This window comes from Ptychodera flava, chromosome 10, assembly GCF_041260155.1.
Source record: "Ptychodera flava strain L36383 chromosome 10, AS_Pfla_20210202, whole genome shotgun sequence".
Classification (NCBI taxonomy): Eukaryota; Metazoa; Hemichordata; class Enteropneusta; family Ptychoderidae; genus Ptychodera; species Ptychodera flava.
The window spans coordinates 28,558,987-28,668,690 of record NC_091937.1 but is presented as its reverse complement, the minus strand read 5'-3'; the positions used below and the strand labels follow the sequence as shown (position 1 = coordinate 28,668,690).

Sequence of the window (109,704 nt, the reverse complement as noted above, 5' to 3'; positions counted from 1 at the left end):
AACTCTAATAGTCAGCCTACGGTAGGTTTATAAGAATTCTCAAATCAGTAATTTTTTTCAGAGTTCGTCGGAGAGATGAAGGTTGCCGATTACAGTTGGCGTGTGACTTGTGATTTCTTGCTGAAAGGTATAGATAATAGTTTGCTATTGGAAAGAAAATTCGATACAAGACGAATTAGCAGACGATGCCTTGAATGGGAGAGAATAGCCGTCATTCTTTCTCCAATTTTAACAAAAGATCAAAAAGGCGACAGATATCATATGTCATCATCATTCTGGTTCAGTTCAATCTTTGTGATTCAGTACTTCACGAAACATGAAATATAAGAAGTCGGGATATTTTTTAAAAAAAAGATTAAAGTGGCAAAACTGCCATGTCAATCTTTGTATATTCAATAGGAAAGATGGCTTTTCAGTCAAGGAAAACATTTAGTGTCGCGCATCGCGCGGACAACCCAGTGAATAAACCTTGTTACAGCGCACGTGGGCGGCACGTGATAAAACTCTTTGTTTTGGTGGTGATTGTGGTGGCTGTGTTTTTCAATAATGTGTCTGATTAATATTACGCTCGGTAAAGTAGTTTACGGTTTATTTGAATGTCTTGTAATGCACCTCAGAAATATGGCCTCAAATATGCAGCCTAACATCATAAAATCTTGGTATTTATCTATTAAGTAACACAAGCTGCATGTAAAGACCCCCCTCCATGTTCATTGAACAGCATGGCAATAAAATTTAAACTTTGTATACAGATGAGCAGATATGTTTCACAGTTGATTGTGGAGATGATGTCCGTTTGAACACCCTCATTCATAATGAAGAACTAGAATCAGATCACCGTTAGATTTTCAGCACGTTCTTCATCAAGTATCTCAAGCCACGCTGTAAGCATAGGATCTATACTGAACCACCTACACGCGATACATGGTGGACGTTGCTCATATTAGAGAAGCTCAATTCAAGCAGTTGTAGAATGAAAGGATTAAAAGCGGAAGGACCGGTCACAATAAGCCTTTTCCTCTTTTAAGCTAACGGAAATAAATATATTTGTTTGTGTAAGCATAGTCGAATATTCATCGCTACGACGCCCTCTATGACCGAAAGTCTCAACTGTGTTGTTCCTTAGCCTGATCTCCCAGCATTATTGCGCACCATCTGGTCATAGTTACCAAGTAAAATTGGATGTTTGATTGACAACTTGGACTGCCTACAAAACGAATCATATTGCATTTATACGCCACCTTGCACAATACAGACCCTGGTGATTTGAAACATCGTGTTAATTAAATGAATTCGTCACTTTGTTTAATTGCCCTAGATAAATGTAGTTCACGTGAAGTAACCGTTCATTTATCGCAGTCACTATGTAAATAACCGACAGGAGGTATTTTCAAATAGGTCACTTACTGAAAGCGAATAAATAATGTATTGAGCAGACCATAATGGGCAACATCGTGCTAATTTATTGACTTTGTTAATTTATTTAATTGCCCTCGATAAATGTAGTTCACGCGAAGTTATTTTACAAGAATAAAGAAGTATTTTCTAAAGGTTTCTTGTCACATTTCTTGAAGCATGGGATCTAATGCATTATAGACAGAAAAGCACGTTGTCTCTGTCTCTGTCTGTCTGTCTGTCTGTCTGTCTGTCTTTTTTGAACTGTTTGTCTGCCCTCTCTCTCTCTCTCTCTCTCTCTCTCTCTCTCTCTCTCTCTCTCTCTCTCTCTCTCTCTCTCTCTCTCTCTCTCTCTCATTTTTCAGTGCCATGACTTACGAAATGTTTATCTTAAATGTACCTGTTGAACTTATAAAAACTGCTCGGCTCCTATCGGTCTAATAAAATGCTGTCTTCGGTAATTTTTTCACATTATGAATCGGGTCGGGTCAATTACCAAATACATTTGATCAAGATAATACCGAACAATCCGATATTTTGCCATTTAAACATTATCACGGTTTCATCATACGTTTTGCTGTCAGAGATATTTTCAACCCTTACCTTATCACTGCATTCCACAGAACTTATCAACGATTTTCATAAGCTGCATGCACTGGATATTTATCGATATACATTTGATGGCTCTATTCAATTTGCAACACGTCCGCAGTTATCACTATTTGCAAAAAATTGACTCATATTCCCCTAAAATTTAGAAATTATCGTACTTTTTACACTCTGACCATCTGGTACCAAGATGGATATCAAAGCTTATAATCTATGCATAATTTATCGGGGAGTTATATAATTATAATCTGTTGCATACTTTCGCGGTCGAACGATACGTTTGTAATTTTCGGAAGGACGGACGTTAGAAGGGCAAAGGTGAGATAACTTTATATGCGTATAAACAAGGCGAACAGGGAGAGACTTGGCTGGCTGGACGGACCGTCCAAGGAGAGACCGACGGATAGACAGACAAGCAGGGCGTTGCTTCTACCGTAGAGGCAGAGAAACGTGCGACGGAAACATGACGCACCAGCACCGCAGGTAATATTTCCACCATTTCACAAAAAATTGAATATTTGTCCAAATTGCTTGAGAAGGCTTTAAGAATGGTAAAATTACGCATTGCTGCCAGAAACGTAATGAAATTATATTGAATTTATGAAATCACACGTCTAAGGAGCCGACTAGAAGCTACAGTAAATAAACACAGGCACTAAAAGACAAACTTTGATCAAATTTCTCAGTGGGCAGCAACAAAACGCCGTTCGCGCGAATGTAATATTCAGTAACAGACATCCGGAGCTTTACAAGATGAAGGTTTGTGCGAACCACGTTGGTAGTTGCGCGGGGACTGTTTATAACAAATTAATCATACAATTTAATAAATTCAAGCCAACAGTAAGTTTAATACTGACATCCGATTAAGATTAAATTGCACAGTCGAAGGCGTGATGAATAAGTTATTTTAAAACACAGCAGAACATCATGCTTTCAAAACAACTGCAGAAATCTCCGGGCTTTTCGCTAAACCTCTTACCACTCACTATTTGTGTCATTGTGAATCTTGGGCACCACAAAGTTCATTTTCAGTCGAGCTTGTTCTTATATTGGCATTACGTCAGAGAACAACAGCGAATCTTCTTTGCACGAAGTCGAAACACGAATGCACTGATTTACAATCAATCGGGCAACAAGAAATTTTACAAAGAAACGCACTGTAAAGAATATTGACATTACTGATAAGATAAAGATTAATCTATCCTCGGTACACTCAATACCTGAGAAATGAAACGTTATCACACCTTAAAGGTGTACAGTCACCTGTAATCAAAATATGCCCATATATGGTCAAAGGGGCGTTTCCTTGGTATTCAAAATGCCCATCTGAGGGCGCTGTTTATAAAAAGCGGCCACCCGCTCTGTGATTGGTCAGATTCTCTCTTTCCTTGGTAACTGTGGCAATATTGGAACAGGTGACAGTATACCTTTAAAGGCTGTATTCTTGAAAGTTGTTGAATAAAATACAGTCATGCCAGGCAGTCCTAGGCCATTTGATTATTTCCATCCATGCTATTAAAGCCATCCTGTGCGTAAATTTACAGTAATAAACTTATAGGTACTCAAGCTACTACCGTGTCTAGGCTTTCGACAATGTTAAGTGGGATGAAGGATTGTTTTAATGAGTTGGAAAGGGCTAGCCAATACAATTATTCTTGGCAAAAAGTGTTTCATAAGCGACTTAATTGCTTGACGGTTTAGAAGGCATTTTGTTGCCTCGTGAATGGGCGGTCAAATGTCATTCTATCGCTCAGCGAACACTTTATGAAATACCTAATAGATGAACGGGGAGTGTGAGTCTGGTATTTTTTTTACGGGTTTGCTCATGGGGAGGACAAAAGCAGTTTGTAAAAGAAGGTCAATAGAGAGATTTTCAGGGTCAGAGGACATTTCAATCTACTCTGCATGAGGATGGATTTTCGAATAAGGAACGGAATTGCTGACACAAACAGCTTCAACTTTCCCTTCCGAATGTTAACTCGATTCAAAATACATCTGGTCGCGATATGGCACAATGGACGGATTGGCTACCTCCATTGTGTGTTCTGTCTCACCTTAATTGACGTCAAAAACAGTCTAACATCAGTTTGCAGGTATATAAGCTCTCATTCTGATGACGCAATCACACGTAGTAGACAGTGACAAATGGTCATTTAGCGTCTGCGCATACCTGGATCAGTTGGGGAGCGGGAATGGCGCGGAAATTACGACGGCGAACGGAAAAGGAAATTAGTTCAGACATTTGCCCCCATTTTAGAATTTTATCCGTCTCTTTTGACATAAATAGTGCATTTTAGTTCTTCAGTCACTCAGTGACGCTACCAGTTGTTTGGCATCATTTAGAGGAACTCCCGTCGGGAAACTGTTCCTCTTACGTTGACGAGAGTGTCACCACCACGGTTGGAATATGCCGGTTGGTGAAAGAAAAATGAGATGAGACACATAAAACAAAGGTTATATTGTTGTATTTGACATTAACTTCGACTCGTTGAAATATTCGATGATTTATACAAATTAGTGTGGAGGATTCTCACTACCGAAAGATTGTAAGGTTTTAAATAAAACCAGAAAGGATACCATTACTTTCATCCGGGTCAGGGTAATTAAAAAGTGTGCAAGGAATGACGAGCCTGTTAATTCTTATACGTTTCTATGGAAACAAAGTCTTCACATTCGCAATGCTGTTTTTACTTTGTTAATTTTTTTTTCTTTCATAATGGCAATAAAAAGTCATGCATTTCAAATCGACGTGATCGAACCTAACTCAATTAAAAATTAGCAGGGCATGGCAAGCAAACGTATGCATCGGACAACGCTGTTCATCATACGTCTCAATTAAGCATTTTTTTTTCATAAAACGTAACTGCAAACTTAAATGGATTCTGCAGGGGATAGCAGAGCCGTTGTCTCCTTACAAAATGTTTCCACAAAAGTTTGATGATGATTTGCTGAATTTCCGTCGGCTTTAGAAAAGGACTTACAATGATTCCTTTCGTTATTCGTTACCACCTACCCTCGACAAAACTTCCCACGCCAGTATAAACGTTCGTGAAGAGCTCAACCTGCTCAGGTTAGAAGGCGATCGCCCCTCTCCAAGCAATGGTTCAACCATCAAATAGCATAGTTTACACACTCAAGGGCTTACTAGGCTCAGCGGGCTATAAATGTTCCCGCCGCCCACGCTAGCAAAAGTTAGCAATTAGCGCCACGCGCTGCAGCCTAGCGGTTTATCAACGTTGTTCCAGTTTTCAGTGTTCAAACATTTTCTCAGGGTCATCTTTTCCAGAGTTTCACTGTTATATATATATATATATATATATATATATATATATATATAATAGATATATATATATATATATATATATTATATATATATATATATATATATATATATATATATATGCCCTGACCTAAGTCGAAAGACAGTAAATAAATAATATCGGGCTGGTTTCAGAGGGTATTCAATACGACAAGCGACTGGTTAATTCCGAGCCCCTAAGAGACCCAAGATGATCACCTGTATTGTCAAGAGAATTCGTGGTATATAAAAGACAAAGAAGTTCCGTTCGGCATTTCGATTTCGACAGCCACAACTGAATTAGGAGCCGCGCGGTCACACGCAAAATCGAATCAGGGACATTGCTTCTCTCATCACTCAGGATGTGGTGTTATTAAATTAACACGATGTCCCACTTATCGTGTCCCCGAAGGCGGCACATCGTACTTTCGCGATAGCGCCAATATAAATGATAAACGTGGCAAAAGATTAACGCTTTTGTGATCAAATTCTTCGCCTCAGGGAGAAAGGCAATTATAAAATATGTACGATTTGGAACAGATTTCGTCAAGCGACTCAACAGAGATAACGGATTCTCGTAGCGATGGCACTAAAGAATTGTTTTGTCATGTATTACAATGCTAAAACTACGTTTTATTTTTTAAATTCCTATTTCATTTGGTACAAAATTTAGCTTTTTTTGAATTTTCAAGTTCATGATATTAAAAGGGACAAAGTCGGCCATTTTCCATGAATTTTGTTCAATGCAAGATACTACTCAAATTGTTTGAGATGTTAAAAGATACTGAATAAATGGCTGACTATGCATGTATTCGAACCCGGTTTTAGACAAATTCAATGAAACCATCGCGAAAATGAATTAACGGTCATGACCACTAATTCATTTTCGCGATGGTTTCTTGTGTCGTGTCTAAAACCGGGGTAGAATATATGCGTGGTCACCAATTCATTCAGTACCTTTAAACATGTCAAACAATATAAGTAGTATCTCGTATCAAACAAAATTCACGAAAAATGGCCCGGCTTTGTCCGTTTAAGGCAAAATCACGTGTTGGATAGTTTATGTTGATGTTTCAATGACATGTACTGAGTTATGGTAGAATGGGCCTCGAAAGTGAACAACTTTGGTTTTTTGCTCAAACTTTCTTGAATGAAACTTTCTCTTCCCAAATCAAGAATAGAGTTCAAAGGTCACTGCGTAAAGTTTGGTACTGAAGGAGCAAACTACCTAACTTGTACCAATATTTGAAATTCAAAATGGCTACCATTTCTGTAACGAAAAGAGACAATTTGAAAACCTAAGACGCTGAAAATTTTTCTTACTCCAAGAGTTACAAAATGAGTCCTCATAAGTGGTAGATTAGGAAAGAATTGTAAAAATTTGACAGTCAGAATATGTGTCCCCGAGGCGCGTTCCACTTTAACTAAAATGCTATCATGTCCTATTACTGGAAAAATGCTTTCGTTTTTACCATAATAGCCTCCGTTACTGGAAATGAATGGAAACGAAGCCTGATCGACTAATTTGATCTTCCACCGTCAATTATCTAAATGCCACATGTCAAACTTTCAATGTCAGTGTTTTACGTCCTTGCCATGGAAACTGTCGTGACAAAGGGTGTCAGAGTGAAATGTTATTACAATAATAATGATAAGTACATGTATAGTGCATTGGTGGCTTAAATTTATATCATAACTGAGTATTAACAATGCGCGGCGGGTAGTTCTTTTCACCATCATTTGAAAACTAGTATACGAATACTTTTATAAAACCGTGAGCGAGCAGTGAAGGAGCGAGAGGGGCAACTTCTGTGAATAAATCTAATCTTACGTTGCTAAGTTATTAAATACAGTGAGCAACGAGAGCAGGTGTTCAAAAACTAGTATCTTTCACGACCTGTTTCCTCCTTCCAAATTGACATTGTGTCATAGCAAACGGTTTATAACCGCTAAATGACTGATAATACGTGTAATTATCTCGTTCCGCATGAACTCGCAAATATTGACCGTCGCCAAATGAGGAATAGGAGACCGTTGTAAAAAAACCCACATCCTTGGAGTGCGAAAGAACGTTTATTATCAACTTGAGCGGAATACTCAGCTTGATATCCATGACTGACTTTCACGCTCTCTGCCACAAAAGTAACATGAAAGAATTCAGTATATTGGACCGCGATTTAATTAGGCTCGATATATTTCCTCAAAGAAGTGTTTGAGAAGCAAGTGAAATAGATTTATTGAGCGCGTTTATCAGACCGTGAAATCCAAATTAACAATTTGTCATCAGTGAATGCACTCCGGCATTAAGTATATAAGGTTGTCCGTTTCGCCGTTCAGGGAAGCGATAACTTTAATGAATGGTTTCCTCTATGGCTTTATTGAACGTCAAACTGAATGCGTCAATGGCGACACGTGTGACTTCTAATGGCGGTGGAGAATTTAATTACCACGGCAATTTAATTGTTTATTATGTAAAAAAAGTAAAATTAAAAGGCCGGCGCAATCAATTATCATCTGTTATTAACACCTTCGTGATTAATTGACTTACGAATAAGCAGAATCTACGTCGATTAAAATTTACTGCTAATATACTTGTAGTTACAGTGAAAGCCAGCTGAAAATGACCAGTGGAATTGATCTAAATGCTATAACTCTTGTATAATTGTTTTGAGATCTTGTTTCTGAATTTGCTACGGTAGTGGCACCAATAAAGGGACTATGTACACTTTAGATACAGATAATTGTATAACATCAGTTTACCGCCCAATGTCAGGTTATATTGCTGCTTAGTCCCAGTCAAGACGTCTTGTTTTGCCTTTGCCTTTCTTGAAGTTGTTTGTCCGAAACAGTTAAAGTTGGAAAAGAGACCTAACTGTTTTACCAATGGTCGAATATTTTGAATATCAATTTCATTATTTTTCCCCCTCAGTTCCTACCGTCAGACTGGTTTCATTGCTATATCTAAACAATTACAGTGGACGCCTACTGTGAAACAACACTGTCATCTCTCTGTTGTTTGCCGCAACTTAACGCAAGTACTGGTCCTGTAGTAAACTCTGAAACAACTTTACAAACCAATTTCACTAGTGAGACATCGTTCATTATCAGCTAGCTTTAATTGTAAAATTATAAATTCTTGATTGCGAAGGCTGTATCAAAAAAATGTTTGTTTTCCTCTGAATATTCCGACCACGATATTCATGTAAATTTTATGCGAGAGAATAACGCACGTGTTCTGATGCTGGTGTTTCCCATGATCGACTGCCTGACACTTGGAACCACACCACGTGACAGTCTTACTGAACACGTGGGTTCAACTTATCTAACGATTTCTCTCCCAGCGGGCAAGCCAATTTCGCATATTACATAAATATTCGCTTTTCAACGAGATCGTGAATCATTCCCGCCATTAAAGCGCAGCAAGGCCTTATAACATCCCCCTAAAAGACCCTGTAGGGTGATGATATCATGAGTCCGCGCGTCTGTCTTGGTTTCTCAGATTCGCAATTGTCCACAATTGGTAAGGGTAGCGTTAACAAAGGAAAATATTTTCCATTCAAGCCTTCTCCGATATTCGTCTTTATCTGTTTTTCATCGCGCAAAATCTTCTAATCAAATAATTTCCACTCCGGGATGTGGCCTGTGCAGTCATGTCTGACTCGGATTTGACACAATGTTGTCATATTCAAATAACACGGTCTTCCGCTCCACTGTTTATGTCCGCACAAAGTCTATATCTCTTACGTAATAGGTGACAGTCACCATATTTTATGGCCATTACTCAATATTATTGCTTGACCCTTGACCTTTAATTTAACTCATGTTAACATTGACGGTACCCGTATTCATTTTCCTATACCACTTAGGTTACGCTGCGTTTCAGTCGTGATTCTGTAAACTTTTCTATGTGATGCCACGTTTTTAGAGGGGTTCTAGCGAATCTATGAGGTAGACACAGATTTGAGGGTAAGTGGGGAGGGCAGTTGGCCCTTATTCGACCTCGAGAGATAATTAAACCGACCAAAGTCGCCTGTTGGAAGCTATATAATTCAAACGCAGGAACTAGACAACGAAACATATATTATCGACACCGCGGAGGGGTTAAGTAAACATCGACGGGCTTTAATGTACAAGCAATTCGATTGAAATCACACAGCACGCAGAAGTTAATATACCCATACAACAACGAATATGCTTTTATTGCTTTCCTATACAGGTACTGCATGTGTGTTGTATCAGGTGATCGCCCCAAGGCTACAGGGACGCGTGCTGAGGCAACGGCTCCATATCGTCATTCGTCGTTCAGAAAGTAGGACGGGCAAAGCGTTGCCGACGCCTGGAAATACACTGCGCAGCTCGGTTTTCGTCTGCCAAGATATGTTTCAAGACTGGTTTTCTCGACGTGCGTCATAGAAAAGCCGACGATCTGAGCATATTTTTACTGCCGCTCATATTGTTGGATTCTCGCAGTGCATAGAGAGACATACACGACGATTTGCTTTTGTTCTTGAAAGTTGCGTCTGTGTGGGTACCGCTGGTTTGTTCAGTTGAAGCCAGACTGTTAACATTGTGGACGTTTTTAATCCGTTCTGTTACATTCAGAAAGGGAACCAACTGCACTTTATTCGCTGTATACTGTACATTTTCAATCAGCCACTGTCGTTTCATACAAAATGCTATCAACAACAGCGAAAGAACTACTCTGTAATGGGTATTTGTACCTTCTGGTAATTTACCATCTGTCGACGATGTCGACGGCGAACCACTATCCGAACTTAGCCGGCGTGAAATACTCCATGCCCGGCGATTTGATCATCGGCGGTCTGTTTCCGCTGCACGACTACAGCGACCAGAGGCAGTGCACGTCGCTTCGGGACCTCGGCACGCTTCTCCGTGTGGAATCCATGGTCTACGCCATCGAGGAAATCAACAACAACACGGACATCTTACCGAACATTACAATCGGCTTCGAGATCTACGACACGTGCACCCGGGAGGCGACATCGCTGGCGCAGATTCTACGATTCCTGCCCGTCGAAACCTTTGCCAGCACGGACACCTGTGAGTGCGTCACCGGCACTGGGACTTGCACCAACGGCTCCATTTCGGATGTAAGGATCGACGCCGTCATCGGAACTGAGATGAGTTTCACCACTATTCCCGCCGCGCAGCTTCTCGGGCTCGCCCACATCTTTCAGATCAGCTACTACGCTACCAGCGACGACCTGAGCAGCAAGGACCGTTTCCCGTACTTTCTGCGCCTGAGCCCGCCGGACAAGCTCCAAGTGCAGACCATGATCGATCTCATGGAGTTCTTCGACTGGAGTTTCGTCTCCCTGGTCCACTCCGATGACAACTACGGCAAGAACGGACAGAAAGAGCTCAAGGCAGAAGCCGAAGCAGCGGGGATATGCATCGCGGAGTCGTTGGAGGTGTCCGCTTTCATGACCGCTGACGACTATGACGACATCGTGCAGACCCTTTTAAGATCCCCCAAGGCACGAGTTCTGGTTATGTTTGTTCAGGTGAAAGAGGCGAATGGAGTTCTCTACGCCATCGACCGAGCGAACGCCTCCGACCATTTCATACTTATAGGCAGCGACGGATGGGCAGCCAGCATAGACGAAATCGAGCACGCAAATCGCCGCGTTGCTGCCGGGGTACTCAAAATAAATTTGTACTCCGCCAATTTCCAAATATTTGAAGACTACTTCAGGACATTGAACCCGTCAAACAACGCGAAAAATCCCTGGTTCGACGAATTCTGGGACGCCTACCTGGGATGCTCCGATGAAACCGGCGTGGTCTGCAGTGAGGCTTACGGCCCAGGATTTTCTGGAGATAATTCGGTGTCATTGGTCATCGATTCTGTGTACACATTCGCCCTGGGATGGGAACAAATGCGACGGGACTTGTGCACAAGCAGGGACGCACAGTGTGAACAGCTGATAGCGAGTCAGAACAAGTCGTTTTTGATGGAGTACATGCTCAATTTAAAATTTGAAGGGGCGAGTGGACCTATTGCCTTCGATGAAAATGGTGACCTTATGGGCAAGTATGACATACACACGATACAGCTTGTCGGAGGTGATTATCAATTGGTGAAGGTTGGCATTTGGGACTCACTGGGAGGCGATAACAAGCTGAATTTCACCGACAATATTGCGCACTGGTACGAAAGATTCCCCGACGGTCAAGTCTGGCCGTCCTTCTGCAGCGTGCCCTGTGCCCCGGGGGAAATTACCATCCCTCGAGAGCACGTCTGCTGCTGGGACTGTGTGCCCTGTCGATCTAACGAAATCACAACCCAGAACGCCACCAAGTGCACCGAGTGCGAGCCGCACATGTGGCCGGACGAAGACAGCACGAAATGCGAGCCCATACCGCCGTCGTACATCCAATACGGAGATCCCTGGGCTATCATGCTGGCCACTTTAGCCGCCCTTGGTCTGGCCTTCAGCTCACTGACCTTAGCCGCGTTCATCCACTACAACAACACGCCGTTGGTGAAAGCGACCAGTAGAGAGCTAAGCTACATAATGTTCATCGGAATCAGTCTCTCCTATCTCCTGGTCTACTGTTTCCTCGCCAAGCCGACCACCGCCACCTGTTACATTAACAGGCTCGGCTTCATGGTAAGCTTCACGTTCACGTACAGCCCGCTCATCACCAAGACCAACAGAATCTATCGCATATTCGACGCCGGCAAGAAGTCGACAAAACGCCCTCCATTTATCAGCCCTCGTTCCCAGGTCATCATTTCCATGTTACTCGTATTTCTTCAGGTAAGTGCATGATAAATTTCAAGTTTCAAGAACAGTTAATGCAACTTTTTCGTTTGTGTACTTCTCAACCATCTATTTAAGGGTCTGTCTGATGACCATGCGAAACCGTCATGTCATATACCATTCTAATGACTATCTACACTTTTCTCAACCACTGACGGTCCGCCATTCCGTCCGTCGACCTGTTTTACTTCGCAATCACGCCTATGTATCAAAAGGGAACTAGAGTGAACGTTGCAAAAGCTCCAACTCTCGTATTCCTGATAAGGGTGACCCCTTTTTTGTTTCTCATCTCCAGAGGAATACTCGGGCAGGGCGGGCGGTCGCAATAAAAAAAACAAGTACTAAACCCCCTGTATTTGTTTCAGTTCACTGTTCTGTCCATTCAGTCTCTACAATTTTTAAGTACAAAAAAGGGGTATTTGTTTCAGTTCAATGTTCTGTCCATTCAGTCACTTCAATTTCTTGTCTTTCAGTTCAGTTTTCTGTGCTCTCTGTCCTTTCAGTCTGAGTCGCTGCAATCTCACAATTTGATGATGGTGGTGCTGTTGCTAGGATGATCGCCTCAGAGGCGGCGCAAATAAAAAAAGTTTTTTTATTTTCATGTTGGAGCTGAAATTTACGGTCGGTCAGGAGATGAGAAACACAAAAATAAAAATGTCGCCCTAAAACGTAGAAAAACACCATTGAAAATCTGGTAAAACTTTGGAAAAATACATGATTCTCATGTGCACATGTTGGAGTAAATGTGTTCAAATAACATTATTGCGTCATTAAACCTTAGCAGAGTCCGTTATTTTGAGCATTTAAGTTTCAGAAACCTTAAGACTATCGTTTGTTTTAGGTTTGGATTACACTAACATACATGTATGTGGCTTTCAGCTGACGAAAGCCCTCGCATACTTCAAATACACCTTTTGCAGCACTGACCCATATGTCATCGTGTTATCTGGTGTAAATATAGAACCACCGAGAGTCGCTTATCGTTGGCCATCATAAAACTCAATCTCTGATCCCTAAGATCTTTTTTTTATTCTGTATTACTTTGACGTGTTGTGTCCCGTTTTGTATAGTGTCGTCTTCAAGCTGTAAACTGATCATAATTATTATGTGGAAAATAAGGTTACAATGATATAAGTCACTGACAAGTTCTTTATGAAAATCAAAAACTTAAGCTGCTGCCAAACACAGAGTAAACGATAACTTCAAACAATTTTAAACATGATGCTCACTAAAGCAGACTTTGCCAGGCGTCGGAGAAGCAATAACGACATCGATATCATAAAGTAGTATGCGCCTCCAAAGTGAAAGACTTCAGATTTTGCTGAAACATTTCTCAATGACATTTCCTACGATTCTATCTCCCAATCTAGGGTAAGTTCGGTATCAGAGAAACAAATTACCTAAAATATACCGTTATTTGAAATTCAAATCGCCATCATTCTCCCCCGGGGCAAATAAAATTTGCAATTTTCTTACTCCAAGAGCTTTAAAATGAGCCAAAACAAGTGATAGAGCAGAAAAGAACGGATAAAAATTTGAGAGTCCGAATATCTGTCCGGAGGGGAGGGGGGGGGCAGTCTAAACGCAGTAACACATACACATGTGAATTTTGTACATCTTTCGAAGCTTTTAAAACTAGGAACCACCTCAACGCTAACATGAAAAGGATATTTATCTATAAATGTCATATCGTGCACAGACATTAAACACAGACGAACTGGCTGTTGCAAAGTAGGCCAATGTGCTCTTGAACTTCCCGAACAATGTTGTTGTCACAGTGGTTAAGTTGTACCGGACAACGTTGTCTTGTACTGGCTATGTGTGTAGAAAGTTCCGAGTGTTGATATTCAGGTCACGAGTGCACAATCCCATTAAACCCTCCACTCTAGTGTGACAGAAGTGACACTAATACCGGGCAATTCAACTTGTCCAATACTAAATGAGAAACGATCAGCGTAAATCTTGTTTAAATCCCGTCGATCTCAACCGGTTAATCTTGTAAAGCTTCCGAAGGGAGCTATCGTTTGAAATACGCAGTACTCGCTCTCGACTTCACACCGAGGGGCAAACGAGTTATCAACAATTAACACAATGAAAAAAATGCTGTGTCAAGACCACGGGTGAAAAGGGCGCCACCCGCCATATCTCAAAGCTATGTGAGCGGGAGAACTCGCTTCGAGAAAGATTTACTTTCTGGTGCATTTCATCAGAGCCATCGATCAGGTTGACTCCCTCCCATCCATCACACTTTGGCTAACGGGCGATAACGCCGCACGGTCCACTTCTCACGAGATTATCCAATCGAGCAGAGAGCGGATAAGTGTTTTCAATTTCTGGCAACAAAGATATGCCAGGCCCCGTCGTGACAGGGGGTCTTAAATCTCACTCAAACGTCTCGATACCACAACACTATCGGCTTGACGTTTAGGCCAAGAAAAATATAAAGTTTGTTTCTCATCCTCGCGCGCGGCAATTCAGACCCACCGCGTCAACCTTTTCATCCTGTTTATAAAAAAATAAAAAAATTAACGCAAAAATACGCGACGATAGTGCATAAGAGAGTGCTGTATAAAATAGAACTGTAAACAAAATAACTGACGCTAACATTCCATTCAGTTATATTAAACTGTCAAAACTGTGCATTGCGTCACTAAAAGTCAAACCGCAGAACTGTTGCCATACACAAATACTAAAGCAACACTACTGTGCATTTCTCTCTGCGTGAATTTCTATGTTGTTTTCATGTTTTTGCACATTTTTGTTCGTTGAAGAAGAAAAAAATTGAGAGAAAAAATGCCGCGTCACCGTATCATTTTTGCAATATGTCTAGGATGAGAAACAAATGTTTTATTTTTCTTTGCCTTATGTGCGTAAACTGTTGTCGCTTGACTCTGCAATGTGTATTGTGGGTGACGTTTCACGGTGAAATTGTTTAAACATTCATCACTCATTTCAAGTCAACCTGCCAAATGTCGAAACTATCGCTGCTGTTTTTTTCATTTTGTATGCACACTCAAACTTATTCTCACAGTAAAACGCTAACATAATCACCGAGCCCGCTGTGAACGTGGGAAAGTGCAAATGGCGTCCACTCATGGGGGCTATATTGAAGCGTAAATTTTCACCTAGCTGACCGCAGGTATTTGAATGGCAATAAACCCCTTCCTGGGATGTGACATTTAAGTCGTATAAACGTACGCATTTTACCGCACAAACATTTTGGAGTCAGAACGGGACCTACGTCACATAAACAATTCTCATATGCCAGGAAGTATTATAAATCTCAGACTGACTTATATGCAATATTTTGCACATGAAAATGATAACGTCAATAAATTCTCTCTGCCAGGGATTGTTCATCTGGACCATGCGATATGCCTTCATTTCCCGACCCTTGTCAAATACAGATTTACGCATTGCACTGCTGGGCATTGCATATGTACAATTGTGTCAACAAGAATTTTAAAAAGAATTATCCCAAGGGGCGGGTTTTTTATTATCGTAACAGGCACGAAGAACGGTTTATTACAGCAATGAAAGAGTAAAATATGGATGGCATAAAGTGAGCTTTTTCTTGCCTCAAGTGTTTCTGGTATTTACGGTCTAATCCTAAGCCTGATAAAGAAAGGCGAAACCTTCAAAGAGCGGCCTCTGCCTTCGCCGAATTATATGGTCGAACAAAACAAATTGTGCTGTTCCGATAACCCGACCTACTCCATTTTTACCTGCCGACCCTAAACTTTTTACAGCTAGTACGTAAACACGGAAGTAAAAAAAAGAACAAAAAAAAAACTGTAAAATCACGCGTTCGTACTTGGCATTTGCTTTTTGCTTGAATGAGAATGCCTTATGTTTTTTTCCTTTTATATGTATGATACATTTTTCTGGAAATGCATTTTTAAAAATAAAAAATATTTTGGAAACAAAATTCCTGCCGACCTGCCTATCCTATTTTTGAAAATCACGTTATCGGAACAGCAAAATTTATTTTTTTTGCCTAATGCACTCAGTCTGATGTAACACAGTCGCCTGTAATGTACGGCTTGGATATTCTTTGCGTAAATTGCAGTGCAGCGATCAAGGTCGTAGACTTTGGTTTTTGTGTGCCAAAAAACGCGAGACGCGTATCAAATCTGACGAAAACCTCGAATTTTAGAGTCCAACGTTTCCTGGGACTTCTGAGAATCTTCATCTTATGAACAATACTTTGATATGAGATCTGCCTTGGCAAGAAGTCTTTGAAAATATAAACTCGAGCTGGGTACGAGTAAACTTCCTTTCCGTTGTCCTAGGATTATATCGATCCAAATCTTGTCCGATGTTGGAGGCTCTGTGAACATGCAGTATCTAGATCACAAATATCATCACAAGGGCTCGATCAGAGTTCACGGATAAAAAAACCGGTTGATTCGGTTTGGATGTACACTCGCGTAAGCTAACACGTTTGATGAAAACATTCGGATTACACGATTAAGTCGACTGTGGCAAAACAAACAGAAACACGTGAGACATTTCTCACTATTTGTGTCAGGGAAGCTTTGAATTGGTTGAAAAGTTTGACTCTGCATTGACATAAACATAGGCATTTACCCATAGCGACAATCGCGAATTCCATTGTATTCTCCAAATCAGCGATATATGCATTGTACTATTGTTACCCAGTAAATTTCATTTTATCAATATTATTGTAGATGTATATGAAATCACTTACCATAATACTTGGACTGAGTAAGAAAAAAAAATATATCTACAGAAAAGCCTTCGGCAATGAAAACGTCAATTTTCATGCTAGCATTGACTTTACACCAGGGAAAACTCAACTTTAAATTCATAGAATTCAGCTAAAGCGAATGAATTACATCTTCATAATATTAAAAAACTGACAATAGTCATAATTTCCTGTCTCATGATCGATTCCGGGAAAGATGGAATGAAATCAAAGTTGGATGACGACAAATTAAACCCCCGCACCGGTAAGAGAATATGACCTAGATAGCCAAGGACACTTAAGTTAATAATTGAACAGCTGGCGTGTTGTTATTTGAGACTGGTCTGTAACAGCAGTTATTTTTCACTGGCAATTATATGAGCTGGTCACCTTCAGTGGGCTGTTTTGGACGTCAAGTTGGCAGGGGCATTGTTTTGTGGACTGATAACAGAAATTTATTGCAATTCACCTTGTAAAATAGAGGAGACATACGACTTAAGATTAGCAGACACGGCTCTTGTTGCGAATTCAAAAGAATTTCCTCAGGGAGGGGGGCTCTAAATAAGTGATGGTATGAGTGGGCTTGGTTTCTAACAATTCAAACAAATTTCTTTTTGTTCATTAATCTTTAGTCTTGCCAAAAAAGGCATAAAACAAATCAAATCACGGCGAATCAACATATGAAGCTGCAGCTGGTCTATCACAAGTTGCCGTTTGGTATGGTCAGAAGTTGACAGGACGGTCTCGTGTAGTTTACTGTTTCATTAAATTGGCGGAGTTTTCTACGCTCTTGGGTTATCGGGGTCATCTAACCTGGACAAGAAACGCCCATTCATAATTTCCTCTCGGCTTACATTGTTTTCCATAAGGGTGCCAGAATGTCGTTAGTTGAGTAGATTCGTTCTTGATCACAGACGCCAACGTCAAATCGATGGCCCAGAGTAAGAGGGGCGTATCACCTATGCTTCAACACAGGGGATAAGCCCCTCTGGCACCGGGCCATCGATTTGTGAAAAATGTGCTGCGTTTGGCATTGGCCATTGTGGGTGACACTTTCAAGTAGGAGAAAATATGCTGTATTAACTTGAAAATTGTTAAACGTGTTCACCCCAAAACTATTTATCTTAATCATTATTCAGGCACGAGCATGAGTGTGTAGAATGACGAAAATAATTATGTATAATTTGCTTATTCATAAAATCTGACATATAAAATCTTTGAAAGCAATTGGCGGAAAATACAATGCACACCCGAGCGCCATTTGACCACAGCTGTCGGAACTAATGACACTTACGTCACGCGGCTTTCGAATATCTGTCCATTGTTATCACCAACAATTAACGAATACCGTACGGACCACATGGAAAGCAAAATTAGACTGAGAAACATAATACTTCGTCCTCTGAACTTTCGTCATTTCAGTTCATCTGTGAAATTGAGATCTGTTAAACTTTCCCCAAGAAAAATTTCAACAATTCACTTCAGCATCAGGGTCATCATGTAAATTTCAATACAAGAAGAATAGATAATCTAAAATTTAACGATTTATTAAAATTAAAATGACTGCAAATCCCGTACGAAGAAAGTTATCTTATCGATTATAATAAAAGCAATATGGCAAGCATTTCATTTACTGCACAAGCTTCAAACTATCCCTAACAATCAGTCTATCTGCAAAGTATTGTACCCATTTTTAGGTCAAGTCCCCTTAGTAAGCGCATCCTATGCCCTCTCTCGTAAACATCTAAAATCGAAGCGTCCCTCACGTTGCAATGGCGTGTGAAGGTCGGTTCAAGATTGAACGAAAAGGAGATAGCGTCACACCTTTAAATCAGTGCTCAGTAAAAACTTGAATGAGAACTTTCGAGAACAGGATTTCTTTTGTGTGATCTTGTTTAAACTTAAAAGTGGCGGAAATTTCCACGTAGTGACCATTGTATGGTGATAATTTTGTAGCTGCGTAAGTTTAGAAACGTAAATTTGTGGATAATGTCTAATGGAGAAAATTTGAGACTTTACGTTTGTCATAGTCAACTTCGGTTACTGAAAGCATTATGACCGAGGCTGTATCCTCAACTCGTATTCCCCTTAACTTCAATCGCAACATGATGAAGGGTACGTACAGTTTAAAAAGTCTATTTAGGCTGACACTACACCGCTGGCTAAATGTCATGAGCTCTGCGGAATAGCTTAGCATTGCGTGACATGCATCAAAGGCGTAGCTTATCCATTGAACCGAGTAAAATTAGCCACGCGCGCCATAAAAAATGTTCTACGCGGATGTTTTGACAGTTTATCGAGCGTAACAAATGTAGATTGCCTGGTATATTGACCGACAGTGAAGATTACAGCAGTAGGTCTCTGTGACGTCAGCGCGTAAATATCAGACTGAACTCTTTAAACATACGACTAGCTGACTGGGAATGTTATGATGATCTGATATTTTGGAACTCCAGTGCGCACTCCCACCTGTCTCGCAGTAGACTAAGATATCTTATCAGGGTCTGCAAGGATCGTGTACAGGTGCTCTCGCTAGCGCTCTAGTTTACTATGCACGTGAGATAAAAATCACTATTTTGTTTCATTTCTTCTACATTTTGAACGACAACACACGAGGTGCCTATGTGTGCGTCGTGTGTCGGTACATGTATGAGTACCAGCTTTCCATGGAGTAAGTTTGTCGGGTCAAACTTTGAAGTAACATATACGCCTTGCAGCCAAATCAGAATGCAGATTCTAAACGTCGTAAGTTTGTCGGCTCAAACTTTGAAGTAACGTATACGCCTTGTATCCATATCAGAATGCAGTTTCTAAACTTTACCTCTCATGAAAGGAAACATTACCATCACAACTCCGCTGTATGCAAATAATTGTATTGGACTCGCATTTCCGCGCTCGCTCGGGTGACGATCTACGCCCTTTATAATTTGAAGTGTAAATTCACTATGCACACACACTGCAAGTATCGAGTAATGTCCCGATGACTATCGATTACAAACCGATTCCTACGTCCGGGAAGAAAGGAATTCAAAACCATCGCCAACCCACTACCCTGTAATCCTTTCCTTTCAATGAAAGAAGACAGCTGTCGTCTATTTGTTTTAAAACGTCTCCCTGATTCGTCCCTGTTTGGTCACGTGATCATTTCCGAGAGGTATTGTGTATAAAACCTGTCCTAACTCCTATACATACATACATACATACATACATACATACATACATACATACATACATACATACATACATACATACATACATACATACATACATACATACATACATACACATATGAATGCATATATATATATATATATATATATATGATCATAAAAAAACATGCGCGAGTTTAGGATTCAGGGTGAATAAGTCACTGTGTCGGCCAATTAACTGCACCTGTGTCGTGTTTCTGATTTAAGATGACACACAGTATTGAGGAATAGTATCATCCATTCTTTACAACGTGTCAATGTCAACTTCAAGGACTTGTCACTATGAATATCTTGCTTCGAGTAAATTGAAAAATTAAAGTGACTTTCAGAGGTCAAAGTCAACGTTGACATTTATTCAGAAAATTACATGAATATTAAGAATATCGAGGCGAATGAAGTATTACAGTTAACATCACAAGATGCAATCAAGATTTTTCCAATCGATATTCCATCGCGCAAAGACCGTTCTGAAAGGCAAGTCGACTCCCATCATCGCCTGATATATAAGTTAAACTTTCACCACATCAATTGTGCAATAACAGACTATCACCATGGAAACAACTCTGACGTCGTTCATTCACGGATCGTACGATTTCGCAATGTGTTGACTTAGTGCACACGTTCGATCCGTCAAAGATGATTTGGTTGTTCAGATGGAATTAGATTAACACAAACACTGTCTATTAAGGTATACTGTTTTTGTACATGTACTGTTTGCGACGATCTTGCCCCGTTCTCATTGATTCACGGTTGAATAAGCTAGCAAAAATTTTGGGAAGGGGTATTTAGATTATTTTACTAACTTTACACAGATTTCACACAACATTGATAACAAGCTTAAGACGTTAACGGGAACATTTTCATCCAAATGATGGACGGTTATATATATATATATATATATATATAATATATAATATATATTATATATATATATATAGATATATATATATATATACTATATATATATATGGACGGTTATGCATGTATATATATTATATATATATATATATATATATATATATATATATATATATATATATATATATATATATATATATATATATATATATATATATAAATGGTCTCATGCCCTGAGGGTACATAGTTCCACGTAAGGGCTAATTTATTTTTATTGCACGCCGCTCTTACATGACTTTCTCTCAAAATTTTTAGGTCTATAAACAAATGAAAATAGCCTGCTTTTCCATACGAGACGAAAATCCAATATAAAATAGAACGATTTCTCTATCAAAATCCAAAATAAAAATCAGGGGTCTTTGTGCAAATCTTGAAACTACTGAAACAAACCATCCAATATTTACCGATATTTGAAATTCGACCGCAATCCCTGTGTTGCCTCAATGGGAAAATAAAATTGCCAATTTTCGCAAAACGAAGCCGGTGAAAACTTTCTTTTTTTTCTCCATAGGCTTCAAAATGAGCCCAGCCCCCTCCTCCAAAGTTGTAGGCCAAAAGAATATCGCAAAATGTTGAGAGTCTGACTTTCTGTTCCGCAGGCGCGTTCTACTTTATATATACAAAAGAAGCTGAGCAGCAATGTATTATCATAAACCCATAATAATCCCACTGGATTAGTCTATAGGAATTACATCCACTGACGATGAATGTCAGCAGATCTGGAGAAACTCTTCAAACGATTTGGAAACCATGAAGCTTCATAATGTTCGGTCAACAAAGATACTCTCATTTCTTATCTTATCCCGATTTTCTCACAAAGCTATGACGCGGTTTTTTTTTATCATAGGTACGTTTGCAACCACATGAAATCACACAAAAAAATGTTTAAAAACGGCGGTAATAATAACACATAGCGACCACAAATTTATTCAGAATGTTCCATTGCATATACGAGGTCCTGCGTGATAAAAGTTTTCTGCCTTGCGTAATTTTCTTCTAATATTTGATTTTCAAAAGCGAACATGAAAACAGGACTGACGAAAAGCCAGTTTGTAGATCGTTTCATGCGAGGATGAGCTTCAGACGTTTTCAAATACATGGCTCCTTCGCACAGTCCCAGTATCATTTCATTTACAGAGTTCACTGTAGAAGCAGACAAAATGAAAGAATCGAAGTTCTTCCTGACTGTTCATCAGTTCGCTAAGGGAGGAGATAAACTAACATTATAAGAAGTAAAAGCAGCTAATTGCTGGGAAATTGTTGAAGCAATCGAAAAGATTATCCCATTGTGATCAAAAATCAAAACCAATGCCTCTCGACACTTTCAGAAATCCGCCACAGCTGTGTAAACAACACTTGTTCTTGTCGTCAGAAATGAAAATCTCACGTCTTTGACGTTACCCGTTCAGACGAGGAAATCGTTTGCTCGAGGATTTAAATCAAGGACCTATAGGACCTTCGTGATTTATTTTACGCTCTGAAGGATATAATTGAAATAGGCCATGGCGTACCAGTCATCGGCGCTGTTTGTGTTTGGCTTGGCAAGGATTTACATGCGTTTTCTGATTAATGGCCGCGAGGGGCGAAAACGTCCTGGTACAAGCACGGTAAAGTGTACAACCAGAAGTGTTAGCTGTTGAAATGTGATCAAATATACAAGACAGCATTAAGAGGAAACACTGATTTATATCACGTTATCTTTTATGCCCCGAATGATACATAAATATGAACTAGCTGAAGTAACACACCTCAGGCTGTAATATGTGCACATTTGCATAGAAACACGTACATACATATATACGATCATGTCTAGCTGTGTTTTTTATCACCCTTAATAAAGGACTGCTTTTTCATAACGATGTCGCACTTTAAAAGCGATAAATTATCACTTTTAAAAGCAATAGTCAGCAAAATTAATGTCTCCCGATAATATATGCATTTAATTAATTCTGTTTTGCTCAAAAGTTATCGCATCCACTTCAACACGGCCAGTACTCTTTGCAAGTAACAAAAGCATTTATCAAGCATATATGGACATAAATATTTTTCTTGTTTTTATCGGAGTCATATTTTTTCGAAGGGTCGAGTAAAAAAAGGTTTACTTCTGTATAGATCTTTGTACATGTCTCCATACAAACACGCCATTAGCAGCACACCGTAGCAAATCGTACTTAAGGTAGTATACGCCTCGAAAGTGAAAGCTTAGACTTAAACTTTAATTGCGTCAACATCCCTTAAGGTAGAACGCACCTCGGGGACAGACATTCGGACTCTCAAACTTTTATAATTCTCTTCTGATATACCACATGTTGGGGTTCATTTTAAAGCTTTTGGTGAAAGAAAACTTTTCACCGGCTTAGTTTTTCGAAATTTTTATTTTTCTCTATAGAGTTAACACAGGGATGGCGGCCATTTTGAATTTCTAATATCCGTAAATCTTGGGTAATTTGTTTCTCTAGTACCAAAATTTGCACGGTGACCCCCTATTTTTATTCTTGGTTTTGAAAGAGAATGATTGAAAGATTCCTTGAGGAAAGTTAGAGCAAAAGTTTAAGTCTTTCACTTTCGAGGTGCATACTACCTTAACAAAACTTTCAACCATTCTCTTACCAAATCAAGAATAAAATTAATAGGTCACCGTGCAAACTATGGTTCCATAGAAACAAATCACCTAACATATACAGATATTAGAAGTTCAAAATGGCCGTCATCCTTGTGTTAACTCAATGGGAGAGAGAAATAAAGTATTCGAAAACTAAGACGGTAAAATTTTTAAAACCTCTCAACTCATTAATAACTCTATGACGTCATATGGTCTATGGTGAGCAGCTAACCGTCTCTGTGCGTTCTGAATGACATGTTTTGTGTTTGTTTAAGAATAATACCCTAAATACTCCCCTTAGCAACGGTTGCTTAGCAATTTGCATGCTATGGCGTTTGCGTTTGACTGTCTTTGATGTTATCATTCTCTGGTATTAGCAATGCTGCAAGTTATTGATGCACGCCTCTAAAACACCACCATAAGTCTGTGAGTAATTGGCTGTTGAAATATTTTTGGTCCCCTCATTCGACAAACCTATGAGCACTCATGTATGTAATGATGTTTTGGAAATCATTCTCAACGATTTGTTTAATAATTTTCAAACCTTGCCGCTTGAAAGAGATCTATATTACTGTAAAAAAATTGTAGGTTGATCTCGACTTCAAGTCAGACTTGATGAAAAAAGGGGTTAGATATAGCTTGCTCATGATGACGTAAACTAGTACGATTTCGATAGATACATGGACAGGTGTGTCAATATGAAACCAAGTTGTTATCAGAATTATTCAATTTTTCCACAAAAGTATCAAAATATTGACCGTCTTTAACTCTTTTCTTCTAAAATTAAAGTAATCACCACTTGAGCAAACGTTTGTCACCTACAACCACATTGCTGTCAATAAGTGTCAGCGAACAGATTCTCTTTTACTATTTTGGTAGAATGCGCCCCAGGGACAAATATTTGGATTTTAATTTTTTACGATACTTCTATGGTGTACCTCTTGTTATGGCCCAGTTTGAAGTTCTTGTTTATCGCCTAATTTTGTTAAAATCGATTTTTTCCCGGTATCGTAGAGTTAACACAAGAATGGCGGCCATTTTGGATTTCAAATGAAGGTAAATTTGAGGTAATTTGTTTCTCAGTACCAACATTTCTACAGTAACGTCTAATATTTAATTTTTATCATTGATTTTGATAGAGCATGGTTTAGAATATCCTTGAAGAAAGTTTGGACAAAAGTTTAAGCGTGTCAGTTTCGAGGCGCTACCCTAATGGTTTCATGGTAGGAACAGAGAAAATAACGTAATTGGTATTTCTACATGCGCATCTGTAACGATAACCAAAAGTATATGATCTTGGTGCGAGCCGCAGTCGAAATAACAAAATGCAAAATATCAAATATGACAGCGCGATATTTTGCTTTTCTATACATCAGATATGTAACCGTGCAGTCACCATGGTAACAAGTGTTGACGGCAAGTTTATGAAATATAGCAAACGACTGCGCTTTAGACGTCATGGCTAAAGCTTTCTCGTATTAGTTTAGTTGACATGTAAAAAGTTTGTAACACTGTGACGCCGCGCCTGTGGCAAGTCTTCATCGAAAGTAGTTTGTACCCGTTTAACATTTATTTGTAGCTGGATTTGAAAGTTATATTTTAATTTGAATTTTTCCAGAGTATTAATCTCACAACAGGTGAAAAAAAACACACGTTTTCAGTTAAATCTTTCTCGATTGCTCGAAATTTGGTTTGACACACTATTTGTCGCTCATGTCATCTTAAAGTACGTTCCTTTATTGCATGCAGTATGTCTCTTTATGTCGTTGAAAATTTACTGTAATGTATTTTAATGGATTTTCAGTCACATCACCATAAACTTTACGTCTTCTAAAGATAAGCTACACCAGTGAATCTTGATCATCTGTCTCGCCTCTAGAAGATACTTCTTAAGTCCCTGTCAGGTATCTCCAGTTTCTATACCAGCTGAAACCCACGCCAGATTTACAGCTGGCACACCCCTACAATCGCATGGATAAATCATCCGGGTTTGAGTAGAAGAGAGAAATGTGGGGTAAATTATTGATGAAGAAAGTGGAAATCACATCGGATGATCGAACTCGCCGTGGATTATTTAGCGGCGATCCCTCGACAGTCGTGTACATGTATTTAATGTAAAAGATGTTTTCATCTGTGTCGAGGTCTTTCCCAGTTTACTATGCTATCCGATATCGCCAGCAAGCGGGTCATGTAGTCGTTAATACTTCAACACGTTGTAACGGTATGATTGTTCGCCGAGATTGCAGAGAACTCAACCCAATCCGGGTTGTTCAGAAATCTATACGTTTCCTGTCTCTGTTTGTTATGTCCCCGTTCTATTTTATGTATCTTTTATGTATCTTTTATGTATTTCATAAGCTAATTTGTAAAAGATCGAAAGTAAATGTTTGATTTACATGGTGATGCTTAGAGCAAACTATTTGACCTCCAAGTGAAAATGGTAACGTACGATCATGAACATTATACATTTATTGTGGCGTCAAAAAGGATTGTGGCAAATGATGATAATGATAATGATCATGATGATATAATGATAATGAAGATTTTGATGATAATTATAATGATGATGATCTTTGATGATAATAAAGACGAGGACGAAGATGATTATGATGATAATGACGATAATGATGATGACGATGATTATGATGATGATTATGATGATGATGATGATGATGATGACGACGACGACAACGACGACGACGACGATGATGATGATGATGATAATGACGATGATGATGATGATGATGACGACGATGACCGGAGTTCGGGTCAAGTCGACTGTCATTTTCAAATCTTCGTCGCTGTTAGTCTACCACCCATTACTCAGATATTTGTGCTTGAATCGCAACCAAGAATTCGATACCTATCGGACGGAATCGATAGTAAATTGTCTCGTTGATACAATAAAGTTGATCCGCAGCCTCGCTTGCATTTAAAAGAAAAACAGAAACGAGCAAACTATGCCTCATCTTAAAAAACACCAGTCATTGAGGCTGTAAATTATCACTTGTGGAGAAAAATTTATAACGGATGTTTGGAGAGAGTTCAGCTAAATCGCTAGTCTGACAGATGTGCAGTCACACAGCGAATATATGTCCCCAGGCAACATAAAAATCGACTGCTTGGTTATCCTTATTTAAAAATACCACGTCGTATCAAAGAGTTGCCACAATTGGCGTGTCTGTCAACAGCGGAGACTAGCTGCCATTTTCCTGTGTTCTCTGTAAGCCTCGTATTATCAGGAGAGTTTCACAACGTCCAATAAATATTCTCACATAAAAAAAACTACGCAGGGTAAATTTGTGCGCTCGCTAGCACCATAATGGGATGTTTCCTGTGCCGCCGGACACGCAACGAGTAAAAATCTTCTTACGAGGTGATAATGACATCACGTGATCTTTCCCCACTCACAGCCTTCGTCATGGAAACGACAAGCTTTCATTTTTGGTTTTTAAGGTGTGCTCGGAATAATTGCTTATGCGACTATGACTTGTCAAAAACTGTTCAAACATTGGATGTTTTCACCCATCCCAGTGTCTCTGTAACCAAAACCTAAAGAGAAGGAATAAACATCTCTCCGACTTGTTAATATCAGTGGGACCGCGCGGCTTGGCCAGCTTGGCGTGCTGCAGTTGCTTTGTTGGGCGAGAGTCCCTTACCCTGCCGAAAGAAACATCGCTAGACTAGCAAAGTGCGCGTGAAATGTAAATGTCACATGATTTAAATTTCAGCTGACTTCAGTTTCATTCTGCGGATTAGTGACAACTAACTTTTGACTGCTAGTGGCACGAAGATTAGCGTTTACACTCTTACATGATAGTACCTTGATATTTCCTTATAATTTGCCTACAGGAACATTCAAATCTTAATGGCCTTGTAAAATATCAGAATAATTATCAGAGGTCGCTGAGCGAGGTTTATATCAGCAAGCAAAAGTACTTTAATAATGATCGTTTGAAGTTCAAACTACCTAATAACTGTACCTCCAGTTTATTTATTATGGAAATATCATTAAATCTCATTTTGTTTGAAAAAAAATCATCCTAAGACTCAACATCTAAAAATTAAAATATTCTGATTCTTCCAAAACCGGATCCGAAATTTATATTTTGAACAATACACAGCAGAATTTAAAACGACCCTGTAATTTGGTCGAATCGGACTCGTCAATTTCAATAAAGTCCTGATCGTTTGTGCAATCGCAGAGATACACGGTGACCTTTGACTCTGAGACCTTTGTGGAGCTTACAATATCGAGCAGTCGACTGAACAAATGAAAACGTACAATGGGGCATCACGGAATAGTGAAATCTACACCAGAGAACAGATTCATTCGTTTTAAGGTAGTATGCACCTCGAAAGTGAAAGACTTAAGATTTTGCTCAAACTTCCCTCAAGGAATCTTTCAATCATTCTTTTTCGAAATCAAGAATAGAAATAGGGGGTCACCGTGCAAATTTTGGTACTAGAGAAACAAACTACTCAAGATTTACCGATAATAGAAATTCAAAATGGCCGCCATCCCTGTGTTAACTCTATGGAGAAAAATAAAAAATTTCGAATTTCGAAAAACTATGCTGCTGAAAAGTTTTTTTTTCACCAAGAGCTTTAAAATGAACCCCCACATGTGGTATATCAGAAGAGAATTGTAAACGTTTGAGAGTCCGAATGTCTGTCCCCGAGGTGCGTTCTACCTTAATCCAGAGCTTGATGCAGTGGCACCACGACATAATTTTCCGCTAGCTCTACCTATACCCGAAGAATCGTCATTCCTGAATCTGCAGTATCTTTTCTCGTTGCCAGAGTGAGTCGAAAAAACAGCAAGGATATAAATCAGAGTTCAAAGGCCAAATTCGTGTAATTAAGCTTTACCAAAAATCACATCTCCTAAGTCATGTATAAGCCATCTTTAACTCTGCAGAACTATTTTTCACTGACGAATGGTTGCCGACGACTAGAGAAAGGTACAGCATAGGTTTCATTCACAGCGGTGCCGCATCTCTACAGCAATGGTTTCGTCGCATCTAGTCTGTTATTTGCCTTAACTTACTCGACAAAGTTCATCACACTTTTATTGATAAATAAACAGTGATTATCCATGTTTATTCTGTCGTTGTTCAAAAACCTCTGAGATTCATTAACATTAACGACTCTATGTATTTATAAAATTATTTTCATGATACGCTTAGGGCAACTTAACTAGGAGCCAAACATTACACAAACTATTCATTCTATGATATATCAAACTTTAAACAAACTGGTAGTAAAGTAAGTTTCTGGAAACAAGCGTTGAAGCTTACATGTACGGATTCTGTCAGTTTTATTTCTCGGTGACTTCTCTCTCTCTCTCTCTCTCTCTCTCTCTCTCTCTCTCTCTCTCTCTCTCTCTCTCTCTCTCTCTCTCTCTCTCTCTCTCTCTCTCTCTCTCTCTCTCTCTCTCTCTCTCAATGTTGAACAAATACAGATGAACCAAAGGTTGCTTCTATATCAGTCACCATCATAAAAAAGAAATAAATTATACACGATAATCATAAAATTAAAAAGGGACAGTTGTCTTTACGATGTCACAGCTAAAGATGTAATTGCAGATCAAATATTTGTACGTCAAACAACCGTCGTTTTTAGTTTTCTCATAAATGTACGTTCAGGTATGACCTTCTCTGGCAGAAGTTTTGCGCCTATTTATCCTGTATAAGGTCACTGTCAGGGCCATGCCATGAAGTGACGAGTACAAAAGAATGTATGGAATTCGGTTACAGTGTTCCGCACTGCGACCAGGCGCTGCTTAAGCTTGTTTTATTTTTTTACTCCGCAGTGGTCGTCAGGGTATTTCATGGTGGCTCTGATTAAGTTCGGTGTCTCAATGTTAATGGTATGTGACCCCCATAGCAGGAGAGGTCATTCTACCATAAGCGACATCTCTTATGTCTGCAAGTCACCCATGAAAACATGGACCGCCCTGCATGTACAGGTACACTGCCTCGTTATAGTAATCCCTGCTGGGTATTCCAATGGACATGAAAGTACGTACATCTATGTACGGTTCAACGAGGTAGTTAAAGTTATGAAAATGATAAAGGAAATAAAAGAATAAAAGAAAGTAATGGAATACCAATATTAAAGATACGTCACAACGTTTGACGATCCTCTGTCTGTCTGTCTCTCTGTCTCTGTCTGTCTGTCTGTCTGTCTCGTACCCAAGTTTTTTATCGAAGCGAATATGAAAAACCGGATGTGAGAACGTTTTTCTATTTCGGCCTAACAGGTGTTAAGGAAGTACACGCCTCAAAATTGAAAGACTTTAAACAAACTTCAATTAGCTCGAACTTTTCACGACGAAACTTTCAACCGCTGTCTGAACAAAGCAATAATAACAATATGGGCCACCGCGCACAATTTCGGTTCTAGAGAAAAAAATAACTTAACCCAATATTTGAAATTCAAAATGGCCGCCACCCGTGAGTAAACTCCACGGGAAGACATAAACATTTTCAGTTTCACAAAACTAAAATTCAAGTCCTAGCTATGAATTGCAAGAGCTTCAAAATGAACCTCAACAGAGCTGGTAAAGGGATATGAATAACAATTCTTAACCAGCACTAACAGAGAGGTAGAGCAGAAAATAATTGTAAAAAACGTGAGAGTCCAAATATTTGTCCCTAAGGCGCATTCCACTTAATTGCATGCACTTTGAATTAATTGAAAGCAGTTCTCGTTTGTATATTTCCTTATAATTACGCGCAACAATATTCGAAAGATCTAGTTGCAGGACCATTATAGTTCAGCGACATAACATCAGTATTTTCAAATAAAGGCGGCTGGTGTCAAGAGTATGCCCCGATAAACAAAGTTAATGGTTGTCCAAGTACATTAAATGGTATGGTCCGTTAAATGGTATAGTCCGTTTTTCTTGATTCTACTCTGTAATGAATACACCGGGATATTTTTTTATAATTTGTGGGAGCAGAACAACATTGGATGTTTTCGTTTAAGGTGTTGCTGTTAGGCTGTGGTTTGAAATTATTTTCATTAGAGAAAATCAATATTCATAGAGAAGTCCCGCTGACGTCATTCATGCGCTGAGTAATAGAATTGATGCTGAAAAAATCAGCGGCACGGAGCCTAAGATTCCATTAATGGGAATCCCCAAATGAAGTTAATATAAGACCAGAGTGGTTTTCAGTTTTTTTCGCAGGATGTAAATCCACTCAAAAAATTTGTCAAAATCGTTTATAGAAAGCTTTCGCAGTAAATGAAGGCACTCGCGTGATTGTATGATCACATCGACGCCTTTTCGTCTGCGCAGCGCAGCTTTATGCTTTGAAATCATCACTAACATCATATTTTGTAATATTTCTGCATCCTAAAAAACTGTAGACACTAGCTGTGCGGAAACTGGTTGAACAAGACACATTATCAAAAAGCACGCCGCAATGTAAACAGCTATGCTTTCATTCCATTATATAGAGAGCACGGGTGCTGGTTAACCCTTTGAGTGCTATAATTTTTCCCGCTAAAATTTCAGTGCAACATTTTTCCCGCTAAAATTTCAGTGCAACATTTTGCCCGCTTAAATTTTAGTGCAACATTTAACTAACTTTTATGAATTTTTCTGTAATTTTTAAAATAAATTTACCAAATGGACATAATATTTCATTTGCTATACTTTTTTATTAAAATTTTAGCATCTGAAAAATATTCACTGGGATATATTTTATGTAGGCAACAAAAATTGACTTTGGCGCTCAAAGGGTTAAGAATTTTTATTCATGTTCCTTAAACGGGGACGGACAAGGACGTTAGATTGTAGATGACCTCTCATACCATCCCGTATTGAACGTAATCTTTAACTATTGCAAGAAGCTTAAAGTTTGCACTGCAAGGCAATAAATTTTTCGCTGTCTGTCTGACAAGTTACACTAGAATGGTGAATTACAACCAACCGCGTCGTCGTACAAAAGGAATGTACACACAGTTGTCGTCGCATGACGCAAAGCAAATATTGTAATTACGTGTTACCTGCAGGCTAACGGACGACTGAGAGTGGTAATATTGCCGAAGGGATAAATATGAATATCAGTACGCGCTAATTATGCAGACATAAATGTCCCTGCGAGCCGGAACACGGAACTCCTATACCTGAAAGTAAATACGTACATGTAGTTTAGCGCCACGCGTGTTTATCGTCTCTGTCACGCAATATATTGGAATATATCGCACACACTCGCCAACTGACCGAACACACTGTCGTATAGCTTAGTTCAGTTCAGGTGCACTCATATAGTGCACGTTTATTTGTATTTCAAGGTCACCGACCTATATACAAAAGGGGTTAACAAAATCGCAATACATATTTGTACAGCGGAGTGAAAGGCAAAAACATCAACAACAGAGCACGAAAAACAAAGGAACATCGCTCTTGCATACAACCTGAGAAAACAATACCTTCCAGAAGATGTCATTATAGAGATCCTCACTTCCATAGGTTTTTGACAATTATGAGAGAAAAAAGTCAACAAAGATACCCAGTCTCTGTAGCTTTGTATATAAGCCATTTTAAGCTCAGAGAAGAAAGTTAAAAAATTGACTGAAATATAACGCTACAATTTGAGGGATCCAGAGTGCAGTTTTTGATGGAACACTCTTAATATTTAGGTCATAGCTCGAACTTGGAAGAGTTGATGATTTTCAGTGTATTAATCAGATTAACTTGTTTCCAACCGAGATATTTGACGATCATAAAAGACAAACATTATACACTGGATATTAGATTATCATTCAAACCAGTAAGTTGCATGTACACGTGGAAAATTAATTGCTTCAAGGGGGAGCTTTATTGTGACCCGGCTTGTATATATTTATAAAAAAACATTCGTTCCTGTTCATAATGGATTGCACTAATGCTGTGAATTAATTGAGTTTGCTGACTCGAAAAGTAGGAAGCTGATTTTTGACAAAGTATGGCCGCCGAGGTAAACGGGAAATCTTTGGAAACAGGCGGCAAAAAGGGGTAGCATTTTAGGCTCACTAAAATTAATTATAGAAATATAAATAGCTTTCTCGTATTGTGAGGATGGCAGAAAAAAATATTTGCTGTCGTCACTTTTTTTGGTAAACCGTTGCCATTAGGCTGTGAAAAGGAAAGCGTACAACACTATCAAAGATTCTGACCACTCTCTTTATGGTTACTTACAGAAACTCCCGTCAGGGAGACGTTGTAGGTTCCCTCTTGCAAAGAAAAACATGTTCAACGAGTCATTTATTCCACCAGCAGTTTCATTTTTAAACTCAAACTCGATATATTTGTTTCAAACTTCCAGTTGATCTCCCGTTTGCAAGTGTTTCAATTTTTATTTTGTGTGTGTATTTTTAACCTTTCACTGTATAATTGAGTCCCATTTTATAGAATGCTTTTGCCATTTGTACTGTTTTAATCTTTATTTGATTAGCCTGAAGGCAAATTCCTACATGTATTTGTGAATAATAAATTATTTGAATTTGAATTATATATTCTGTGTTAAAAGTATAAAATATGTGCTAGCTCTTATTGTGAAATACCAGCTGGAAATAAATAGGTACAAATTTTCTTTTCATAAAGCGAAAAAACCTTACAGAGCCCTACAAAGTCCAAGCGTTAGTGTATTGTAAAACCATCAATTGATTGATTGTCATGGCGAAGTTTGAGTCAAAAGCAACTTTGTGAAAACTATTGAATGGGACGCGAAGAGATGTATCTACTGTTATAACACGCCACATGCTCATTCCGTGTCGCGATTCGCCAGAATACGTCAGAGGTATTTTTTGTACAGCTATTTCCCTAGGGAAATAGTTCTGACCAAAGTTGGAAAAGTGCCCGGTCACGTGACAGTAGTGTCGTCTGCAGCTTCGCAACAATGGCGGGTGACTAGAACGTGATGTGCGTCCGGGATAGGTGACGACACATTCTCTAAAACAGATTTTCCAACATTTTCCAACATTCAAACAGCGTAAGAACTTGAATAGCTCATCGACGGAAAAGATTAAAGTGCAACTAAGGATGTCGCTAGGTATGCTTAGAATATTTTTTGAAAGAAAGTGGTACTACGTACAACTGAAAGCGCTGTGGAAACATCGCCCAGTAAACTTGTCACAATGGATTGTTGCAGTGCAAAATATCAAAACACATTAAAAACTATATAACAATACAACATGAGCATGTGGTGTGTTATAAAACACCTATAGTCTGGTCTTTATTCGGGCTATAGCGCTCGTCTATTACCCCTCGTGGCCGTGCGATACCAGAAACACATCGCTATACCCCTCGGCCTACGGCCTCGGGGAATAGCTATGTGTTTCTGGTAACACACGGCCCCTCGGGGTAATAGACGGTCGCTATAGCCCTCATGACCAGGCAATAGGTGTTTACTATCGTATTAAAGGTGCACATGAACTTGGATGGGTTAGGGGACTTATTATGTCGTCATTGGCAATGTTATTCGGGGAAAATACCACGCTTCAATCTATCTATCTATCTAATATCTATCGATCTATCTATCTATCTATCTATCGATCTATCTATCTATCTATCTATCTATCTATCTATCTATCTATCTATCGATCTATCTATCTATCTATCTATCTATCTATCTATCCATCTATCTCTGTCTCTTTGCCTGTCTCTCTGTATGTATGTATGTATGTATGTATGTATGTATGTATGTATGTATGTATGTATGTATGTATGTATGTATGTATGTATGTATGTAATATGTATGACAATTTGGGTTTTTGTTGTTAACTATCGAAAAAGTTTTACATCAGCTAGAATGTACCTCACTGCACTGTCTGTTGACAAAGATTGTTCGATGCCTCGTCATAGTCAATCCCAGCAACATGGTGAACTCAATACTTACTCAAACTTTTGTATCGCTTCCACCAAGCCTTTGATAGAGGTTTTAAAAAAGTTTGATCTCAGTGGGCGTGCTGTACATGATCAAAACGGTCGGTGGCGTTCCCTTGTGTCATGGATCCCCCTCTTAAAATAATATTCTTGTTTTCTTCAAATCGGATTACTAGTTCATACTCGAGGCGCTTTCAGCTTCATCCGAGAATCTTAACAAACGTGTATGACTCGGAGACAAGGATTTGAAAAAAAGTGGTTTCCGAATGAGTCATATAAATGTGTGATATTAATGTCGAAGTATCATGTATCAAGTAAATTGTGTCATAAATGCAAGGAATGGACTAGATAGAAAGACAAAAAAGTTGAGATATATGCCCCAGAAGTTTCTCACCTAACCGCCAACACAGTATATATCCTACAGTATTTTTGCTTTTTGTCACGTACGCATTACATGACGTCCTTAATACTTTGGTTTTGCATGTAAACTAAGCCGGGGAAATGTCAGGGATAGACGATTGCCCCCCCCCCCCCCGGTCTACTGTACTAGGCAAACATACTGTCGATCAAGTTATAGCAAAGCTTACAAAAGGAAAAAAGTGTTAACATTTTTGTTTATGGTAAGAACTACCTTAAAAATAAACCACAACCTCACGATAGCGAACCAATAACAATCGCTTAGGTTCGAAAATTAGCAGAAAATAGGTCAATACGCAGCACCGTATTTCTGCTCCGTACCAGGAATTATGTCATAGTCGCTGTCTGTTCTGTTCTGTCATTGATCAGGCATAGCAGATGTATTTCGCCGACCATTTACTCAGCATGGGTCAAGGTTCAAGGTTCACAGTTCAGCCCTACGTCTTCTCAGGTAACAAATTTGCCACATGTAACGTCCAGAGGCTGTGACTTTGTCCGTGTAAAGAGTCACTTGAGTTTCGTCATGCGATGGCGCGCTAACTGCTTGTGGCAATTTACAGCCGTAATTCAAAATGATTTGATAAATTTGTCCACATCCTATCGGAAATGCAATTTTACGTACAACCCTAAATTGATTACATATGCCATATCGAATCAACGTAACATTTTATCAAATGAGGTATTTGTAGAAGTTTGACTGACATTGTGGTATTCGATTGATTTCAAGAACAAAATGATATTGTTAGCAATTTCCGGCCAAGAATTAGAATAAAAAGCACTTTTCACCTTACTTTCAGTTGCAAGCAAGAGATGTAACATTCTGGAGCTTTAAAATACGACAAATACAAGCGCTCAGGCGTACTCGACAGCGAATCTAAACCCTGAGAACACTGCTACGGAATTATATTCTTTCCATCTTCAGTTGAAATTTGACATTCCCATTTCACCAGAAAAGCTTCTAAAGTCTTCGAGACTTTGTTAAGAGCTCACGATTTTTTTCTTCTGTAAATATAATCTCATGTGGACCACATCAATATTAAATTAATTGCGAGCTCCTGATTGGTAACTTTTAGTCACGTGATTTGAATGAAGGGGACATAACATAATTGCGGGAAGATATTTTGCTGCTTGGCATCACCTCATTTTGATGTAATACTGACAGTTTCTGCACATTGCCTACTGCATCACAAATTATCATCAATGAAGATACAGAGGTTAAAATGTTTACGTAAATTTGCAGGGTGACTTATGCGTGCGAAGAAGAGCATTTGCATTTTTCCCTTCGACTTGTAAGCCCATATGTAAGTGCCATCCGAAGGAAAAAGTTGACGGCTACGTGAAGCAGCAGCAAGACTTAAACCTGGCTGTACACTCGGTCACATCTATCAGGTTGAACGCTGATCGGACTTCACGTTAGCAATATTTTCTTGACGTCCTTGGAGAACTTGCATCCCGAATATTAGCGGCTGACAGAAATCGCTCGTGCATGAAACTATTTTGTATTCAGCCAATTCGTCTGTAATATGGTACCACTGAGAACTGTAAATAGTACACTTCTTGTCTTGGAGGTTAAAGTAAGAAGATCTTGCAAACTTCTCCCATCGGTATCTCAGTTTGCACAACGTGGTCGTAAATTAATAATTTCCTTATATTTACACACCAGTGCGTTTCCGGGCTGTATCTAGTGCGAATACGGATCGCTTGGAATAGGCACTCTTAAATGATAGATAAGTTTGAAGAGCAAGGAAAAAGCAATATTAAAATCGAAATTAAGTTAAACTGTTCAAATATAAGGACACAACAATATTGCTTCTGGAATAGATACACCACAATATACTTTTCAAACACAAAAACTGTATTTGTGAAAAATAGTTTACCTCAACGCCGATTTCATTTTATACATCTGAGGGTATTTTCATTCAGTTCATTGCAAAGCAATGTTTACTGTTACTATTATCCATTCGTAAATATCAAATATAAGAAAATCTTTTTTTTGCCTCCAAATTCCTGACAAGGCATATGGTGCTACATACTCTAAGAAATAACTGTTAGAAAGTTCGCTCCACTAGAGCATCTGGTGGTGTAGTGTCATGCTTGCTCGGTGCTTCGGCGATATTTTCGCATAATAATTGTCCTTTCTGTTCCTTTTTCAGCTGCTAATCAGTATATCATGGCTGATTTACATACCGCCAGAGGCAATTCTCATCGTCCCTATTCCTAAGGAGAAGAACGTGGAATTGAGCTGCAACATCACGGAGAATGAAGTCATTACGTCACTCTGCTACAACGTCCTCTTGGTTGTCATGTGTTCCTATTACGCCTTCAAAGCTCGCAAAGTCCCGAGTAACTACAACGAGACTCGCTTCATCAGCGTCAGTGTGTACACCACTTTGGTGATTTGGTTAGCTTTCATACCGACCTACTTCACGACCAACAAATCTTACTTCAAAGTGACGTTCCTGTCTTTGGCTATGATCATGAATGCCACTGTCAGTCTGGTTTGCATGTACATGCCGAAAATTTACGCCGTACACTTCCTGAAGGAGGTAGACATCAACGCTGTCACGCAGTACGCCGCAGAGGGCGTGCCGAGCGGCTCCTACCCGACCCGGAGTCGCTTCGGTAACCGGCTGAGCAATTCCGTCGCGCCGAGTAGTACCGGCCATCCGACCGATGCACCGTCGACTCTGCAGTTACAAACTAACGCAAAGTCCCAGTTTGCCAGTCAACTTGAAAGAGACACCTCTGCCGCGGTGAAAACATAGTAGAAAAAGTGTGATTGTGAAATCTGAAGCAATTTTTCTCTTCTCTCGGCGATTTCGGTCGCCCATTGGGAAGAAAATGAGATCGACGGGAAAATGATAGACGGACGTTTAGAATTCCGTGATATCAAGTGGTCGCTCGCAAATTATAGGTCATGCATTTTCCGCATGTGAAAACTGAGCGCATCTGACCTCAACCCGATCATGAGCGCAAAGACAGACAGACAGACAGACAAACAAACAAACAAACAAACAAACAAACAAACAAACAAACAAAAACATAATGAAACAGATAATGAAAGGTAATAAAACAGTGAAGTCGATTGCTGGAATAATCTGCTGATTTCAAAAACTGCATAGAGTGGTCTTTGTGGAATGTTCACCGTCGCATGCACCTACAGGGCCGTGCACAGATCGTTATCTGAAAGTTGAAACTGAACATACAGACTCGGAGCATATCAAAACTGCATATTCTATGATACAGCATTGATCGACAGTGTGAAGTTATGTTTTTTTTTAAATTATCATTCGGAGCTCGCAATCATTCGTTGGTTGACAGTGACATTGTACAATTCTTTTTTTGGGTAATTTACTGAACCCTTTTCACCAGCAAGGTTAGGTCTAAAGCCAAGGTTATCTTTGATGATTGTTGACCTTTTTACAGGGAATCGGGGTGAGCAGACTGAACCGCTAACGCCACCGCATGTAAAGATATAGACTTGCCAGGATGGCATTGTTCATCGTTGCTGTCCCAACTCATATTTCACCGCCCATTTGTGTCTATCCAGTGAGGGCGCTGTTGCCTATAAATTTTCGTTCGATTACTGTTCTCGTTTGTGTTGTGTTTTCTTCATAATTGCGCACAATCGGTGGTGCCAGTTAGCCCCCTCAGCTTGTTGCTTCGATGAAATATCGTGTTTTTTCTATTTTTCTACTTTTTGCCGATGCATCGAGATATATTGTAAGCTTATCGTGATTGTGAGAAGCTTCTGGAAAGCACGTCACGTTATTGAAATGGCATTCAATGGACCAATACGTTCGTGACCTATTGGTTTCATTTTAATTGCTGCTACATGTTAGAAACAATTGCTGCTTCCGCAACTTATCTCGAAACGCCGCGATGACACAATTGAAGAAGAATTTGAATGTAGTTGCAAAAACAATACGTGGAAACGTGAACTGTGAAAGCGTCACGGTCACTGGACTTGTCTTTGAAATTGGCCTAATCACGATTTCACATGTACAATTGCTCCGTGTAATAGCTTTACAAGCACGTACGTGCAAACTTTTACTCGAAGTCGTCTTTTTAGAAGTAAACAAGAACAGACTGACCTGGAGAGAAGATGTCTTGCAGAAAAAAGTATTTCTCGGACTATTTTGTCAAAAGAGACATATAAGTGCCAAAATAAATTTAACTACTTTTTATGTTGATCTCGTTTGACAACTATGTGGGAACTTACATAGATGTTAGTGTGATTGATTTTAGTAAGAAAACAGGATGAAAAGTTCATATTATGAAAATTAGCTTGATGTGTATTTTCTATACAGAGCGATGACTAAGTCTAATTATATATATAAAATATAAAAAACATAGACGAGAAAAAGAGTCCGCTATAGGGCAATTAAAGCTGCAAACTTTATTAGAAATATTTTGGTAATTACATTATCAGAGGGCGCCATCTTGAGGCCAACTCATTTGGAAGGGAAAATACGGAAAATAGGTGAACATATCCAGCCAAACTCGTTAGTGTCATAACCACGAAGTTTGCCAATATTTACAATTTGAGAATGGTTGCCAGGGTCTCATTATCAATACAATGGTTTCAGCCCAGTTTCTCGCTGGCAAAAGGTACGGCCAGTGGCGGGGATGTGGTACTAGTATGTGGTATGTCAACTGGGTGCATGAACAGTTTTGCTATCAAAATCACAAACTAGAGAAGCAGAAAGATTTCCTCACTCCCTTCCTTTTCTAGTTTTAGCGGTGATAATTTTTGATCACTATACACTGCATGAAAACCCAATAATTCAGATAAATTCACATTAATGAGTTGCCTGTATTATAGTATAATACACGTGAATTCACATGAATCAACATGAATACAGGCTCGCTGAATACAAAAAATGGATTCTTGATTGTATTCATCTGTATATGCACAGTTCAGCTAAAATACAGGCAATAATCCATGTTAATACAGTAAGTATTAAAGGGTTTTAAGCAGTGTATACACCCATGGGATGCTTATTCCAGTATACCCAAAAACATTAAAATAGTACAATAATCAAAAATTAACTTCTTTCCAAAGTATTCGACCTAAATGAACACCTAGCTCTGACAACACGTTACGACATTTTTAGTATTTCGCTGTTACTTTTCCCCATCGTGCTTGTGGGAGGATATTAGTGTTATGATGACAGAGAGGGCGCTGTGTTAAGTTAAACCCGCCCGCCGTATGCGGTACAGCGAATGAGAAATCATAGAGCACTAGTTTTAATCATCAAATGGTTAAACTCAAATTTCATGAAGGTGACCTATTGACGTACTTGTAAGTTTATTAAACGCTAAACCTGCACGAAGTCAAGGAAATGCGAGTGTCTATTACTTTCCAAGCAGAAAAACAGACAAAATTGTCTTTAAGAAGATTTGACTGGCTTTCCTCCATCCTCTCTGTGTGTTCTTTTCTATGTCTCCTGTGTAGGATACTTAGTGGCAGAAGAATCGACCTTCATACTTTGTTCGGCGAAGGAAAAGTTGCCCACTGTTCATGTTTTTTTCTACAAACGCCTTATTCAAATTGAGTAAAACTACCTCGTGTAAGATCACTTTCGAAATGATAACAAGGAGGGAAAGTTGTTACATCAAACACCATGAGACAAAAAAGATAGAGCTATCTCACAAAAGGCTATCAAATAAGAAACTATACAGCTAGCTATTTTTAAAAGATAATTCACCGAAGGCGTCAAAATGTTAAGTATATGACTTGCTTTTAGTGTTAAATTAGTTTCTTTTTAACGTGTTACTTCAGAGACGTTTTGCACTGGCATGACGGATATTATACTTTGAGTCATTAAACTTACATGGAATTGTACGACAACTGTTGACATTTTGGAAAATGAACTCTTAAATTCATTTGTGTATTTAGAAAGGTATCATTACGTGCGCTATACAGCTGCCAATTCGGGCTTTTCTGGTGTGCCACGCACGTTCCTGGGGCTTGTTCTTAATACCTTTAGAAATTCAGACTTTTATCCTTAGAGTTTGCAGTCGCATTTCACCACACAAACGAACATATACCGATTCTATGAAAGCTGATTGACTACAGAATCTTGATTAACATTATTAAAACAAAATATGGATATCAACTTCCAGTAAAACGCATTTCAACTAACCTTTTGCTTTTAATTAATATATAACGCACGTATGTTACCTACCGTTACTATTGTTTATGAAAAGACACACTGTAGAGCAGTTATTTGCCCACCGCTGCGTAATGATTTCTTGATATCGCGGCCGTAATATTGCATCGGTGTAACCGAGTTTGTAAAGTCGTATTTACAAGAAGTTACGAGTTCGAAAGTGGTTCAAAACACAGCTGAAGGTTGGAGATTATCTGTGCCAATGAACAAAGAAATAAACTGATAACCGCTATTCACCTGTAACCTTGCCATACTTTGAGTTCGATCTACTCTAAGACTTTCACACTCTACTGTCTATGCTTTCACATATCAAGTAATAGGTCTTGGAGTTGTTGGGATTATACATAGTGAGTGTACATTATCGATTGCATCTTGTGTCTCCGTGTCGTGGGATGTCTTTTCATTTACAAGACCTACTTTTCATTACTTTTTTTGAAGAAAATATTGAGCTCGGGTTCAAAACCTTGAATCTTTTGCATATGTAAATTAGATTGCTTATGTCACAGATTAAAGTTATTTCTCATCGTTGTATATTATTCGCTTTGTCGCTATTAAACAAAAACGTTAAAACGTGTTTTTGTTGTTATTTTGCAATTCCTTCTAGACTTGGTACAAGTCTGTGAATAAAACAAAATGATTTGATAAATGCGATGTAGCAGAGAAATCGTGACTGTTTTTTTTGTCACTGTAGTGGGGTGATCACAAGATTCACAGACTTGTTTTCATTGCGGTATGAGTTTTTAACAAGACCACACGCCCGTTTCCCAAATTGACTATCAACATTTTCTGGTTTCCTATTTTAAGCAAGGTTACCCCATGCATTTCACAACTATTGACTGATGAAAGACGCACCTTGCTACGTGTACTACCCTTTAACCTTTTGGAATCTGTCAGTCGAACAGTCATCAGTTAAACTGTCCAAAGAGGGCACTACACGTTGGAAAATATAACCCCAAAATATCTAATAAATCACTGAAACATCAATTTTTTATGTGTAGCAAGTGTAAATTACATTTGCAGTTTTTCAAATTGCAGTCTTAGTATTGTCCCACCACTTTGCTTGTATTCACTGACAGAATCGCTGTTACGTTTATTTGAAATAAAAATATTAGTTACTGACTTTGATAAACGATCATTCTTCTGAACCTATCAAAAGGGAAAAATCAGAATAATGATCGCATACACGGAGTATCTGTCCCTCTCCTATTGGCAAGTCAAAACTTCAGCCTCATGTGTAATGTTTTGCGATAGCTACTGGGTTAAAGATGCTAAATGACAAGTAAATGTGTTAATCATTTCTTTCTGCAGTCAGTCATCATCATTTTGAATTTGAGGTACATATCAATATAGACACAATTCAACTTCGGTTTGTTATTCAACTTCACCGAGGGTGTGGTAGAGCTTCATGCTTTCATCAGCGACGTCTCTCTTTACTTTGGTGTCAGTACCATAGACGTAATGCGTGGACATGTGAGGTGAGAATCGACTGGCTGGCGGCGATCGGCCAAGAGACTCGGCCAAGCTTCGGATTAGGACAGGTCGATTACCGCAACATATCCCCACGTACTGTATATCAAGATCTTTGCATCGCTTGCCGAACTCACATATATCATCGCGGGAACATGACAATACCTCGATGTCGTTAGGGAAAAGTTTCTTCCCTGTAAAGGGACCAGACAAATTAACCCTTGAGTGCTGTATTTTTCCTGCCAAAATTTTAGTGCAATGTTTTACAAATTTTTATTAATTTCTCTGTACCTTTTTGGATAATTTTGGGCCAAATGGATATCAAATTTTTTGGCTGCAGTTTTTTTATAAATACTTTGGCAAAATTCTGGTATATTTTACAAGCGACCTAACGGCCAATATAGCTTCGCTGTGTTATGTAGAAAATAAATATTTGAGACATGTGTTGACGAAGAAGGAGGGTATATTTGATTGCTCATTTCAGGATGGCCTGACCAAATATGGAAAAAACAGCAGCAAAAAATACACAATTGAAGATTTCATCATAATTTGAACATATCACATTAAGATCATCCCAAAGAACATGTCAACCAAAGCTATCAGACGAGTAGTTTTTTTGAGAATCACATTTTTGACCACAAAAGGCAAAAATTACCCGAAAACTACAAAATTACACAATCCATCATAATTTCAATACATCATATTACGATAATCCCTAGAAACCTGTATACTGAATATCAAAGCAATCTGACCAGTGTTTTTGAGAAACAAATTTTTTGACCAAAACTCACAAAAATTGCTCCAAAAATACAAAATTATAGATTTCGTCATAAAATGAATAAGCTTATATCACATTATAATCATCTCTATGAACCTGTATACCAAACATCAAAGCTATCGGAAAAGGGGTTTTGGTGAAATATATTTTTTGACAAAAAACGACAAAAATACCTTAAAATACAAATTTGCATATTTCATCCAAATCTGAACAAATCTAAATAAGGTCATCCCTAGGAACCTTTATACCAAAAATTAAAGCTGTCAGACCAGTTATTGAGGAGAAGAAGATAATTGCCCCAAAAAGCAAAATTAGCCTCAAATTTTCATATTTCATCACAATTTGAACAAATCTGATGAAGATCATCCCTGGTGACCGGTCCTGCACTCCACGTATTAAAGGAATCGGACTGGCCGTTTTAAAGTATAAGCTTGGGGTGTAAGAAGTTGACGGACGCCGGATGACGCCACACATTCACCAATTAGATAACCTTCGTGTCGTTGACAGCGAAGCTAATAAAGGTAGCAAAAATTGACTGTGGCGCTTAAAGGGTTAAGTATGCATTAAACGTGATATAACGACACAACAGTTTTGTATACTGCCAGAAGTATTAGATATTTTAAGGAAATCACATCTAAAGTAATCAACATAAATGTATCCAACTAATATCCGAATATCAGATATTCCATTTTTTAATAAAAAGTCAGATTATTTTCGCTCAAATATATTCTCATCGTAAGTGTTGTAGAGAGCCATTGAATGATTGTGAGTAAAATCTTGACACACTGTGAAAGTTTCTTACGGAATTGCAACTTTACAGTGGCAAATATAGATCTCGCCGGGGTAAATTTTATCCGATATACGAAATGTCAACGGTTGACACTATTACGTTTTCTAAAGCGTTTACCTGTCTGTGGTTCGGTTAACATGAAAAATGTCGGTTGTTCTTCTGTGGTCTTGCAGGGTACAGGCAAGCAAGCCAAGGGACCCTGTATAATGCATAAACATTCTTTCATTACAAATGTGCCGAAGAATCAAAGCTAGAGCGATTCGATATTTGATGAAACTTCAAAATAAGTTAAATTGAATTTGTGGCTTGTAAACTATACGCTCGTGTAGGATCCTATGAGTAATTATCGATTAACGACATCTTACATGTAGATATTGTTTAAATAATAACACATGAGAGCGAGGGCAATATCACGATTTATTGCCTGCCCAAGGGATGGTGGTCATGATCGAAATACTGATGATGCCCGAGCCGTAGGCGAGGGCATCATCAGTATTTCGATCATGACCACCAGCCCGAGGGCAGGCAAAAATCGTGATATTGCCCAAGCTCTCATGTGTTATAATTTTTATTACACCGAACAAGCAAACATGCAAAGAAACAAAAACACAAAGACTTCTTCGAGTACAGTTCGCCTTCTGAGTCCGGACCTCAGCGTAAAATGTCAGTGCCGAGTCTAGGGTTGCTGCTAAAGTTTGCCGATCTCCTCGGTGGCGTATCCAAATTTGTTGCTAGCATAGTCGCTGAACACAGAAATTGCATTCCTTGTTGCCATTTTTGTTCGTTTGCTGTTTACCTGCATCAAAATATCGTCTAACTGTGCCGGTGACAGCTCTGCATGACGTTTCGCAGCCATAAGTTGCCAACTGCAAAGTACAACAAGCGAACGACAATTTGTTTTGCGCAGAAAGGATGCGCAGTAAGTAAAATGACGTCATCCATGTAATATCAAATGCAGAGGGCATCATCAAGTTCGCAGAGGGCATCATCACATTCGCAGAGGGCATCATCACGTTCTTTTACATGTCACGTGAGTCGTGTTTAACCAATGGCAGTGCACGCTGAATGAATGAGGTGTAATAATACTTTATAACAACTTGCACCTCTGGTCGCCGCACACACCTTATTAATTGAGATATGTGTGTACCCTTACTTTGCATACTTTCCTGATTTCTTCCATTAAGGGCATCATAGTGGCAGGTCCACGACCACAATTCAAACCCACAACATCAGCACCAGCTTCTTCCAACTTCTTACAAGCCTCGGTTAAAGGCACCATATCAGCCGTGATTGCTTGGCCATTTTTGGTTGACACGACAAATGGCGCCAATGTTATGACTGCTGGAAGACCTTTAGATAACAAAGTTGCAATATAGTCATAGGAATAAAAGACGGACGGACGAATTTGATTCTACATTGGTCATAGTTCGTTATATTTACTCATAAATTTAAAATATCTGTTTCGTTTAGGGCATATTATAGAAATAATGGACGACGCGCCGACCATTAACGTTTATTATGGGCAAGGGCGAGAGGAAAGCCAAAAATTAACGGCCGAGGCTTGCCGAGCCCGTTAATTTGGCTTTCCTTGAGCCCGCGCCCACAAATAAACGTTAATGGTCAGAGCGGAGTGTTATTTCAATTATATTATCATCGAACCGGAGAAAACCCTCAAAATTTGCAAAAAATTCTGAACCAACGACAACTGGGCCCCAGAACTGAGCAATACGCGACGCACTGTCATGCGCGCTGTAAAATATTGGCAAATCCGGAGATATTTTACAGAAAAAAGTATCTCAACTTGGCCAACAAGTGCTCCATTTTATTTTGTGATTGATTATGGTTTACGTTTGAACTGTAAAGTTACGATACTTTGAGTTGTTAATATTATTATTCATATTCACGTGCATGTAAACAGACCATTACTGTGTATTTGTGGTCAGTCACGTGGTTCAGCTCGACCAATCAAAATGCGTCAGGCAGGGCATGGTAATATAATATACATTATCTTGACCTGATGTAGTGTTCACGATTTGAAAGATGTCTTTCCTACCATTGCCGTATTCCTTGATTGCTTGAAGAGCCAGCATAGCTTCCCCGAAGTGTGCATAGGTTTCCGCCACGATGAAATCAGCGCCCTCTTCGACGGCCCATTCAATCATTTCCTGTAAGAGGGTTTCGCAGTTTGTGGAGGCTACATGGTGTTTTAAAATACAGAAAGTGTACTTGCAATGGAAATGTAATCCCTTTACCTTTCATAGCAAAGGCAAATAAACCGAGACAGTTTTCCTAAAAAGCACACCAGTCTGCCGCAGGCATCGACATGCCCCCCGACAACCAAATAAGATGCTGACCACGCTTTCGCTCTTGAATGAATACCTACGTCTGTGCATTATCACATACAGAGTATTGTGAACGACAAATTTTTACGTTCAAAAAATTATGCCCACTGTGAAAACGCTCAGGCGGGCAATATATCACCGCCTTGCAGGGCTGGCAGTGTAATTGTGAGCATAGTTTTCAAACAATGCCTTGTCAACGTGACCTCCCTATTAGTGCCTGAACAAACAACAAGAAGGTTGAAATACGTAGGGTGTAGTAATTTTCCTCGTAACTTTATATCTCTAATATTGTTAGGGTGCTTCTACGTAGGTGTAGCAAGGATACCTTTGTAGTAGAGTTTCACTTTCACAATTAGCGTCAATACAATCCAAAATGACATGTTAAAGCCGTGCAAAGAAAAAAGATAACAAAACCTTAAACATGTTCTGAATTTCTTTCTTTCTGTCTTCGTTATCTGGCTGGTAGATGTTCGTGTTGCATATATTACCGGCCATCAATGTGCCAGTTTCGTCTGCAACCTCCCGAGCCATTTTTAACGCTGCCCGGTTCATCCTTTCCAAGCAATCTTCCTTGCCGATCAGGCGGGTTTTCTCACGTGTTGCATAGTACTGTGGAATAACAAACACCATTTATAAGAGGTTAACTAGGGAACTCTACCAACAGGGCACAGTTAACACTACATTGGTTTAGAAGTTACATAATTCATAAAAAATGTCACGCCAATATGTCTTTTATCGAGTTGCATAGTCTGGGCGATAATCGTCAGCATCGGTGATCGTTAGAAATTACCAATAAAAGGATTAAGGTGGGTAATTACGGATATGGACTGTTTTCTTTGAAACACTATACAGAGATAGGTACACATACGATACATATAAGACATGTATTAAAAATGTCTTATACACGCCATTTCTTTATCATAACTTCTCAACCGATGCCGATGTAATGTTTGCTTTACCCTGTGCGCTGTCTGACTTGAAACAGGTTAGCAAAGTATAAAGTTCGTATGCACTGACGCAAACTTGTTGAGAAGCATAAATCATGCAAACTGAAGGATAATCTTAAATGTCCAATATACATTAGTAGTGTCACGTAGGGAGTCAATTGTAGGCCTATATCACAGAAGTGTGTACTTTGTAACCGAATAATGATTTATTTGAAGATGGCATCTGTTTGAAGACATTGCCCAAACGTAACAATTTTGATATTACAACCAGTAAAATGAAAATTGTCTTAAACGTGGTAGATTTTAGGCATGATAGTAGAAAAAAATGAAGCCAACCAGTAATCAATCGCATACCGTGAAGGCGAGTACAACGTCACTTCCGCTGTGGACAAAATGTCTATAACCGTTCCTCACGAACTCTGGGTGTTCCAGAACTACTTCCGGCACGTCGGTGCCATGTTGCCGATATCCTATCCTCTCGAAGTGAAATCCATATCCCTCCGCCGCAATCACTGACTCCCCAGCATTCAATCTTTGCATCAATCCTACAAATCAAGTAGAAGTACATCTACACTGTACGGAGAGGCTGGCGACAAGCAGGCCTCTTATCTTGCCAGCGAATTTTACTAGTCCCCGCAGGACAAAAATACATCGTTGTTTTGCTGGTTCAAAAGAATATTTAAGCAATAAAGCACACCCAGCGATTGTATACCACAAGATTTTGACCGGTTCACGACATATATGCACGAGCGATAGCGAGTGCATATATGAAGTGAAATGGTCAAAATCGAGTGGTATACCATCGCTGGGTGTGCTTTATTGCTATTATATCATAACAGTATTATTGAAATTCTGGCATGGAACGTCATAAAAGGACTTTTCCTCAAGCCGAGAGCTAGTGCGCATGCTAGCCGTGGTATATCGCCAATATACCACGGTTCTTTTCGCGTCTCGACCAATCAGATCGCTGTATTTGCACCATCAATATACTAACTAGTATGATATAATATTGGATTGTTACTTACATCAATTTCTAGTTCTAATGGAAATGACAAAAACGAGAAAATCAAGTGCATGATGGGATTATAACGGTACACTGTTTAATTGTACCATGGTATTTTTTTATTCATACTTCTCTGTGCATTGACCGCAATTGTTTGATAGACTAATACGCCTGTTGCAAATCATGCCCATTTGGTCTCACTGTTTTGCCACCTCCGTGGTCTCACATTACCAGTATACTACGCACGCGTAGATAGAACGACCTAGACTTTGTCTGGTCCCCTGCCCCATTTCTACCGCTGGCTTCGCTTCTCACGAAAATAGGGTCAGGTATGGGCTAACATTTCAGCCAGAATTTTGACTGCATATTAATGAGTATATCCACATGTGATCAGCATATTTGTACACCGGCAGGCTCGGAAATTAGACGACGAAACATCGAACGTTTGAGTTATTTGCACGGCTTCACCTTTAAGTCTCCGACTCCGTTCTTCCATGATGGCATTAAGTGGTGAAATGACAATTGTCGTCTATGATTTTTACCTCAGACGTGACCTGGTGCCATGGCGACAGACTATCTATCCCTCCTTTCGTATGTACGGTAATGACTCAAAAAATAAACGATTTTTCGTTTTCATTCAATGTCGACATAGGACGCTTTGTTCGGGAAACTATAGAGGTAAAATTATTCCATGGGCATACGAAATCTAAATTCGAAGGTAGCTCCAAGTTGGAATTAACTGCAACGCAATCACTGCACTCGTACTATTGACCAATGATAGCCATGCTTACGATAGCCCATACCTGACCCTACTTTCGTGAGTAGCACAGTCAGCGGTAGATATGGGGCACGAGACCAGACTACGACCTCTATAAAATCTCTACTCTACATCGCCATGGTCTCACCTTTGACCCTCCCTGACATGATGACCGAGTGAATCTCCGGTGTCGATGATCCTAACACAATACTGAGTTGCCAGTTCTCTTTGATCCAGTTTCACCAGTAAACTGTTGATAAAACATATCTAACAATGGTTACTTTTTTCAAAACTACATTAACATTTAGGTAGAACGTGCCTCGGTGACAGATAGTCGGACTCTCAAATTTCTACAATTCTTTTCTGATCTACCACTTGTACAGGCTCATTTTGCAGCTCTTGGAGAAATGACGGCCATTTTGATTCCAAACATCGCAAAACGTTTGGTAATTTGTTTCGCTACTTCCACACTTTTCACGGTGACCCTCGATTTTTATTGTTGATTCAGTAAGAGCATGGTTTAAAGTTTCATTCAGGAAAGTTTGAGCAAAAGTTTAAGCCTTTCACATTCGAGGCGCCTTCTACCTTGAGATGATTATTGAAACAGGGACCCTGCAGTGTAGTTCTGTAACAAATTCTACCTGAATGCAGGCGGCATTTTCATATAGTGTGAGTCAGAATGACTGGTCGGTATTTGATTCAAAATTTGCTTATCCGTGCGATCGTATCTCCGTTAAAGTTCCAACTCTGTACTGCCTCACGTGAACTTTGATACGATCATGTGCTTGTCTGCCATTAGGTGAAAGACAACGGTTAACGGACTATTACAGCGTGCAACATATTATAAAAAGTAAACCCGTGGTGAAATTCACTGCACTCTTGATAAGTTTGCTTGGTTTGTGGGTATTCTTTTTGGATCCAACTTGGAAATAGGCCCGCTAAATTTGTTCCAGCAGACAGAGCAACATTTTCTACTGTAGAAGGGTTTAGTGTGTGGCGTTGATGTACTCACAATTTACATCATAGTCTGTGCGACAAGGTCTCCGTAAATAATGCAATTGCAATCAAGTGTAAATCTGATAAGTGTGCGACAGAAAATTTCACACAATAAATGAAGACGAGACTTTTCAAATACGTGGATTAAAACTACTCAACCTATTAGAATAAGAAAGCATACAACTAACCTACTGTACCCTCGAGCTCTAGCTTGTGGATACACTCTGTCTTTAGTACAGTTCATCAATCGGATGCTGATATTCAAAGGACGGTGTGACCCTTAAGACTGTTATTATCTTTAAAGGAGGGCAACTGTGGGTGAAATTGACAGCACAATGGCTTGTCTTGTAAGCAATGCCGTACAAGAAGGTCACTGGAGTGCACAGCCTAGAAACAATAACAGAATTGGAGAAGGGACGGTTGGCACTTTTCAAATATTCAACGCTTTTAAAATATCAGATCTCCTTCGAATGCGAAGACACAATACTTGCTTTCTCTTCTCCCCGATGATTGACAGGCGACTTTCTCCCACTACAATCTTACAAAAAACGGTCGTATCATTTACATCTTCCTGTGGAAAAATATTGTATATAAAAATATAGTGTATGTGTACAAATATATAGTGTATGTATGTATGTATGTATGTATGTATGTATGTATGTATGTATGTATGTATGTATGTATGTATGTATGTATGTATGTATGTATGTATGTATGTATGTATGTATGTATGTATGTATGTATGTATGTATGTATGGATAGATTATGGATTGACAGATGTATATATAACTGTATAGATGTATAGATAGATAGATAGGTAGGTAGATAGCTATGTTGATAGACAGATAGATCGATAGACAGAGATAGATAGATAGATAGATAGATAGATAGATAGATAGATAGATAGATAGATAGATAGATATTCTGCAAAGAAGAAATGGGTAACATCACCACTAAACAAATCAAAGAGATGACGCAACTTTCACCCTGTTCAAATGTTCCCTGCTCTGTTCTGTTGATGCGCACTTAAAGTAACTGCCAATCAAAATGATTTATTTCTGCATGTTTTGAAAATTCATCCATTGTTAATCATGGACGAAAGAATACGCAAACGGACATATTTCATGTACGTGGGCATTGAGAACTAGGAGTGGGACCCCCTCGTAAACGATAAATTACTGACAGATGCCAATCAGTAGATACATCGTTTATTAAGTGATTGTTTCAAGGTCATATATTCGCTTGCTAACAACGATTCAAAGTCTCCCTAGCTGTTCGTGTATTGCATCTCAAGCTATGGTATATGCACTTTGCTAATGTTTGTACCAGACTCAATGTGTTTATGATTGCAAGGATTTCGTGTGTGTCTTTGATCAAGTCCATCTTAGCGTGTCCAAGTCGTCATCTTGACTTTGCCAGTTGCACGTAAATGTACCATTCTGTTCATGATTGACGCCAATTACTTGCTTGTAATTGTGGAATAAATATGAGTTCTCTTGTCAGAATGTGTACGAATGAAACTCACACCATTGATAGCAGATTGATCGACGTTTGAGTGAAAGTGTTTTCGATTATAATTTGGACATTGGTGGCGCGCTTGATTTAGACTTGTGGCTCTTCAACAGTATGTCAACCATATAGTGATTGAGCGTAATTTGGAAAGTAAACATTCGCAAACGTAATATATAACTTGAAGCGGGAGGGCATGGGGTAAATGCATATGTATTTTCAATAAGAGAACAATGCAAAATAATGTGTTCCATCCTAACGTGCGTCGCAAATTCTGTGAAAAAAATTGTTTGCCTTGTTTTACGTATCATGCAATCATATAAAAATGAAATGTGGCAGATTTTGTTGTGCGCTTTGCATTCCAAGTCGCCGTGGCAATTGTGCTAAACTGTGAACAGTAGTTGACCTCGGCTTATCAGGAGTCATTTGCAAGATAAGGGCCTTGCGATAAGTCTAATCGCACATATGAAACCTATGCATACTTAATGCACACTCTGATTTTTCATCTCATTTAACTTTTAACCGAAGCCCGCTTGCCAGTCACAAATTAAGATAAAAGTACCTGCCCTGGGGGCGAAATGAAGGCTTTTGTGTTTATCACTCAAAATTAAATAAACGCATGCCCCTTCATTTGCATATTGCTAAAAACGCCGTTTCGTTAAAATTTATCCCGTTGATTTTAATTGTTATTTCTAACTCATAAAGTTGTGACCTGGCACTAAATATTATGGAATACTCTCGAAATTTTACATTCTTGAATAATGTCATGAGAAAGCAAAATTGTACCGCAAAAAGTTATTTTATTATCAAGCGATAAGAGAACAATGTTGACATACAAAAGTGGGTGGATATTAACAACACATTTTGAAAAAGACACAGTAAATATAACACTTTTTCCGGTCGCAGTATAGAAGTCCTAATGGAATGTGGTGTTATGTTTTTCGTATTCTTACGCTTTGAATTACAGTCAAATCTTGTTAACCCATATTTTACTTGGAAGTTTGTTCCAGTTACTGCTGTGATAGGCAATTCAAACGGTATATGCTACTTGACTTCACCGAGGGTGTGGTAGAGCTTCATGCTTTCATCAGAGACGTCTTTCTTCACTTTGGTGTCAGTACCATAGACGTAATGCCTGGACATGTCAGCTGAGAAGCGACTGGAGGGCGGTGATCGGCCAAGAGACTCGGCCAAGCTTCGCATCAGGACAGGACGATTACCACAACATATACCAAAGTACTGTATACCAAGTTCCCTGCATCGCTTGCCGAACTGGTATATGTCTTCGCGAATGCACGATGAGACCTCAGTGTCTTCTGGGAAAAGTTTCCTTCCTGTAGGAAAACGATGTCGAACGTTAAACCTCTATGCTAGCTTTAATTCCTTCCAAAACGAATAAGGTCTGATTATACCAATTTAAACAAACGAAAGGAAAATATAAAACTTTAAAATTGACTTTCCATTTTATATTCACAATGGGAAAAAGGTTTAGTGTTAATCAAGTGTAAATTTAGAAATTTCTTTGTTCTATTTACTGTTTTATCATCAAGTGGTTACATCAATTTATCAATATTTCAATCAATTGATTCGTGTGTTTCTTACAACATTTTATCAAGTTATGATTACGCTGTACATAAAATGTCAAAAAAGCCAACTTGTAACTGGCGATCATACTTCATGGATTTCGAAGTGCAAATGCATTCTTGTCATATCATAGAATGTTGCTCTCGTTCCATGTTAAGACAAAGACTGGTTGAGGCATCTTATATATATATATATATATATATATATATATATATATATATATATATATATATATATATATATATATATATATATATATATATATATATATATATATATATATATATATATATATATATATATATATTTATATATATGTGTACATATACAGATATAATCACCAAAACTTGACCTTTTGAGCATGCATATATATATATATATATATATATATATATATATATATATATATATATATATATATATATATATATATATATATATATATATATTACACTTTCTTCCCTTGTTTTACCTGTTACAGGGTCAGTTAACATAAAAAATGTAGGCTGTTCTACTGTAGTTCTATACGGTACGGGTAAAGCGGCCAGTGGACCCTGAAAGAATTATACAAGACATGTTCAATTAATTGACCACTTCAAATACTGAGTGTCTTTCGGTTACATGATTTTTTTAAAACATAAAGGAAATGTTCTTCTGGAAAACGTGCAAATATGTTATAACTATTAAATATATCAACTCTGGTACAAACTTCCTTGTTAGGTACAATACATCGACTCAATCGTGGTGATTGTGTTTATTAAAAAACAGTAACTAAATTATCAAACGATACGGTCCTGCAAGATTCTGAATAAAAAAGGTCTGAAAATAATTTGTGTTTGTGTATGTATGTATATATGAGTGGCACACCTTTGTGTCAAAATATTGCGTATGATACTTACATTGAAATCGATATCACGACTTTTTAAATACATCATGAATATACACCTCTGTGACCCGTTCGTTATCGCACCTAACACTAACAGCATCGAGGAAAAATATATTGTTTCGTAATGGGAGTCCGTAATGTTAATTGCCGAAAGCACACTCCAAAGACTTGTGTCTAATGGCATTGTCACTTGTGTAGGGGTCAGTATGAACCCTTGGAAATGAGAATACAACCTAAAGCTTTGGGTAGGACTCAATTTCTGCATAACTTCGAAATATTTTGGATTTTCGGTGCAATTTCTATTGGTTGTTTACAAAGAAACATGACTGGTGCAAACGAATTATGCCGTTCAATGGTGGTAAGATTTAATATAGATTGAGCTGCCAAGAAACATTCATAAATAAACATAAACATTTATAGGGGTTGAGCAGTATCGATAATCTTTCCCATCTTCAAGGATGATATAGCAGTACAATCTGTTTCGACATACAGACAATGTCAACTTACTTTACATGTTTTCCTGATTTCTTCCATTAAGGGCATCATAGTGGCAGGTCCACGACCACAATTTAAACCCACAACATCAGCACCAGCTTCTTCCAACTTCTTACAAGCCTCAGTTAAAGGCACCATATCAGCCGTGATTGCTTGGCCATTTTTGGTTGACACGACGAATGGCGCCAAGGTTATGACTGCTGGTAGACCTATGTGAGGTAATTAATTGTTAACGAGCAATCGTAAGACGGTATCTGTGCATTCATTGTTGTGTGTACACAGTTGTAGCCAAGTGGATTTTTGGTGAAGGTGTCTTAGCTGAAGAAGGTGGAATCGTAAGATGTGGGTTCGAAATCAATTAGATATTCGATCATGATGCATCTTTATCTTTCTATATTTAATGTCTTACTTGTGGAGAAATTGTTGTGGAATAGACCCATTGGATGTCAAAAGGAAAGTGGGCACAGCATGATCAATGTACATCTGTCCGCTGTATTAACAGTACCCTTGTTACAACCAATTAGCTACCTGTTGGCCGGTATGGTAAAGAATTACACTATGGTACAAGTATTTCAAATTTGTTTTGTTTTGCCTGTCTTTAAAGTAATATTCTGAATGTGCTATAAACCCAGTTCATGAACGTTTTCTGACCCTTGTTGCTACGTAGGCTTGTTTTGCTATTGTTTATTTGAAAAGCAGGTCATTTCATTTGTTATTATATGCAGTTGTTTTTACGCCTAACAGTTTGACACAGCTTATACCTTTTGCCATTTCTATTGTGCTATGGCAATGATAAGACAGAGTGTGGTTTTAATTCAACATTAGGTTATCATATTCCACTACTTCAGAGTTTCATACAGAAAATGTTACCTTGTTTTCTCTGGGTTTACGTGTTGATAATTGGAAACATTTATCCCTACCTTTGCCAAATTCCTTGATTGCTTTCAAAGCCAGCATAGCTTCACCGAGGTGTGCGTAGGTTTCACCCACGATGAAATCAGCTCCAGCTTCTACGGCCCACTCAATCATTTCCTGTGAGACGATTTCAGAATTTTTTTGTAATTCAGTGAAACTGCAACTTTTCTATCCCGCACCTTTAAATTGCAATAACTAAATCTTGATATTGTACCAGTAAGCAACAAAGTCTGCATAGTAACAACTAGTAGCATGCCATAAAACATGCATTGAAGCAATTCATGTAATATTGTCGACCGTATTTTCACCCTTGAGTATGGATTTATTTAGATACTCCTCCTGTGGGGATCATGGATAGGTAGTTTATGCGAATCGACTACTTCAAGGAGACAACACTGATTTATAGATTGGAGGGTTCAAAAAAAAGCAATAACTATGAACGTACCTCGTCACAGTCACACTGTGGTCACAATATTACATGCATTCATATATGGTACATAAAGTGAGTTAGCCATGCTTATGTTTTAATGTCACAACTCTATACACATGACGTTCTAATTTTTGAATTGAAACTTATTCTTGACAGCTATAAGTGCAGTTTACAAACCAATTTAATAGATTGCTTTGCTCATGCTAACAGAAGAAAAATGCACTTCTACTGACAATGCAGGTAGTTAAGCACTGTTTATTTGCACCCAGAGTCAAGCAACATTGAAATACCTTAACATAATTGACTACCAACTCTGTTTCAAGCCCTCTGTCCTGGAAAGTGTAATGCACTGGTATGTGGGTAATGTAGTGGCAAGATATATATATATATATATATATATATATATATATATATATATATATATATATATATATATATAATATATATATATATATATATATATATATATATATATATATATTATATACGTTCTTGTGGGAAATCATAGTGCTCGGAGCTAAAAGCAGATCGTTATGAATAATAACAAAAAATATTTCAAGTACAAACTTTTACTTTGTACTTGAAGAAATTTATAGATAGATGGATAGGTAGATTCTACTTTAATACTTGCATAGGATTATTAAAATAACTTTATGGGGCAAAGAAACTGAAAACCATACCTTGAACATGTTCCATATTTCGTCCCTTCTTCCTTCATTGTCTGGCTGATATATATTTGTGTTGCAAATATTGCCAGCCATTAGTGTGCCTGTGCTATCAGCAACCTCCCGAGCCATTTTAAGGGCTGCCCGATTCATTCGTTCCAATGAATCTTCGACTCCTTTAAGGCGTGCCTTAACACGTGTAGCATAATACTAAATATGGAATACGACGAACACAAGAGAACGTTTCATTAACTGTGCAGCACTCGAAAGAACCAAAAGAGAACTAGTCTGAGAACCCATTATCAGGCATCTATTACATTAAAGCAATATGAATGATTTGATGCTATCGAGCGATGAGACCCCTGAAATGAAGTCCAAATTCCGTCAAAGAAGGAAATGTCTTAAGATTGCGAACAGCACCAGGGAACTATGGAACTAATTAATTTTAAAATTTCAAAGATTACACCCAATAACGCACTGTCATAGGAAGCATAGTCCTTTTTTTACTCCAAGGATTTCATGTGGTTGGTGATTATGCATGCGGGATTTGCTTGTATATGAGCAGGAGTTGTTATGATTTACTGTCAACGTTTCTGACGTGTCTCTTTTATCTACCCATTACGTAATTTCAGCTATAATCAAGAACCATCGAAATTCATTAAACAAAAAGTCCACATTCTCCCAAACTTGTCACACAGTGACTGCTGATAAACAGGTCTTCGAAGCAGCCTCTTATTTATCGGAAACACTAACATATAATAGAGTGTTAAAAAGTTACGCCGTTTCTTGGGATAAAACAGGTTCTTTAAGGGAAGCATTTGGGGATTAAAATTAACGAATTTCATTGTGTCTATAGAATGATAAGGTCCTGACTATTAGATGTTTACCAGAGCGAACGAAGCACTCGGTTGATTTGTCGTTTGGTCCGTATTTGTCTGAAGAGGAATACAGCTGTGTCTGTCATACTGTCCGTTGATTATATCACCGAATTCAGATATTGTAGTTTACATGTAAATGTATAACTGAGGTACCTATAATACGCCTACAAAATAGTACCAGGGTTTGAAGCACCTGTTCCATGTAAACACTCTAATTTTTAATTCTAACTTATTGACGTCTTTCACCCAGTACATACCGTAAAGGCGAGCACGACGTCACTTCCGTTGTGGACAAAATCCCTGTAAGCACTCCTCACAACCTCTGGATGGTCGAGGACCGCCTCTGGTACCCCTGAGCCGAACTGTAAATATCCCAACCTGTCTAGGTGAAACGCATATCCCTCCGCAATGATTACTGACTCGTCATCGTTAAGTCGTTCAAGCAAACCTGTAAATGTTTGTCAAGATAAAATAAAGACATTATTAAATAAAATTTTGGAATATGGACACCTCGTCACTTGCACCTCACGTCAAACATTGACTATATTCACTCTGGTCGGCATATTTTCCATAAATGACAGCTCAATTTCGCAGCTTATAATCACAGTAGACTCTTTTTGACAGTGTAACTGGACTCAATACAGTATCTGTGGTATCAATCAAAGAATGCAAATCATGGCATCTGCCCGGAGAACATTGACAGTAAGTTGTGTCACTGTCAGATTATTCGTCGTAATCACCCCCCCCCCCCGTTTTTTACGTCTTAAACCCGTTAAAGCTTTCGACTTTCGATAGAGGGAAACAACATGGTGGTGTTGAGGGAAGTTCGCAGAGAAAACGTTAAACGTGCACGGTTCTAAGAAGGGAAAAGTTATGAGGACGGTAACAGGGCAAAGAAATATACACTCAGTATATAGAGAAGGGCTGTCAGATACAGATTTATTATGAATAGCTTCAGTCCTTTCTGTCCATTTTCTATTGATTTTAAAATTAACTGAAATTAAGTTATTATGGTAAATTTAGAACCATTGTCTTTCGTTATCAATAATTAAAACTATTGGTCACAATGCAAAGTTTGGGATAAGATAAGCAATTTCTTGAAATTTAGGGATTTCGAAATTCAAAATATCCTGTATTAGCTATACGAGGGAAAAATACAAATTTGTCAATTTACATCAAGACTTATGAAACTTCATTTTCTCCACGTGTATTAACCCTTTTTTATTTTATTTTTTTTAACAAAACTTTATTGACAGAAAGGAAGACAAGGGATACAAAACAATAAAAAAAAGAAAAACAAAGGGAGAAACACAAATAAAACAAAACGAGAGGGTTTCAAAGAAGTATGACAAGTTGAAATCTTTCTCAAAAGACGGCTTTTACAAAGGATAAATAGCATCCCATTTGTCGTTGAATAAATTCATTTGTCCTTTCCTTTTTGCTCTATCTTTTTCTGTAAAAATTACATCTATAACTTTTTCAACGGGCATTAACCCTTTGAGTGCTGTCATTTTTCCTACCAAAATTTCAGCGCAACATTTTACCAATTTTTATGAATTTTTCTGTAATGTTTTTTGATAATTTTGGATCAAATGCAGATTACATTTCATTGGCAATAGTTTTTCTTCAAAGTTTTTTGTAAAAATCTGAAAAAATTTGACTGGAGCACATTTTATAAAGGTGACAAAAATTGACTTTGGCGCTCAAAGGGTTAAAGATCCATTAGCTGTAACTTTGGTCATTTTTTATTTTGTTTGTTCTGTGTGTCATCTGCAGTTTCTGGTTTGACTTCCTGAACCATGGAGAAATTCCTAATACTTAGCTCATAAATATACCCTATATGAGTATAATCTGCATTGTTATTGTTTAAATTTTGGATTCAGGTCCGGACTAGAATACATTTATCCACAATAACAATGGCAATATCACATACGCAGGCTGTGTTGGCAAGCAGGACACTGGGTAATGGTCATGATGATCGGATTATAGTAACATTCTGTAGTTGATACAGCGTAGTGAAAAATTAGTCAAAAGTTACAGCTAATGTCCCTTAAATCCGACCCAAGAGGTAAATGTATTGTAAAAAAACATACACATACCCAATTCTATCTCTAACATAATGCGGTGGTCTGATGTGATACAGGAGCCTAGTTACGGTTTCTCACAAAGAGTGCGGGCAATTGACCTCATGACGTTGCAGGTATACCCTGATTCCCTGGCCTTTTATGCCATTGGTGTACTTCTTAAATAACTAAATTTTTTCTGGATGACCCGATCTTACCTTTGACCTTTCCTGCCATCTTAACGCGAACTCTTCACTGTTTGTGATCAGAGCGTCACTCATAAATCACAAGATAAGATAACTCTGACATGGATACAAACAACATTAATTAGCTTCAAATGGATTCAGTTGAGTTCAGGGTAAACTAGGACCCAGGCGATAATCATTTCAATCACACACGTTTGAACAGCAGCAGGTTGGGATTGCATTTTCATTATATGTGAGGTCACAGTCCGCACAGAGGGCTGCATTGGAGATAAAAACGCGAAATGTGTCACCATACTCTCTCAGCATATCGCATGAATATACATTGCTTCAACTACAAAATGGCGATGCATAATATTGCTGCAATACACAGCCAAGTCGATAGGCACTGTGTTGGAGGCATATCTCCCCACTGCCCTTCCTTCAGTCACTCCCATTCACTTCTCGAACGGTTTCGGCAGTGATACTATGCAAATTGAATGTTTTCAGTGACTAAGTCAGAAGAGAGATCAGCTGATGATGCGCTGTATTTAGAGGCATGAAGCTTGAAGTAGAGTAAAAAGAGTGCTTTAAGAAATCAGACAGTGTAAAGTTAGATAAAGTTTGCCACTGACCGTGTAATGAGGTTTTGAGGCTGTATAGGCTATTGTACAAATCGAGGACTGATAATTGTACGTTTCAACATCGCAGGTCACAGCAGTGCGTGTGACTGTATTAGAATTCTGTGTCCTGGGACGGGAGGGCAGACAGCGCCATGGCATATTGACCTTGTGGCAAGAAACGCCTGCGCGACAGACTTGTGCTGACCCCAAAAACGAAACGATAACTCCCTCTTCTAACGACCAATCACGGTACACCGTGCAATACTGTAACCCAAGTGTTGCAAATTTCTGTCATTCTCTGTCATTCGCGTTGACGACAGGGTAGAGACAGCCAGTGCCGTCAAGTTATCATGTAAGATAATGATATATGATGCTGGCCTTGTCATTTGACATGTCTATCATGTCACGGAATAATTAGGCTTCGTTGAACTGCATTCACTATAAGTACACTCAGTGTGACATTTTTCGGACAGGGTAGTAAATTTCGTCCAAAGTCGTTTCATAAATGACCAGCAATACGAAATCTTATTACCATACTTTCGAAACTTTATTGTGGTTATCCTCAAATTCAGTTGACATGCCGGGAGTGATATTTCGGGGTCAAAGTTGCCAAAGTTTTGACCCCATGTCGATGTCGTAGTAATCGGACTACAATCCCAGAAATCGGACGTCGTGTTTGGAATGTGATTAGGAGCTACGTATTGACAATTTGAAACTTCAAACTACCGCTTTTTATTTCGATGTGTTTAGAAAACTGTATATAAGAATATTTCATTATAATTAGTTATGTTTAATCCATGGACGACTCAACTATATTTCGACGTGTATAGCGCTTAGATATCGGACACGGGCTGTCTCCGTGTGTGTTGCTTTCGGCACCTTGTATCGTACGGTGTGGCTAACTTCGCTAAGTTTGTTCAGTGAGTATTACTTATAATTGTTTCCATTGCATGTTTTTGTTTGTATTAAAATCGCACAGGCATTATTTAATAAAAATAGCGAGTATATTTCATCGTATGGAATTATTTACCTGTCAAGTTTTTACGCGGTAAGTCACTTACTACGTTTACACATGCTAAATATTGTCTGTCCGAAAACTTGTACACTTCTTACGTTCACTAAATGTACTTTTTTTCTAGAAACAACTGCGCAGTTTTCGTTAAAACTACATGCAATCGTAGCGAACAATGGAAAGAATATTTTCAAAATCATTATTCTCCCCCACATTCAAAATTCAATGCTAAATCAGGACTTTAGTCAAATTTCAGTTACTTGACCTGACGGCAGTATGTTGACAGTATCACTGACGCGGTATCAGACGACAATTTGTGACCGCCGCTCGTAGCGAACTCAATAGCTTCTACCAAAAAAACTATCGAAAACGGGATAACAGTATCACCTGACATAATATGAGGTCACACGACCTGTGAAACGCTATCGATACGGAGCGAAGTGAGTGTAACTAACAGCATGTCACTGAATGTCCGAAAACTGAGGTCGTCCGAAAACTGTCACACTGAGTGTAGAGACCACGTGATAGCTCTCATTAATGATCGTCACACTACTTGGTAATTATTGTCATGTGGCATACATAAACTTTAAGGTACATGTTTTCCATGGGTTACCAGCAACTGAACTATGACACTGTGTACAATGCGGTAAAATTAAATTCCGCGTTCTGTCAAAAATAGCTACTTCAGATTAAATTTACGTCCAAATTTTAAGTTGTTAAAGCCGCATTTTCAATCCCAGGTTCTCTCATTAGTGGAGTTCTCCTCCCAGTCAAACGCTTGGCCAGTACGGTGTTTGATTTTTATAACATTGATTACACAAACTGATCTCAACCTTTTGTCACATTTTGCTGATCCTTTTGATTGGCGGTCGGTTCAAATCGCCAACATTCATGGATTCCCCACCACAAACGCTCGAATTTCAAAAAAAAAAAATTGTCTTCTAGTCGCGTTAGACTTTGAATATAACCATAGAGTTCGATCGGCAGCAACTTCGCGCTGACCGCTTGGCAGTCTGGCTGTGTTTTTGCGGCCGGGGAAAACTAAAAGTGGCGTTTTCCGGAGCGTGTGCCTGTTTGGTGTCCCCTTAACACAATGAACGCCGCAATACCTAATACCTTGGCGTCCTTTTAAAAGGAGGCTCCGCCTTTAATCAACCCATAAGTCGGTCAAAAAATTTTGTTTGGCGTTTTTGTCGGACATGGCTTGTCTGGTTTTTACAGATTAATATAGGTGCCTCACCAGTGTCGTCTGCGTCGCATCCCATGCATCCAAGCTTACTAACCGTCCAGCTCCATTTAGTTCAGTTTTTTTATTTCATTTCATAAGCTTATAGTGCAAGATTTATATCAACGAATATTCTCCATCGTAAACAAATGATAATCGTTTGATTTACTTACCAAAACAAGAGTTATAACTTAAACTTTTTCAATGAATGCATTCGTTGACGAAATCTGGCATAAGATATTGAATTCTTAATTGAACATTCCGTATGGTCTTTGGCTACACTTGCGATTCTCCTCACTGTAGTATGTCTGAGAGACTACACCAATAAGAGAGAGAAAAGGCACAAGAGACTGTCGAAAGTCTACATTATATGTAGCAGGTTTCATCAACTTTCGCACAGTACTCTCGGATTTCAATCACTGATAACAAAAGTTCATTTAATATGCAAATAAGCTGTTTATTCACTTGACACTGCTCAATGCTTCATTGGATGATTCGATATTTATAAGATCAATATCTGCAACACGTTTCATCAATTTAAATGCTGTAATTCCGGAGTTATATCACAAATTACAAAGTTCATTAAATATGCAAATGAATCCTTGAATAACTTCACACTCCTTAACGTTTAACAACACAATTACAAATCTGTCGAGTCAATATCTGCAGCAGATGTCATGAAATTTGGTGCAGTTATATCGGAGTTATGTCACTAATTACAAAACTGCCTCAAATATGCAAATTAGCTTTTTGTTAAATTGTCTCTGCTCAATGCTTCTCAGTACAATTAGATTTCAATCAGATCAATATTTGTAGCAGGTATCATCGAATTTAGTGTAGGAATTTTGGAGTTATATCACTAGGTACAAACGTTTATTAAATATGCGAATGGGCAGATAATTAACATTACATTCACAGTATAATCATAGTATTCTGGTGCCATTACGGAAGGAAATAGGCCTAAGAAAGAAAAGTATAATTAAAAAAAAAAGAAGCAAAAGACAGAAATGCCATTCAATACTTGTTGTAACTTGGCATCGATTTCACATAACACTCCAGACATATGAAAGTGTAATTTAATAATTTTAATATATGTCATCATGTTCATGCCCTGGATAAAGTCAGCAAAAGTACCCCTCTCAGTGGTGACACATCAACAATGGCCGACCTGTCACAAGGAAATTCAAGGCAAAATATTTTTCAAACATTTTATTCTAACAGCGCCCCCATAAGGGCTACTGTGATTTTATCGGTAATACCAACATTGGCATACTAAAATATTCTTCATTGCAGTGCTGTCAAAGAATACGGCGGAGCTATATTTATTATAAAGCTTTGGAGTTATTTCACCAAGATAAAGCCAGATATTGTCAGCAATACTCTATAAAACATAGCTTCAATGACACTTGGCTTACATTTGGTTCGATATGGAAGGCTAGAGTGAGTATACTTTAACTAAGTTTACACCTGGGAAAATGCATAACAAGTTTTAAAGCCATCGGATTAGCGATTTCACAGAAGATGATTTTTCGACCAAAAATGGGAAAAATTGCCCTAAAATACAAATATGACAATTTCACTACAATTTGAAGACACTCAACTAAGGTTACCTCAAGGTATATGTCAACAAAGTTTCAAAGCAATCAGAATTGTTAATTCAGAGGAAATGAGTTTTTGACCAAACTTGCGAAAAATTGCCCCAAATACAATTTTAACAAATCTGATAGAGGACTACCCTAGGATGAGGAGTATCAAGTTTAAAAGTAACCCAATATGAACTTTAGGAGAGAATTATTTTTTGACCAAAAATGGGGAAAATTGCCCCAAAAATACAAAATATGAAAATTTTACACAAAAATATTTGAACAAATCTGTCACAAGCCAACCCTAGGTTCATGCATATCAGGTTTCAAAGCAGTGGGACAAGCGCTTTAAGAGAAGATGATATTTTGACGAAAACGGAAAAAATTTGCCTAAAAATTACAACTATCAAAAGATCACCACAATTTGAACAAATCTAACTTTGAGTCACCATCAAGAACCCGCATACCAAGTTTCAACGAAAGCTGACCGGGATTATCCCATTTATACCTCATTTGCATATTTTGACACTGACATGTACATTTGAAAATATTCAAATCTCACTCTCTTGATGCATCTGTACACCAAATACTATGATGCTTGGTGCAGCTGTTTTGGAGTTTTTGATGCAGACGGACAAACATCTGCACATACATACATACATACATACAAATATACAATACATATATACAAACATACAATACAATACATACATACATACGCCGCTGACTGAGCATATAAGCTCTCTTTGGTACATAAACATATACAAAACGTAAGCTAAAAACCTATGACAGTACGGTATATGTAAATCAAAATAACATCTTGCATTATTTTCATGAGTGTAACACCATGACGACACATCCCTCATAACAATAACAATATGCTGAGGATACAATCAGGAACATATTATGAACTATCTAGACACTGTTTCTTTTTCATGAGGTCAGATATCCAAATGCTTATATCTAGGTATATCAAGATGGCTTTATTGTCAGGATTATTTACCCCATATTCTTAACATTAGCAGGGGCTACCTTATCTCTCTTCCGTCCCAAGCACTTTGTATTCGTAAGGTTTGATATGTTGTTGGATTGATTAATGTGCCAAAAGATTGTTCTCTGATGAAAATTTATCACAAGCTTAATATATTGATATTTCAATTATGAAACTATTTTATGCATCATTCTTTGCACCCATGAGGCCTTTTATTCGCATGGTCAACATATGTATCTTCAGACCGCCCTCCTGCTTGAATGTTGCAGGACACTCATTGTAATTGTATTTTTGATCAATATATATCTCATAGAATCATGTTATTGAGGTAAAGTTTCACTATTCTCTTTCTGTTTTATACAGTGAGATATTTGAGCTGTTGTGCTGATAATATCTTTGAGTGGGTTAACACAAGCCTAAATGTGAATGTTTAACCACTCTCATTACATTCAGGCTTTCTGACACCAGAATGGATCAGCATATGGCTTTTAAGATTGCCCTTCTGTGTGAATGTTTTACCACACTCTGCACATTCATGTGGTCTTACACCAGAATGGATTAACATATGTCTTCTAAGATTGCTCCACATTGTGAAAGTTTTACCACAGTCTACATTCATGCTTTCTGACACCAGAATGGGTCAGCACATGGCTTGTAAGATGGCCCTTCTGTGTGAATGTTTTACCACACTCTGTACACTCATGTGGTCTGACACCAGAATGGGTCAGCATATGGCTTTTAAGATTGCCCTTCTCTGTGAATGTTTTACCACACTCTGTACATCCATGTGGTCTGACACCAGAATGGATTAACATATGTCTTTTAAGATTGCTCCACAGTATGAATGTTTTACCACACTGTATACATTCATGCTTTCTGACACTAGAATGGATCAGCATATGTCTTTTAAGATGGCCCTTCTGTGTGAATGTTTTACCACACTCTGTACACTCATGCTGTCTGACACCAGAATGGATCAACATATGGTTTTTAAGACTGCACCTATGTGTGAATGTTTTACCACACTCTTTACATTCATGCTTTCTGAAACCTGAATGGATCAGCATATGGCTTGTAAGATTGCCCCTCCGTGTGAATGTTTTACCACACTCTTTACATTCATAGTGTCTGACACCAGAATGGATCAGCATATGGCTTGTAAGATGGCCCTTTTGCGTGAATGTTTTACCACACTCTTTACATTCATAGTGTCTGACACCAGAATGGATCAACATATGTTTTTTAAGACTGCACCCACGTGTGAATGTTTGACCACACTCTTTACATTCATGCTTTCTGACACCAGAATGGATCAGCATATGTCTTGTAAGATTGCCCCTCAGTGTGAATGTTTTACCACACTCTTTACATTCATAGTTTCTGACACCAGAATGGATCAACATATGGTTTTTAAGACTGCACCTCTGTGTGAATGTTTTACTACACTCTTTACATTCATGCTTTCTGAAACCAGAATGGATCAGCATATGGCTTGTAAGATTGCCCTTTTGTGTGAATGTTTTACCACACTCTTTACATTCATAGTTTCTGACACCAGAATGGATCAACATATGGCTTTTAAGATGGCCCTTTTGCGTGAATGTTTGACCACACTCTTTACATTCATGTGGTCTGACAACAGAATGGATCAACATATGTCTTTTAAGATTGCCCTTATGTGTGAATGTTTTACCACACTGTTTACATTCATGCTGTCTGACACCAGAATCGAATAGCATATGGCCCTTCTGTGTGGATGTTTGACCACACTCTCTACTTTCATGCTGTCTGACACCAGAATGGATTAGCATATGTTTTTTGAGATTGCCCTTCTGTGTGAATGTTTTGCCACACCCTGTACACTCATGTGGTCTGACACCAGAATGGAACAGTATATGCTTGATTAAATTGTTTTTCGTGTTAAATCTTCTACCACATTCACTGCATTTATTTGGTCTGTTCTCTGAATGCGTTAGCAGGTGCTTTTGAAAATAGCCCTTCTGTGTGAATGTTTTACCACACTCTTTACATTCATGTCTGACACCAGAATGGATCATATGCCTTTGTTGTGTGTGAAGTATGTCAACGCCTTCTCCACATTCAATTTCTTGTGCCACTGAGAGGTTCAATCTATGTACACCATCATTTCTGTTTTTCATATGACTTTTACCACACCCAGTGCTGATTTCACTGTAATAGCTGTCCCCATTATGAGAAGGGCACTTCACCAAACGGAAGGAATCTTCATGTAATGTAGTTTGGTGTTCAATATGATCGCCTTCATAACATGGATTCAGGTCTTCATTGCTGTTTTCTTGGTTGGACACGCCATATTCCAATGTTATAAAGCAATGTTGCATTATTCCCTGTAGAATCATTGATGCATCTGTTGTTAGAGAGATTGATAAAAAACAGTTCATTAAAATAAGGTAAACAACAAGGCTCCATAAATCACTCTTGGACAGAGAGATTGTGAAACCAATTGACATGCATATTTATGATAAAGGTCAATGTCGTTGTACAAACTTTGAATAATATCGGTTGATACATGTCTGAGTTATGGCTCAGGACATGAAAAAATTGTGACATAATGGCAGCCGCCGCAGCCTATGTATTTGATCTTACCGTAAAAAAATCAATGTGCATATGTATGACATAGGTCAATATCCTTTTGCCAACTTTGAATAAAATTGGTTGAGACATGGCAGAGTTATGGCTCTGGACATGAAAAAAAAAATTGTAACAATATGGCTGCAACGAGGCCACATCGAATCGTATTGTGAAACAAATCCTCGCACATATGTGTATGACATCGGTCAATGTCCTTGTACCAACTATGAATGAAATCAGTTAGGCATGCCTGAGTTATGGCTCAGGACATGAAAAAACTGTAACAGAATGGCCGCATGGTGGCCATATTAGATTGTATCCCGAAACAAATCGATGTGCATATGTTTGACATAAGGAGTAATCCTTGTTAAAAGTGTGAATGAAATCACTCGGGCAACTCTGAGATATCTGCGTGAATGGACGAACGCACGGATGCACACACGCATGGACATGGCCAAACCTATAAGTCCCACCGGACGGTGTCCATGGGTACTAATAACCAAGATGAGCTAAAAGCAAGCTATTTATATCACTAACCTAACTATTACCCTCCTAGCTATTAAAGGCAGGGGGAGCCTATAAATACCCCCTGTCTCCCTGGGCATTCATAATCCAACATGAGTGGCACATGGAAACAGCGTCAACGAATGCTCCCGAAAATCTGGATATTTCAAGAACCATGGAGCAAATTAAAGCATTGTTCCAACATATGATGTTTTGTGAATACCGTACTTGTGGCATCACCCTGTTGGCGTAATTCTCTCATTTTTCTATTTTAAGTTGTTTTTTTAATGCCAAAACTGCTTCGATGCTGTGTTCGAAGCGTCGAAAGATCAATAGATGAAAGCATTCAAACAGCTGTCAATCACGAGGGGACGCGCAAAGGTGCAAACGATCAACATTTTGCTGTGTACATGGGATCGATTACGATGTCAACAATGAATAAACGATTCTTACTACCGAGCAAAATACTTGACCAACGGTTACTGAACACGAGTCTCAGATAAGTTTAGACACAGATAGACTGCTTCATGGTTCCAAGCAGATTGCCTCTCCCTGTTTGTTTAGGGACTGGACACAAATTACAGGGGGGTGGGTCGCCATTTTTCGCGCAAGCATTTTTGAAGGGTCATACAATTTTGTGTATGTCTATGGGGGAGGGTCACCTTTTTTTATGCATCAAAGCTGAACTTGCATGTGCACGTATTGAAGAATATGGAATACTGAAAAAAGAAAAAATACCTCCTGGCACTTTCATTTTCTGCCGTTTCCATTTTCGGCGCGCCCTTCGGGCACAATTTTAAGGGTATAATAAACAATGTATTGATGATCCAAGCAGCCACATTGATTTAAGTTGTCATGATTTCTACTTATCCAACTCCTCTATTGTTTATAACTGTCCCCTATTATGACTCTTTCAATAACAATTTGGGAGATCACTTATTTGATATCATTCTCCCATTGGCAATACATTAGGTATAGGTCGGTGTCAAATGTTCATGTCACCTTATGTACATTTTTTTATTTTGTGAGGACATTGACAGAATACAAACTATTCAGAATAGTGCAAAATGTCATCAATAACAACTGGAAGTTTCAGGTCGAACAACTTTTGAATAACAATTTAGGATCAGATAACCTGTGAGTTATTTGTAGTGTCCTCATAGCCTACAATGTATAGTGAATCAACATTTCGATGAAATTCCAAAATCAAACTTATTGCACAACCATGGACTTGAAACCACTCTGGTCTAATCATCAAAATTAATACTAATAGTTAGGTGTACATAAATGCACAGATTTACTTAGTTTTGTATTGGAAAAAAAATATTCATAGTTTTGTCATAGACTGCTAGGTATTGTGAATCGACATTTCAGTGAATTCCAAAATCAAATTTATTGCACAACCATGGACTTGAAACCACTGTGGTCTAATCATTAACATTAATACTAATAACTAGTGTTACGTGCAGAGAAAACGAACAAAAGGGTGAACTCAGCAGTTAACGTTTAAACAAAATTTATTACGAAAATAAAACTAATTGCTAAGTCAGGGAGAGAGTACAAGCTTTAAAAGTGTACAGACTACTTATCTCAGCTGGGACGGCAAAGCTCCAGTCTCAGAGTTGTAACAGTCAGTTGGATGAATGAACAGTCCTTTGGCTTGCAGGCTTGAAGCTGCACAAAGTCCACAGTATAAATCCAGCGTTGGCAGTGAAGGTCTTGAAAAGTCTTGAGAATGACTACTGCTGGAGTTTAGTAACACACAAGAGACACGATCCCAAAAGTCTGACTGGAAGCTGTGCCTGTCCCTTTTATACACGTGTTTACATAAGAGCATATAAGAACAGTCTAGAACTTTTATTGACATGCTAATTACTTGTTCTAAAATTATCTCTCTTACACAACTAATCAACTTTCCAGAACATTCCAAACATGACTAATTGAATTCAAGGTTGTGAGGTCATTAAGGGCAGTGACCTTGAGAATATTCTAGACTACTTGAACTCAGGTCATGATGAGTGTGGGGGAAATGACCTACATAACACACCCCCTCTTCAAAAAAAGAAAATTTTTCAAAGAAAATTCTTTCTTTTGCAAATGTAATCTTGAAAAAGATTTAAGTACTCAAAATTTGTTTTACTCTAAAGTAAAATTTCTTGAAAGTGAACAACAATAAACTCTAAATACGAGAGAGACAGTCTGCAATTAAATTGTCTCTGCCTTTGATATGTCTAATGTCAAGATTAAACTCCTGTAACATTAAACTCCATCTTAGCAATCTCTGATTTTTGCCTTTAAATTTCTGCAGAAAAACAAGAGGGTTGTGATCAATATAAACCACTATTGGCTGATTTGAAGAAGTAACATAAACTTCAAAATGCTGTAAAGCTAATATCAAAGATAAACACTCTTTTTCAATTGTAGAGTAGTTTCTCTGGGATTTGTTAAATTTGCGTGAAAAATAGCAAACAGGATGATCTACACCATGACTATCCTCTTGCAATAAAACAGCACCAGCAGCCGTATCACTAGCATCCACAGCTAATTTGAATGGCAATTTGAAAGTGAAATCTGGTGCAGACAACACTGGAGCACTTTGCAGTATGGCTTTAAGTGTATCAAATGCCTGTTGGCATTGCTCTGACCAAACAAACTTTACTTTCTTTTTAAGTAAGTTAGTCAAAGGCTCAGTAATTGTGGAGAAATTTGGACAGAATTTTCTGTAGTAACCAGCCATACCGAGAAAGCGCATCAGTTGTCGTTTGCAGTTTGGTATGGGAAAACTTGAAATGGCACTGATTTTGGCATCAACAGGTTTTACCTCACCCTGTCCTACAGTATGTCCGAGGTAAGTTACCCTCGGCCCAACCAAACTCAGATTTGGCAAGGTTGACAGTCAACATTGCTTTACTCAGTCTCTCAAAGAACTTCCGCATGAGCTTGATGTGTTCCTCCCAGGTGTCACTATACAGGACGACGTCGTCAACGTAGGCTGCACACCCGTCTAGCCCGGATATGACGTCGTTGATCATCCGTTGGAACGTTGCCGGAGAGTTCTTCATTCCAAATGGCATCACCTTGTACTGGAACAATCCGTCTGGTGTAACAAAGGCGGATATTTCACGAGCACGATCCGTCAGAGGGACTTGCCAAAATCCCTTCAGTAGGTCAAATTTTGTCACATACTTGGCTTTTCCCACTCGGTCGATGCAGTCATCAATCCTCGGGATTGGGAAAGTGTCTGTCTTTGTTAAAGTGTTGACCTTCCTAAAGTCCGTGCACATACGATAACTGTGGTCTGATTTGGGAACAAGTATGCACGGCGAACTCCAGTTACTTTTACTGGGTTCAATAAAGTCATTGTCCAGCAGGTATTTGACTTCTTCCTGGAGATATTTCGCTTTTGTTGGATTCAGTCTGTATGGATGTTGTTTTACAGGCTTACTGTCCCCAACATCAACGTCGTGATAGATGACGTTTGTCCTCGTTGGAACATCTTGAAACAGGTGTTTATATTCGTGGAGCAGTTCTTTCACCTGTTGTTGTTGTTCTGGCTGGAGGTGTGCCAACTTTGTAGACTCCAGCTTCTCCAGGATTTCTGAGTTCTGAAGCTTGACCGAGCCCAGCTTTGAGTTTAGAGTATTTTCACTCAAGTCAGTTTCAGTATCACTATCTTCATAATGGTTTGAACTGACTGCACTGACAGGCTGAGTTATAGTAGGATTATCCCTATCCAAATATGGCTTAAGCATATTTATGTGACATAGCTGTTTTTGTTTTCGCCTGTCAGGTGTTATTATGATGTAATTTAAATCACTCAATTTCTTATCAATTAGGTATGGCCCAAAGTAACGAGCATGGAGTGGTTTGCCAGGAATTGGAAGTAGAACAAGAACCTTTTGACCTGGCTCAAACTTCCGTTTTGAGGTGCTTTTATCATATTTGATTTTCATTGACTGCTGAGATGACTCAAGATTTTCTCTGGCTAATTCACATGCTTTAGAGAGTTTTGTACGAAAATCTGACACATATTGCAAAATATTCAGACAATCATCATCGTCTGATAGGAATTTCTCTTTAACGAGCTTAAGTGGGCCACGGACTGTATGTCCAAATACAAGCTCAAATGGGCTAAAACCAAGAGACTCCTGAATTGACTCTCTAACAGCAAAGAGCAAAAAATGAATTCCTTCATCCCACTGCTTCTCTGTGTCAAAACAGTAGGTCCTAATCATGTTTTTCAAAGTTTGATGAAATCGCTCAAGAGCACCCTGACTTTCTGGATGATAGGCGGATGACCTATACTGTTTAATGCCTAGCTGATCCATTACTTGTTGAAAAATACCAGACATAAAGTTGGAGCCTTGATCGGACTGGACACATTTAGGGAGGCCAAATAAAGTGAAAAATTTGACTAAAGCTCTCACTATAGTCTTTGTCTTTATATTTCTCAGTGGTATGGCTTCTGGGAACCGAGTTGATGTACACATTATTGTCAGCATGTACTCATTTCCTGATCTTGTGTTTGGTAGGGCCCAACACAGTCTATTAGTATCCTACTAAATGGTTCTTGAAATGCAGGAATTGGCTGTAAAGGGGCCTTTGGAATGGTCTGATTTGGCTTTCCTACCATTTGACATGTGTGACAAGTTTTACAGAAATGTGCTACATCCTGCCTGAGATTAGGCCAATAAAAGTGACTGAGAATTTTATGATAAGTTTTCCTTACTCCCAAATGACCAGCCCAGGGCGTTTCATGGGCCAGACGCAATATTTCAGCACGGTAGGGCTTTGGAACCACAATTTGATGTTTTATAGCCCAATCGTCATCAACCAAAACGTCTGGAGGTCTCCATTTACGCATGAGAATACCAGATTTTGTATAATAGGAAACAGAGCTATCTGAAGTTTTACCTTCATCATCTAACCTGTCAAACAAAGACAAAATATCTGGGTCTTTGTGTTGTTCTGCAATGAGATTTGATCTAGAAAATGTCTGACTTTGGTCAGCAGAAGTTTTACTGGAAGTTTCAAATCCTCGAGGGATAACGGAATGATCCGTGTCAAACACCTGACTGAGAAAGGTGTCATTTAAGTCAACATCTGTGACATTATTTTTGAGAGTATTTTGATTCTCAGAAGTTTTCTTTGACATGGCTCGAGTAATAGCGCATGATGGAAATAAATCGGGTATCTCTTGTTCAATTGGCTCTGGATCCTGATCTAAACTAGGATTATCAGTCACAAGTGGATTAGTAATGACCTTGTCCCCAGCAAGGTCGTTTCCGAGAAGAAGGTGAATCCCTTCAAAAGGCAAAAAAGGCCTAATACCTAAAGTCACAGGTCCAGAAACAAAGTCCGAAGACAAATAGACATTATGGAGAGGAACAGGAATGTAGTCATTACAATCTACCCCCTTAATAAGAACTTTAGAACCTGAAAATGACTTTTCAGAAAACGGCAGGGTATCTGCCAACAAAAGAGACTGGGACGCCCCGGTATCTCTTAAAATTTTGACAGGGGTAGCGGAAGAGAAATCACTAGAAAGTGATATAAAACCATCATGAATAAATGGTTCGAAAATACCCATAATGCTATCTTGAGAAGAATTGACCTTGACCTCATTAATTGGGGATAAGAGGGGTTTAACCTCAGAAAATGTGTTGCACACATTATTAGACTCTAATTGAGCTGATGAAGAAATAAAGCCGATGGGCTTAGATCCACTTTGACCACTTTGACCTTCACGTTTTCTTTTCAATTTGAAACACTCTGACATTAAATGGCCGTCTTTCTTACAATAATTACAAGAAAGTGTACCAAACTGTTTGTCAGAAGGAGATTGAGACTTGGGATCTGATGATGTGGGAGTGTTACTTGAACTCTGTGAACTGTTGTCATTTGATTTTCTACTGTCCTTTGAAAAATTCTTGGATGAAAAGGAGGAGTTAAATTTACCTGCATTGTTTTTGTAGGAAAAGGACTGGGATGGTTTGCTGAGAAAGGAAGATTTGTGGGTCAATGAATAATCATCGGCCAAACGTGCAGCAACCTCCAATGTATCTGCCTTTTGTTCATTGATAAATGTCTTGATGTCACTCCGGATGCACCTTTTAAATTCCTCAATCAAAACAAGCTGTCGTAATTTGTCATAATTCTGACTGACCTTTTCCGAAGAACACCAACGATCAAACAGTTGTTCTTTTGTTCGAGCAAATTCAACATAAGTTTGATCCTTCACCTTCTCACAATCCCTAAATTTCTGACGGTAAGCTTCAGGCACCAACTCATAGCCCTTGAGAATTAATTCCTTCACAGAATCATAATCTGAAGCCTGCTCTACTGACAACTGAATGTAAATTTCTCTGGCTTTACCCACCAAAGCACTCTGCAAAAGCATAGACCAGGACTCCTTAGGCCAATTCAGACTCTGAGCAATTTTCTCAAAATGGAGGAAATATTTATCAACATCCTTTTCTTGGAAAGGGGGAACTAACCTGAAATGCTTAGTGATGTCAAACTTGTCTGAAGGGAAGAATTTTCCTGACTTTCCAAGCTCTAAACGTCTCATTTCTAACTGCAGTCGGTGTTCTGCTAATTCTCTTTCCTTTTCTTTTTCCTCTCTTTCTTTCTCCCTTTGTCTTTCTTCCATTTGCAATTCTTTTTCTTTCATTTCCAATTCCCTCTCTTTCTGTCTTTCTTCCATTTCTAATCTTTCCTGCCTTTCTTTTTCTTTCTGTCTTTCTTCCATTTGCAATTCTTTTTCTTTCATTTGTAATTGCATTTGTATTTTTTCTTTTTCTAATGCCAATTTTTTAAGCTCCAAATCTGCCTGAATTTCTAATTCTAATTTTTTGAGTTCGAAGGAAGACTCAGGCTCATAATCTTTTAAGGCAGACTCTTCAAAATGGCCAGAATTAACTAAATGTTTTGCAATCTTGAATTGAATTTCTCGCTTGCGCATAGATCTTTTGACATCTACTTTAAGGAAATTGGCCAGTGCAATGAGGTTGTCCTTTTTGAGGGAATCAAATGCGTCCTGATCAAGGTCATCCATAAATTCGTCTGGCTTGAATTCCGCCATGATTGAATTTCGCTGAGTTCACAGTATACAGTAGTTTTGAAAAGGCAGCAGCAAATGTTGTCAAACGGCTCAAAATATTCGTATCCCGGACAAGCCCCCAATTTTGTTACGTGCAGAGAAAACGAACAAAAGGGTGAACTCAGCAGTTAACGTTTAAACAAAATTTATTACGAAAATAAAACTAATTGCTAAGTCAGGGATAGAGTACAAGCTTTAAAAGTGTACAGACTACTTATCTCAGCTGGGACGGCAAAGCTCCAGTCTCAGAGTTGTAACAGTCAGTTGGATGAATGAACAGTCCTTTGGCTTGCAGGCTTGAAGCTGCACAAAGTCCACAGTATAAATCCAGCGTTGGCAGTGAAGGTCTTGAAAAGTCTTGAGAATGACTACTGCTGGAGTTTAGTAACACACAAGAGACACGATCCCAAAAGTCTGACTGGAAGCTGTGCCTGTCCCTTTTATACACGTGTTTACATAAGAGCATATAAGAACAGTCTAGAACTTTTATTGACATGCTAATTACTTGTTCTAAAATTATCTCTCTTACACAACTAATCAACTTTCCAGAACATTCCAAACATGACTAATTGAATTCAAGGTTGTGAGGTCATTAAGGGCAGTGACCTTGAGAATATTCTAGACTACTTGAACTCAGGTCATGATGAGTGTGGGGGAAATGACCTACATAACACTAGGTGTACAAAAATGAACAGATTTACTTAGTTTTGTATTGGGAAAAAATATTCATAGTTTTGTCATAGACTGCTATGCATTGTGAATCAACATTTCAGTGAAATTCCAAAATCAAATTTATTGCACAACCATAGACTTGAAACCACTCTGGTCTAATCATTAACATTAATACTAATAATTAGGTGTACATAAATGCACAGATTTACTTAGTTTTGTATGGAAAAAAAATATTCATAGTTTTGTCATAGACTGCTATGCATAGTGAATCGAAATTTCAGTTAAATTCCAAAATCAAATTTATTGCACAACCACTCTGGTCTAATCATTGAAACCACTCTGGTCTAATCATTAACATTAATACTAATAATTAGGTGTACATAAATGCACAGATTTACTTGGTTTTGTATTGGAAAAAAATATTCATAGTTTTGTCATAGACTGCTATGCATAGTGAATTGACATTTCAGTGAAATTCCAAAATCAAATTTCTTGCACAACCATGGACTTGAAACCACTCTGGTCTAATCATGAACATTAATAATAATAATTAGGTGTACATAAATGCACAGATTTACTTAGATTTGTATTGGAAAAACAATATTATAGTTTTGTCATAGACTGCTATGCATAGTGAATCGAAATTTCAGTTAAATTCCAAAATCAAATTTCTTGCACAACCATAGACTTGAAACCACTCTAGTCTAATCATTAGGGCCGACTCGCAGCGATTTCGAAGCTGTAATCCAATTGGGTGGCTGAATCTTATCAATATAATGAAAACAATACAAATAGACTCCCTAAGCGGCTGTGAATAGTGACAATCGACCAATCAGATATAACCTTGCAAACACGCTGCGAGTCAGCCGAATCATTAACATTAATACTAATACTTAGGTGTACATAAATACACAGATTTACTTAGTTTTGTTATGGAAAAAAATTATTATATTATATCATGCTACCATGCGCCATTCTGATTGAACGAGAGCTCATTCCACCGATGCTAAAATACTGTTTTAGCACTGATAGCAGTGCTAAAACGGGCCCCTAAACCAGCATTTTTGAAAATTGCCCAGTCGGTGCATTTGAACGTACCTATCTAAACCATAGACCCTCGAGAAAGACTGAAACAGTCCACTTTGTTTCAAAGCCGAAGACCGAATTTTGATACACAGATAAAGTGTGGGTCTGTAAACTCACCTCTTGGTGTAAATAAGTTAGGATCGATGATGAAAGACATCTCTGAAGCAGCACGTTTGGGGTATGATGCAGACAAATATTAGGGCGACAGCGCACCGTGCACTTTGTGGGAGTCGAGACACGATATATCCTCGTACCGCTCTTTAAAATGAAGATAGTATTCGTTCATACACAAATAAATTGACACTTCCTCACAGTAATGGTATGTCAGATATTATGTACCAAAGTTTGGGCTATAACAGATTGGGATGTCCTAACGATGTAGACCAAGAAGTTCAAAATAACAATGGGATGACTCCTGGCGACTGCTACGATATTTGACATCAAATGCAACGATCAGTGTCAGCGTCCAGCTCTCCCTGCATCGGGCAACACACTCAGAATCTGCACAACTGTTCATCACACTTGCAGTCATCGCAAGTCTGGATTATTTTAAAACTGCTTGTTTTCTGGTACAATTAACGTCCAAATTATCCATCAAAAATAGATCCTGTAACTTCACTGTGCCACCACTGAATGTCGCGACGGTATACGTATGCGGTACAGAATTAGACAAATCTATTTTTAGTATGCCAAAAAAGCCAGGACTATTGTTCTTATGTAAATTTACGAAAAACATTGTTACTTTTTCAGGGCTCGAAAATTTTTTTAAAAATTCACTTGCCATAGGGCAAGTGAATTTTCAATTTCACTTGTCCGGAAGAAAAATTCACTTGCCCTGAATTTCAGATGATTTAAGGAGTAAATGTGTATGGTTTTATTCATGTCATTGTAAAGAAACAGTAGCTGTAACTTACTGATAAATTTGTGTCCTTAGTCTGTGTATCAAAAATAATATCTTATGTAACGTATACATGCACAGTGTTTCAGCCAGCTTTTGCTAGCATGGGGACACAGTGACCCATAGTAGGTCTTAATGGGGACAAATTAAATTTTGGGGGGACATGTAATGTATTTCAAACATAGGGCCAAAGTCCCTGAAGCTACTATAGACATGGATACAAAATTAAGTATTTCCTGACTGTATGAAATTATCTCACTAAGGTCATCCTAGGGACATGTAAACCAAATATTAAAGCTGTCTGACCAGCGGTTTTGAAAAAACAAGTGACTCAACAGTTGACAGAGCTCTGCTGTGTTATGTAGAGACTGTGTTCGCGCTGCCCATTCGCCACGTTCGCAAATGCGAATGGAAATCAGCAGTGGCGAAGAAAAATCGATCCTAATTCGCCACATTGGCGAAAGTGATTTTTGTTGAAAAAATTCCGCAAAATAAGCAAAAACGTGGGGTTTTTTAGTCTTTTGTTGATCTGCGCTTCTCTTTCGGCGATTCGCGAAAAAACTATATCTACTTCCGTATTGTTCTCTCCGACGTACGCAATTGCAATCGAGCCAAGTCTCGCGAGAGATTTGACGTCAATTTGTATAGTGTACAGCATGCACATAATGACTATCGCGAGAATTGAAAATGCCGGCAGACGCAGTCGAGCCCTAGTCTCGCGATAAATTTGACGTCATTTTGTCTAGTCATGGTCTAGTGTACAGCAAGCAAAGCGAACACTCGCGAGAATTGAAACTTTTGCTACAGCAGACATACGCATTTTAATCGTGGTCACAACGTTCGGTGTTGAAATTTATTTGCATCGTGGTCTGGACGTTCCGTGTTGCGCATTTTAATCGAGGTCTTATTTTAATGGTGGTCGATTTGCATCGCGGTCTTCATGGTCCCGTATTGATGTTCATAAAAATCGCCATCCCAGCGACGCATTCCGTGTTGTTGTCGATTTGCATCGCGGTCACGACGTTCCGTGTTGTTGTTCATTAGAGAGGTTACAATCTAATTACGTGTACGTCTGAAGGCACACAGTGGCGTACGCGTATCCATGATCAGTTGTGATTTTTTTGGTTGATTTTGCCGTATTATTTTTTCAGAAACATACGAAATTCGTCTAAGTTTTAAGAAACAATTAATTTCTCTACGTGAGGACTATTCAAGCTCGTTGTATCCTCGCATTAAATTTACCGATTTTCTGTAGGCCTAATACAGTTATTTATGTGGTTTACGGAAATCTTTGTGACAGCTTCAGGTAGAAACTTTGAATTAGACAACATTTCATTTATGTCAGGAAATCATAGCACGTACGTCTTGTTCAGGTGAACTCTACGGAATTTTCTGATATCAAAGATGTTTGCTAATTTACAATGATACTCATACTAGTACTTAACGAGATTTCCTGTCTAAATTCCCGCAAATCACCAAGAAAATCTAAAAATTACTACACGTAATTAAGACTACATGTAGAAGTGTCGTTTGATGACGTTCCGAACGTCTGTGCCACATTTACGCGACGTCTTGTATGACGTGACAAAGACGCTACGTGTACTGATGGAACGTAATTACGTGTAACCAAACTTCTATTTTAATCGCAGTCCGAACGTTCAGTGTTGCTGTCATGCTGCATGCTGTTGATTTGCATCGCGGTCCCAACCTTCCGTGTTGCAGTTCATTTTAATCGTGGTCTCAATGTTGCGTGCTGCTGTCGATTTGCATCGGGGTCCAGAATCAAGCAATTTTCAGTGTTAAAATGAAGACAACTGGATACAAGGTTGATGTGTTGATAGTTTATTCTTGTGCATGCAACCGACATTGGAGATTATAGCATTATACTAGCTTTGTTTTCGTAAAAATGTGTGGCTAATAAAATTTGTCTGTGGCTAATAAAATTTGAAACTATTCGCCACAGTGGCTAACAGCTTTCGAAACCCAGCGCTAACACAGAAAGAATAACCTTTTGTGACACATGTATTGATGAAGAAGGTGGATATCTTTGATAGCTCATTTCAGGATGGCCTGACCAAAACTGGAAAAAATTTCGTAAAAATACAGATTTGCATATCTCATCAGACTATATTAGTCAATAATAGCAAATAAACGAGAGTTAATTACATTCTAATTAAAGTAAACAAGACTTGCTTAAATCAAGATTTACGTCATAAAAAAACAGCATATCTGTCAGGTTATAAAGAATCTTGAGCTGGTTATCTTTTAATATCAGTATTTTCATTCTATTAACCAAGCACATTTTAACTTTCAAATTAACATTGTAAGTAAGTTCTGTTGAATAAGTCGAGACTGTACATACTCAGAGAAAGCACACTGAAGAGACAAATGTTTGAAACTTAAGAAGTTCAAGGTCATCAAAAGCATTATAAGGAATCATGTTACACTTTCATTGCACTGTTTACACAGATTGCATAATTGCTATAAATAGCACATGAAGAATCTTACAGCCCAGCTTTACCATAAAAACCCTATCACTTTGACCACTCTTTTAATTGACCACTCTATTTTTTTCCTCAAAAGTAATCTTATTTTATCCTTACCAAGTCATCCATAAATGGAAATTAGAACTTTCTCTATCTGTATTTATTTGACCACCCTATCATGACAAACTATTATGAGCAATTTCTTTTAGATAACATAAATGGTGGTTCAGAATATATCAAAGTTGGTATTCAGGAAAGTTGCCTTTACATGTTTTAATCCTCCAAGATGGTAAGCATTTCACTATGAACTGTCAAAAAAGTTGAACTTTCTGATAATTCCACACTAAATTATTTTGGCTTTGATGATTTCCTAATTAATTCAATTATTTAAAATCATATTAATTATTTTTTTCTGGGTGAATTGATAGGGTTTATACAGTACAAGAATTACATACAATGTAAGTCAAATTCTGACCAAAAATGACAAAAAAGTTCCTTAAAAATACACATTTGCATATTTCATCACAATTTGAACAAATCTAAGTTGGGTTATCCCTAGGGACCTGTATACCAAATAACAAAGCTGTCTGACCAGCGGTTATGAAGAAGAAGATTTTTTACCAAAAACACCTTTTTTGGCATTAATTTGCCTATTTTCAACAATATCAAAAAATTAAAAAAAATTGTTTCTCAAAATCATATTTTTCATCTACACAACAAATATCAAATCAGTAAGTACTGCGGTTCTCAAGATATTTGAGTGGACGGACGCCTCACAAACGGACATACATACATACATACATACATACATACATACAGACTGACGCCGGACGCCGGAAGGATACCCATCCCAATAGCTTCTATAGACTATAGTCTATAGTAGCTAATAAAACAACACTGGTACATTGTCATTGTGTGTCATCATGACGTGGTACCTTGTGTTAAATAGGCAAGTCAGGTAGGTCCACCAAGGGTAAGTATATAATAGGCCACCGGTGTTGTGTCAAATTGTGCCCATGTAAAACTTTCAGTATCATTTAGTTTACTGCTACCACGTGGTATGTGCATAAACTGCAGGGTTCCCCTAAGTCACCAAAATGATTAGCCAACTCATTAGCCAAATCAAAACTCTTGTAGCCACTTTGAGCAACTTTTAAACAGTTTATGATCTCAAGTGTAGCAACAGCTTTCTCGGCATTCAGGAGTTCCTAATTTTACAAATCAAGATGTTTTGTATGTTGTTCATGATAGTTTTTACATTAAAGAAATATTTGTTTAGTTTTTATTACATTAATTATCTGTGTTTTTTATGACATTGAAGGGATTGAAATACTTATTCATTTCTAGTGGTAAACTTTTGCCACAAGAAATAATTAGGTAGCAATTCTAAAAATCAGGTAGCAACGTGAAGTGTATATTACCACAGATACAGAATACTTCTGCAGCACTGAGTCAGTGTTCACAGTATGACAACTTATCATACATATACACTACAAGCTCCTTATGTGGTTTTGTTAGCCACACAAATACAAATTTTCTATGCAGAAGAAAGCATTTGGTAGCATTGTGACAGTGTAGATACAAGTATTGTGGTGTTGTGTCATAGTTGTGATCAAGCAGGCTCAATAGCATCTTCAGCATAAGTATTTTTCTTGAGACAAAAAGGGTCAGGTCAAAATCCTTTAAAACAAGACACAATGATATTGTTCAATTCATTTCCCAATGTTTTAAAGAGTGGTAATAGTTTTAATGATAATGATAACATTGTAGCCGAGGAACATTTTCATTTGATATTTTGATATCATCAAGAAATGTCTGGTGATGTTCACTGTTACATCATTAACCCTTTTCCTGCCAAGTCGGTGAAAATCCGCTTGAAATTCGGTGTAGCTAGAATCTGAGCAGCCACGGCCGTTATCCTGCCAAGGCGGTGGAAATCGGGCTACTTTTTGGTACCCCCTTTCCTGCCTAGTCGACGGAACTACGTGTAGCAAACCCTTGCTCGCGCTAGGGGTCGTTCGAGGACAGGTTTTGGGCGAGGAACGGCGTTTGCTCTCGAAATGGGTTCACAGAGAGTCCAACGACAGGGAAAGGTGCGGAAGCTACCCAGCCAGTCCCCCACCCCGGTGGGGGACTGGTTTTTTTTGGGGGGGACGAGTAGCGTACTTGGCAGGTTAGCACGTTGACGTATTCTAGCGGAGTTTGGGTTAACTTGGCTCTGAGGCACTACATAGATTGCGGCCGAAATTGACCGTCTCGGCAACGCTAATCTGTAAGGCAACCGCCTAAGACCGCCTCAGCTGGCGGTGCAATTTTTTGCCAATGGTGCGAGACGAAAATCACGGACTTGGTCCTGATTGACGGGAAGTGCGGACGGATTTGACGGACTCGGCTTGATTAGTCCTGACATGGAACTGATCCGAACGGACTTGAGCGACATTTGTGAAGGGTAACCACCGCTTTTAACCGACTTGTTACCTTCTCGAAAAGACTACCCACTCAGATGTCGGACGTTGTCGGCTGCACTTGGCTCTAGACGTTCAAGCCGTGCAACGAAACACACCGCCTCAGCCTTGCCATTCACGAACATGGCCTCAAAATTTGATACCATTGTTCACCGACTTGGCGGCTGCGGTTAGGTGCGTGAACCGTTGTTCACCGACTTGTTACGCCTATGTTGTCCCTGTGAAGTTCGGCTAACGGCCGAGTCTAACGGGAGTTGGCAGACCTGTGTTTGGTTTATACCGTAGTATGACCGACTCAGGTAGAGGTACCTGTCGGTATATTCCGAGTTTTACGCACTCGGGCGTCAATGACGGGTCGTCATCACTGCTGATGACGTAGACGTGCTGGCCACGTTATTTGAAGGAGCCATGTTTGCCCAACGGACGAGGCCGAGACAGCCGTTGACAATTTTGGCATCCTTCATCTTTGACCGCCTTAGTTGGGTAAGCCGCTCGGCAGGGGACGGTTATGACCTAAACAAGCCGCTGAAGCACTGTTCGTTGCCGTACAAGAACGAGACGGCCAGTCCATTACTGCTTAATGGGCGATCTGTCGGGTTGGCTTGTCACCGACTTGGATGACAATACGCCCTGCGCAGGCGTACTTAGAAGGGACATGAGGTTAAAGATACGGGTTTCCCACCCGTACTAAACATGGGCTTGGGCCAACGTCCTTGGGTGGCAGGTGCGCATGCCACGTACCCAGCTGGACGGAATGTCAAGTTGAGATGCTAATGACATTGACTATGTTATGCTAAGTGCTCGAGGATTTGCATCGCAAATGAGTATTATTAGCATATCAAACGGTGCGGACAGGCAATTTACATGACGGGTAGGAATGTCAGCGCCGGTTGGTGGACTGATTGCCGTAGGTCCATTATAATAACAGGTGGATGCATATATTAACACCCCTGCGTCCAATCATGTCCAGGGCTTTGTTTCCCTGTGGCTTTAAAAGGGAGGGACCTGCTAGTCTGTCGACACTGTTCCAGACATGAGCTTGACGGACCGCAAAAGTTTTCTGAAGGCGAGCAGACGACTGAAGCTCAAAGATGCAGAGTCTCCGGCGGTAGTGGTAGCGATCGTTGTGATGTCCCTAGTAAATTCTAAGAAGTCGGGCAAGAAACGCTCCCGTAAGGCGAAGCCATCTCCGGCTGAAAAACCCGTGGTAAGCGTAAACGTAAGACCGATCGTTCTGCCGATGAGGATGATGACGGGTCACCGGTTGCCAGTGGTTCTCACCCGGCTGCTCCGGGAGAGACTACTTCACCTGCAGAGACTACATCTGCTCTTGTGGGAGATACTTCACCTGCACAGACTACGTCTGCTGCTGCTAGTGAGACAGTGAGTAACGAGACGGCTGATGCCATTGGTTCTCCCCCGGCTGCTCCGGGAGAGACACCACCTGTTGCTACTATGAGCCCTCATCCTGCGTCAGGAGAGGTTCCTGTGCCCAGTGCGAAAGAGCTTGAGTCCTCGTCATCAGCAGAGGCTGCCCAGCCCGCTCCTGCCATAGTTTCGTGTGCTGCGATGTCCCCGCCGAAAAAGATAGTGCGGAGGGTTCGTTATCAGGATAGCCCACCTGATTTTGAGCCAGATATGATCCTTGATGCCGCTACGGGCGAGTTCAGGCCCAGACGCCCAGACGACGGTGATATCACCGCTGAGTCCGACTCGGAGGTTGACGAGGATGCGGCAGAGGACGATGACTTTTATGACAGGCAGTATGTAGGTGAGGCAAGCTCTGATGACGATGATGACGTTGCTGCTGTGTTGGCGGAGGACGACACCCCTCCTGTCTGGCGTATGTCGGAGACTACCGATGCTAATATATTTGAGGAGACCGATTTTGACCATGAGAGAGGACCGACTTTCACCTTGCCCAGCCACTCCCGTGAGCTCGATTACTTTTTAAGTTTATTCCAGCTACACTGATCAGATTGGCCAAGGACGAGACTAATAAATACGCCAAATTCCACCAGCGATATATCGCTAGAAAATAGATAAATACTGGCGTAACGCTGACTACCGAGAGGTGCAGGCGTTCATTGGCGTCTTAGTCTGTATGGGTATCGACCGTAAATCATCAGTGGAGGATTATTGGTCTAGCGATCCTTTCTGAGAAACCAGGGTATTTCTACTGTGATTACCCGCAGTCGCTTTCAGCAGCTTATGCGATACTTTCATCTGGCAGACCCAGAGAACGATCCACGTCGTGATCCTGATGAGGCACGCCGCCGACGTCGGTGTCAGGAGGATCCCCTGTATAAAATCAATCCATGGATGGAGCCCATAGTTGACCGGTGCGTAAATAATTATAAGATGGGTAGAGAGATCTCCATCGACGAGGGCATGGTGCGATTTAAGGGCCGTTCTAAATTTAAGCAGAGATTACCGCATAAGCCTGATCGAGACGGTTTCAAGATATGGCAGCTGTGCGACTCCACCACTGCATACATCGCTAACTTTGCACCGTACCTAGGTGTGAAATTTCGGGATCGGACTGATGGGAGACGGCAGGAGCGAGGTGTGGTGAAAAGAATTACGATGGAGCTGGTCCAGCCATTCTGTGGATATAATCACAGCCTATTCTGTGATAGCCTGTTTAGCACGGTCGTTACTGCTAGAGAGCTGATGGAGACCGGGATCTACATGGTCGGGAGTTTTAACCGCCGTAATCGTCGCACCATGCCCCCTCAATTAATTCCGCCGGGTAAGAGGAAGCGCCTTCCTCTGTCTGTTGGGGATATGAAAGCCACGACCAGAACGGACTCTCGTCTTAACATCACTGCTTATCAGGATAGTAACGCTCAGGTGCTGATCTTGAATACGGTCTATCCACCCTTGGAGTGCGTGCCAGTGGGGAGGGAGACGAGCAGCGACAAGTGCCTCTGTCGCTGTATAATTATCGCCGGTACATGGGAGGCGTCGACCGAGCCAACCAGAAGCGCAAGTACTTTCACACTGGGCGCAAGAACCACAGATGGTGGACATATCTGGCATGTTACCTGATTGATGTTGCCCTGGTAAATGCATATATATGCTTCAAGCATGTACACCCTGATAGTAAGCTGACCCATAAGATGTTTCATCTGCGTGTCGGGAAACAACTCATTGCGGTTATTGTGGGCGATCGCAGCCCAGTGTGAGAGAGGTCGAGGCCACCGTTTCTCTTGCCTCGTACATCAATCCACAAAATCAGCCGATGCACGTTGTCAGCCGTTTGGAGGGGCGGCAGAAATGCTGTAAAGTATGCAGCAGAGAGGGTAAGACCACTGCGAGCGGACGACTGTCTGAGACGTCCAAAGGATGTAGTCTGTGCGGGGTTCATCTTCACGAGGGCGAGTGTTTTGCGGCTTTTCATCATCGCATGATGCTACGAGGTAAGAGGAGCATTGGCGTGCAGACCTCTACTCACACAGCCCCGACGACACCCATCAGCAAGAGAACCCGACGTAAATAACGGACAGGGGACAGCTTCGCCTAACAGTGGCTTGACTGTATTCTTAACACGGACCATGATCACATTTTGAGCACGGTTGTGCCGTTTGTTTGTGCTTTACGATCCCGCTGATTGTAAATTGAAACACGGATTATTTTGTACAATCCCCCGATTGTAATCTTTGTAACACGGACCATGCACTCGGACGTCGAGACAGACTCTGAGATTTATTATTCGGCATAATGTAAATTATTCCCGAATAAAATACTATCTATGGATCGCATATTTTCGTTTGTTTTGTTTAGACGGATTATTTTGTACAATTCCCTCTATTATAATTTTTGAAACACGGATCTGCCACCCCGATTGTAATTTTTGAAACACGGACCATGCACTCGGACGTCGAGACAGACTCCGAGATTTATTGTTCGGCATAATGTAAATTATTCCCGAATAAAATACTATCTATGATCGCATATTTTCGTTTGTTTTGTTTTTACCCCCACTTTCGTTTTTGGCAGATCCGTAAGGACGCTATAGTAATGGATGAACGTGCGTTGTATCACGTGGGAGGGGCACAGCCCAACGGAGGCTGTGCTCGTGCGACGTAGACGTTGTACCAACCATCTGTCGTTGGGGTTAGTGCATAGAGCAGTTGCACTGTCCAGAGCTAAGGTGGTACAAAACTGCACCTTAGTAACAACTGCACAACTAACCTGTTAGAAACGGTAACACTAACGAGCTAAGTGTGCACTGAACTGGCCAAACTACGTACACGCCTTCCTTCAATGGCGGAACTATGTCGTTGACACTACGTCAAAGCAGACTGCACTGTGCGACTCTTCCAAGTCGTTCAAAGTACGTGGCCAAGTGACACAACCCAGGGGAAACAGGACAGGTTTGAGGGTGCTGCCGCACTAACCCCTGGGTCTTCTACTAACCCACGAGAGAGGTGACGTTTCCCCGGTGTGGCCGTGCGTGCCGGCGAACGAGCTTTACTTCCGCGAAAGTAAGCTAGAAAAGGGCATAAAAGTGCACGTCCCCCGGGGCAAACAACGCCCGTGACCTCGTCATTTTCTGGACACAACCTCATCAGCGGTTGCCCCTCTATACGGGCATGCAAAAATTTTTGAAGTCTAACACGTATATGGTCGGTAATCGTACCCCGAAAATGCGGTATTTTCCCGCCAAATGCCTGGCAGGAAAGCGTGCAGGAGAGCCTATCTTCTGTAGACACGGAAAAGGGGGCCGGTTTTGACCGACTTGGCAGGATAACGGACAGGGGCGCTCGGCAGGAAAAGGGTTAAACTGGAGGAATCTGCAGAAATATTAATGTGATGATTTGAAATGGATATGCTTACTGCAACTGCTGTTGACAATTTTCCTTTGCAATAACTGTTGATAAAATTTAATTTAAAACTGGCAGTCAAGCTAAATGCCATTAAATTGGAAAGCAAGAAATTACCTTTTATCATAAGATTGTACCTATTAGACCTCCCTAGGTGGTTTCTTTTGCACCATAATTGTGTACTTAAAGGGTCTTCATCATGACATCACATAAGATGACCCTGATTTGACCTTTCAAAAAACCTCAAGTTTTTCTCCTTTTCCCTTGTATTCTGACTCTGTTTGTGAAAGTTTCCTTTAAAATAATGGTTTTTACTATCAAACTGAGTAATTGCAGGCCAAATTTTGATTCAAGCAATGTAGGTAAAACTTGGACTAAAAAAGACGTCGGTACGCGGGACTCACACAGGCAAAGCCAAGCCTCAGTGTATTCACGGTCGATATACCGTACGTCCATGATGTATTGTAGTATGGTCCGTCCATGAGGGACTAAGAGGAGGGACCCTGATTGCAGTATTGAACAGCAACAATGTTTGCTTCACGTGCCAGGGAATTTGTAACTTTGTAGAAAGGAGAGTAAAGTGTTTCAATACATTGCAACTTTGTAGGAAGGAGGGTAAATTGTTTCAACACCTTACAACATTTTATTGTAGAGCTGTAGTTTTCAATTGAGGAGGCATCGTGACATGATTTCATCAGAAGAAAAAAACATAAAAGCGTGCAAAGACGTCAATATTTTGCCATTTTGTAACCAAGCAGAACAGAGCTATTTTATCAGCCGGCCATATCGAAAGCGGTACACTCAAAGAACTAGAGAGAGTGGCAGCGCGTACGTACAGTGGCCTCATTGAAATTCACTTGTCCGTCGGGCTGGGAGAATGTTGTTTTCACTTGCCCGGACTCAAAATTCACTTGTCACGGGCGTCGGGCGGCGAGAATTTTCGAGCCCTGTTTTTTCTTTTGATTTGAACTCTTGACCCATTTTCTGTGTGAGTGCAGCAGATATTTTTTGACAAGTATCGTTCATGTTGCATGCGAATAAAATGCAATGTCGATATGGACGTAATGCGTATTTATCGTAGGATACTGTGTGCCTGTACGGAATCCTTATAAAAATGCTCGGTCTCGGGCGCAGAATTTCCGACGTTCGATCTCTCAGACGTCCGTTTTCTGCATTTGGCGCTTAGAGTGATGAAAATACGTAAGTAAGACAACAAATACACTCAAGTTTATATAATATAATAGCAATAACCCCCTTCGCAGTCGGGTATACACTCGATTTTGGTACAATTCGCTCCATATAGCACTCGCCTATCGGCTCGTGCTATATGTCGCGCATTGTACTCTCCTGCGGCGGGGGTTATTGCTTAATTCACAGTTTTGTCATAGACTGCCATGTATAGTGAATCAACATTTCAGTGATATGCCAAAATGAAATTTCTTGCACAACCATGGACTTGAAACCACTCTAGTCTAATCATGAACATTTACATTGTATACCAATAATCGAGTGTACGTAAATAGACAGATTTGCCAAGTTTTGTATTTTAAAACAATTATTCTTACTTTTGTCACAGACTACAATGTATAATGGATGAACTTTTTATGCGAAATTCCAAAAACAAAGTTCTTGTACACAGATGCACATGTTACCACCTCTTCTAATCAAGTACAATTATGTCAATTATTCAGGGTCCATATATGCAGAAAAAGTGCATATTATTAATTGTGAAAGAATTTTTTTATAGTTTTGTCATAGACTCCCATGTATAGTGAATCAACATTATCGATGAAATCTAAAAATAGTGACAACATCACTGTTCCCTCCCGTATAGTTATCAAAACAAGTCAACAATTGTATGAAACATGGACATACATATACAGACAGACTGATATACACAGACTGGCACAGAGTGATGACATTGACCCCAAGTGTGCCTTGGCCCATGGAGAGTGATAAAGATATAACAACAGCTGAATGTAATGATAAAATAGTTAAGTATAGGCCTACAGGCACTGAGAGTGAATATGTTACAGCAATTTGATTAGTTCCTTTTCCTTTTCTACTTCTGTGATAATCTTTAAGACAATCAATCTGCAAGGCAGTTTATGTATTGACAAATATGTTATCTTTTACAAGCACACAGTAAACTGTTCTTGATTTTTCATTTACAATATTTGACATACCGGTAGACTGAAATACATAACATGCAACCAATGTTTACACTTTGCCCATACACCAGATACATGGAGAAATTTCAACATACAATCATCAACTCAGAAACCCTACAGGGAAAAACATTGTTTTCTTCCAGAACAGCTGATGCATCCACATCTGGAACAACTTACAAACTTAACCAATTACACAAGGATGATGACACAAGAGATAAAGTTAAACTGTGGTGAACTTGACTATTCCTTTCAAATCCTTACCTAACTTGACATCTTAAACTAAAATACACTGCATGGTTAATTGCGCACAAAAATACATCGGGGTGGACCATTTGATAAGGGACGGTGTCTGGAAGATCAATGAGGTACATTATCTTTTTTATCCGATCCATTGTACATTCTTTTCTCCCCACTCTCCCACCTTTTCTTTTTGTCAAACCTTCTCTGGCTGAATTTTTTATTGGCATTTGTTTGGAATTTTTTCAAAATCTGCCAGGATTTTTTACCGCATTTCAACACCAAATACAGTTTACCATATCAAATGCTTACTAAATCACCACATTATATACTCTTAGTTCCAGTAGGTATAAAATTACCAAAAAAATCTTTAAAATACAAAATGAAAGATATCCCAGTAAAACTGACAGTTTTGCAAAGTTGCCCCAAAAATTCAAAATTCCGGATTTCAACTTAATTTCAATATATCTTATTAACAAAAACCCTAAGAACCGGTTTACTAAATATCAAAGCAATCAGACTGGTAAATTTTGAGAAACAAATTTTTTGACCAAAAATGAGAAAAATTGCCCCCTAAAATACAAACTTGCAGATTTCTTCCTAATTTTGAATATATCTAATTAACATAAACCCTAGGAACCTGTACACTAGATATCAAAGCTACCAGATCAGACGTTTTAGGAGAAAAATTATTGACGAAAAAAGGCAAAAATTGCAACAAAAATAAAAAAAAATTGTCAGTTTCAACATACCTTCAATACATTATATTGAAATTAATCTTAGATACCTGTATACCAAATATCAAAGCTATCAAATCAGTAGTTTTTGGATATCGATAAAAAAATTTTTTATCAAAAATTGGGAAAATTGCCAAAAATTACAAATATGACAATATCAATACAATTTGTACAAGCATGACTGAGGTCATCCTGAGGAACATGAATATTAAGTTTCATAGCAATCAGACGAGCGATTTCAGAGAACAAGATTTTTTGACTAAAAACGAAAAAAAATACCCTAAAAATACAAACATGCAAATTTCATCCCAATTTTTGCACACATAATTTAGAATACCGAAAGAAATCTGCATACCAAGTTTCAACCAAATCTGACCAATGCTTACTGAGTGATAGCCATTTGCAGGATTTTTCCTTTTTTTCACCTCATTTGCATATTTTTGACACTGACATGTTCATTTGAACAAATTCACATCTCCACCCTTAGGTGCACCTGTACACCAAATACTAAGACAGTAGGTGCTACGGTTTAGGAGTTTTTGATGTGGACGGACATACATACATACATACATACAGATGACATTTTTCCACCTTATAGGAATACCTCCCATTTGCATATATACCGGTACATATATGCATATATGGGAGCTAAAAATTACTTTGTTTGTACACGCATGCACTTTTTACCTGCCACTTCAAGCAAAGTACATTTACATGAATTATCACACACATATGATTTGAAATTTTTTGGACAAAGCGTTATATCAGCCACATTTTGCCTTCCTTTTGGGAAGAGGATTTCAAAAGTATAGCAAGTCAGAAGGGGGGTCTTGAACACATTGCGGGTTTGTTGGGGGGTATTGAGTAACAGGGGAGGGTCATTTATTTTCATGCACGATAAGGGGGAGGGTCACTAATTTTTGTGCATGAACTTTTGAAGGGTCACTATTTTTGACGCAGCGGTGTTTCGAAAAACACCGGCCCACCCCCCTGTAATTTGTGTCCAGTCCCTTATGGATCTGTGTACCTCTAGGCCTATGAATGGGTGATGTATATGTTGACCTGCAGTACAATATTTTACGATAGATCTGTTTTGGAAGTATGCTGTGGCCTAGCCCTGCGTACGATGCTGTGTGTTCCTGGCGTTATACGGCCTCTGCTGATTGTCATGGACAAAACTGGCGACATGCGGACTCATTTTGGACCAAGCACGAAAAACTACTTTTCTAACTACTTTCAGCCGAAATCAACTCGATTCCCATCTATGCCTGTACCCAAATCACTCAACCACTCACAGACTAAGAAAAAATTGGCAAGCTCTCGTGACATCCAAAACCGTTGTTTACTGGCAATGCACGGTCAAAGGCCCATGCAGTGCCAGTGGCCAGCCATTGGATATGTTCATGCGATGATTATACAGGTGCCCATGAGCTGCATTATTCCCAGTCAGGTCAGGGCGATGAAACTATGAAACTAAATCGCAATTGATTGGTCTCTGTCGGAGTAGTCCAAAAAGAGACACTTGCCATAGACTATAGCATCAAATGTTAACCGTTCAGACTGAAACATGATGAAAGGTCTGAAGATCGCCGTGATGTCATTCTTCTCAATATGTTTTTCTGAGCTTGTTTTTTACTAAATTGCTCTAATATTATCTGACGTTTCTTTGAAATCTTTATCAACTTTTCTTTCCCAACCTGGGCACAACATTACCTTTTTTACTTTCATAGTAACCTTGCATTCATTTAATTCACAGATTAGTAGACTCTTCTGTTCTTCCTCGATTGTCTGTAACTGACTTTACTATCCAAATTATCGATATTTTTATAACATACAATAAGTTGATCCTATCAAAATTACTCTTTGTTTACATTGATTGGATATCAATATTTTTTCTATGACTTTTGATTTGAAGTCTTTTGATTCTCCATTGGCGGCAGCACATGTTCGGTTACACCTGTCATGTGATGACAGGAGTGTGATTGTAAAGTTGTAGGGAAATTGTTCAGAAGAAAGAGCATTTTGTATTTAGGGGCTGCAGTTCGGGATATTTCAAGATAAACTACCCATTATATATTTCCTACATCTTTGAAACGGGGATTACGGTAATCTTTCCTCTGATGAAAATTTTGTGAACAATCGTGAACTGATTCTAAGATCGTCAGAAATGGTGACCGTGATAAAATAGACACAGATGTAATAAAATCATTGCGAGGAAGATAGTAAGAAATTCACTTTGCAATATTTGCTGTCGTATTTCTAAGCAGGAATAACCTATATTTACACGTTGTGTATAAGAAGACACCGTCCTCGACCGTTTTGTGGAGGGACTGAGAAGAAGAGCAAGCAGGTGTTCGGCGGTCAATTGATTTTATCCACGGCCCTTGTGGAGGGACCGTGTTTGATCATAATAATCTTGATCGCAGCTATTTGGCGAGAAGACAGCGGGCTCTTATAATCTCGCAAAATTATTGATATTATGTCTTTGTGTTGAAAATTTTCGATTGGCGGTAGCAGCTCAAATCAGCAGCCATGGCATATTGGGAAATGTTTTTATCACTGGACACAGAACTACCTTGCTATCAACATTACGTTATGTACTGATGTACGCCCCTGAAAGTTATAGAGGAGGCCAGCTGTGGCATCAGCAGTAACACATTGGTCGTAATCTTGTCTTATTCTGCCCCGTCTTTTAAATTTCAAAGCTAGAAATTTTTACTCTGACATATACATGTAATACAGTGACCTTGCACACTAATGATCATTCCACTGTTTCTGTTGGGATTTGTTGGTTTTTTATTTGCCCCATGGCCCCGGAAAGAGCTTTCTCATGCCATACAAAGTTTGAATTTTTTCAAGGTAAATTTAGTATATTCCCAGTTTGTGGGGTAAGGTTGAGTTGATGCTGATAGAGTAGACATCGGGCCTGGCAGAGTTGACTGAGATCTGGTCTGGTCTGAGATCTGGATCGTTTAGTCCAGAAAACTGCAAAGTTCTGTATGATCACTGTTCGACATTTGAGTGTTTTAACTCAATTTTTTTGGTCAAAATAATTCAATATCAATGTACGCCAGATTCCTTGAGTTGTTTTTGTCACCGTCATATGGCGACGGCTTTAGATTAAAAACAGTAAAAATATTCAGTGCTCGTAAATGCGTGCAAAGTTCAGTCAGTGACTGTTTATGCAGCAGTCGTCAATACAATTAGGATTTACATGTACCCACCACATCAATAGTCCATACGCAAATTTTGTGCTGAATCGAAGGAGGTAAAAATTACGTTAGGAAAGGTCGGTCATTTTCCGTCAAAGATGTTAATCTGCAAAATCTTCACTGTGCACAAACTACATGAGTGGCCGTTATAGGTCTACACTTCCCATGTGCTTTCCACTGTTCTTGTTACGAGCTACATGTATGTTCAAAGCGCGGAGTTAGAGACGTTGGTGAAGTACATTGATTGTGTTCTAAACCACAACCTGTTTGCTCCTCTTGTTTTTTTCTGTGTCCCTAATGTCAACTGGCTCTATTTGCGTACACACATAGCCGTCAGGATTAAGATTTCCTGGATAAATAGATACACTCATAGTTTATTCCGCTAAGATACACACTGTTTTACATGTGCCACTCCTCGGCCCTGGGATCCATTTCCATACATTTAAGATGAACAGTCACCAATCCAGTTATAGAACACTGTAGTCTTTGTGTCAGATCCACAAACGCACACTTATTCATACCATACCAAATAAAACTCGACATCTGCCCTAAATAATAAACCCTTACCTTTCATCGATAATGTATTATCTTGATATTGTTGACGCATCTTTTCAGTCAGTGTCTCTAATGGTTTCAGAAGCTCATGCATTTTGTCCAAATATTTTAGAGATTTAAAAATTGCAGAACACTCTGGAAAAATAAAGAATGTTTCTACATTACATAGCCATACAGTAACATTAACACAATCTGTGATATTCCGTAACTGAAACATATTCAGAAGAAGTCATTTTCATTGCAAATATAAGCACCTTGACAATGTGCTCCAGCGCAACTGAGTTTCAAAAAAACTGCTGGAATCTCCAGTAACCTTAACTTTCAAAATTTCACCAAAATTTGGACACACCTCTTTCATCACTTTCTTGGAAATATTAAAACTTTTTAACAAGCTCTATAACGTTTTCGATGACTAACCAGTATGAAAATGCTGCACTATACATTGATAAAACTCTAGAAGTTACACTGTCCTGTTCTTGATAAAAATGACAGTACAGTGTGACTTCCAGTATTTTATCAAATGTGTTACCTAAGGGAGCATTCGTTTTTTTTAGAGGGAGGGGGGGTCGGTGGAAATCAGGGGGGTGGGGGATGGGGGTTGACTTTTACTTTGACTTTTTCGGGGGGGGTTCAAAATTTTACAATCAATGATTGGAGGGGGGGGTCAAAGTTTACAAAGGTTTGTATGGAGTTATGGAAAAAAAAATTGACTTTGGAATTTCACCAAAATGTTGCTTAATCCTCAATACATAATCTATGAGTAGTCTGTGAGGAAACTATGAATAATTTCTTTTAAATACAAAACTAGCTAAACCTTTGTATTTATAGACTCTTGATTATTCATAGTAATGTACTTGATCAGACTAGAGAGTTACTGGTGTATGTGTGAGCAAGAAATGTGATTTTGGAATTTCACCGAAATGTTGATACACTATCTTGTCTATGAGGAAACTATGGATAATTCTTTTCCAATACAAAACTAGGTAAATCTAGGTATTTATGTACTCTTGATTACTGATATTACTGTACTTGATTAGACTAGGGCGATTACAAGTTCATGTGTGTGCAAGAAATTTGATTTTGGAATTTCACCAAAAATGTTGATTCTCTATGCATTGTGGTCTGTGAGGAAACTTTGGATATTTTTTTTTACAATACAAATTACACAATCCCGCTTATTTCAGAGATAGATGGAAAATGTATATAGACAGGAATTTTATATATATATATATATATATATATATATATATATATATATATATATATATATATATATATATATATATATATATATATATATATATATATATATATATATATATACATACATATATACATTATGATTCAAAGGCACTTGAATAGCACAAGCGCCAGCACATGCATCTATTAGCATTAGTCTTGCCAGGATCTAGCTGCAAAAATTGCTACTCACGAGCGGCAGTGCAAGGTCTTTAGGGAGCCGTCATTATTTATGGCCGGGGGGGGGGGGGTCGGAGGAATCTGAGGGGGGTCACTCAAAAATTGAAAGCTACAAGGGGAGGTTGCTCAAAGTGGAGGACAAGAAAGGGGGGGCTACTCAATTTTGTTGATATGTACTGAAGCATTTGGTGGAGTTACGAATTAATACAACAATAATAGTAAAGATATGTATATTCATACCCGGTATTTGTGTACACACATACACATAATATATATATATATATATATATATATATATATATATATATATATATATATATATATAAATCATAATACAGGTGGTTTCAAGTAGAAACTAACATCTCATTACACTATGTGTTTCACGTTATTGTGATCTTCAGACAAGAATGATCAGCTATTCGACATGGCAAGCCTTATGTTAGAGGCTAGTACTGAAGATTGATATACTTGCCTGATCATTCAAGAGAAACGTCTGCTTTCTATATTCTACATTGTATAGGTTACCGATAGGGGAAAATGTGTAAAGCAAGCTAATTCTGATTCTATAAAGTTTAAAACCAGTGGAATGCCTTGACAACAAACCCATCTTTTATTGCAGGAAAATAATAATAAATAATAAATGTGAATAAATGTATTTTTTCATTTTCAAAAAATGAAATTGAAATCAGTGAACTGGAATATAAGTTTTGGAATACTGTCTCAGATTTCTGTTCCTGATGAGTTTTTTATATGAAAAAAATCTGAACAAAATACTCCCCAAGTGCCACAAATAACACCATTTTAATCTCTATTTTTCAAAAGCTCCAATGGACACCCCCCTCACCCCCCCCCCCCCCCCCCCCCCCCCCCCCCCCGCGTTTTGCGGTCGCTTGTAGTGCTTTCGCACCACATCTTCCCCCTCTTGTAAACAAATCCTACGGAGAACACTGCATGTCATCAGAGCACTGGATACAGATCTGTGCATCAGCCCCTGTCACAGCAATGGAACCTCTTTCCGACACAGACCTGTACCACAGGGTTTAATCAAGGTCTGTACAGGGCCTGTCACAGCAGCAATCCATTTTACTTTATAGATATTTAACTTTCCCAAATTTTTTTTTTTTGGGGGGGGTCACTCAAAATTTCTGTAGCAGAGAGGGGGGGGGTTACTCAAACACGTCATGTTTGGTAGGGGGGTTACTCGAAATTTTGGAGTTTCGAAAGCAATTCCTCCGACCCCCCCTAGGCCGTAAATAATGACGGCTCCCTTACTGACGTGTTGGCTGTGCAGCGCCAGCCCTACGGGCCCTACAGGCCAGCACATGCACAGCCAACACGTCAGATAAAGACTGCGCATGTCCCATGGGCTACAATTATTGCAGCTAGCCAGGGTCCTTCTCAGCCCGGCCATGGTACCTTTTTAGCTCCATGGCCCTGCGTACTGTACAGTGTGTTCCCAGCGCGGCACTTGAGGCCTACCGCCTCCGATCCACCACCGTATACAGCTGAGAACACAAAGCATCGTACACTGGGCTACTTAGGGTCCTTCTATGGTCTTGTGAAACACACAAGCCCTGCTATGAGCACCATTGTGAATGCAACGTTTTTTATGTAAATCCACTTGAGACCGACATTCAATGAACATTTGGAAGTCACTATCTTGTTTCGAAAACGAGGATGTATATATATATATATATATATATATATATATATATATATATATATATATATATATATATATAATACAAAATTTTTGTACAATAAAATCAAAACAAAAATAAGGACTCATCTTGTTTGAAGTGCTATAGACTTCACATGCAAATACTCCTACCCCCACCAACCCACCTCTTCTCAGACAAGGACTTTTTGAACGCAACTGCCTGTTACACTTCTTTAAGAAGACTGTTGCAGTTCATTTTCTGTGAAAGGAATCCTTAGCAACCCATATGATTCAATTTAGTACAACCATAGAGGTAAACTATTGTGCAACACATACACACAATTACAGGGCTTCCTTTTCCCCATCGTTCGAACTGCAACTATGTTTAGATGAAGAGTTGAAGACAAAAACAGTAACTCATTTTTTTATTGATTAAATTTGGTGTTTGGACCAACTGACATTAGTTTGATTCACGCATGTACAACATATGCTTTCAACAACTTGCCTTGATTTAATCGTGTCTCGTAGACATATTGTGTTAGTCAATCTGTTTTCAAAGTTGGATCGCGTATTTTGACAAGCATACGGTAAGCGGTCTTTAGATAGAAAGAAACCACAAAGTATTGAGATAGAAGTTTCATGCCCAGTTTATTTCAGTTGAAAACTACTGCAACAGTGTTTTCAATTGGCTTCGAATTCACAAAATACGGTTTCCAGTCACCTTGTGGAGATGCAACAGACACACGTCAGACGCGACGTTGGAAATATATCACTATCTCAACTGTAACAAGTTGCAACACAAATTTATTTGTAAACAAACTAGGTCGACCGTCATGGCTCTCTCGCTACAGGCTGGATAAGGCCACGATATCAACAGTTTGTATGAGCTTATCGATTGTACGTCGCTTGAAAATCAACAAAATACACTTCAGTTTAACTAAAATTTTACAAATTTCTTCATCATGCACATTGAAAGAAAACCTCAACCACGGAGACCGGAGCATTCAGCATCACGCAATGCAATGGCCATGCTGCCATCCAACGCTAAGTTCAATCGCAATCAACTTGGCTAGCAAATCGCTCCATTTTTCCATAGAACATTCTCAAAAAAGTGGTAAAATCTACCGTTTCTATCACTCAGAGAGCAATAGCTGTACATAATATGATCGTCTTCTGTGTCTGAGTTGCGGAAAAGCTATCATAGTCTCTTGACTCTCGTTGAGTGCACGGCAGCAGGGCAGTCGACCTGATTAAATATTCATTAAACCACTGACCCCTTCTCGGAAAGTTCGCATAAATTACTGGAACTCTCAATTGTTAGGGTGGATGATGTCATTATTTTAGTCCTTATATGGTACTAAACTGGGTTCAAAGGGTAAAGGAAAAACTTTATGGCTTGCTAAGTTAGGCAATGCGTACCTAAGCTGGACAGAACGCATAGTACACAACCACTGTCAGGTATCGTAAAGAGACGTGGCGCTGAGAGCGAGAGTATAGTCAAATCGATCTTGTCACCTGATAGTACAGCATTGTCCACCGTGAATTTGACCGGGATCTTTGAGTTTGAGGCCAGTTCGCTACACTTTCATGGGCGTGGCGAACCAAGAAGACATTTTATTCGCCACCCAGCACTTTCTGTCGCATTTTGCGAATGTGGCGAGCGCTAGTGCGACCCCTGTATATATATATATCCACAATGACTATATATATATATATATATATATATATATATATATATATATATATATATATATATATATATATATATATATATATATATATATATATATATATATATATATATATGTAACCGGGTAATTAAACTGACAATTAAATTTAGCCAGATAATTAAACCCGACCAAGGTTCATATCACACAATAAACAAACCAGGAAAGAATGATTATCGTACAATTTGCGTTGCAGTTTATATTAAGGTTTATTTCACTACAGCTAAAATCTCTACTACTAATGATAATAATAATAAAAGAATAAAAACACTGGTCTACAATGATTAAAACCAATGGCAGTATTACTGGAAAATAATTTCCAGGCGCAAAATCTAAAGTTCATCCACCATAATAAAGTTCCAGATAATTCTAAAATGGCTGTTGTCTAGGGTTCATTCACTTAGCTATTGTTCATATGGCTGTACAATGGCTTCTCCGTAAGTTGTAGGTCAATGTCTGTCCGGTTGCTATGACGATGATAGTCTATCCAATAGGAAACTACGTTACACACACAGAGTCATTCCAGGCGCTCCTCCCTGGGGATTTGGTTATTCCAACCCTGGTAGCAAGAGTCGAGTTGATGATTGATACGATCCAGGCACTCCTTGCTGGCTCCTCAATCCGGCCACAATAGGAACACACACAGTGTATCAGTAACTCATTAACTGGATCTCCTCTGTAAAGCACAGTCATGTAAAAGACCAACGGCAGTTATGTAAGCGTTTCCTTCTGTTTACACTATCTCATTCAAGATGAGACTAAGTCAACATGATAGCAAATACACTGTACAAAAATACCATGAAACAAAGAACTAAGAATCACAGAAAACCTCCTTCAAAATCAGAAAACCTAAATTTCAACATGTTATAATAACTTCACTACTATCATAAAGTACTATTAGAACCAAACTAACTACAGAATAACAACTTAGAAACTTTTCCACTTTAATTGGGAAACACATGGTCCTCCCACGTTTTAACTTGAGGGGTGTGTCTCATACTCTGAGACTTTTAAAAGTTCATTGTTTTCAATACCAAAGGGTTTAAATACACATACCTGTAAAGCACAGTCATGTAAAAGACCAACCACGTTGTCTGGGAATTTTTTTCTTGGCAGTAAAACGGATAATAATTCCTAAACGTACGTCCACACTAAAGTGCTGTCTTCAAGCAGTGAAAATCAGTAGAGCATTGCAATGCATTGTGGGCGAAGACGCTATCAATGAAATTCCACACATGTGTCATCACACTCAAACAACACGCAGCAGATCTAATCACATGACTTACAATCGTAACCGGGGTTACACATATATATATATATATATATATATATATATATATAAGCATCGTACGCTGGGCTACTTAGGGTCCTTCTATGGTCTTGTGAAACACACAAGCCCTGCTATGAGCACCATTGTGAATGCAACGTTTTTTATGTAAATCCACTTGAGACCGACATTCAATGAACATTTGGAAGTCATTATCTTGTTTCGAAAACGAGGATGTATATATATATATATATATATATACTGTGTTTCCCGGAAACTTCATGGTTTTACACGCAATAGAATACGGCCAAGTCCCTCTCCTAAAATGACATCGTCCAAAATCTTCAACCAATCAATGACTCTGTATCAACCATAATTAAGTGTCTGTGCTCGTAATGCACAGGTTTTGATGTTGGGACTACTTTCGGCATGAAAGCCGTCTTTTAATTGGACAATGCATTTGAAACGTGGACACACAGCAGACGTCAATGCATGGCGCATGGCAGTTATTCAGATACGGAGCGGTCGATACTGCTTCTGATCCACGATGACTGAACTAGTAAGAGGTCCGATCTCCGAAACTTGAAAAAGGCATTACCGGTGGTAAGCTTTATCAGACAAAGAAAGAGATCTAGTAGCTTCTGCTGCCAAGAGCCACAAACTGCGAAATTGCTGGAGACTTCGCTAAAAAGAGCATGATTGCCATTTTGAAGTACGTGAGCTTGGCAAGATGTTGTCCCTGTGCAGCAGATTTGAACGTCATAGAGAGCTACCTACGTTTGAAATCGAAGTTGGAAAATAATTTTAAAGATGGTCATACCAGTTCCGTAACTCAAATCTCATTCAGTTACATGATTCGAATATTGACGGCATGCGGTTTTAGAAATATTCAGGGGTCTAATTTAACTTCGAATTCAGGGGTCTAATTTAACTTCGAAAATCATTTAATTTGTTTTGGTATTGCGATCCAGTGTTGGTAATGTACAGTATTTATTTTTTATTCGGTCCAACTTGTCTATTTTGACATCCCCATTTATTTTGTTCAGCGAATCAAACCATTATTATCAATTGGTTTACATTTGTGTCTTTTTATTTTATATGAATTATCGTCTTTTCGATGCGCCACTTGTACAATCATTGACAGTCTCGCTTCTACTATCCATGGTCCATCCACCCTGCAGAACAGCACTATGTACTATGGTGCAACAAAGGTCAACGTGTACCGTATGACTCAATTTACATAAATATCAAAACTTACAAACCCCCCCGAATAGGATATCAAAAAGCATGTCAAAAAAGCATGTCACCGCATCATTTTTGTAAGCAACCAAGGATGAGTAAAAAACTTAATTTTTTTTTGCCTTAATACCTGGTATTTTATTGTCATTCAGGGAATATGACTGGACAAAATTGCTGCACAAAACAAAATATTGAAAAATGCAGGTCTACATTGTTACTTTCACGGTCTTACATTTCAGTATTTTCACTGGAAATAAAGATATCTGACTTCACAAGTTCAAATTTATGAACGTACTAGTATTATTTGCTTCAATTGACTGTGTCAATTATTATCAATTCAAGAAATAAAGTGAAATTTAGGGTGTACTGGAATGGCCTAATCATTGAGGAAAAAAGTCTATGGTAATTATTGCATGAGAAATGGATCACCTATTCAGGTATATCACAAGCGGTCTTCGCCTTAGTGAAAGACAAAATTACCAGTAGTATGTTATCAAATGTTGATTCTTCATTGGTAAGACCTGAATATAAGTTGCATGTTTATTCAAAGTATATGCTTTCTTCAATTAGGTTTATGTTAACTACATGATCTGACAAAATCACAAAAAGCTTTCTGAATAGTATTACAACTAAATACAACAAAAAGTGGTTAAACATTTCTTCTCATGGTGCCACTTCGGCAATTATTTACAGTCAACAGGGGCTTGCCATTCCGCTCATCTCCCAGTTGTACAGTGAATGTCATGCAAATACTGTAATACACTGTCACAACAGGGCAGATATATATATATATATATATATATATATATATATATATATATATATATATATATATATATATATATATATATATATATATATATATATATATATATATATATATATATCCGACTGTATTACCCTACTTCTGACGTCAGAAGTAGGGGGATATGGAAATCCTGTAAACCGTATTATATATACAGTATATATATAATATATATATATATATATATATATATATATATATATATATATATATATATATATATATATATATGTATGTATTACCCTACTTCTGACGTCAGAAGTAGGGGGATACGGAAATCCTGTAAACCATATTATATATATATATTTAGCATATACCCATGCCCATACTGCTACATCCTAGTGACGTTCACCGTAAAATATCAGCCGTGATATTTCACGGTAAAAGTCAAGATATGCACAATGAACGTCATCAGTTTTAGAGTTTTCCCGAACTACATTAGCAGTTTGTTGGGAAACGATGTAAACAACAAAATGGCTGCCGCTCCCCGGCTGCGAAGCTATGTCGCCGACGTAAAAACTTGAAGGGCTTCGAGGAACACGGACATTTTTGGTTGCAAAATATGGAAATAACATGTTGATTGAGTCTTGAAACGTTTACACATGGTATTTTTTGGGGGGTCAAGGTCTACCAAACATTCTGCCGTTCGCACGGTGCCGGCAATGTGCACGGTCTTCCCTGAACAGGTAGTGAGCGCGTGGTGTGACAGCAATGTCGCGCGCGCGACGACTGTTGACATGGCAACTCTCAGGTTAAACTAACAAAATGGCGTCCCCTCTCCGCGCGAGCTCCGTGCTGTACGACGATCGAAGTCAGGATAGATTTAAAGCTGAGCACAGTTTTTGATCGGTTACAATTGTAATAGCATATTGCATCTTAAAAAGTTCCTTCTGTATAACGATTTTGTATCCTGGTGTCTTTCTTCTTGGGTTTCATTGAGATATGGACGACTTGCAGCGATATCGCGCGCGATGTTGACAGCTTCGTCGTATACTTTATGAATGAAGCCTGTTCACATTAACATTCTGATATTTATGCGCAAGGCGTAATAAAGTAAAACCTCAAAATTTAAGGTTTTTCGTTCTATTAGTAAAATTATGGGCATGGGTATATGATAACCTCAAAATATATATATATATATATATATATATATATATATATATATATATATATATATATATATATATATATATATATATATATATATATATATATATATATACATATCAGTGTTCGCAGTAACTTTTTTCTCCTTGCGTACCGCATACGCATTAGTCTGCTAAAATCGCGTAATGGCTATATTTGAGTGCGTAATTTCACTTCCGCACTCGATTGATGAAAAAACTGACTGCAAAATACAATGTGCCCTTCAATAAACCTACACTACATATTCGGATTGAATGATGTAAGCTTATTTTAATGGAAACAGTTTAACGAACAACTTGAACAACCCGGCCGTCTTTCAAACATGCTGAAACGTAACAGCGAAGGTATACATGTGACCGTCAAAACATATCGGGCAACCAAAAGTTAGAGTTATTATCCATCAACCCCCCCTCCCTGTAAAACAACGAATGCTCCCTAATCTTCAGTCTTGCCCATACATGATACAGTGATCATGTATAGGAAAGACTGAAGATTACGGTGGACACAAAGTAATTTGTTAGAATATTGTTAGTAACTTATGAAGTCCACTTATCTGACCACTTTAGAGCCCCTAAGAAAATCCCTTTAGAAAATCCCTTTTAGTTCGCATATTGTGATGTGTCCTGCATTCTTTACTCCGTGCCTCCGATCATGTCTTCCCCTTCGGGGAAGGCCAAAAGACGACGGAGAGGCCCTAGAGTACTTCACACGGCCCTGCCACACAGATCTATGCTGCGAGGCGCGTCCATTGTGTTTTGACTTCAGGTACACAACGAACAACAGACTCCTTTGACCCTGAAACAGTACCTTTTTCTGGATCACAGGGACTGTCCAACGTGTACCTGACCTCAAGCGATTGTGGGCTATGTGGGTGTTTTACATCCGCTTCACATGGATCATACCTTGTTGACTTAGTAGTAGAACACCACAGTTGTTATTGAATTCACTGCCACCGCCGCCATTGTTGTTTGTTCTCTCACAGGGCTCCAAATCCGATAGAAGACAGTCCTTCTTCATTATTTCCGTCGATTTCGTCTTTAAAGTACACATTTTGCTGCAAACATATTTCAGAGGGGCGTAAAATTCAAATATGAGACGGCGTCAAACAGCGGCAACATGTGTGTCCAGTACGGAGCTGTTCGCCAAGCTTTGGTTATATAATATGAACTTTGACCTCTAGGCCTCTCTTAACTCTGAAACATCCGTTGGAGGCGCTTTGCTCAAGAACTGTGCATGTGTCTCCCATCATCATGATATACCGCGGATAGACTCTCGTCTTCTATAAACTCTCATTCTAACACAGGGGAAAAAATCAGTCCCCTGGGGTGCAACGGTTTACCTTATTTGATTTTATTAATTTTGACTGTGATATTTCAAATAAAGAGTTCAACTCCAAACCGTCTGAAAGCTTTCTTTATTACTACAAGTAGCCTAATTTTATTAATTTTGACTGTGGTATTTCAAATAAAGATTTCGACTCCACACCGACTGACTGCTTTATATATTACCGACAAGTCGTTATCTCATCTTATCAACTTGTGTATACACCACTGTAATTGCTCCAAAAACATTGCCAACTTGCTAAATAATCCGCCGTCCGTATCAGCGGATTAATTGATTAAGTAAACACCACAGCCGTCACACAGGTAGTAAAACATTTTTTATCCGTATGATATTTCCTTAATAGGAAATCACCAACGAAATACGCCGATTCTTTTTATATACGTACACATTATCCACAAGGTTAACAACAAGGAAGATGCAGTGGTATCCTACATTAAGCACCTTGCAAGACAAGAGACAAAAACATATGCAACAGGTGGAAAAGTATATGTCAATTGTCAAATGTACATAAATGCAAATATATTGTTAGTTTTTTATTGGTAAAAAAATGTGCATAGTTCTCTCATAGACTACCATGTACAGTGGATTAACATTTCAGTGAAATTCCAAAATCAATTTTATTGCACAAACATGGACTCTAGTGTATTAAAGAACATTAATATCAATAATCATGAGCACATGCACAGATTTACCTATTTTTGTATTGGAAAAAAAATTATTCATAGTTTCATCATAGACTGTCATGTATCATAAATAAATCTACATGTCGGTGAAATTTCAAAATCAAATTTCTTGCACAACCATGCATGGACTTGTAACCTCTCTATTCTAATCAAGAACATAAATATTAATAATCAAGCGCACATACATGCACAGATTTACCTATTTTTGTATTGGAAAAACTATCCATAGTTTCATCATAGACTACATTTTAGATGAAATTCCAAAATCAATTTCTTGTACACAAATGCACATTTTACTTCCCAATTCAAGAAAAGTACATTTAAATACACTATCAAACATAGCATGTTTTGTAGGGGAAAATTGTCAATAATTTGCCTGATAGAATCCATGTATTATGATTTGATATTTTTGGATAAAGCACTTTATTACATGCCTCGTATATCGAACGTCGCGCGCTCCATAGGATTCAATGGTAACTCGCCGATGACGTCGCGGGCCGCATAGTCATCACTGGACTGAAAGTGAACCGGAACTATTTTCAACTTGAAAACTTTTCGACGAAAAAGTCTTGAAATTGCATGTTTTGCACAGAAAATCCGGTTTTTGGAAAATCTCGCATAACAATATTGATAAACCGCATAACAGTAGTTTAAATATATCAATGCGCCATTCGATGATGAAAATCGTTCTGTTTTTAATCGTTTTTCGTCTAAAATGAAAATAAAGCATTTGACTATAATTTGCCAATAAACGTAAATATTTTTGGTGCAATCTGAGAAAGAGAGGCATGTAATAAAAATATTATAGCCCAAACAAGGGACTATGTACCCTCGGGGCAGGAGACCATTTGCCCTCCTTACGTCGGGCAAATGGTCACCTACCCTCGGGCACATAGTCCCATGTTTGGGCTATAATATATAATATCAGCCACATTTTGCCTTCTTATACAGTTGCACAAAATATGGTGATCCTCCCTCAAATACCATATCTCTTCAAAAATGCTGGTGTGATAAATTGCGACTGTCCCTCCAAAAACACCAACCCTCCCCTCCGTAATTTTCCCCTAACTTACATAACAATTGAACAAATTGCTATGTAAATTAGCTAATACTGTTTCAGTTATTCGTGGGGAGAATACTGCAGGGGTTGGGGAGGGTCAAGTTTTAGAATATCAAACAAGGGAGAGGGTCAAATTTTAGACAGGAGGATAGGAGGGAGGGTCACGTTTTACAGTACAGGTGTGCGCGGAATTCCCCCGGCCCCCCCGCCTGCAATTTACTGAAGCTTGTCCAAATCTTGATTGGCTCGACACTCTTTCCATCGAGTTTGCAATAATTTTGTTCACTTCCTCCTCGGGAAGAGTCACGATTGTTCTTTTCGCCGTGTTTGATTGCGATGTCGATGAAGTCGATGTATTTCCACCTGTTGTATTAATATTCTGCGTATAGCGAGTTGCCATCACTGAGGATTGTTATGAATGCGAAAAGTGATTTCGAATTTTGATGATAACTTGGACGTACCCGACTGTAGGCTGCTAAAGTGTCCGGCTGGACTGATGACTGTCTATTATTACAAACTTTCTAACGTGACTAAAAGCTCTGTAGACCCCCTGCCTACACACCATTTATCAATGCCAAGTATCAAATTCACGTAACGCACAGACATCAATTTCTCTTTATACTGCTAAACCGTGAGAAATTACATTCATAACCCCTCGCTGTTGCCGGTTTCACCTTCGACCACACTGGCACCCTCAGTAGTTGAGCCTCTGGAAGCAGGCGAGCATACGGTTGGGTCGGTGAGCCTCGCTTGCTAGAAAGGCCGTTGAGGGCGCATCACCATATGCTTGAGGATAGAGCTGCGAAGCGGACGAGGGGCCGCGGCATAGAGGCTGCATAGGGGATGGGCTTGAGCAGTCGTGATGAGATCTTAGTTTCTTAATCAATCCTCAAAACCTGAAAAACGTTCAAATCCCCCTCTATTTGATCAAAATTGTTCAAGAATCCCGCATATTCACTGCTGATGTGTCATACTCAGGCTGTGTTGAATTTCAACATGATTTTTGAACAAGTGACCTAGCGGCCGATATATCCCAGCTGTGTTATGTAGAGAATAATTATTTTTGACACATGTGTTGATGAAGAAAGTGGAAGTCTTTGGTAGCTCATTTCGGTGGCCAGACAAACCAGATATGAACTGAAAATGCTTACGTGTTTCATTATATATTGCAGTTGTACTTGCCTTGGTCGAGTCTTTCAAGCTCTACATCCCAAACTGCGAAGGTCAATAGATGTACGTAGTATAATTAGCTGATATGAAAATGCAAACTATATTTCACCTTTACGACACAGTCCACTGAGAGCTTCCCTTAGGAATATGGGTATTCAAACTGCTAATAACAGGCAGTGTTGAATATCTGCGAGCAGACCTCCCCGATACACGTTTATTTTTTTCTTTGCGTGCATCCGTAATAAATATGCAGCTATATGGTAATATTTGGGGGACTAAAAAAATTTGTTCATATAGACCGGGGGTGACTTGAAAATGTTTCAGGGTGGCGAGGGGAGATCTGATAAGATTTAAATCGCGATTCCTCCAGCCTCCCTGACCATTATTTATGAACGCAGCCTTGATAATCATTTCAATCACACACTTTTGAACAGCATCAGCTTGGGCTTGCCATGTCATGATATAATGAGATCACAGTTCGCAAACAGGGCTATCGTGGAGATAAAAAGGTGAAACGTATCGCCATACTCTTTCAGCGTATCGCATGAATACACTTTTTCAAACCCAATTTTCTTCGACTGCAAACTACGATGCATTGCTGAAATGCACAACCAAGTCGATTGGCACTTAGTTCAAGACGCATCTCCGCTAACGAGGATCACCTATTTTTCACACTTAATGTACCCACCTTACATACAGCCACATCATGCATCATTTGAAAGCTTATTATCTCTACTTCAAGAAAATTGACAATGTGGAGCTGCTAAGTAGGGTCATAACCCCCTAATTTGCATAATTCACATGGGTACCCGATTTGCATAAATGTGAATAAAAGTAGGAAATTCATTGTTAGCTACACTAAACATACTTTTAAACTATCGACTGATATACCAAATGAAAGGTATTTGCATGTGGAATACAAAATGGATATCCAAAAAGATATTTATAATGATTTCTCTGAAATATTTTCATATTTATATTGAAAAAAATGTTTTCCCATTTTGATTAACAATATTTTAAATTTTTTAACACATACAGCCACATCATACAACCACATCATACATTATTTGAAAGCTTATTATCTCTACTTCAAGAAAATAGACAATATTTAGTAGTCAAGTACGGCCGTAGCCCCTAATTTACACAAATCATACGTGTACCCAATTTGTATAAATGCGATATAATATTAGGAATTTATTATTATCTACTCTCAACATACTTTTAAACTATCGAGTGATATATTATATGAAAAAATATTTTCCCCTTTTAAATAACAATATTTTAAAAATTTTAACACATAAAGCCAAATCCTACAGCATCATCATTCGTCATTGGAAAGCTTACTATCTCTTCTTCAAGAAAATTTACAATGTTGAGCAGTCATGTACGGCCGTGGCCCTTAATTTGCATAATTAACATGGGTACCAAATTTGCATAAATGCGATATAAAATTAGAAATTTGTTTACTACTCTAAACATACTTTAAACTATCGAGTGATA

At 38.8% G+C, this 109,704-nt stretch overlaps 3 protein-coding genes and 1 long non-coding RNA gene across 8 annotated transcripts; 1 reads left to right on the top strand and 3 right to left on the bottom strand.

Annotated features, from left to right (window-relative positions):
• The first annotated feature begins 9,130 nt into the window (after nucleotides 1–9,130).
• Nucleotides 9,131–39,693, top strand: LOC139142413 (metabotropic glutamate receptor 3-like). Its single transcript, XM_070712337.1, has 3 exons — nucleotides 9,131–9,268; nucleotides 9,519–12,087; nucleotides 36,977–39,693. The coding sequence occupies exons 2-3, from the start codon at nucleotides 9,976–9,978 to the stop codon at nucleotides 37,586–37,588; spliced, it is 2,724 nt and encodes a 907-aa protein (XP_070568438.1). The 5' UTR covers nucleotides 9,131–9,268; nucleotides 9,519–9,975; the 3' UTR covers nucleotides 37,589–39,693.
• A 1,311-nt stretch (nucleotides 39,694–41,004) lies between these two features.
• On the bottom strand, nucleotides 41,005–49,335 carry LOC139142412 (betaine--homocysteine S-methyltransferase 1-like). Its single transcript, XM_070712336.1, has 7 exons — nucleotides 49,232–49,335; nucleotides 47,678–47,868; nucleotides 46,791–46,985; nucleotides 46,088–46,199; nucleotides 45,188–45,384; nucleotides 44,152–44,233; nucleotides 41,005–42,660 (listed from the first exon to the last, which is right to left on the bottom strand). The coding sequence occupies exons 1-7, from the start codon at nucleotides 49,248–49,250 to the stop codon at nucleotides 42,371–42,373; spliced, it is 1,086 nt and encodes a 361-aa protein (XP_070568437.1). The 5' UTR covers nucleotides 49,251–49,335; the 3' UTR covers nucleotides 41,005–42,370.
• Nucleotides 49,336–51,273: 1,938 nt separating this feature from the next.
• Nucleotides 51,274–105,121, bottom strand: LOC139142411 (zinc finger protein 420-like). 5 transcript variants are annotated; one of them, XM_070712335.1, is made up of 8 exons: nucleotides 60,322–60,485; nucleotides 59,723–59,806; nucleotides 57,699–57,889; nucleotides 56,579–56,773; nucleotides 55,474–55,585; nucleotides 54,566–54,762; nucleotides 53,645–53,726; nucleotides 51,274–52,922 (listed from the first exon to the last, which is right to left on the bottom strand). In XM_070712335.1, the coding sequence occupies exons 2-8, from the start codon at nucleotides 59,739–59,741 to the stop codon at nucleotides 52,633–52,635; spliced, it is 1,086 nt and encodes a 361-aa protein (XP_070568436.1). In that variant the 5' UTR covers nucleotides 59,742–59,806; nucleotides 60,322–60,485; the 3' UTR covers nucleotides 51,274–52,632. The 5 variants fall into 5 exon arrangements, with proteins under 5 accessions (XP_070568436.1, XP_070568434.1, XP_070568435.1 ...); XM_070712333.1 differs by lacking the exons at nucleotides 59,723–59,806; nucleotides 60,322–60,485 and adding exons at nucleotides 94,697–94,819; nucleotides 104,850–105,109 and having other exon boundaries at nucleotides 52,371–52,922; XM_070712334.1 differs by lacking the exons at nucleotides 59,723–59,806; nucleotides 60,322–60,485 and adding exons at nucleotides 94,697–94,819; nucleotides 104,755–104,865 and having other exon boundaries at nucleotides 52,371–52,922.
• On the bottom strand, nucleotides 99,681–100,683 carry LOC139142389 (uncharacterized). The gene is made up of 2 exons (XR_011554388.1): nucleotides 100,547–100,683; nucleotides 99,681–100,166 (listed from the first exon to the last, which is right to left on the bottom strand). It is a non-coding gene; the product is annotated as an uncharacterized lncRNA (long non-coding RNA).
• Nucleotides 105,122–109,704: the final 4,583 nt, after the last annotated feature.

Bases quoted from the DNA above. Each gene is read 5' to 3' on its own strand.
- LOC139142413 (XM_070712337.1), top strand. From the start codon at position 9,976: ATGCTATCAACAACAGCGAAAGAACTACTCTGTAATGGGTATTTGTAC. The intron at 12,088-36,976 runs GTAAGTGCATGA...TTCCTTTTTCAG, and splicing joins TGTTACTCGTATTTCTTCAG to CTGCTAATCAGTATATCATG.
- LOC139142412 (XM_070712336.1), bottom strand. The intron at 44,234-45,187 runs GTAAGGGTACAC...TGCATTATACAG, and splicing joins AAATCAGGAAAGTATGCAAA to GGTCCCTTGGCTTGCTTGCC. The intron at 42,661-44,151 runs GTAAACGCTTTA...GTCCCTTTACAG, and splicing joins GTTAACCGAACCACAGACAG to GGAAGAAACTTTTCCCTAAC.
- LOC139142411 (XM_070712331.1), bottom strand. From the start codon at position 104,997: ATGTGTACTTTAAAGACGAAATCGACGGAAATAATGAAGAAGGACTGT. The intron at 94,820-104,849 runs GTATGATCCATG...TTATTTTTCCAG, and splicing joins TCTACTACTAAGTCAACAAG to AGTGTTCTGCAATTTTTAAA. The intron at 67,507-94,696 runs GTAAGGGTTTAT...CTCTAACAACAG, and splicing joins TAATACATTATCGATGAAAG to ATGCATCAATGATTCTACAG.